At 32.0% G+C, this 137,955-nt stretch overlaps 2 protein-coding genes across 2 annotated transcripts; both read left to right on the forward strand.

Annotated features, from left to right (window-relative positions):
* Positions 1-62,761: 62,761 nt before the first annotated feature.
* LOC143043716 (uncharacterized) lies at positions 62,762-71,183 on the forward strand. The gene is made up of 8 exons (XM_076215896.1): positions 62,762-63,163; positions 64,557-64,636; positions 65,467-65,535; positions 66,499-67,273; positions 67,719-67,822; positions 68,773-68,880; positions 69,560-70,357; positions 70,983-71,183. Exons 1-8 carry the CDS (start codon positions 62,794-62,796, stop codon positions 71,181-71,183), a joined length of 2,505 nt encoding a protein of 834 aa, XP_076072011.1. The 5' UTR covers positions 62,762-62,793.
* Positions 71,184-96,526: 25,343 nt separating this feature from the next.
* LOC143042222 (uncharacterized) lies at positions 96,527-120,874 on the forward strand. Its single transcript, XM_076214483.1, has 11 exons — positions 96,527-96,575; positions 98,139-98,319; positions 98,657-98,959; positions 102,556-102,622; positions 104,380-104,409; positions 105,612-105,673; positions 108,074-108,145; positions 108,729-108,797; positions 112,246-112,323; positions 113,998-114,075; positions 119,187-120,874. Exons 1-5 carry the CDS (start codon positions 96,552-96,554, stop codon positions 104,387-104,389), a joined length of 585 nt encoding a protein of 194 aa, XP_076070598.1. The 5' UTR covers positions 96,527-96,551; the 3' UTR covers positions 104,390-104,409; positions 105,612-105,673; positions 108,074-108,145; positions 108,729-108,797; positions 112,246-112,323; positions 113,998-114,075; positions 119,187-120,874.
* The last annotated feature ends 17,081 nt before the right edge of the window (positions 120,875-137,955 follow it).

A 137,955-nucleotide genomic window follows, 5' to 3' on the forward strand; every position in this document is an offset into this window, starting at 1 on the left:
CCGGATTTGTTATCACAAAAGCAACACGACGGGTGCCACATGTGGAGCAGGATCTGCTTACCCTTCCGGAGCACCTGAGATCATCCCTAGTTTTTTGGTGGGGTTCGTGTTGTTTATTCTTTAGTTTTCTATGTTGTGTTGTTTGCTGTTGTTTGTTTGTCTTTTTCATTTTTAGCCATGGCGTTGTCAGTTTGTTTTAGATTTATGAGTTTGACTGTCCCTTTGGTATCTTTCATCTCTCTTTTAAAGACCTACCTCGTCGATCGTGTAAATAAGTTCTAGGTACAATAAGTAGACAATAGAAATCCTTTGTGAAATGAGATCGTCTCAGGTATCTTAGATAATTATCTTGCGTTAAATAACAATGAAAAATGCACGAGCAGGTTTGTAATGCATATCAATGTGTCAAATGATCTTATAACTATTGGTTATTGATAAGTTTAATAATGACTTATTTTTTCATAGCATTTTTTAAACATTATTATCAACAATAACAACATATTTGAGTTGATCTCTGAAGAGAATGTTAAACAACTTTAGCTGCTGCAAGATACATAACAGCTTAAAAAGTTTCACACATTTTCTACCGATTTGAATTTTGAATTTTGTTACAACTAAGATCCAATGCATTACCACTATAAAACAAAATGTTAAGAAGAACATTGAGTGCCACCGTCTATAAAGGTGTAATACCACCAAATCGTGGTAGGTCACATCCGGTTGTACACGAAAGTAAGTCTAAAAAAATATTCCCTTGATTTTGACAGTTGTAGTTTATCAATCCTTCGTTTTATTGCAGTAAAACATTTCTGTGTCATTAACATATATCTTTGGTACTTCAAAGCACCATTATTTTTCATTGGGGATTCCTATAGTATTTAATGTGGATTTTTTTCTATAGTACAAAAGCGGATAAACTTTGCCCATGCCAAGAATTTTTTTATTTGAAACAAAGATTAATTCTGCACTTTTTTTTTAAAAGTGCAAATTTAACAAAGACTAATAGGGGCAATCAATTGTGGTATTTCACCTCAACACTAATGCTTCTAACATTTAACATGTGTAATCAGTCAGACATGAACTGCCTCTCGTCTTTTAGTAGCTTTGTCAAATTAATCTTGTTTTATTTTTCCAGCATGCAGAATGATGTCGAAAAACTTTAATATGCATGTCAACAGAATTTTACTTGTAAGTAGATATGTATATACTTATCTAAAGCCTTTACTATAATTGTTTACTTCTTAGTACATTTTTACTATGAACATCAAAACTATTTCCTTTCCCCTTTTATACTGTGTATATGTCACACTTCCGGCACCTGTACATGAAAAACCAGTTTTATCTCGCATTTACTTTATAGATTTATTGTTAATATTCTCCACACATGTACCAATTATCAGAGTAGTTTTATTGATATACGAGAAAAATCTTGGTGTTCCTTAGCAGAAGTTCCTATAAATAGGAAAAGTATACTATACAACAAAGTTATTTGCATTTACCTGTGTACAATTTTGATTTTTCAAATAGCGTAAAAAGTTGATGATTTCTGGAATTATTTATCACAGCGGTATACCACTTTTACTTTAATTATAAATCCCTCATTTTTATTAACTGTGTATTTACATTGTATCATAGATCAAATTATAAGTTAAGTATATGTTGATTTGTGTTACTACATCTTTTTACTGAGTTAAGCCATTCTAATTGATATTCTGTAGCGTGTCTTTCTATGTTGTGATGTTACACTATTGTTTCAGAGTAGGGTGAATGTTTGGTACCATAATAACGTTTAAACCAGCTGCTATTGTTTTTACCTGTCCTAAGTCCACATCTTCCTATATCTACTTAGTTACATATACTCACCTTTCACCAGATGATTGTTGTTAACACAATATAACTTGTGAATATAACATAATATATGCATGATCTGGCATTGAACGTTTAAACTGATAACGTTATGTTATATACTCATCACATTTAACAAATACATCTATGAATACATATATTTATATACATGTGTAGTACATTATGTATAGGAATACTGATAAAACATATTGTATTGTGAATTCGTCCACTGAAAATATCCTAACTGAAATGTAACTCAAATTCCCCGTTGCCAATTACATATGCATGATGATTGTGACTTATATGGGTGATACGAATCGTAAGTGTAATATAACTTGTTGTTGTGTGAAGATTGTAATGATATAGCTCCAGTTTTGTAAATTTATTGAATATAAAGCTTTAATGAAAAAGGTCCTTACTTTTCTGACCTAAGTAAACAGGAAGTTACGTGTATGAAGGAATCAATGTTTTTTTTCTAAGAGAACAACTCGATAGGCATGGTTATTTTAAAGAGAAAATAACGGAAAAAAAATAAATGGAATGAATGTATAAGCTCCCTGGTAGATCAATTAATCACAATTAAAACATGTTTGAAAGATACTATGTTCTAATTTTCTTTATAAATACAATATTGATTGGCAATTTTCGATTTGCTGATATTCACAATTGATTAGGAAGAAATCATACAAAGCGCCACGCCATAGAACTTCTGATATTAGTTATCAAAGGTAATTTAGTACGCCAGACGCGCGTTTCGTCTGTATAAGCCTCGTCAGTGACGCTCATATCAAAATATTTATAAAGCCAAACAAGTACAAAGTTGAAGAGCATTGAGGATCCAAAATTCCAAAAAGTTGTGCCAAATACAGCTAAGGTAATCTATGCCTGGGAAAAGAAAATTCTTATTTTTTCGAAAATTTTTAAGTTTTGTAAACAGGAAATTTATTTAAATGACCACATTATTGATATTCATGTCAACACCGAAATGTTGACTACTGGGCTGGTGATACCCTCGGGGACGAAACGTCCACCAGCAGTGGCATCGACACAGTGGTGTAAATAGTTATCAAAGGTACCATATAATTGTAATAAACATTTTAATATTAGAACATCTCCAAACACATGAAACATTGGAAATGCAATACTATAACCATAATAAAAGTATTTTTTTTTTCACTGTTTGCATTTTTATGCACTAACAATTTTCTAAAAGAACAGTATATTTGAATTGAAAGAAGATTTCATTACACCTGCATCTTGCATATATACATAATTTTGTCTATTACAAAAGTCTACATCAAACACTAAACGACGTGTTTCTTAAAATGCTGAAAATGTGTGTTTAGTATTACTTCAAAACTAACAACAACATAGTATTTAATGATTTGATCTACTTGAATATCTTTGAAAAAATGTTTTGAAAGATATAAACGGAAATAATAAGTAATATAGGGCACAACTTTTCTTTGGAAGGTTTCATACAAATCTTAATTTTTAATACATTGTATTTTACATGTGAACCTTTTATAGCTGACTATATGTTTTTTTTCTCATTCTTGAAGGTAACATACTGTTACTTAAATCAACGTCATTTAGACTCTTGTTAACAATTGTATCAATGGCGGTATACATAGTCGCTTTTATTTACATATTTATTAAGATTTACGGTAATAATCACGAATTTGACATGTTTGAGTTTCAACGCACTAGTGTTGCACTTGTTTCAGTTTATATAACAGAAAAGTTGACTAATCTATAATGTTACGTGTCATTCACAATATGACATTTTAACTATAGTTTTATCAAATTTTGAGTTGAAATGTAGAAACTGTGAATAGTACATATTATGACTTTTGTATTCTAATCAAAAAAAAGGCAGGTGATTTCCTTATAATCATCAAGCATACTCGATTTGTAATTCAATCCATAAAATGTAAACGTCATTTAATTTTTAATTGTTAAACTGTTTATAACCTCCAAAATGAAATTAAAATATCATTTCCAACTCATATATCAAACATAGAATGCGGGTGGTTTTGAAACACATTAACTACCCTTGGGGGTCAGACAAAGCAGTTGAAACAAATGTCTGCTTTTAAAATGATACTTGGTCAAAAGTTGACGTGTTTGAAGGACATAATGTGTAAAGTTAATATAGATAACTTCAATATTAGATATTTCAAACATACAACTTGAATGAGAATTTGATATATATATATTGTTTCCCTATACACGAAGAGCACAAGATACCTGTGGAAAATTCAACCTCATATATGGTTAAAATAGGAAAAGACCAAGAAACAGACAAAAGTACAACAAACACAACATAGAAAACTGAAGACTGAGCAACACGATACCCACGATGAACTGAAGGTTATCTTAAGTGCCCAAGGAGGGTAAGCAGATCCTGTTTTAAATGATAAACCTGTCGTGTTGCTAATGCCATTATAAAACTAATGAATCTAATTTTGTAAGTATATTCGGGATAAGGTTACAGGATTTTAACCTTCATTGTCAATGTTTAGATGTAGGTCATGATATGATTCAGGCTCAACTGTATTCTGTTAACACTTTATTTCAGATTATGCTGTTATACCAGTTGTCCGAAGCTTTTTATAGCCTGAAATGTCCTGTTCATGCACACTGGACACACAGATCAGAATCACTTTGTCATTCTGGTGAAAAATATTTTTGTTTGTATGATCGGAATGAACAAAACTATACCGAATTTTGTAGAAAGAATTCAGATTTCGAAGCACCAGGTAATGTTTTATTTGATATCAGCAATTTTCAAATGTTTCTGCATCATATATGTTATATAACTGACCTTCTCTCAAATTCATAATGATTCAAAAGATACAGGTAAACAGGTGTGTGCTTACGATACCTTATGGTTAATTAAAATAGGATAATAAAATAAAAAAATAAAATATTTGAACAAAACGATATAATACTAAGGGAAACGATCACATATTCAAGTATAAAAACATGAACATATCGTTTGTACTGCAAATCCTTGAAAAAAGTTTTTAAACAGACATAGTCAACAAACCATGAATAATACTTGTAATGTATTACAGTAGCACGTATAACTTGTTGACAGAATCAAATGAATAAACTGGTTGTAAATTGAAAATGTAATTTCCTGAAAACGGTCAAGGATTCTATGTTTTTTAGCGAAATTTTAAAAGTTAAAAACATATTGTTCTTAAACCGCTGTGCCTTAACCCCTTGTTCATTACTGCTCAGAGGTCTAATTAAAGATTGGATTAGAACCGCCAAATACACTATTTTATTGAAATAACAGTAATATAAATAAGAAACCTCACATATCATCCCTATGTGTAAGCGTAATGAGCAACGTCAAGTTACTATATATTACCATGATTACTATATTATAATTATTATTATTTTATTTTATCATAAATATCATACAGGACAAAAACTTATAGTAGCTGGATCTGTTCACGGAACGCTGCAAGGAGCTGACTGTGACGATGAATTTTATCAACCTTTTCAATTCATGTCTTCCGGGAATAGTCGTTGTATTTACAAGAAATCTTTCTGCAACGAGGAAGGACAAGTATATTCAAATAATGGCACATTGAAAAAGAATAGGATATGCCGCTGTGATTATACGAGAGGTTATGATTTTGTCGTAAGGCCAAATCGCCGGTGTTATTGTGAATCATCGGAAGAAGATTGTTCATGTTACCTTAAGCTATGTTCCTCCTATGAAATGTTATCACCAGGTATGCAATTATATAATTTTTTTTATGTTATATCTCCTGAAAGTTATTTCGATCAAATTTGATTTGGTAAATCAGGAAGACTGAGAACGTACATGAATAAGTCGGTAAAATATTAAACCTTTTTTTTTTTATTTCGAGAAAACAAATATTGACTAAAATTATCAAGTTTCAAATCAACAGTAAATGCAGAACGTCACTTTGAAGAGATCAATCTCATCTGCTTTGAATTAGAGTCATACAACCTTCTTAGCCATGCAGGTTTCAGTCCTTTCATGTATTTTGAAAACTATCAAATTCCAACCATCCGTGTCATTAAAGTCGTATCAGCCCAGATAAAGGTCACTTGTGTCTTCTGTTACACATCATATTCTCGTCTGGCCTTCACATATGTAAAGAAAAGGAAATTATCATACATGTCACTACAGTTTTCTATTGGTAATCTTATCAAATGATTGATGTACTGTTATGATTATTTTGTAAAGTGTTACCAATATCAGTTACAACTGTCCTTATATCAATTCAAATAAAAATTCTTTCTGTATCACAATGATTTTGTCTATGCATGTTCATGTCATTTTCTTTTTTTTTTAATTGACAATAGCAAAAGGGAATAGTTCAATAACAAAGCAACTTAACCAAAAAGTAGAAAAAAACAGCCCGAGGCCACCACAATGCCGCCACCTCTTCAAAAACATCCCGCACCAAGAAGCTTGTGTCGTCTGTCCCATTAATAGAACTGGATACATGTGCATTGACAATCGACATCACATATTTTTTTCGAAACATATCAATTAACCACAACCAAAGATATACTAGACACAGGTCAGAAGTTACTGACTTGTGACAAGGTATCAATGGGGCGCATGTGTATGATTTTTGTGAGATCTCAACCCTCCTTTATACCTCTGTATTTTTGTATGAGTACATACACATTTTTGTACAACGTATGTCTATGAGTAAACTTTAAACACAACTAATTATCTATTTTCTAACAAATTAAAAATTTATCGAAATATTTTAACTTATCGTTACTTAATGCCATGATTGCATATTGTTCTTTATCCCAAATTACGTTTTTCTTTTGGTGCAGATATTTAACATTATTAGTATTATGAAAAAGGGAGTTTCGTAAATTCATAAAAAAAGATTTTGTCACTATTGTTAATTCCAAAATTACAAACAGAGTGAAACCTATAACAGGAAAACAGTAAACGTTTATCCCTGGATAAAAGTCACACAGATCAATTGGATTATTTTCAGTTATCTGTAATCCTTTATTTCTATACTGTTGTAAGGGTTGTTTATAATTAAATCAATAGGAATATCAAGATTTATACTTTGATTTAAGTTTGTTAGTAACAAACAACCATGTTTACTCATGAATATCTCACACGATAAGTAAATACATTAACAACAGGTATTCTTACATCTGTTATCGTTATATTCTATCCACAGAAGTTTTAAACATGATAATTTGGAAACTAATTTTATCAATTTCAAAAATCAAAGTTTGCATTATGTATGATGGACACACCTCTAAAAATGGATGGAAATGAATTTTTGAGACAATTCTTATTTCATTTTATACAAACTGTTGAAGAAAAAGGTTTGCTAGAATACATTAAATGATATTGTTTACGTACAATGTATAATGTGCTCCTTTGGAGATTACATAGATGTATCAAATATGTTATAAACTACAAATAGTAATGTAACGTTTGTAACGGAAGTCAATATCAGTATAACTTTTGCTTTATATTTATCTTACCAAATATTTTCTTTTGTATGAAAATCATTTAAAATAACTTTTCTGTATTTAAATTCTAAAACATGAAACATTTGTTCTACTATATTGCACATAGATTATGATAGTGAACAAATATGAGACAAGTTGCACTTTCAGGCAAACTGTAGGCTGTTTCTGCTTTCGAATCAAAATTGATTTAGTTCATACGTATTTTACAGATTATGAGTGTATTAAAAAGAATGAGTGGACATCTACATTTAACTGCAAACCAATTGCCCTTGACATGTAAGTGTTTTTGTCGTACTTGTGCTGCTGCACAATAAGATGAACAAGCTTCATAGTCATTCTCATCTCAGATCCACGAACTATTCTTTACAACAAGATATACATAGGGTTACCTAGCACGGAGTGAATACGAAAGTAAAGTATTAAATTACAACTGGCTATCAGGGGCTTCATTTTGTCATGCTGTCTATGCCAATTGTGATAGATATTGATGCAAATTAGTTTGCATCTTATATTGTTGTTTAACTATTTATAAGAGTTAAGTAATTAATTACTTTAAGCAGATGACAAATTGTATCCGTGCTATATAATAGTAAATTTCAAATGAGAATATAGAGTATTAGTATATGCACAGATTTTTATCGAGAAATGCTTTTCTTCTGTTGTGAAGCTCTTTAGTTATCCATATTCAGTTTAAAATAAATGGTTCCTCTGGAAAGGTAACACATAATATATGTTCTTGACCTGTAAATAAGGTAATTGTATTTATGTATAGTTACTTCCCGCTTTTTTATTTTTATGAGCTATAGACGCATAAAACTACCATTTATATTAGCTTAAAGATACATTAATAATATAAAGATTAAGGTAACATGAGTATATCAAACTTCAACCAATCATTAATAGATTACGAGAGATGAAATCAGGGATAAAAACTAAAATCAAGGAAAAAAGGTCAACAATAAACATGATAAGAGAAAATAACTGAACACCAAAATCACTGAACTGTTACAAAATTGGAGAGTCCTTAAACACATCGAAAATACAAAGCTTAAACATATTGAACGAATGGATAACAACTACCATATTTCTAACTTTGTACAGGCATTTTCTTATGAAGACATAACTACCACATTCATGTCTTGGTACATGGCATCTCAAGAAAAATGATAAATTGAACTTTATGGCTTATATGGCAGTGTTTAGATAATATCGCTTAAATGACAACACTACATGCCATGAATACAGTCCAAACTCTAACTAACGATAGCACAGGACACCACATTTAGTTCCAATTATAATGGATTATCAACCGTCTATAACAAGTACAAATGTACATTGAATTCTAAAATATGTACAGCGGAGAAATATACCAGGAATTAAACTAATAGTTGTTAATACATTGCGATACAAAAAGTTAAAAAAAAAATAGTTCAAAGTTTGACTTATGAAATTAATTACTTTTATTTATGTTAACTTTACCTTTGTAATTGCGAGAAGACAAGACTTTCAGAAATAACTTCTTAAGCAGTTTTAAGAATGTCTTACTCTGAATTCTAGTTTCACATAATATTTAAAAAAGATATTTAGAAACTAGTTTGTTTTCGCTATAAGTATATTTATTATTTATACTAGGTTGCCCGGAGTTATCAAAATGACATCGACTCTTAATCAATCTGACTGGTCTAATATACCAGGTAGGTTATAATTAAGATAAATGTGTGCTTGAAAAATGCATGTTAAATTTACTTCTTATTGTTATTTGTATAATAAGGAGTCCATGTAGCAGTTGATTTAGTATAATAAAAATGTAACAGGCAAATCCAAAAAAGAGATCAAAAGAAAATATAATAGTACACTTTAGTGTTTACTCATATTATGTGAATTACTTGAAATGTGTGGTTCTTTGTTTTAATCTACGTTTAATATTGATATACATATCTGATGAAGTGATTTGTGAACGTACATGTGTTGCTATTACACTCTTGTTTTGACATTACTCGTGTGGACTTTTAATTTTCGTTAATACTACCAGGTCACTATTGCAGTTATTTTGTTTCCTCGATACGGATATTGTTTTATTGAAATTTAAGGTTTTGGATTACACTTTGTCAGAATAAATGCAGCAATATATATCTTTATCAGAAATGGATTTAATTTTATTGCCTGTGTATTGGTTTTTGTTTTACTAATTTTTGGTTATACAACTAGTTGTATTAAATTTTACATTTTCGCAGTTGTGTGTACTCTAGGGTTCTATAGATGATGCGTTGACGGGATATGAATCAAATTATAAGATTAGTGCAAATTGGTGAATAGAACACAATCGGTTTATTAAATTATTAAACAACACATTAATGTAATGGTGACCTAAATATTAAGTGTAGTTTAAAGAATATAAGACATGTAATGATCGCAATGAGACAACTGTCTACAAGATACAAAATGACACACGTCACTGTACGTCATTCGCCAATGAGCGACGTGTTCATTTCAATTAACAACTCACGTTTCTTGAGCACAAAATAAACAAAAGAGTAACTCTCTAGCAGTATTACTTTGTTCTTGTTGATTTCGTTTCCTTTTCTTCTTAAAAGCCTATACACCATTTTAATATATAAATACCAACTAGAAAGCTACACTAAAAGTTAGAATAACATAATCATGCATCTATAGCGTAAATCTAACACATTCTATTGGTCCTTTTGATTTTTATTTTGGTTTTAGCAGGAGTACTTATCCTGTATATAAATGAGCACATCCTTAAACGAAAAAGCTTGTAGGGGGAAAACAGTGTTACAGGGTAAACAAATGATCTGTCCGGAGGGTATCATCAGCCAATTAGTCAGCACTTCGGTGTTGACATGAAGATCAATTATATGATCAATCTCACTATTGACGAAACAACATTTTTCAAAAAATATTAAGGATTTTCATAACCTAGGAATAAATGACCGTAGCCGCATTGGCACTACTTTTTGGTATTTTGAATCCTTTTGGTTTAAAACTGTGTACTTGTATGGCATTATAACTTTTTTTTTATTTGAGATTCACTGATGGGTCTTTTGTAGACGAACCGCGCGTCTGGCTATGCATGTGTACTATACATTTTAACTTGCACTGGATCTTACTTTGCCTTCTTCATGTTCTTCTCAACATATTTGGCCCTCACTGACTGGTCGAGTTCATCAAACTACTTTACAACTTTCATAATTATTTATTTAACAATTTAGAGTTTTTCTTCGTTTAAACTGGATATTATCGTTTAGTTATCAGGTTATAATGTGCGTGCACACATTTTCCATCAGAACAAAACAAAATATAGCTGTTCCAAGAATTAATAAATTAAAAAAAGATATATCAAATTTTTATTGATATATATATCATGTACTGTAGTACGCCGCTAGATTAAAACTGACGTGGAAAGGTAACACATGCCCACCGAAAGCTCTTTTTTTGAGAGCCCAGGTGGTCGTGTGGTCTAGCGGGACGGCTGCAGTGCAGGCGATTTGGTGTCACGATATCACAGTAGCATGGGTTCGAATTCCGGCGAGGGAAGAACCAAAAATTTGCGAAAGCAAATTTACAGATCTAACATTGTTGGGTTGATGTTTAGACGAGTTGTATATATATATATATATATATATATATATATATGAGTCTGAAAGATTGTGTAACAATACCGATAAATAGATGGAAAACAAAACACTAAAAAGTGTTGAATATCATTGCAAAAAGATGGAAAAACTGAACAGATGATATAAATTATACAATAATTGCAAATATTTCGGCTCAACAAATGGCCTTCTTCGGTGACAAAAGTTTTAACAATAATGAGATATAATGTATAAGATGTAAACATAGATCACTAATAATACAGGTAAGTTTTGGTCGATTGATTTTAATCCAAAATCCTGAATATAATAATATAAACACTAGACTGTAAATTTAATTATTTCTTTCTATTGATTCCATCTGGATGGAGGACACCCAGTGTTTTTATCCAAAACCTCTCCCGATTTTCTCTTTGCCTATTTTGCCATGTACAATCCTGTTCGATCACAAGGATCTTCATGTGATCAAAATCTTTCAGATTGTGATCTGGTAACCTGAAATGTTGGCTGACAGGAATATACGGTTTTTTTGTGAGGTCACTCCTGTGGCCATTGAGGCGTTTGTGAAATGGCTGCATAGATTCACCAACATATTGGAGACCACATCTAGGACACTCAAGAACGTAAATCACGCAAAAGCTCAAACGTGATTTACGTTCTTGAGTGTCCTAGATGTGGTCTCCAATATGTTGGTGAATCTATTGTAATCTAATATATCATCTGTTCAGTTTTTCAATCTTTGTGCAATGATATTCAACACTTTTTAGTGTTTTGTTTTCCATCTATTTATCGGTATTGTTACACAATCTTTCAGACTCATATAATTTTTCCTGTTTGTGTAGTATTGTCAATTTTGATGATCCAATACCTATTAAGTTTACTGGTTGGTAGATTCTTATAGACTCTATCTATATATATATATATATATATATATATATAAATGTCTAAGAATATCACTTAAACACACTAATTAATACATTAAGAAGTTCTATTAGATGTTAAATAGAAATATGCAATATTTCGCTAAACAAATTAGCTTCATCAGGCGTGTCCATCTCTCAAGGTGAAATCGGATGCATGACAAAAAATATTTTTGTAGCTAAATCTATACAAGAGTTGAGGAAAAGTGTAACATATTAATTGATGTTGCATAAAATATGTTTGTAGCTACAACTACATGAACTTGGAATAAAAGTTTAACACATTTATAGATGTTCGATTAATTGTATGAATTTCTATAAATTAGTTTGTATGATTTCAAGATAATTATGGTTTTGATTTGTTTTTAAATCTTTTTTCGTCTCTCTCATTGAGTCCATCAGGTTCAAGAGTTCGTAACTGGTGCATCCAAAATCTCTCTCTTTTTGTCTTCCTTGTGTATCCCAATTTTGATTTTTTGAAAAAAAAACACTAATTCAAAATACCAGTTTCTGCGTTAAACAAAGGTTATTGTAAAAATTTCAATAACTTGTATGTTTGTTATTTACAAGTCTTGTACCCAAATACAATAATAATATTCAACAAAATCAACAGATGAAGTATTCTCGTATTCAGTTGTGCTATTTAATTGAGGAAGTTTCTAGTCAATAGACTAGAAGATAAAAAACAACTTTGGATGCTACAAGCGCTGGATCTATTCTACTAATGGTTGATATGTCATCCTGGAGTTTGTTGACAGACCAGTAATTACTTCTCTTCGATAGACATATGCATATAGTATTGTTGACATTTATATTTTTTTTGTACTTGTACTCCTAATTAACATGATAAAATATTGAAAAATTAGAAAAATTAAGGGTTTTTATGCTCTCCAAATTATGATTTCAACTGTTTGAAAGGACACAGGACCATTGTTGACGTTAGTTTTGTTTATAAGTTTGAAATTAAAAATGCCAAATTGCATAGTCATAAACAGTGTTACCCGAAAAAGTTACCATACAATATATATAAGTATACTACGTACTTGATTTACATGTATAAATCTTGTGTCAATAAACCGAATAATGTGCCATTCATATTAATCGATGATGTCACTGTATCACCAATGATTATTTTAAAACTTAAATAGAAGTACAACACAAATAGTTCCTAACAGAATTTCATAGAAAGAGTTTATAAAATACAATGCTCTAATTATATTTAGTTTTTAAAATAACTGGAGGATTTGTTTATTTCATTTTCAGAGAAAAATGGTGAGGCATCAGTTGCAGCTGTGTTGCTAACTTTGTTTCTGTTATTGATGATAATAAGTGAGTTAATGTTCTAGTGTTTTCTGTTTAATGCGTCAGAAAGAGGACATCGTAGTAACGCTATCTAATTTTCCATATAATACGATTGATTAATAAATATGATTGAACAAAAAAATGAATTTCAAGATATAAATTATACATGTTACATAAAGATCGCCTGCAATGGCAGTTTTGTATTACCATATATCTTTTTATGTCTGTATGTTGTTTTATACAAATAGCAAGTTTTTTTTTTTAAATTGTGAATTTGATTATATCGGCACTTAGTATATTTTGCTATGCGGTATAGAATTGTAAAAGTCTGTAAGGCAACCTTAAGTTGCTAGTATTTACGTCATGTTGGTCTACACTGAATGGTTGTCTTACTTGCAATCATACATCATCTACTTATGGTATATCACTAGGTGATTTCAAATGTCCTTTTTATATCGTACTTAATTTGGACTTTTTAACTCTTTTTTCGATTCGAGTGGTCCTGGTGGGTCTTTGACACAAAAAGCAAATGCCAAATTTCAATCCTTGTATCTATGTTCAGTTCATTTAGCAATATCAATATTTATATACTTTTCAAGGAAACTTACAATCGAAATGTTTTACAGTATCATTCTCGTGATTTCTGTAAACATGCGAATTACATAAATCTGATATTGTTATTTTACTGTTAATGACAGATTTTCTGAGATCGATGTAGTAGAAAGGTAATTAACAGCTGCGGCATGAGCGCATGATACGCCCGACGTCTTGTGAAGAAGTCTGATGCAATAATCATAAATAGTTTCTGAGAAAGTTTTAAGCAATTACCATATATTGTTTTTAAGACACGGCGGGACATGTCAAACCCCCCACCCTGTTTTTTTTTTTATAAAAAACTAAATATTACTAAAATAAATTTTGAATCGAAACCAAAAAGTATACAGATCTTTAGATTAAAATAACAAAGAAGTTTGTAGTTTTAAGCAATAATCATAAATTATGTTTGAGATACGGCACAACATGTAAAAAATCCTCCCCTGTTTTACAAAATACTCAATAACTCAAAAATAAAATTTTGAATCATCACCAAAAAGTAAAAAGATCTTCAGAATAATATAACAAAGATGTGAGTAAAGTTTTAAGCAATAAACATAAATCGTTTTTGAGATACGGCACAACATGTAAAAAAACCCTCCCCCTTTTTTACAAAATACTAATCACTCAAAAATGAAATTTTGAATCATCACCAAAAAGTATACAGATATTTAGATTAATATAACATAGACATGTGTACAGTTTTAATCAATAATCATAAACCGTTTTTGAGATATGGCACGACATGTAAAAAAAAACCTCCTCCTTTTTTACAAAATACTCAATAACTCAAAAATGAAATTTTGAATCATCACCAAAAAGTATACAGATATTGAGATTAATATAACTGTGTTTAAAGTTTTAAGTCATAACCAAGAAACGTTTTTGAGATACAGTGGGACAGGTGAAAAAAAACACCCCTGTTCTAGTTATAAAGTGCCGTAACTCAAAAAGTTTAAATCTTATTTTCATTAAAAAGTATACAGATCATTTGACCATCATAAGAAACAGCTATATTAAGTTTCATGAAATTTGGATAAGTCGTTCTCAAGTTACGGTGCGACATGTTTACGCCGGACAGACGGGCAGACGGATAGACGGTACGACGGACATACGGACGGACACCGGACATTTGTAAACTATAACGGCGTATAAAAACACCAACATAAATATGTGAAACGTCGATCTATCAGTTTTTGATCACTACAACTTCATTAGAAATTAGGAGCATTACCTTGCTGAGAATTATAATATACTTGGTTAAATGCACAGCAAAAGTAACAGCGCTTATATTATAATTTACAGAGTGTTAGTAGTTGTTTAAGATTTGCTTACATTGTTGTTTTTCCTACAAACAATACATTAATAAAAAAAAATATTTCATCTTACACATACATATCTAATTAAAAAAAATCACAGTATTAAACGTTCCTCGACATGATAATGTTACTTCAAGTAACAAAATGTCTCTCATATAGCAAATTTGTCGAAATAAAGGGAATGTTTGTAAACAATGTGCAAGTAGTAACACATAAAGACGTATTACATATGAATTGCTATAACAAGTCGTAAGAACATTGTCGCATGCATGTTGTTTTTGATCAAAGTTTTAGATGTATAGACACTAGCTAACAACATCCTTCAAAATAATAACACAAGATCTATGTTTTCTGATAATAGTAGTGTATTACTCAAATGAATTTCTATTTTGTAGTTATTGACCATGTTGACACACAAAATGGTTAAGCATTATAAGTATAAGTATATTTAATGCTTGACCATTATTTTTGTGTGTTACGATATTTCTATACTCGAGATTGTTAACGTTGTATATTAAAAGCGCAATATATCGTAGAATACACAAGTCACAGTTACTGTTGTAGCATTCGTTTCTCTAACGAGTTTTATCATTCATTTCAAAAGATTTATAGAAAGGTGTGCCTTTTATACATCTCATATGTAACGTCATCAAGCATAGTCAGCTTATTTTAATGACGTCACAATAGGAAATTCAAACGAACTCGGGGAAATTTATTGTCACAAATTAATTTCGACCTATGATTTGCTGAGAAATATTTGACTACATGCATGTTAAGTTATTTGGAATTGACATCATTTTTTTTTCCAGCTGTAACAGTTGTACATTGGTATCGAACGTTTGGGAAATTTCCAATTAGATTAAAACAACACTCTACAGGTAAAACAAAATATAGTGCAATACTCACTTGCATACTTCAAATATAAGGTCCTTTTGCAGAAATTTGACATAAACTGTACATAAATTTTACAGCTGATCATAACGAATGGTGTATTAACCGATTAGAAACACACATACTCACTATATATATATACTAACGAAAAACAGCTCACAACTCATACAGTTCCTTTTTGTGATGTATATGTCTATCAAATCTTATAAATACAATTATTGTTCTATTTTCTGCATGACTGTATCTTAACATACCTTTCATTATGATGGAAACATCAATGACATTTATGTATCATAACACTAAACTATAGTCTTTGCTATACATCTGCTGTATATGTCTGAGGCAAAGATGACCTGATACATTGTTATACGTAATTGGTTTTTTTTATATTTTGAGAATTCAGTGCTTTTCAACTTGATATTAAAACCTAACATTCCCATTGTTTATATTCAATACTTGATATCAGGCTAAAAACGATTTTGTACAACTATACCGTACATATATGATACTTGTCACTTTTATGTAACATTAATATTACATGAAGTAAAAGGGTACGGTTGATTATTTTATAATGTTAGGAACATGAGGAAGGACAAATTACCTCAATTATTTACACCAAAAACTGTTCCAAAATATTGAATGTCGAAAAATCTGTTGGGATACTTGATTTGTAAACGAGTTATTTCCAATAAGAAGAAAGTCTGTTACGTATTCAAACTAAATAACATCAGCCATCGCCTGACGAGGAAACTCTTGACATTATATCTTATGCCAGAAATATTTCACATCAACTGTTCTTTTCATGGTAATCAATAATTTACGGAGAGCATCTGCTGCACCCGTAGATATTTGAGGTTTCACAATTTCAGATATTCAATTGTACTTAGGTCCATTACTGTTTAATATGTAATTGCATATCATAGATTGTCTGATGCAGGACACTGATAACAAATATCAAAGTCATTTTTAAATGATTTGGTTGGGTGTGGTTGATTTTTTTTAAGCAATTACCCCCTCCTAAATCAACAAAATGAATGTTACAGCTACTGAACCACTCAAGTTTCCCGTTTTTCCGTTTTCGCTCCGTTTTTCATTCGTTCCGTTTGCGTGTTTCGTTCATTTCGTTTGCGTGTCATTCATTCCATTCATTTCGTTCATTTCGTTTAAGTTCATTCCGTGTTCCATTCCATGTTCCGTTCCGTTTATACACGACATAGCATGATAACAAGCGTGTTGTTCGGTAAATTTTGAAGCTTATCATTTCGTTTTAGAACGTTTATGTAACAGCGTGTGTGAACGATTATATCATTCTAAAACGAAAGGTAATTGGGTTCGTTTCACAGATAAATTTCGTATTTTATAATCACATCATCACATATATTTCTTTATTAAAAAAAACGACAATCACCACATGATGGTCACTGGCTCAGGTCTGAATAGACCGTCTTTTTTAATTAAATGATGTGAAATTTTGTTAAATTTTTTTTGTTCGCAGTATAGTCATTAAAAACTTGTTGAGACATGGAAATATTATATTTTACTTTCATGCTGTCAGATTAAATGTATTCACAATTTCATTATTTATTTTTTGTAAAAAAGGATGTTTAAAAATATCCCTATATTAAAGTGTACTCTACACATGGCTTACTGGATATACCGAGTTGCAAATATCTAACTAATTTACAATAAAACGAATGTAGAAAATTGTAGTATGGTAGTTTGTTAATAGTCTTCTTTCTATTTTAAATGATTAAAAGTAACTGCTAAATAAAATGTATCTACGATTGCTTAAAACATAGGGACAATATTTCAGTAAGTCTGTGTTTCATTTAATTAAACAAGCTAGATTTATATTTTTTAATACAGCTACTGTAATCTTAGTGTTATAGGAAAATATTTTTTTTTATTTGCATATCATAAATACAATGAAATATCATGCATATGAAACATGTATATGCAGCCTTGTGTTTAAGTTTAGTGGACTATTGACAATAACATATTTCTGTAAAGCTAAAAAGACATTTTATTGCAACAGATGTGTATTAATTAAAGTGGTGACAACGTTTTCGAGAATTTCATACATGTTTTAATCAATCCAAATAACCAGCGGGCGTACTCTGCAGGACATCTTTTGAAAACTTGCCAGACATTTCAAACTTAGCTTAGTTGTTTAACATATAATTATTCTACTGCCAATCATTAAATGAAACTTTTACTTTTGTTATTTTTAGCAAATGAGACTAACAAAGATATGTATATATTTACATTGATCTTGATTTTTTTTGGTGTTTAAAATTTGTTCATAAATATGATTCAGTATTTTTATTTCCTTTATTTGAAATGTTTACGCTTTCAGTTAATCTGACAATAACAGTGTAGTTATAACGTAATACCTATTAAGAGAATGATAAACGAAAAAAAAGTCACAGGAAAAAAGTCCAGGGAAAAAGGTCACAAAGTCCCTAGAAAATAAAGTCACCGGAAAAAAGCCACAAGAATAAAAATCACAAGAAAATAATCACAGGGAGATGACAATGCGGTATGGGCTTTTCTCACTGTCGAAGGCCGTACGTGGACCTTTATATATAAATTTGTTAAAATGTCTGTGACTCTGATCTCTTGTTGAGAGTTATCGCATTGCAATCATACCACATCTTCTTTTTTTATATATGTGTTGTGCAAAAAAAAAAAAAAAACAACACGAAACCATTACAAGTTGTCGCTCATATTCACTGTAATATATTATTGATTATGTCAAAGTTATGTGATTCGCTACGGTGGAGTTGACAAGTATGTCGAAAAAAAATCCGTCACTCAGTCATTTTGAAATTCAGATTACCGTAACACATGTTTAGACTAAGGATGATGCCTTCAAAGTATTGAGCAAGGACGTATTGACTTCTTTATCACAATTCCACCCAACAGAAAATTATACTCCATTACACTCTAAAAAAAACCGGGCGTATCTTTTTTTTTTTTTGGGGGGGGGGGTGTGGATTGCATATGAATCCCATATCTGACCGGAAGGTCTGTTCCGCCGAACCGATATAATGACTATTTTTTTCAAAGCCCGACTGCAACCGGCCTGCTGGGTGTGGCCTATATGACTCCATGTGTCTGTCGAACGTTATTCATAACTTCATTTTCGTTTCCGATTCATTCGTAGCCTTTTGGTTGATTTGTATTAAACCTCGCTTCCATTGTTGGGTGAAACATTTCAACCAAACATTTCAATGGAAAAAAATTCTTGTTTGTTTTTCCTCGTGTCGGTCGTATTGTAAATTTCATTGAATAGCCGTATATCTTGTTCACAACAAGAAATCTGTAAAGCTATGCTAACTAACCATACAACAAACGGGATTTTCCCATGTCCATTTTTTACTGACAAATTCCACTTCAAATATATTAAATAGTACATAGCTTTGGATCCATTCAATCATTTTATAATAGACAATCAATGTAGAGAATACGGCACCAAAAATGTCCAGCCCCTACACTTTAAATAAAATGCATTTTACACTGATTTTATGTGTTTTAGCAAAAAAAAAATGATCCCCAAAATTTTTTCGCATCGCTCCGCTCGGCGAAATTTATTACTTCGCCCCCTTTCCAAAATCCGGAATCCGCCCCTAAAAGCATTTTAGAAAACCATAGATAACATAGTGTAGATATTTCAGCTTTGTCTTAAAATTTGCAATAAAAAAGAACCTTCAAATATTGAATCAAAACTCTTTTGAAACAAAGAAATTTGTCTAGATATATACATGTTGTATAAAGAATATTTTTCCGTGTTCTATTCCGTTTATGCACGACATAGAATTTTCCTTTCCTAATCAATTGTACTCATGACTTAAAGTAATGTGAAATTTTACAACAAATCATCTACAAAATTGTACTTTAGTGTCAGTAAGGACAAAAAGTCATATATAGTGTAAAGTGCAAAGTCCCAAAAATGTAGTTAGAGTTATGAATTTTCGTTAATTCATATATATCACATTTTATAAGAAATATTAACATTAAACCGGGATAAAAAAAAATCTCAATTATACTAAGAAAAGAATATTCAATAAATATTATACAATATGCTTCGTCGCAAATTCGTGTAAAACCTTAGACAAATAGTGCAGTTGCATTTTATCGACTGGTCAGTGTTCGGAACTTATGATAACAAATAGTTATAGCGTATAAAGGACGAGAAAACGAATAAAAAGCTATGTTTCGCATGAAACAAATATCCACCAGAGACAAAATGACTTATAGATGTTAAACTGGTCCGCCGTTCCATCTATACATGTAGGTTTGCACTTCGAGGTGAACACAACAGGGGTCCAGTTTGTATATATGTGAATTATTAAAGGTCCCCGTCTCAAAATCATATGCACGTTTGAGTTTAAATCCCGCGATAATTACAAGGGTACATCAAAGTGACATATAATAAATATTCGTTAATTTCATATATTACTCAGAATGAATAGCTTGATCGTTTATACAGAGAATAACATAAATTTAAAATAAAAAAATAGGTGGTATGATTGCAAACTAGACAACTATTAACCAGAGTAAATGACAGATGAAAGCAACCATAAGTTATCATACAGAAAATCCATACCGAATAGTAAGCTCTATGAAGGTTCCGAAACAAAACAATTCAAACCAGGAAATAAGTAATCCTGTTGCTGTAAGACTTTATAGCAGTTGCGTTTATGAATGAAATGGTGAAAGAAAGCATCAATCTGTCGATTGCTTTCTTTTGCTTACTGCGCTACATCGATGAGTGTCATTTCATGTTTCGCGAAAACAGAATATATTGTTAGAAAGAAAAAACAACCTAAACATCAGAGATACATTTAATTTCAGTTCTGTTCCTGTATCAATTCGCAGTTTTTCTTAAATATTTTTTTCTTATATGCAAAGGGATTCCGTGCCTTCAGTTAGGTTTAGTATCATATAACCGATCTTTTAATTATAATATAATATACTAGTAGGAACTAATAAATAATTCGGTCCAAGGCCTGATTGATGAAAGGGAATTATCGACAACACAAAATGCAGGAAATCATTGTGTACAAGAATTGAACCACGCTGAAGTACGTCCATTATTCATAGTTGATTATTCATTAAATTATTCAAATGGTCGCCAAGTTACAGCAACTGTAAGTAGAAAAGGGTATAAATTTGCATCTGCATGGATAGTAAGATTGTACAAGTAAAAAGTAAAATGAGTATTTCACATGGCTTAGGTGTTAATTGACTTCTTAATGTATGACTTAATAGTATAATATTATGTAAACGAATTGAGAATCTGATTTATTCTTCCCGTAAAGTGGACAACCTTAGCGTGAATACAAGTACTTCTTCGTGACAATTACAGCTAATTTCTTTATTCATGCAGGGTAAGACTTTGGTAAGTTTGATTGCTTTGTTTGTATATGGACAATTGAAATTGGGATAACTTTTAATCAAATTTTAATATAACATATACTTGTTTTAATAATGCCTGTCTATATTGTTTGAAGAAGTCAATCTTTATGATAGTACTTGAGCTAACGTTAATACAAACAAAGCAAGCAAGCCAACTGAAGCTTTACTCTACAAGCATTAGGAAATTAGCTGTAATGGTACAATTAAAGCCAGGAGCATTTGAGATCGTAAATAAATTACTGCAACCCAAAACACAGCCGTAGTCCGTTTTAAAATCTTTTAATGTGTCATTGTAAGGGACGACATCAAAAGTTCAATGTAGTATAAAAAAAACTTAATTCATATAGTTTTTTCACTGACCCCCACCCCCTCTTAACTTAATTTGGGAAAAAATGATTTACCTATATGGATATATGTAAAATCTATTTTGGATTAAAACATCGATCTTTTGATGTCATCCCTAAATAACGTTGTCTTGTCAATATAATTCTGATTTCTTTTATTTAAATGATTCTCATATTGCTTGTTCATGTGAACTTAAACACTTAATCGGGAGAGTCTGTGTCCTTGTCTGCATGGTCACTGCTTATCAATCGTAAGCCTCAACATTTGAGTGATCTTTCGGGAATTATCATTTGTTTTATCATTTTAACATTTGTTAAGTTATCGCATGCACGTCAGTAACTTACCTGAAAAGTACATGATTTCGTCTTCGCCGTTTTACTAAACATGCAGCTTTTTATTAACTACTACCAAACATCACTATACTGCATATAAGATATATACATGTACCCCCCCCCCCCCCCCCCCCCGAAAAAAAGAACAAACAAAAAACAACAACCAACCAGTACATCATTAGAACCCCAATTTATTCATCGTGGAAATATTGCGCTTAAAAAGAGGGACAAGGGGCAAAAGATAGCAGATGTCAGAGGGACATTCAAACTCATAAATCGAAAATAAACTGACATCGCCATGGATAAAAAAGAAATAGATAAACAGACAAAAAATACTTCACAGAACACATCATAGGAAACAAGGACTGAGCAACACAAATCCCACCAAAAACTTGGGTGATCTCAAGTGTTCCGTAAGGGAAAGCATATCCTGTTCCACATGTGGCACCCGTTGTGTTCTCATATTACCCATAATACCACTTTGATTTGATAGCTTTGTTTTAATTTGTGTTTCAGACGCGAATTATTCAGTTTTTGGTTAAAATGCACACCATTGATTTTTTTTTTACAAAAATGTTTTTGAGGAGAATAAAATTATTAACCTGTATGCATAAACTCTTAAAACATAGAAAACATATAGACAATAACTGTTTAGTGTCTTTAAATATTAGCTGTATGTGTACGAGGCTAAGACACCGGTGTAATGCGAGCCGAGTACAAATACAGCTTAATATTTAATGACACTAAACAGTTATTGTCTTTATCCTGTATTTAATTCTGTATTTTGTTCGTGCTTTGAAAGACACAAAACTTCACATTTTTTTGCATTTATTTTCGATTTGAAATCCCTTGCGTCCCGCATAGTAATATTAAAATCACAAATTCAGCTGACGGGTTGAAAAAAAAAGAATCTCGAATGGTCAACAATAATACATCGCTTAAGGTAAATTATTGTTTATTTTAACATAACAACTAATTTCAGATCTAGATCTAGGTCAGGGCGTGCAAATATTATAATTTCACCGAGGGGAGTAAAACGAAACACACTGCAATATTTGTTTATACCAAAAACAAACAAAAAAAAACCGATACCTCCTGCTTTTAATTTAATCCTTTAAAAGTTACAACATTGTATAGTAATGCAAGAATATAAGGATGTAGGAGTGTACCATCTTTCAATATATTTTGTCCTTCTCTATATACTACGTTACAGTAAAGGATTTTTTTTTATCGTAGGCGAATATTATTCTCTCAAAATGTACGCCCTCAAAATATTTTTTTATTGTTCAGTAGCTGTCAAAATTCTTATTCTATTTTGATGAACACATTTTAGTATTGTATTTTTTCGTTATAACTACTTTTTCGTCCGGAACATAAGTGAAATACTTGCCACTGTACTTTAAGAAAACGTAACAAAATAAGCTAAAAATCAATTCACAAAGCTATCATACATTATAAAATAAAAAGAATATATGCTAATTTGTTGCAATTATAAGTATTTTTTCGAAGTTATATGTTATATTATATGAATAAGTACCTGTTTGTCGTAAGTATAACGGTGTCGTTCAATTCTTATTCAGTAGGGGGTTACGGGGTTAGGACCAACTTTTTTTCGATCAATGCCTTTGAATGTGGTTATATGATTGGAACTTCAATTTATCCTGAGTTGGAACCCACTTTTTAAAAAATTGCTAGATCCGCCCATGAATATTTCCTAATTTCATCATAGATACTTGTATTTAATAAGACTATCCTTGAATTATCCTGGATTTCCAACTTAACATGACGAAAATTGAGAATGGAAATGAGGAAACAGCCGAAAGCCACCAATGGGTCTTCAACACATAGAGGAAATCCCGCACCCGGAGACGTGCTTAAGTTTGCGTCTTAACAAAAATATGTACTAGTTCAGTGACCTTGGACATCAAGCTTAATCCGAAAATTATAAAATAAACATATTAAAATTTAGGCAATTAATAAGTTTGCTATAACAATGTTGCCAACGATTAAATCTATCTGAAACAAGTGTACAACAATTAGCAATTTTCTGATTTATTACAATTTAAACTAAATCGTAAATTATCGATGATAAACGTGATTAAACTGTTACATTATCACGATTTTATTTTGACTGTTCAAACAACAGAAAAGTTCCCAATTGTAAAATAGATAACGACTTGTTATTTTTCAACCCAGATGTGAAATATCAAAGAGTGAAGATGTGATAGACGGCTGCTAAAAATCAACATGTAAATTATATGGACGAGAAATAAAAAGGTGTTACATGTATGAAGTTATTCTGGAAACTGTTATCAATTAGCGAGATTCCGATCAAAGCTTTGTATTTGCAATCTTCGAAGAACGCAAAAATAAAAAGGCAAAAATAAAGAGTGATGTTATAAATGTAAAAGTTAATAAAGTTTATTTTAACATATTTCTATTTCCAAGCCAATGGTCACTTACTCACATTTAACATAAAAACAAATATGTTTTAAATATTTCTTAAGAATATATTGTTTTTAATATTTGCTCTTTATTCTACTTTTCAAGACATTTCCAATATTTGCATATATAATTATATATATTTTTTTTAGATATTCAAGGCAGTTTTATTTCTTTTTCAATAACTTTTAGAATGATTCCCTTCTCTTATTTCTAGTTAATTTTCTGTATTTTATAAACGTCTTTTTTATGTGCGTTAGATATATTTTCTAATTAAATCAACCGTTTAATTGTGTTGAGTCATTTAGGTATTTAAACAGAAAACACAATAAAATAAATTATTATTTTCTTCACTGAATATTCTTGCTACATTATGTAAGTATATTTGTGAGCGTAATTCGTCCTGAACATTCATGATATATGTGCCACTGGACTTCAAGAAACGAACAACCAATCATTACTAGCTAGTGTTTGCTCTTGAATAAAAAATAAAAACAAATACACTGCACTTACAGATAAATTGACTGACTTTGGAAGTACTAGGTTATTTTGAAAAAGGTTAAATATACGGATCATACGCTAATGTAAAAGACAGTAATGATTACACTAAAGTCATCGAAAAAAATGTTTCCCTCCGTGAAACGAAATAAGAAGATTTTTTATCTATTTTTTTGGAAAAACTTAATGGGCGTTAGTTTTAAAATAATTTACAAGCACGAATAGGGTCATTCATTTCTTTAATAAAGAAAACTATGCAAATCGTTTGACGTGGATAACGAAAAAGATTGACACACACATGTTTTGAAAGCATAATATAATATATTCTATTTATTTTAACCAGGGATAGCGACTGCCACTAAATTATGTTTTTGAGAAACTCCTTAAATTTTTCACGTCTTTTACGATGTACATCTCACTAACTAATATGAAAATAAATAGAAAAAAATGACAACTTTAATAATAAATATGAATAATAAAATAAAGAATGTTTGCATCCAATTTTTTTAAGAAGAGAAGGTATTTTGATATTTAAATTGATCTTGTTTGCCTTTCATAGTTTAAATATTTTTTTATGTTACTATTTATCTATTCATTTCAGAGTTATAATTTTTATTTTAAATGCAATAACGAAGTATTGTAATGAATTCTATCCATAAATAAACAATGCGTAGTACAATATACCGATTAACTTTGGTATATTTATTCGTTTCATTTGGAAATTTGAAAACTAGCATAATCGCCAAACAACCAATCAGGTCAAATAGTATCGTTTCTGAACGAAACATGTTTGTTTACACGGAATATATTGATCGTTTCGTTCGTTTTGTTCAAACACGACTTTGAGCGGAAAAACACGAGTTGACTTTAATAAACGAAATGAGTAGAAGAAACACGATTCTGACTGATTTAACTCGTTCGTTCTCATTGCATTCCATTCGCGTGTTCGTTCCGTGTTCGTTCCGTGTAAGAGGGAACGTTGAGTGGTTTAGTAGCTGTACACCGCACAATATGAATAATTGACCTCAACCAAAAATGAAAGATGCATACATGACAAAGTTCCGATTAAAGACAACTTGCAGCTAAAAAAAAACTTAGCATTTGCAAGCTCGTCCTGAATATGTTTAAGATGTAAGTGCACCGAACGTAACTGTTATGTTTCTTTAATGCAGTACAAATACCACTGAAAGATATTGAAGAAAGAGTTGACAATACAAATGCCACAATTACAGTAAACGACAAAAATGTTGTTGGAATTCAATGCAACGTTATCGATGATGAAAACCCAATATGGAATAACATAATTAGCAAATACGAAAATGATTTAGAAGAGGTTTCCACTTATGTTGAAGGTATTTAAACAACATAATAAAATGTAATAACACTACTAAGTGATACATAGGTAAAAGGCACATTGTATATCAATACATTTCCATATTCATTTTCGTATTTTAATAAGGATATCCGATTGTTTACTGCTCTTAAATCATAGTGAACCTGGGATTACTGACGATTTCAAACAACAATCAAATTCAACTCTCAATAGCAACATTTCTACTATACCATCGTATGGGGTTAACATATATTAACTGATACGTGACGCAAGTGTATTTTCATGTGATAGGAACTTCATTATCAAAGGAATGTTCCTTACACATAAATATATTCAGTAGTCTCGAAATACTGTGTTGGAGGGAGCAAAGTTTTGTGTTCGCATCCCGGCTGGGATACAATCAATATTTATAGCTTCTCCTCTAGGCAAGTAGCATTCAGAAGTAAAAGGTTAAATGTTATGCATGTAATGTCAAAATCCACTTTAGGTTGACTGACACGATTCATTTATGTCTCAACTCATTAGTAACGTGTATTCGCAACCTTATATCTTTGAAAAACTGGATATACTGTGTTTTTTTCCGCGTGTGTCCTATTCACGATTGTGACATTTTGGCTGAGTGTGGATTTGCATGGCTAAAACATAAAAGCGAAGTAATGCGTATTAAATTAGCAGTCGTTTGAAAGTGTACCAATATAACAATTGTTTTACTATGTTTCATTTATTCATACAGAAGAATATAGTCCTTTCCATTAATCTATTAAAATATCGATGGCAATTGAGTGATACATGGTATTCTTATTTGTTTTTAATGTTTAAGCAAGTGCTTTTATTTTCATAATTTCTTTACAGATTTTCAGCAAGAAACACTCATAGAATGGGCCAACAAACTTCATAAATTTGTTATTACAAGAGCTACAAAGGAAATATATAATGGCACTTTGAAGGAAAACGTAGTTGTTATAGCAGGACCAACTGGTGTTGGAAAATCAGCTAATGCTTATCACGTTGCATTCAGATTGAAAAGAGAAGGTGGTTATACGATTATACCAGCAAGGCAACCAGGTGATATTATGAAGTATCATATACCAGGATCAAAACAAGTGTTTATCATTGACAATTTTATCGGAGAGTATGGCGTGGCTGAGACTAATGTACTTTTGTGGGAAAAACATGGACCAATATTGAAGAAGATTTTTCAAACAAGCAATGAAACGAAACTCATCCTTACAAGCAGAACTTATATTTGGCAACCAGAACAACAAAAATGCATGAGTATATTGTCACCCTACACATGTGACTTTTTGGCAAAAGAACTTACGCTAGCATTGGAAGAGAGACGGGCTATTTGCAAATCTTATCTCAAACCAACCGAGGCAGCCAGATTACACGATGACATGATTATGAAGTATAATTTCTTTCCGTATTTGTGTTCCTTCTACCCAACTACGAACGATTTTAATGTAAACTATTTATTTACAGCTCCTTTCCGGATTATAGAAGACGAAATAAATAATTTTAAGGGAAAGTCGGAAGCTATCTTTTTTGTATTGGCTGTTCTTGCCATCAAGCAGAAGATTCCACAAAACTTCCTTTCCATAGACAATCATGACTCCAATGAATTGTTACAGGATATGTTTCATGAATCCGCTTTTTTGCAGTATCCTTCTAAAAAACGTCTGATGAGCTCTTTACGTAGTCTGTCAGGATACTATGTAACAGAAGATATTGATAAAGTTGTATTTGTTCATGAAACTATGAAAAATATCGTTCTGTTTTGCATTGCAAAAACCTTTATGAAAACAGTAATTAAGTATTGTAAAACTGAAGTGCTTCTGGATCATATTCGTTTAGATTGTATAGACGCTGAACAAGATGTCCTCGCTATAAAGGTTCCAACAGAACATCAAGAAACATATTTTAGACGTCTTCTATTGGAGTTAAATAACAAAACAAATGTGAAATTTTCAGATGTATGTTTCTTAAATACATACAGGAACATTTAGATGATTTTCACATGAATAATACACAAAAGTGTATTGCGATGCATGTTATTTCAACGAATGGATATCGTGAATATGTTTCATTTTTCCTTCAAGACAAAAATATGGCAAAAATAAAAGACTTTGCTGGTAATACTCCGCTTCACACAGCATGTAAAAATGGACATTTAGAGGTTGTAACAAATCTGATTGAAACTGATTCAAAGATTTACATTGCAAATACGGAGGGAAATAACCCCCTATTTTATGCATGTGAAAATAATCATTTAGAAATAGTAAAGTTGTTACTGACGACACGATTAAAACAAAAAGTAAAAATAAATGAAAAATATCTGACAAAGGGAAATAGAGGTGTACTGCACGTGGTTGCTGAGCAAGGGTTTACAGATCTTGCTATGTTTTTGCTAAAAATGAAAGCAGATGTAAATATTCGAGATGTTAGAGAACGTACACCACTGCACCTAGCTAGTAAAACAGAACATTCATCAATGATACCAGTTTTACTCGAGTATAAAGCAAATATTAATGCAATAGATGTTGGAGAGAGAACTCCCTTATATGTTGCATGCAGTAAAAATCAGAAAGAGATTGTTAAAATTTTGATCGACAATAAAGCTGATATTAATTTAAAAAATAAGAAGAAAATGCGACCTCTGCATGCTGCGTGTCAATTCGGAAGTATCGAGATTGTAAAACTGCTGATAGAAAATGGTGCTGAATTATTAAAAAATGAAAGTGAAAGATGCGTTGTACCCTTGCATCAAGCTTGTAAAAATGATAACGAAGATATTGTTAAATATTTGATTATATGCGGTTCCTTGGTTAACCATAAAACCAGTGAAGACATAACTCCCTTGCATATAGCTTGCAAAAACGGTCATGAGAAAGTCGCCCAACTTTTACTCGATAATGCAGCTATTGTTAATGCAAAAGATAAAAATGGATGGACACCACTTTTTTATTGTTGTAAAAATGGCTTTAATACAATTGTTAAAATCCTACTGCATGAAAAAGCGAACCCGAATATATGTGATGAAAAAAAGTCACACCACTCATGATTGCTTGTACACGGAGTAATATGGATGTCGTCAAATCTTTGTTGCATGCGAAGGCAAATGTAAATCATTGTGATACAAACAATTGCACATCCCTTCAGTTAGCTTGCAAATCTGACAATGAAGAGGTTGTTGATTTATTATTAGAATTTGGGGCTGATATTAATTTGTCGGATAACAATTCCATCACCCCTCTGCATATAGCATGCATTAACAATTGTCCAAATGTGGTACTGAAATTAATAAATAATAAAGCGGATATCAATGTGCAGGATAGATACGGGCACACACCACTATGCAAAGCACGATTTAACAACTATACAAACATTGTAGACATCTTACTGGATTTTCGAGTATCCGTCGATGTTTGTTATAAAGAAGGAATGTCTCCTCTACCTACTGAGGATAATTAAGAGTACATACATATTGTTTTAAAGCAAAATAAACTTTTTCATTGTCAAAAGTGTCACGTCTACAAACAAAAATACTACTACTAGGTATATTGATTATTTCATCAATATTGTCTAGGCGCTATCATTTTTTTTTTCAAAAAAGGAAAACACTTCATTATTGAAAAACATCTTTTGTTATATTTCTAAAGGTATAACGTAAAATGTCTAATTGAACGGTTTTGTAGTTTAAGATTCAAAATGCAAACGAATAAAGAATTGTTCTTCTACTTTACATTGTAGTGACCGCCTTCAACGCCTTTAATTTTATGTTCATTGAACTAATCATAACTTTTATAATAAATGGACACGTATATACAGTCACATTACCATTCACAATACAGTTATACATTTTTACATAGAACTCATTTTTTTTAAAATAAAACTTGGTACACATGGTTCATTTACTAACTGTATGTTCCAAGTTTTGATAGTACGTTGCGGCAATGGTTTCTGGCGTATTTGTAATCTGCAGGATGAAATTTGAAATGTGAGAGCGTGTGCATGTCCTGTGACTGCCTACACGGTTTTTCACGTCTATCTATTTTTGTTATTGCAATGAGTTGATTTGAAATTTTATAATCATTACAAGTACATAGCTTAAAGTATCTCCCTCTCGGAGAACTGATTTAGTAAAACAGGTCTCGTATAATACAATTTATAACGGAAATCCTTTCATTTGTTTTCTTGTGTATCCCGTAATTATTTACTTTTTAAATTATGACTCGTTTTATCGTAACTTTCGAGAAATGCCATGTTTTGTATTTTCTAAATATTTTGGGATATCATTTATTAATTACAAACCTGAGTGTCACAAGGTGTACTTATTTATCAAATGACAGATCAATAGTAAAAATAAAATCGCCTTATAATGGACATTTTGTACGATTCATGTATGTGTATATTCATATTTTAAATAAATACAAAAATCAGCTACTAGTCAGCAGAAGAAAAAAAATCTGGTTTCAAGATATGTAACTAAGAAACGCTAAGACAGGACTTGTGTGAAGTTACGATGTTGTTGTGCATAAATTGCTTACTTTCTTTAGTATTTGCTTTGTTCGCAATGTCTTTATATAGCGCTTATCTTGTACTTCTCTATGAAGCTTTATCATGTTAATATCATCAACGCAATCACATCTGTAAAGTTTGAAAATTTGAAATTCTCTGTTTGGGCATATGTGTTCATTTAGATTTCATTGAGATAAATTGGCGGACTTGTTGTGTGTAGACAAATGCTGTTGCACCGAAGTTCCAAATGTGTCCAATATTATTTTCTTGAAATGGAAGCCTGGAATGCAATAAATCAGAATTCGGGATATGTAGGTCATGTCTGAGTGACGTTAAACATTTTTTTATTTTTTTTCAGACAAAATATTGACTGTACGAATGGAGAGTCTTTGTATCACGGTTATTAGATATAACGGTTTGATATAGCGAATCTCAATTATGGAAAATTGAAATGTATTTGCATTTCATTTCATCTTGAGATAAAGGCATACCAATATCTTCCGTAGTATTCAAATCCACATGCTATTCCTTGCATATTATTTATCTTTTTCTGTACATGTATATTCGTATACCATAACTAGCTAGCAGGTTAATGATTTGTCTGTTTTTTCACCATGACCGAAACTGACCGTTTTCATTATAATGACAATATTCGGAGGGAATGAAATAATTCAAACCTCCAAGTAGAGTACTAATTATCTTTCGAATGACACTTGCTGTAAATGAGCAAGACCTGAATCATATTTTTGGCACCAATGTTTGGCAAAATACTATGATTGGAATTATCGCGGGATGTTTTATCTCATAATGTGTTAATTGATGATCATTATAACTATGACTTTAACTATTTAATTGTTATAGATATGTTTCTACGTATTCTTTGGTTGCACCACTTGTAACAAAATTAAAACGGTTTTGTCTTAATCGTGGCTTTAAAATTACCACAACCCATCATGCATAGTTATTAAAAACTAAATAAAGAACCATAATGATTATAATTATATATAACTGGTACTATCTTATTGTTATAAATTTAGTATGTTTATGTTTTGTGTGTGTTCTGCTTCCACTTTGAATAAATAACACGTTTTTTTTTTTTTTTTTTGGCGTTGACCAACCAATAAAACATTAATCATAATATTTACAAAAAAAAATTGTTGTTAAAAAAAGAGTACAAGAACAGAAAAAAAAATCAGTAAAAACGCCGCCAAAATTCGTACTTGATCTGTTTTTTTTATGGCAACAAGCATTGTGTATAACTTTCCTAAAATTTGGTTGAGGCAAACTTGATCAAGTTAGAAAACAAAAACTAACTGTTCGGACGTACTACGTACTTACGGACAGGCAAGGGTCATTCTAAGTACCCTCTGCGCTGCAGCAGGTCATATATAACAAAGAAAACATTTTCATACTGAAATTACACATACCCGACCAATTACCGACTATCCTTACGCCCCCTATTCATTGTGGCAGATCTGGTCTGGCCGAGATTAGGCTAAGATCGAGTATGTTGATGTGATCTAGGTAGTCGAGTTAAGATCGTGAAGAGATCGTGAATTGGTCGGAATTATCGAATATGTATTCAATAAGTGGTCGTGTTTTAGTCGTGATGAGGTCATTTAAGAGTCGTGAATGGTCGAGTTAAGGTCGTGTAAAGTCGTAAAGCAGTAGGGTAGAAGTCATAAACAGGCCTGATCAAGAATTTGATACGCTTTGTAGTGGAAACTTGGACAATCGGGATCATCGAGTTGATCTGATAGACAGTGTGAACCTAGCTTTAGATTGACAAAAAAGGTCTAGTACAGGTCGAGAATAAATTAGGTCTGTTTCAGACTGGTCGAGTAATAGTAATACTATTTTCGATGGCGTAAAGGGTCAAGTACAAATTCGTACAGTTAAGCTAGGTTCACACTGTCGATCAGATCAACTCGATGATCCCGATTGTTCAAATTTCCAAGACCAAGTTTAACAAAATTATTGATCGGACCTGTGTACAACTTCTACATGACAGCCATCCGACTGTACACTATCTTAATTCGACAATTCACGACTCCTGAATGACCCCATCAAGACTCTATCCCGACAACAAAATGATACTTATTCGATAGTTCCGATCATTTCACGATCTTTACACGATCTTTACTCGACTAGCTAGACCAAACAGACTATTTTCGATCCCAGCCTGATCTCGACCAGACCAAATCGACCTGATCGTTTTTGGGTCGAAGGGATAATCGGGAATTGGTCGGGTATGCACAATTTAAGTATAAAAACGTTCGAAATTTTTATTTCCCATCGGAGTGGGCAATAAGTGTTAGACTTTTCCGTACGTAAGTCCCAACAATAAAGGTTTCCGTTCTCTTAATTTTATTTTGCCTCAACCAAATTTTATGAAACGATTACGCCGTATGCAAAATGCGTATAACAATAAAACACAGTTCAAATGCGAATTTGGGTAGCCGTTTTTAAGTAAATACCTTTTATAATGTTATACGTGCTAGCTGGGGCATTAACAGTGTCCCATGGACACATTCTCCGTATTTTTTGGTTATATTCAGTAGAAGGTCCGAGTAAAATTATACATTTAGAATATCTACATAATTTGACTTTTGGGCAAGGCAGTAAGAGCTCAGAGAGAAAGTTTAATAGCTATAACGGAGCTTGAAGAGTTCATAGAAGACAGACAAGGAGGTGATGACAGCAACGGGCGCCAATAAATCTCGATGTGGCAGCGGCTAATACGACGGCCACGTTGTGGGCAGTTTGAAAGACTTGCACTCAACAAAGAGTAACCTAATGCTTATAAAAACTTCCTCATAGTGGACACTGATATGTAATGGTAGTTGTATTGCTCTTTTTTGGAAATGACACCACAAAATGAGATTTTTCACTTGATTAGTATATAGCACATATCTGTAATCATAGATTGATATCCAGTATAGTTGTTTAAGATATTTGTTTTCTTTTTGCTGTATGGTAACAACCTGCATTTATTTGCCAACAAATATTATAACAAGAACTAAGATATCACATATTTCCCCAAAATTGACCTAGAGTAAAATTTCAATTCCCTGGAGTGATACCTTTTCTGAAACTGTTTACAACTTTAAATATATCTATCAAGAGATCAAGAGTGCATTTCTTTCTAACCAAAGTTTGGTTAACGTTGTGTGTCGTTTGTTACATTAGTAGTTTGTTTAACGTTACAGAAGAAGAAACAAATGCATCGTTTAATCAGAGTTTGTTGACCCTGTTTGAACTTTCAAAAACGCATGCACATTTTGTTGTTATTTGAACTTATTACGCGGGGAAAATAGCCTCCGTAGAAGACGTTAAAAAAACAGATGACATCGCTCCTCTATGCATATTTAGTTATATTGGCAGTACTTCATTTTAATCAGATGAATGTATGAAGACACAGATGATAAAGCCTTTTTGAGAAAAAGAGCCATGCTCTACCTTGTCATAACTCAAAATATTGTCAAAATTATTGAAATTTCATTATTATCCTCCTTTCTTTCATGGCTGTTATTTTAATGAAAGAAAGGAGGGTAATACCTAAAAATGAGTAATTCAAGACATTGTTTTGAGTTATGACAAGCAAGAACACGTTTAGATAAGTGATTTAATGTTAAAGTTAGAAAATAATGCATCGTTTGTACCTACAAACGACGAACGGCAAACTGTAGACGCATGTGTATATTTTTGTAAAAGTTTAGGCAAACTTTGCAAAAGTATGTTAGAAACAAATGATCAAAACGTGTTCTCGGTGAATATTTTGTATCGTAAGTGTTAGAAAGAAATTTGCTCCAAATAAAAAAAAATATTGGTCTTTCGTCTCATTTGTGTGTGAAATTACGTCAAAAGGTTGGAATGAAAAAAAAATGAATGTAAGGTGACCTATAATTGTAACTAATCAATTATTTGTCATCTGGTTTTCTGTGAAGAGCTATCTCATTTGCAATTGTACCACATCTTCTTGTTTAATACTACACATATTTCTGGACAAACGAAAAATACGGACAGACAAAACAGAAAATAGCCCTTATAACAGGTAAATTATAATCTCGATATTCTTATAAACTACGATGAAAAATAACTAAGTCATCAGTATTCCAACAATAAATGTTATTGCACAATTACTTTCATATTTGAAAATCCGCTTGAGATCATCCCATGTTTTGATGGGTAACGTGTGTTGCTAAGTTTTTAGTTTTCTATCATAAGCTTGGGTCACAAGATCACGATTTTTACTGCCGTCCTTGACGAGGCCATTCCTGATAAAAATTTGTCAAACGTCTGATCAAGATCCTGTGAATCGTTGATGGAAATTCAAACTTTAATTAAAATTTGTAAAAAAAAATGTAATTACGACAACAATCAGATATTGTCCAGGAAGCATCGATATTTAACCGTTTCCAAGCGAATTTGTCCCGATAATCTCGTTCTCAATCCGCTTCTAATGCGATTTGTATCTTTCGCATGGTAAAATTCGACCGCCTCTGTCACGGCTGCGTCCCGATTCTACTAAATGTAATTCTACAGAGATCAGAAAGTGACCAGACAGTAAACCGACGCTGACAGAAGTTATCCGTTCGAAAACTGTCGGCATACTCGGGATGATCAAGTACTGATAGAACATAGTCCGAAGTATCACGGTCCGCTCTATCGTATTGCAAACGGCTGTGTCGGGTCTCAGTCGTATTGTATTCTAAAATTGTCGGCACTCTGACGTGTGTATCAATGACGAATTTTGTACTAATAACGGGACTGTTCCGGAACGGTTTCGGCAAAGACGGTTTCCAATCGAAAAGATCTGGATGCAATCTGGACTCAATCGGCAAAAAAACAGCAATGAAAAATTTCCCAGATCATTCCCGTTCACAATATTCCGTCAAGGTAACACAGAACATTCTTAGGATATTGATCCGATACATCAGAATCTGTCACGACATAGTCACGCTTGTAACCCGACTATACCAAATCGGCTGAGTTTCCCAAAATGTAACGGGACGCACCTGACTGTCGGAGTGCTTCGCCGAACTATCCGGATTCCCCACTCGTATAAATCTATTACGAATTTACACGACTGCGTTCAGACAATGATAGGACATTCCTGATAATTGAGGATAGTAATCCGACTTTTTCACTTTTCGTGTCTTATCGCTGTCTGATCGCAAACGGGAGCAACTATCGGCAATGTGTGAACCCCGCATTATGTGGACCGCTGTTTGTCTTCTCTTCTCGTCGGTTTTCGATTTTCGCTATGACTGTGTCGGTTTGTGAGTTTAATATGTCCTTTAGTGTCTGTTGCCTCTCTTTAAAAACGTCACCTCTCCTTGCATCAGTAAAGACACGTATTGTACATAGAGGAATTTTTGTACAGATAAAAATAATGTTACCAATATATTTCTGCGGGAGCAGATTAATTAGAGTTAATCAGATCTGCACGCGCTCTTAGAGAATCGTTTAGCATTCATGTGTTCTCGTGAATGGCCGAGAAGAGATCGAAGAGTGGTCGAATCTGGTCGTAAAGGGCTCGGGTATTGGTCGGGTTGGTCTGGGATAAAATAAATATAGAAGTCGCAGCAATCTGGAAGCTATCGGCCATTGGTCGAGTTAATTTGAAAATGATCGGACATTAGTCGAGCAAAGTTCGAAATGATCGAGTAATGATCGGTGAAATGTTTGTATTCTAACCAAACTCGATCTCTTCACTATCCTTTCCTAATCAGCTCGACCGCTACTCGACGAACTATCGATCTCTTCTCGAACGACTTGCTTCTTGATCCTTACTTGAATGTTTTTGACATGTCAAAAAACTCTCGGGTAGACAGTCAGATCGATGACGACCAAGGTAGACTATTTCGAACATTCTTGTCGATCGTGTCAAACCAGTCTCCCGATCACGTTATTTGTCTTGATCGGGCTTGATCGAGTTGATCTGATCGGCAGTGTGAACCTAGCTTTAAGTAATGTTGAGACTGGGATTGAGTTTTGTCAATTAAACATCAGTGCAGTAGAGTACAAATGTATGCCATTTCAGACTTTTACTGGTTTGTAATGTATGGAATTAGAAGATAAACTAAATGATGAATGGTAAATAAAATACGAGAAGATAGCCTTTAGAAGCCTGTTATTCAATGGTTGTCATTTGTGTCTGTGTTACATCGGTATACTACTGTTGCCTTTATTTACATATGTATTACATATTTGTTTTCTGATCATTTTGTTTATATAAATAAGGCCGTTAGTTTTCTCGTTTGAATTGTATTACATTGCCATATCGGGGAAATTCATAGCTAACTGTACGGTAAAGGCTTTGCTCATTGTTGAAGGCCATACGGTGACTTTTAGTTGTAAATGTCTATGTCATTTTGGACTCTTGTGGACAGTTGTCTCATTGGCAATAATACCACATCTTCATTTTTATATATTTAGAAAAATACTTTTAAAATGTTTGACATTTTGAAATACTTAGGATGTTCTTCATCGTTGAAAGCTTACTATAACATGTACTTCACAAAACATAAATCGCATGAGTTGAGCATGATGCACACATGCCTTTTGTATGTAGAAGCATTCTAGCGCAAATCATGATTTTACAATATATGCGACACACACATGTATTTATACTCCCAAAAGCGCGTGTGAATTCCTTGCACTTTTCCCATGATTCACATATGATTTACGCATGTATATCTTGTTATCGCGTTCCTGCGTAAATCATGCATTACACGCATAGAAAGTCCGTGCGAAAACTGCACTTGCAGATAATGCGTTTTTCGCATTCTTTATAACTGTTTCGCATGTTTTACGAAAAAAATGCACATGAATTTCGGATGTATTGGCCCGTCTGCGTATATATTTCTCCTGTGTACGACGATATATTGTTTGTTAATTCAAAAGAAGTGTCATCTGGTGGAGATTTACTAGTACATTTTGCTATAAATGTCAATCTTTTGAATCATGGAATTAAGTTGAAACTAAGAAAATTTCTATAATAAAAAAAGGACTTTCTTGGTTTGTTTGGAATTTAGAAATCAAATCCCTGTTAATGTTTTAAAACCTGTAAATGTATTATTCAAATTAGTTCAGTCATTCTCATTTGATTGCTTACATATACATGTTGCTGCTAGCGGTATTTGCTCGAACTTTATACTTCCTACCGAAATATGCAGATTAAATATATTATCTTTGACAAAGAAGAAAAGAGAAGATGCAGCAAGTTGTGTAGTATGCTTACCCAGAAAGAACCTAAGTTAAAGCTCATTGTTTTTGTTTTAAATTAGATTTTTATAGTTCCTGGTCGTTGGCTCGTTACAATTGAGGCTGTCTTCAATGATATTAGTGATTGTTATGCTAACATTGTGACAGTGTAGCTTCAGATTTGTTTCAGTTTAATTTTTATGTCGCAAATTAATGAACAGAGCTCGATTTTAAGATAAGATGCATATCTTATTAAATAACTTAATTGACCACACTTTATTTATGTTCTTATAATTTCATATACATCTTTGTTTTAAGATAAGTTTTTTTTTTTCAAAACGTGTGTTAAAATGCTTTATTATATTTATGTTTACAAAAAATATATTACAAAATGCAAACACTTTGTTGCATTTAAGATTGTTACATGTAACTTTATTCAAGAGAGCCGTTGTGTAGTGGTTAGCGCATCCGACTATTAAAAAAATGTATCTGTTTTAGCATGTCTTGAGTTTTGCCTAAAATAATAATTCGTTCGGTTAATACATGAGATATCCCCGAATAATTATAAGAAAGGTAGATTTTTTGTGAACACCAGACAAGGTGCCTCATGTGCATCTATTTAAGAATGTGCTTTTTCCAGAAAATGAAACAAAACTAAATGTTAAGTCTTTTAAAACTCTATTGAATACTTTGGAAATTGTAAAATATTTTGAATTATTCCGTTAACTCAGGATACCAATTCATTCAAACATTACCGATATTTCTATCATATTAACGAAAGGTGTCATGTACTACTAACAATTGTATCAAGGTGCTCACTGCATCTGTACTTATAATAAGAAGAAGATTTATTTATCACAAGGATAAAAAATTCAAAACTTTCACCTGGCAAACTCTATTGTAGTATTCGTTGTACAAATTATATTGTCTTTCTCTTTGAAGCCAATGGCGTGAATTTGGACTGTTTTAGGTTTTTGTCAAGCAGATCATCCGAAGGATAGATTTGATTGTTGACAAGTACTCCTCCGTAAATTTGATTTCCAACACTTTTCGCACAAATAAGTCTGTCATAACTTACTGATATACTGATGCCATCATAAGCGGGTTTATCGTAAACTTTTTCTGTAATTTTTTCCTTGTTTGAAAACAATGTTCTTTTATTTTCCGACATTTTGTCGAACCAATTGTGCTCTGCAAGAAACATTGGCCTTAAATAACCATCGGAATATTCATTTCCCTCTCGTCTTTGTATAGTTTGCTCCATTATGTTTTTTTGCAGACTACATCGTTGTCTTCGTTGACCTGTTTGTTTGGCTGGTTCGGACCGAGTTGAAAACATTGCCATTGCAATACTTTTGGGAGTGTCGTTGGTGTCCATCGTATAACATTGACTATCCGTTACGTCTAAGTAAGAACTATGTAATGACGGTATGACAGGTGACAGTGCAACAGTTTTTGACATAGCTGATTCGTCTATTTCGTCATACACACCTTCACTTCTCTCCTCAATGGGATGATGTCTTATAGTATCTGCTTGTATTTCCTTATTTTGAAGTGGGATTACTAATATACTTCTTTGTCTTTTTCGACAAGCATACATCAATCCAAAAAAAAACAGTAGACCAATAAATATGATGACGACTAAAAGTATAATTTCCCGTGATGTTATCGCTGAAAAAATATTTTTTATAGACTTAAACTCATAGTTCAGTCAAAAATATTTTCAACCATCATAAACAATTGAAATGTTACACATATCATGAGGTTTAAAACATCTGTCATTAGAATAAAGATACAGATATAATTAAGCATTCTTTAAAACTTTCAATAAAGTTAAAGTCTCAATGAAAATAACGCTTGTATAACTGAATAGTATGATATGTGTATCTATACTGTGACATGTATTGGTTTATTCTTATGATACCCTTGGAGATGTTATGCTAAATTCACACGGTGATTATGGTAAGCTGTTGTTCTGCAAATATTTGTAATTGATTAAATGCTTTTGCTTTTTTTTTTAATAAAAGGCATTTCAAATTTTCATCTTAAAAATTCATTCTGTAAGTCATTTTTCTTGAATACAAGTTTCGTTCATACGTCTGCTAATCGAATAAAATCAATTACCGATACTTAGGCAACAGTTACATTTGTTGGGCATGCCTACAATGTTTATAAATTTTTGTTTTCACTCTGTAAGGAATTCAGTCTACGATTATAAAAAAAAATAACGGTTAACTAAACATGTGTTTATCAAATCCATAGAGGGATTTTTATCGTGAAAATGTGATTGTGATGCTTTTTGATTGTAACATTTTAATATTATGTCTGCGATTTATTCTGGACACCGTTAATCATCTTTCGTGGTCTTGTCGCATGATTAAGGCCCATCTCACTTTAAATTATAAGATAAGTCCATCATATGCATATATATCACATGAATTTGTTGTTTAACAAAGAGTAGTTTTGCTTGATCATCAAAATTGAAATTCATTTGATTATACTTAGAAATGAAGAAAACAAAACAAATACAAGTCGGCGAGGTGAATTTAAATAAGAGAAGTCCATGAAAACTTACGAACTCAAACAAAGAAAATTGTGGGCTAAACCTGGTTTCATAGCTTATTATATATAAAGGTTGACGCTGTGGATCAATTGCAGCCGATTTCTTTTACAACTCTAGAATAAAATTGTCCAAAGTTTAACCCAGCGATACCGTTATTGCTGATTTCCAAAACTGGTACACAAATTTCAATAATGATAAAGCAAATAATGACGAATTATATATTAAAGGCAATCTGTTATAATCTTAAATTCACTGTTTGTGTATGCAAATTGAGGAATCCTACAAGACTCCTTATTCCATGACTTTAAAACCAATATGATTAAAATACAAGTCATGTGTCCAAGCTTTGCTTACATGGATTTGCTTACGGTACATTCTACGTTCTGTTTAAAGACCTTTCGGATTACTCTGGGTTTGTCGGATTAATTACCACTAACAATTTGATTGTTGAAATCTATTGGCTGATGTAATAATTACAAAAAAAACAGACAGTAACATAGAGGATTGTCAGATCTAAAATGAGAATGAGGTCATAATAAAAGGTCAAGGTCACGTTCTAAATTTTGATTTGGGTTATATCAGATTTTCCACAGTAATAGATATCGACAACAAATTGGACATGTCGCAGGACATTTTGGATGAAAAGGTATGTATACAATTAATATGAGTAGTCTCCCCTCTTACATTAACAGCATGGTGATACAAATAAAGCACTTTACTTGGTACAAACCTGGGTCTTTTGAGTTGGCCCTTGCTTTATAATCGTAATGTTTAGTCCAAGGTCTTTTTGATACATTCCCCTTGTCCATTCTCAACTTTATTTTGCCTTATCCTTGCAACGGAAGCGTGGACCCATGATCTGATTTTTGGTCGGATTATGGTGTTACTTTACTGCTATTGATATATGAACAGTAAATACACGATATTGTTAATATACCATTTTCAGTCAGACAGGCATTGTACATGTATATACTTTTACAAAAGGGCCATACTCCCAAATTAAAATGTCATCTGCTTCTTCGCTTGCAATATAAGTAGTGCTTCTCTCGTAATCTGTTAAAACAAATGTGTTATTCCCGTATGAATTTAACATTAACGTGTTTATTATGTTGAATATTGAGTTGACATTGACAAGCGGGTAATGGTTTGACATAACACATAACTTGAAAAGTACAAAGTAGTATTACTGCATTAAGTTTAGAGAATAAAGTTAGCATAATAAAACAAGTGATGGACTTACCTGTGCCCTGACCATCCGACGGATAATTTTTAAACGTATCGTCCGTGTCTTTCCTGGCTGAAAAAGATAACTTGTTTTACATTTAAACACATGACCATACAAATAATATAACGGCTCATTTTAGGTTGTTTTTGGAAGTTTTGATGAGAAAATCTTTTTATCGATATGCGATCAGTTGCATGATAAGCTGTTTGCATTCCATTTTAAAAAAAAATAAGCAGCCGACATGAATGGTTATGTGATATCCATTATGTTCATGCGTTGTAGTCTTTAAATGGAAACTGGTTTTGTTCTGTAATATTTCCAATAATAATAAGACTTGCTAAAACTGTGATATAAATGTTATTTATATTTATTTCCATCCCATATTTTTGTTAAAGGGATGTTAAATCATTTGTGCATAACTATAAAACAGTTATAAACCGATAAATGTAATATAAAGAAAAACTAGTTCGTTTCTGATTTTGACAAAATAGAAGTAAATACTTAAAAATCTTGAAAAGGTACAAGGCTCTCAAATAATATTTTGTTTACAATGATATAGATGAAATTTAAAAAAGACAGCTATATGAAAAGATGGTCAAAATAATTAATCAACAGATAAAAAATAAAAATAATGAACCAAGAAAGAAGAAAAAAATACATAAATCATGTTCATAAAAAAATAAATTAGATAAATGAATGAAAATGTAAGTAAAACATGAATTAAGGATGTCAGGTAAAACTATAAAAGTCTAGAATTTGAAAGTGATAGATACATGTAGTTTAGAAGAACATCAGTTAAGAAACAAAATTAGCTTAAAATATTGGTGAGTTATTTTGCTATGGCGTGAATTCATTGTTTTCGAGTTTTAGTTTAAATAAACCCTTTGGTATTTGCACTTTTTTATGCTACCTAAATTTTTGTAACAACAAAACAAGTATAAAATCGTAATGCAATGGAAAATGCTAATACATGGAGTCGACTCACGATTATTGGTATTAGTCTTATTTGTTGATTATATCCTAGTATACGATTATGCTATTTTAATTTATTCATGTATGCACTATTATTTTCCTAGTATAAGAGTCATTTCGTTTTTAATAAATCATTGATTTATATTGTGTTTAGCATTGATTATGCCAAATTTGTATATTATCTGTATTATTTTCCTATGATTATTTAAATGGTTTATTGGTTCAGTCTTTCATGGCGTGGTAGTTAACATTATTGTTGGTAATAGTATGAAATCGACATGTCAATTAATAAATATATGCACGTGAGAAGGCGGCGTTAAGCGGTAATACTTTGTTTACACATGCAAGTATTAGAGGACATTTCTGCATGATTGATACATAGACTGATCATTGACGTCTCACGTTCCCATGAAGTCCTTTGAAACTTTCAGGCATCAGTTAAAATTCTTTTGGAATATTAATAATGAAAACTGCGCCAATTGTTACTAATATCCTACAGTAGTTTCACAGTTAGGAAAATGTATTAAATGTTATGTTAGCATGCCTAATTCAATGAAGTCTTACCGTCTATTAGTACGCATCCATTTACATGATCACATCTACAAAACAATCAAATGATAACACAAACAATAGTTATTTGATTTATATGTAGTTATATTCAAGCTACTTGAATTATTGTTCTTGCATGTTTAAATGTGTATTTCCATTATATAATGTTGATATATTTGTTTTAAGATATAAGACATGCGTTCTATTAAGTGTTTTTAACGCCTTCCTTATTCTTTTTCTTAGGTATAAGTGGTTGCAATCAAAACATCTCATGTTTTATAGCTCTCTTTTACGGTATGGGATTTGCATCTTGCCGATTGGAGATATCAATTAAATGACATTACTCGACATCACCAACCTATTTGACAGTATATCAGTCTATTGCATTGAGTGATGACGGAAGAGAGCATAGACTGTATGACTTATGGGCTCGTTGAACAAATATACTTTGTTGTAATCGGTACTATTTTTAAATTAGTACTACATACTACTATTTTAAATATTCACATATTTTGTTATCAAATTTGGGATTATTTCTTTGACAACAACCTTAAAAGGGAATGATTCATTCGGTTACCGGTAACCAAGCGCACCAATCATTACTTACACATTGCCCTTGATCCATATATTTATGTCTCAAATGATGAGTGCTTACAGCTACCAAACCAAATTAAGTCATATTCTCATTGTTTTTTTTTTAAGTAAGATTATTTCAAACACTCCGGGATATTAAAGGTGTTCACCTATTACTTGTTTTTTTTAAGCATACTTCTATAACGTATATCAAGATAATATTTTCAAAAGTAAACAATCAGTTCACTATGCATCTTTTTGATAGTACTTTGTCACATTTCCATAGAATTGTATCAAATGATATTGATGAGGGCGCATGTTCGAGAAAAATATATGATTTCACTTTACTCAATCAGTTATTTTTTTCTTTAATTATAATGATGAATGGATGAAATGAAGAACTCGTTCAGACGCAAGCGTAATTAGACGTCATTGCTCTGAAATTGTTTTTCTAGAATGTTTTGTGTTTAACTTATACAAATACGTATGGAAAAATGCCACGCACGGTATACTTGATTGAAGTTTTGTTAATCATTATGATGATTTTAGCCTTATGAACAAGTTACGCTTCGCAATCCGACCGCCCTTCATTCTGTTTAAAATATCAAAGGGTTACATTTATATATCAATCAAGAGTTTGACAGGTTAAAGTGTTGCACTGAACATTGTATTGTGATCATGTAAAGGATCACGGCGTCTTAAGGCCACACATTTGCCAATGTTTTGATCACTACATGCACATGTATGGATTTGTATCTTTTATATTCATAGCTGTCATTGGTTGCACACTCGATTCTACAGTAACCCCTTAAAAGTGATCAAAGAAATATATATATATGGTCAATATTGGTCTCATTGACATTATGGGTTATTTTATGAAAATAATTTGAAATAAATGAAATACACTTTTATTTAGAAATCAAATAAAGCCATAGTCTTATCTCAATTCTCAACTTTTATGAAGAGACATTTTTTTCAACTAGCTTCGGTCTCAATAAAATCCAAAACATATAAACTATAATTAGAAAAATACAAGACTAACAAAGTTCAGAGGCTCCAGCCATGGACAGGCGAAAAAACGCGGCGGGGTTAAACCTGTTTTGTGACATCTCAACCCTCCCCTTATTCATTTAGCCAATGTATAATAAAGAAACACATATCAATACGCACATTAAAACTTAATTTAAAAGAAGTACGACTAGTCCTATTCCGATTTCAGAATAGGTAATAAAAGAAACTAAGCAAAACGACTACCAGCAGTTACTGACATGCCAGCTCCAGACCTCAATTAATCTCATTGAAAAATAATGTCTTTATCATATGTCAATCAAGTTCCATATCTCCCATTAGGAGTTTAGTATCATACCGTCATAAAATAAATGAGAAGAACATAACTTGTTTCATGCCAACAACTGGTTTAAGAATAAATGTGTTCATTTCCGATGCAAAGACCATATGAGTGAATCAATATTTATACCAAAATATGCAATCCTTAACTACTTGACAACAGTATCGTAACTATATCCTTTCCGAATAAGTCTGTTTGAAGGCTTGGTAAGCTTTTAAGGTGACTGCAGCAAGATGGCAGATAAACAGCATGAGAGAAGCAGGTACATGTATGTCGCTGTGACAATTGCACGTGTTGTTGGTCATCACCATTCCACTATAAGTCGTTTTGAGAATAAAAATCAGCCAACACACGATTTAAAAGACCTTCCGAGATCAAGAAGACCCCCCTATAACATCTGCTAGGGAAAATCAAGCATAATGAAGGTTGTTCAGAAGGAAACCCATTGCTAACAATACAATTCTTAAAAGAGAGTGATGACCATACATGAGGCTTTAAACAAGAACTGTCCTTTGCCTACGAACAGGCACACAGTTGCCGTATCCAATGTAGTGGAGAGCTCACCAAAGTTGGAAATTAACATCGTGGAAGAAGATCCATTGTTCCACTTCAATTTGGTAATCTTCCATGGCCCGGTCGTAGCCCGGATTTGAACCATATCGAGCATATATGGGACACCATTGGGCGTAAAGTGCATTGAAGGACACCCCAGTTCAAACACGAATGAAATGAACAATTATACCCTTCGTCAGAAATGGTTGCTGCTACCTTAGCATGCTTAGCAAAAAATTAGTGGACTTATGGCAAGAATCAGAAGACGTAAAGAGACGAATATTTGTTTGAATGAAGGCTGCGCACAAAGTACTAATTCTTTGGCGTATAACAATCAACCATGATGTGAACAATCATCTAAAGATTAATTTTGAAATGTCAGACATAGTAAAGTTCGACTACAGTAAAAGCAAAAAACAATTCATTTTGTAATAAAAAAAAAATTGTTAGATAAAACATTTTTTTTTATATATGTTTTTTTTTTGGTTCGTTTTAATGGCAATGTTATCATTAACTACGTTTCAATATTATTTTACAAATATTTTATCATATTCCGTTCAAAATAAGAAGCTAATTTTGTCAAGTTTAAAAAAATCAATGTGCTGCAATACTTTTTTGCATGTGTATATAAACACCATAAGATGGTGACAAGGGAACGTCACCGTTTAAAAATGAAGAATGAAAAATAGCATAAAAAAAATATCTTGTATCATAAATTTAGGTATTATGCTTCCCTTTAAAGATATAGATCTCAAGATCCAAGAAAGGGCAGTGTTCATTGTTAGTATTAGCTTTATCAAATGTCAGTTCTGCAGGATAAATCTCTTTAATGTACATGTCATCTAAATATCTAAAAGTTGTCAGTGAAAATAAATAGCAGGAATGCTGAAAACCATTTGATAAATAAAACGCCAGATTTCTGAGTATCACTTTTCGTCATCATAGAATTAATTCATATTGTTGAAAGTCTTGGAATGCTCTGTTTTAACTTTAGTGACGTATTCATGGTATTTAATCATTTTCAGTGGTTGTAAATAACCAGACACATTATGTCCGTACGTCAAGTTACTGGAAATCTCTATAAAACTGTATAGACATTTTGTCTCTGATAGATTGCTGTCTCAATGAGATACCACATCTCCTTTTTCAAATGATAAAATAAACGATTTTCTCTTGATTGAATGTATGCAACATCATCAATATGTTTTTTTTTTTATAATTTCCATATGTAATACAGTCCTTGGATGGTGTAAACTTCCCATTAACACCATACACCATTACACCATACACTATTACACCATACACCTTGTACCATTACACCATATATTTATTTATTTCTATATATTATTTTAACGCGTCAACAAAATTTCAGTGATTTGATACCTCAACAATGCTGAAGCTGACTCATATAATAAAATAAGTTTAACACGTAAACAAAATTTCAGTGATTTGATACCTCAAGCTGACTCATATAATAAAATTATTTTAACACGTAAACAAAATTTCAGTGATTTGATACCTCAACAATGCTGAAGCTGACTCATATAATAAAATTAGTTTAACACGTAAACAAAATTTCAGTGATTTGATACCTCAAGCTGACTCATATAGTAAAATCATTTTAAGGAGTCAACAAAATTTCAGTAATTTGATACCTCAAGCTGACTCAAATATTATTTTTTTAAACTGACCATATTCGCTCTTTATTATGTAAATCAATATATACAAAATGATATAACAGCATAGTAAATCAGCAATATTTTGATGTCAGAATGGATTGTCATTATATAAATTTTGTTGATTGTTGGCATGTTTTGTTTTTATTCAAAATATTGTCTCGCAACAAAATTTCAGTGATTTGAAACCTCAGGCTGACCATGCTGACTCATAATAAAATTATTTAAACATGTCAACCAAAACTAACCATATAAGCACTTCATCATGTTTATTATGTAAATCTATATAGCAGCATAGCAAATAAGCAATATTTTGATTCTTTTCTGTTTACGTAATATAAAACGGTCACTGAAGTCAGTATCTGTATCTGTATTTCAAACTTCTGAACATGGATGGGTATGCCGTTAATTCATTTTGGCTATTGTTTGATTGGTGGATCTGCGCATAAATAAGTCATGCTTGCCTAGGTGTGCTCATTTAAACCCAGTGGTTCAGGATATTTTGTAAGATTCACCATATCGCTAATCCTGGCTGAGCCGGCTGCTTGAACTTTTCATGCATATAACAATCACTTTTCCATGGTGGCGTCATATATTTTGTTTTATGACGTCAAAATTTTACGGGAAATTTTACATGTCTATTAATGGCAGACAAATAGCGATAAGGTTTATAAAACTAACCCAGTAGTACATCCCCAACAATGTGACTGACATGAGAGATACTTTCATGACTTTATAATGAGAAGTTCTCTTCTTGGAAAAGTATACTGTTACATGTAGTATATTATGTCGGTTGGTTGATTTTGTTGGTAGCTAAATTTCAAGTGGCAAATATTTCATTCCTGTTCGCATAAGTATTTTTTTGAACGTTCACGGTATGATTTATAATTTATAATGACAAATCTAACACAATTGACGAGATTGTTCATAGTTATACAACACATTATGTGCAATACATGTAACACTATACAGTGTACAATTTCCTTTTGAACATTTTCTGGAAAACAGAATCGTGAATCCAAGGCAAACAAACGTGAATTACGAAGGAAAATTTTTATGAAGAGCCTGTCAAAAATGGGGAACGAAACAACGTTAAAAATGATGTTGATAACCCATGATATAAAAATAATGTTCCTATGCGCGGATAACCTCTGTATACGGCTTCTACTTAAAAGAAATCATTTATTTTAATTTATGATAGCTGCAAGTGATAACAAGTGTCCAATCTTACAGCCATTGTTCTCTATAAATAAGAATATGAAAAAATAAAATAATTACTTCAATAAACACATTAAAAATATGTTTTTTTCGTATTCTTATCTATATCAAATATATATTTAGTCTACCGGGTATAGTAATTTGCTACTCTGGAAAGATATTAATTAAGATTATTATTAATGTTTATGTTTACAATCCGAAAAATTAAAATATAAAGAACTTCGATTTCCACCAATGAAATGTCGTACACCATTCATTCACACCATTCCCGATTGCACGTTACACGATCACACCATTCCTCACACACCATACACCATAGCACCATATACCTTACACCATTGCACCATACACCTTATACCATTACACCATACACGTTTTTTTGGGAGGTTTACACCATCCAAGGGCTGTAGCAATTCGCCGGCATATTTGTTTACAGTTAAATATGTTAGGTTCTGATATAAGTCCTACATGCTTACTAATCTTGATTCATGTGTGACTTCAGATAAATTTTATCAGTTTGTTTAATTGTGTCTCATCCCGTTTAACCCACTATCATAGGCATATTAAGCTTGGTGTGTTTAAATAGTTTAAAACAATGATATAACTTTCAGCTCCTTTATAATTGTATCCTATATTTCATATATAAGTGCCTATATATAGCAGCATATGAGACAAACAAATCTATGAGAGTGTGGATTAATCAGTATAGAGATCAACTCAATTACACAAATAAAATTATAGATTGCCTAACAATGTAATCTTAACACAATATTTAGTATGTAAATATAAAAATGTTTAAAATATTTCCAAATGATGAAAAATAAACGCAATATTTTGCCAGACCAACTAGCTTTATCAAGCGTGCATCTATCCAGGTGAAATCGGATGAAGATGATAAGAAACTTTTGCAGCTCAACGTATTTGTTGCACTTAGCTGCCTTGAAAATTAGAAAAGTTTGCAGCTCAATGTCTATGTTGCACTTTAATTTAGCTGCCTTGAAAATAAGAAAATGTTGCAGCTTGATGTATATGATGCACTTGGATTTAACTGCCTTTAAAATACATAATTGGTAGTTGAAGTAAGCAACGTCCGGCTAATATGTATTTTCAAGGCAGCTAAATCCAAGTGCAACATATACATTAAGCTGCAAAATTTTCTTTTTTTCAAGGCAGCTAAATTCAAGTGCAACATAGACATTGAGCTGCAAAATTTTCTTATTTTCAAGGCAGCTAAGTGCAACATATACGTTGAGCTGCAAAGGTTTCTTATCATCTACATCCGATTTCACCTGGACAGATGCACGCTTGATAAAGCTAGTTGGTCTAGCGAAATATTGCGTTTATTTTCATCATTTTGTAAATATTTTAAACATTCTTATATTTACATACTAAATAGTGTGTTAAAATTACATTGTTAGGCAATCTATGTTTCATAAATATATATATATATATATATATATATACAAGTACGTCTGAGTCAGTGACAACTCTACAACAGATGTATCCATCGGATCGCCATCAATGATGGTGATACATGGCTGTGTACATAACAAAATTAACGGTACCAATTTTCTTGCACCAGATGCGCATTTCGACAATACATGTCTCTTCAGTGATGCTCGTTTCCAAAACATTTCAAATCCAAAGCTTATATAAAAGATGCAGAGCTATAATCCAAAAGGTCCAAAAAGTATAGCCAAATCCGTGAAAGGAATAATGTATATACAACTCGTCTAAACATCAACCCAACAATGTTAGATCTGTAAATTTGCTTTCGCAAATTTTTGGTTCTTCCCTCGCCGGAAGGTACTTATAAATATAATTATTTTCTGTGACTGTATATTACATTAATTTGTAGGATCCTTTACTATAGATAATTTAGCTGATCTGTAACAATAACATCTTCATGCCTTATATATCATGTACTGCAGTACGCCGCTAGATTAAAACTGACGAGGAAAGATAACACACGGCCAGCGACAGCTCTTTTCTGAGAGCCCAGGTGGTCGTGTGGTCTAGCGGGACGGCTGCAGTGCAGGCGATTTGGTGTCACGATATCACAGTAGCATGGGTTTAAATCCCGGCGAGGGAAGAACCAAAAATTTGCGAAAGCAAATTTACAGATCTAACATTGTTGGGTTGATGTTTAGACGAGTTGTATATATATAATGAGGTTTTTATAAAACCAATAAGTCTAGAATAAACAGAATAAAAAATAAATAATGTATAAGACCGTACAGTTATACTCTGACATTGATATCTAATTGTTGAAATGAAATAATCAAACAACTGCATGCAACAGCTGAATCAAGAAATATAAAATAGCTTTATGAAAAACAAGAAGTAGAATTTGCATATGATTCATTTTCAATGTAATAAAAATATATATTTCATATTTATTTATGACCATAATTGTTCATTTACCTTTCAGTGCTATTACATCTGCATGTAAAACTGCATTTATGTCCATAAAGTCCACTCGCACATTTTGTACATTTTTCACCCTTCGAATGGTGGCCAATAGGACATTCTGAAAATACATTTTTAACAGAGAACTAATGAGTCAACCACTTCCCTCGGTTCGATATTCTGCTATATATGTTTAAATTTCGTGAAACATAGTAGATATTATATTTTTTAGTATTCATCGTGTGAACTCGTCGTATTGATTAAAATATATAATTAGGCATACTGACCTTTTGAAAATAAATTGTTTGGAATGAAGTTAATATATGGTTACTTTTATTCGGAAAACAAAAGTATGATAAACAAATCAAATTGTCAGATAACAATTAGAAATCCGTCTTCAATTAGTTGACAGTTCAAATATGGTAATTTTTTTTTTTTTGTTGTATCATTAAGATAAATGGTGGTGCTTTTTTACTCTTATATTTGGTATACTACTGTTGAAGGTAAATCCAGAAAAGCGCTTTGGACGCATGATATGATTGAACGTGTTGTTTTCAATTCTGTTTCGCCTTTATTTACTTTGATAAACTTTTTGTTTTAAATCAAATGTTTGCTTATTCATCGTTTCGAATTTAGAAAACATGTATTTTATTATATAAGAATATCGGGGAAAGTTGTTCTTTTAAAGTAGTGGTATGAGGACCATATTGCTTCAATACGATCATTTCATTGTCCTTTGTTGTAATACTAAATCAAAACAAATATATTGAAAGGCGAATTAGATTTTATGCTACAGTATGTCATTTTTAGATCAGCGAATTTTCTTTTGATAATGAGGATTTTTTTAAATGCTGTTTCAGAATTAGTTTTGTATTTTTGTATTCCAAAAAACACCGTTGGTTACTACAGAAGGTAAACTGATAAAATTGTGATACATTTTTGAACCGGGTTACACAGTATGTTATGTTTAAGTAAGCGAAAATCCCCCTGGAAGTTTGAATGTGCCTGTTTTTCCAATTTTACTTTAATTTACAAAATCTAAGGAAGATGATCATGATGATGTGACAAGGTTTTTTTTTTTAGACATGACTTATACAGTTAGGAAAAAACTACGCAATATGTTTTTTTGATCTTATTTGTGATAGTTTCTCTAGATATACGATATATTTACACACAAAAAACAACAACAAAAACAACCTCAGACTTCTTGTTAACAGTTTGACTAGTTAAGACAAACTGACATGTTTAAATACATAGTTTACCATGATTATATCCCATAATATAATGTTTACTGTTGATGATATTTCACATGTGTCTATGAGTTTTTGGAATTACTCTTTCTCAGATTTAGACTTGTACAATTTGTATTAATAAAAGTCTCAAAAAAGTCAGTGAACTCATGTGTGATTTATACTCTAAGTATTAAATGTGTAATTTATCCCGGAATGCTCATAAATCAATTTAAAAGTAAAGCAGCATTTAATTCAACCCAGTATTTTCCAGTATTACCCGTTTTAGCCCTAATAATTCTGATTTTCCAAGAACTTACTCGCGGGCTTGACAAACTCTCGAAATCCGTTTTGGTTTTTTTGCCAACCCTGTATACAAGTACTTTTAACTAGTTATAAAACCAGGTTGAATCCACCATTTTCTACATAAGAAAATGCCTGAACCAAGTTAGAAATATGGCTCGTTTGATGTGTTTGAGCTTTTGTTTTTGCCTTTTGATAACAGAATTTCGGTTTTGATTTTTTCTCTGAATTTCGGTATTTATGTTATTTTATTTTTTTCCATTATATTATTTTCTCAAAATAACAGTTAACCTACAAATATCATATGACCAATTTTACACACAAAATTGCATGAGAACTGTTCCAATATTAAATTGAATTATAGCTTTGATAATGTACTGCATCAATATGTCAATGAAAATTTAAAGTTGTCACCATTTCAAATTAAGTGTCGAATGTCTTATACAAACCAATACAAACTCCATCATTGCTTCTGTAATACTGGTTGCAACAAATCGCAATTTTAACGATCTTGAAATAATTACGTTCTTTTATTCTGAAAAAAAAATCATAATCGAGTTGGTGACAAAAGCCGGTTCAGTTCCTAGACAGTGTACTGAAACAGTCAATACCATATTAAACAAAGCAATGTACCAATTTTTAAGCATGGAGGCAACTGTAAAAATATTTTAAACACGAGACCGCTTTTATTAGGGTATACAAACCCAAATTATGCTTACAGCTTGGAATAGCTTAGTTGATAAGGACAAGGAGTAAAAAGGTAACATGTGCTAACCCTTGAATTAAAAAACTAAAAAGAATTCTAAATACATTTAAAAACGTCATTGGGTGGTTCACAATAAAATTGAGAATGGAAATGGGGAATGTGTCAAAGAGACAACAACCCGACCAAATAAAAAACAACAGCAGAGGGTCATCAACAGGTCTTCAATGTAGCGAGAAATTCCCGCACCCGGAGGCGTCCCTCAGCTGGCCCCTTAACAAATATATACTAGTCCAGTGATAATGAACGCCACACAAAACTGTCAAATATCACTTTTCTTTTCAAGATGAGTTTGTAGTCGGAAATATAAAACATCTTGCATTAAATGCAAAATGCAAAAACACATTTCGTTTCAAGATGCATATGACAATGTTATGCATGTGAGTATAATGGTGGGTTTTTTTTCCTGTATAATGCCAGGGTAAAATACTTTGACAAAACCTTGGCATAAAACAGGCTACGTATATTAATACATCACGCGCAGTCTGGACGGGATAACACGTTTCATTAATTTTGTCTGACAGTCCAAAACGTATTGCAGACATCGACGATACACATTTCGACAATCATGTCTGACAATCCAAAACGTATTTCAAACATCGACGATATAATAAACCCAAACAGAACCACATGAAAAGTAATTAGACAATTTTACATACTTTTTAAACTCATTTGAGAACAATTTTCAGACACATAATGCATTTAACGTTCGGTGTGTCGGCATCGGTGAACTCGAAATAACGTCTTAGTAAAAGTTTTGCCCTAAAATATTCAATGTATAATTTGAAGTTTCCGTTGACTCGAACTAGATTTATGTTAAAAATTAACAAAATAAATCAAAACATTGTATTTTTAATCATCACATGACCATGGGAATTTAATTTCATCCCACAATTCATGAGTATTTATATGTCTGGTCACTGACTTCGTTATTGATTATTGATTAATGGCTTTCTTTTTTCTAAGAATGTACATAACATTTTTTTTAATCACAATGATAAATGATTGGTGATACATTGTTATAGTTTAGGCAAAAACCATCAGTATATTATTAAATAATTAACCGAAATCGTACGTGTATTTGTTTGGTTGTGCTTAAAGTAGGGGTCAAGACTAAGTAATTATAACCAACAATCCGCTATCGGCGTCTCTAAAATTACGTATCAAATTTTGCAAAACAAAGGGTCACCAAAAGAAAGAAAGTAAGAAGAAATTTAAATTTCTAAAATATCTTCTTTACAAGAATACACAATTTGGTCAAAGGTGTTTAGAAATTGTAACATGTGGAAGTAACAAAATACTTTGCTGTTAATACTTTCGGAAACCATCATTTCTTTATTGAAAGTTTCCTCAGTAGTACTACTAATATTAATGGTGTTAATTTTAATTTTGTCTTTCACACATGGTTTACCCTAATTGATACTGTCTCAATCATTTAGTACAATCAACCAAGTATTTTCCCAGTCAGCCTCACAACATGTTTTGTGAATGACAAAATACCCTATTAAAGAATCATTTATGTAAAGTAAACATAATGAAATAGTTCCCACATTCAGGTATGAGTGCGCTAGTTCTTCCTTTCTAAAATATCAGCGTCAGTTCTTCTTGTAGATTCATGCATTTTCACTAAAGTTATGTGATAAACTAAGGAAATACGAGTCCTACTTTGAAGGGGTTGTGTTATTGGAGATCTTGTTTTTATATTGATTTGAAATTGTGAAAATATTCCTATTTGTATTCAACATCAATCAAACACAAATGTATCTGTCTTACTAAGTCGAAACAAATAACCTGTTCATGCTGAGAAAGTAAAAAAGGGTTGAAATTGCTATATAAAAAGATCACTTGCATTATACTAACTTGTAAAATGATCTTTATGTTCAAACAAAAATGAAAATTTGGAAACGCACACACTATATGTTTAATACTATACATACATATTGTTATGAAATATCGATCAATTGTACACGTTGTATTGTATACATCTTAGTTGAACGGTAACAGGGTGTGTCAGTGACTATGAAAATGTATTATCATAATCTGATTATCCTCCCGGAGCACAGGCGATCCCCATCGATTTTTGTAAAGGTCGTTTTTACCATTCTTTAGATTCTTATATTGTATTTTGTATTCTGTTTTTGTCTGTTGATCTGATATTTGTATATTTTGGCTCTCTTTCGAGAAGATTATATATTTTCTTAATTATAGCAAAATTAAAAGAAATTCCCTCTATGACTGTTTAATTTCTTTAGAAAGTTTTCGTAATAAAATAATGGAAAAGAGATGTACAATTAAGCGACACCATGTGTTTTCTTCTACGGTGTTTCACTACAAGAGGAACAGATTAAATTTAGATATAAGAAAATCACCAAACAAAAACATCTGCTATAGTCGCTAGTAGCTTCATGTGTTTATAGTAACTGTGATTTATTGTATTGATAAGCGTTTCTACTGCTTATTAATTTTTTCATCATTATAAGTATATTTTTCCCTATCCCATAATAGCAGAGATATGTCAATGTAGCAATTAGCTAAACAGCATACTAGTACATCTGCACAAGATAAAATAGTACAAAACCATGCACGGAAGAGAGAGAAAAAACAGTGTTGTCAGGTCATTAAAGATTGCATATTTCGGCGTTAATATTGATTCACTTATAGGGTCTTTGCATCGGAACTAAACACATTTATTCAAAAACCAGTTGTTGGCATGACACGGGTTATGTTCTTCTCATATATGTTATGATGGTATGATACTAAACCCCTAACGGGAAGGATTGTGCCTGATGTTCATATGATGAAATCATAATCTTTCAGTCAGTTTAATTGAAGTCTGGAGCTGGCATGTCAGTTAACTGCTAGTAGTCTGTTGTTATTTATGTATTATTGTTATTTTCTTTATTTTCTTTGGTTACATCTTCTGACATCAGACTCATACTTCTCTTGAACTGAATTTTAATGTGCGTATTGTTATGCGTTTACTTTTCTACATTGGCTAGAGGTATAGGGGAGGGTTGAGATCTCACAAACATGTTTAACCCCGCTGCATTTTTGCGCGTGTCCCAAGTCAGGAGCCTCTGGCCTTTGTTAGTCTTGTATTATTTTAATTTTAGTTTCTTGTGTACAATTTGGAAATTAATATGGCGTTCATTATCACTGAACTAGTATATATTTGTTTAGGGGCCAGTTGAAGGACGCCTCCGGGTGCGGGAATTTCTCGCTACATTGAAGACCTGTTGGTGACCTTCTGCTGTTGTTTTTTTCTGTGGTCGGGTTGTTGTCTCTTTGGCACATTCCCCATTTCCATTCTCAATTTTAATAATGGTATGGAACGCAGTATTAGAAATTGTTTTTCTGCAATTCTATCTGCAAGTATCAAAATAAAAGATTACATACTACTGCATAAAGATTACAACAATTATTCAAAAGCAAATTTCCGTTACTTGCACTAGTGATGAATGTTTTAAAATTCCTGATTTTTATTGCAAGTTTAAATTTGTAACTGCATTGCAAAATGACATACCTGCTGTATTTCTGACAAACTCCGGGAGTAGGAGTTGTAGCTAAAACTGACCTGAACACAAAAATCACCATATTAACTAAAAACCATTCCATAATTGAATATGAAACTTCATAAATGGAGACTATGATAGTTTACGCAAGGAAATAAACCAAGAATAATGATTGTTTTTATTACAATCAGGAAATGCTTATAAAGTTCATTTAGATATTAATATGATAAAAATATGTCCTGTGTTTTATATTTATGTCAATTTAACAATATAGATATACTAAGAATACAAATACCAATAGTTAATACAATAATTAAAAGTCTTCCCACTTCATAAGTTGATAATTTTGCAAAAACCTTTGTAATTTTAAAAAATGTAACCTTTCAGAAGATATTATATTTTACATAGTGTGCTAGTCACCTAGTACGAAATATATTGGGTCAGAAAATTTCAATTGGATGTAAGCGAATTGAACGGCCAAATGAAATTTACTGACCCCATATATAATGTGTTAGGTTGCTATGGAACGAATGTATCTTACTGACTATCTTAACATGTAGTATTTAGACAAGTATCCTATCATCGTGATCAATTGCCTATGCTGGGGAACTGTAAGTCCCTGTGGGAATCACGAGTCAAGAAGTCACTACTTCGGTACTAGCATTGAAATACGCACATGCTGCTATATAAAAAAAAATGTTTTTTTTTTAGAAAATGTTAAAACATATTTTAGATAAAGAAATGAATCTCGATCATGCAAAGCTCCGATTCCTTACCTGGCTTGGCATTGGGCTTGTCATTTGATTATGGATTCAGAGTTCGGTACTTTTGTGATTTAGTTTTGGCCATAATTTTCGTGCGGTTTTGGATTATAGCTCTTCATCTATTTAATAAGCTTTCGATTTTCAAATACTTTGGCTTCGAGTATCACTTTGTGCAGAGAAGTTAGTGCCGTTACTGCTACACAGGAAAAATTTCAACAAACGTTTGCACATGAAAAACGTATGTCTTTCATATGTTTAAAAATATATGTAAAAGTATGTTAAAAACCCTGTATGAAAAAGATATGTTTTGATGATATGAATATCATGTGAAAAACATATGATAAATATATGTTTATAAACACTCATATGTTATCTTATGATTATCATATGAAAATCATGTGAATAACGCATGACTGTAAACATATTAACAAAACATGTGTCTATTCAAAAGGAATAATGATTCACATACTCATTCATAGATTAGCTTCTGAACTGAGTGAATTTCGTGCAATTTCCCTTAAAATACAGGCTGTAGTACTTCTCCATCGCGTGCTTAAATTAATTTGTTTACACCATAATTTGTAAAACAAAGAACAACCTCAAAGTTCTGCGATTCTTATCTGGCTTATTGACTCACTGTCCCATAAAAAGCTGACAGAAAAGGACGAAAGATACCAGAGGGACAGTCAAACTCATACATTGAAAATGAACTGGCGACGCCATGGCTAAAAAGACAAACAAACAAAAAATAGTACAGAAGACACAACATACAAAACTAACGACTGAGCAACACGAATCCCTCTAAACACTTTGGGTGATCTCATGTGCTCCGGAAAGGAAAACAGGCAGTTGACATTAAAATGTTAAGTCATTATATTTCAATGATATATTATGTTTTGTTGACAAGTTTTTGTGTGACTTATTTCTAAAAACCATAAAAATGTAGCTACTATTTATTGATGATTATGATCTTTAACTGGTTTACAAGAGAATGCATATCAGTATTTAATCTTTTAATGCATTTTCTATTTGGACCGATTTGTTTTTGTTATCTTCTGTTATTTAACTTCTGAAAGGGGGAGACTGTCGTGATATATCAAATGAATCTTTATCAAGCTATAAGTGTCGTTTATAACCTCCCTTTCCATGTTTCTTATCCCACTACAACATATACAAATTATATTTTAGAGATAGAATAGCAGAATTTGCAAGGCAAACACAATGTCTCAGGTTATCAGCTATATGACGAAATTACTTAATAAACACATAAAACGTACGCGTGTTTACCTTAATTATCAGTTTCACAAACAGATGATAAATGTGTCGTTACAATGAATTTTAGTCGATACAGGTAGACACACCTACATTTATAATCAGGATTAGTTTTATATAACGTCTTATAGGTAAGTTTTTTGTTTGTTTTGATTGTGCAAAATTCACATATTTAGATGTACTAGTTTCTACAATTCACTCATAATCATAGTCAAGTAAACACGAATAGATATACTTGACCGTTGAGTTTCAGTTAGCTCCAAACATACGAGTCAATGATTGATGCGTGTAAATCAGACAATTTCTAACCTCCCTTGAAGAGGAGTATATATGTAAAAAGTTTAAACGTTAAAAGATGTTTCTGTTAACAGCAAAAGTAGTTTAAAAATGAAAATACGAGTAGACATGTTCCTTTATCTTATACTTAAATGTGGTTTTCCCGTTTGAATGGTTTTACACTAGTAATTTTGGGGCCCTTCATAGCTTGTTGTTCGGTGTGAGCCATGGCTCCGTATTGAAGGCCGTACATTGACCTATAATGGTTTACTTTTTTAAATTGTTATTTGGATGGAGAGTTGTCTCATTGGCACTCACACCACATCTTCCTACATCTAAATAAATATGAATAACATAATATAACCCATTCCATAATTGCATTTGTAATTTTTTATATCGAGACTATGACCGTTTACGCAAGGAAATAAACCCCCAAAAAAATGTCTTTTTGTGTAACAATCAGGAAATGATTATAAAGTTCATTTAAATATTGATATGATAAAACTATTTCCTGTCTGTTATATCTATGTCAATTTAGGATTAATATAGACATAATAAGAATAAAAAGACAAATTGTTAATACAATAATTCAAAGTCTTCCCACTTAACAGGTTAATAATTTTGCAAAAAACCTTTGTATTTTTTGAAAATGTAACCTTTCAGTAGATAATATATTTTACATAGTGTGCTAGTCACCTAGTACGAAATATATTGGGTCAGAAAATTCCAATTGGATGTATGCAAATGCCCATATGGAATTTACTGACCCCATATATATCGTATTAGGTCGCTAGGTAACGAATGTATCTTACTGACTATCTCAACATGTGGTATTTAGACAAGTATCCTATCATCGTCATTAATTGCCTATACTGGTGAACTGTAAGTCCCAGTGGGAATCACGAGTCAAGAAGTCACTACTTCGGTACTAGCATTAAAATACGCACATGCTGCTATATGAAAAAAAGTTTTTTTTAGAAAATGTTTAAAAATATTTTAGATAAAGAAATGAATTTCGATCATGCAAAGCTGTGATTCCTTATCTGGCTTGGCATTGGGCTTTTCATTTGATTAGGGATTCAGAGTTCGGTACTTTTGTGATTTAGTTTTGGCCATACTTTTCGTGCGGTTTTGAATTATAGCTTTTTATTTATTTAATACGCCTTCGATTTTCGAATACTTTGGTCTCGAGTATTACTTTGTGCAGACAAATTAGTTCAATTAGTTAATTGCCTATTCATTTGTTTACACCATAATTGGTAAAACAAAGAACAACCTAAAAGTTCCTCGATTCTTATCTGGTTTGTTGACTCACTGTCCCATAAGAAGCTAACAGAAAGGGATGAAAGATACCAGAGGGACAGTCAAACTCATAGATTGAAAATGAACTGGCAACGCCATGGCTAAAAAGACAAACTGACAAAAAATATTACAGAAGACACAACATAAAAAACTAACGACTGAGCAACACGGATCCCTCCAAACACTTAGGGTGATCCCAGGTGCTCCGGAAAGGTAAGCAGATCATCCGCAGGCAGTTGACATTAAAATGTTGAGTCATTATATTTCAATGATATATTATGTTTTGTTAACAATTTTTTTGTGTGACTTATTTCTAAAAATCCTTAAAATGTAGCTATTATTTATTAGTATGATATTTAACTAGTTTTCTCTCTCTTACAAGAGAATTCATATCAGTATTTGATCTTTTAATGCATTTTCTATATGGACCGATTTGTTTTTGTTATCTTCTGTTATTTAACTTCTAAAAGGGGGAGACTGTCGTGATATATCAAATGTATCTTTATCAAGCTATAAGCGTTGTTTATAACCTCCCTTTCCATGTTTCTTATCCCACTACAACATATGCAAATTATATATTATAGATAGAATAGCAGAATTTGCAAGACACACAATGTCTCAGGTTATCAGCTATATGACGACATTACTTAATAAACACATAAAACGTGTTTACCTCAATTATCAGTTTCACAAAAAGATTATAAATGTGTCGTTACAATGAACTTTAGTCGATACAGGTAGACACACCTACATGTATAATTAGGATTAATTTTTATACTTGACCAGTTGAATCTGAGTATGCTCCAAACATATGAGACAATGATTGACGCATGTAAATCAGACAATTTCTAACCTCCCTTAAAGGAGAGTATATATGTAAAAGGTTTAAACTCTTAAAATGTTGCTGTGAACAGCAAAAATAGTGTAAAAATTGTTAATCTATATCGAAACAAGTCGGAAATGAAAATACGATTACATACGAAGACAAGCATGTACGCTATAAAACGTGTACTTTGTGACATTGTTGTGTGAGAAATGACCATTTGATTATTCATTGAATTCATTGATAAAGAAATAAATATAAATGCCAATGAACTTTTATTGTTTTTTTCAACGAATTAATGGCTTATCAAATATAAAATAACTTGACGTAGAAGTTTACGCAAGGAAATAAACAAACAAAAAATGACTTTTTGTATTACAATCAGGAAATGATTATAAAGTTCATTTATATATTGATATGATAAAACTATTTCCTGTCTGTTATATCTAAGTCAATTTAGCAAAATAGACATGATAAAAATAAAAAGACCAATTGTTAGTAGAATAATTAAAAATCTTCCCATTTTATTAGTTGATAATTTTGCAAAAGCCTTTAAGAGACATTCTCTGTAAGCATCAAAATGGGTTGGCCACGGCTATCTGCAGATTTTATCCATTCTTTATAAATTAGTTGACTGTTGTATGAAACTTTGAAAAATAAGTCTAGTTTTGTATAAATGTCTCCTTGGTTACCATAGCAACCACATCAACATTTGGTATAATTCAACTGGGTTATTGTTAAGAAAATTGCAATTTTACGTACTTTTAGACCCCGTCTGAAACAAAGCACTGTGTATGATATTTAAAAACACTTGTATTTTTTAATTGTTCGATCATTTATCTTTAAAATGATATATTATAGTATTAAATTATCTGTTATCCAAATATTGGAATCAGTCGTCATAGAAGGGGGGAACCATTGTATTTGGAGAATTGTTAAATTTCTAAAATTAAGGGTTTTTTTGAGGGAGTAAAATGATATAACGCAATTTTATACAGCCTTGTGAGTATGGTCTACTTAAACCTTAGCATTTTAGCTAACTTTAGGAAAAAAATTGGAATGAGTAATTTTGATTGTGAAATTTAAACCCCTTTTGAAAAAGACAGACATTGGCATTTTTTCAATATTTCCTCTTTTTAATGACCGACTTTAAATCATTAACTTCTATTTAATATAAATGATATTACTTCAAAAAATGTATTTGTTCAAGAACAATACTTAAGTTCAGTTACAGATGGAGAAACTGTGAAAAAATAGTCCACATTAAGGTTTGCTATCTTCCCAGTTTTAGCCAGCCCTATTTTGGAGCTCTTCAGAAAAGAGTCAAATTCCAGCATAAATATGCAGACAGAACTTTGAAAACATGGTAATCAGATATGGCTCTACATTCCTGCTTTTTTGAACATTTTGAAAACTTAATTGCTTGTTCAGAAGATTTAAAACCCTTATCCACATTTACAGAAACTGATACATATGAAATTTTAACGGAGGCTGGAATACTTCCAGATTCATTTGAACATTTATGTGTGTGCAGTGCACATTTTTCATTTTATACGAGAAATAATCAAAATAGAAAAAGGCGTAAATTGTGTGAAGTGCCAATATCCCTCAGTTCTCATCCAAAAAGTCAAAATGTACCCGAGAGAGGAAGGAAGACCAAATCAATCACAGGAGGAAGACCGTTGGATATTGTCGGAGTTCAGAAGATTAGAGAACATTGGGGAATCATCATTCCAGTCAATACTAGTAAGTATTTTATCAGAGTTTTCAATGGCAAATCATCGTTTTTTAACTTCCAAATCATAAGGCAGCAACCATTTGATTTTCTGGGGGGGGGGGGGGGGTATGTTTTTTTTTCTGGACAAACTTTTTTTAGCCTACGGCGAAAAACAATCTTATATTTTTCACGACAAGTCGAAAACAATTTTTTTATTTCATTTAAGCATAACATATAGAAGCAGCTGAGATGGAAACAAACAATTTTTTTTCTCAGAATCAAAAACAAATTATTTTTTTCTCCAAAAACTGGAAACAAACTTTTTTTTCCAAAAAATTCCATAGCCCCCAATCCCCCCTCCCCGAAAAACAAATGGTTGCTGCCTAAGGTTGAGGCCCAGGAGCATGTATAATAGATGTTTTGGGGAGGAAATATATGCCAGTCGACTGGTGATAAAATGGTATATATATATATATTTAAAGTTAAAAGTTGATGGCACTATTGGTATTAACACAGTGTATAACGTACATCCGTTGAATGGCATTTATCAGTGGCCGATCCAGAACTTTTGATAAGGGGGCGGGGCATTTCCCCTGTCCCCCTAGACTTCTTTCTCAGGCACAATAATTTCACTTTCACGTATCATGCTTACAAAAAATGGACATTCGCGTGATACGCTTAGACCCAAATGAGGTTCAATAATGGATATAAGAACATTATAGGCCACTGTACAGCTTTCAGCAATGAGAAAAATCCATACCATATAGTTGGCTAAAGAAGACACTGACATGAATAAAGTGAAAAAATTTAAATGAGAAAACTAATGGCCTAATTTGTAAAAAAAAGATTAATGAGTAGTAGTTTTACACACAAAATTTATAAAGTGTTACATCTCATTCTGTACAACTAATTTATGCATGTGAGAGGTAATATTCTTATTTAAAAATAAAGTGTTACTACAATTATATTCCTAACATTCTATTGATCACCACAATAAAATTCAATGAATGTAAAATGAACCAAACAAAAAGGTCCTAATTTTTATTACAGAAAATCAATTAAAAGATTGGTGTTGTTTTTTTTTAATTTCAAAAGAAGAAAAAAAAGGTGACACAAACTAGCTTATAGCAAAACAACATTATATCTCACACTCTTCCTGCAATGCATGTATGATCAAAAGGAACCTAATAGAAATATGCATGTAATGTTTGTCATTGAATGCAATCAATTCATCATAAATACAATGTACATGTAGTACACTTTCAGGCAACTCTTAACTATGTTGAGAAACGCGTTTCCTAAGGAGGAATAATACTAAAGATCCTAATGTCATCATTGAGTTGTCAATAAAATATCTTGTATTATAAACTGATATTATAATCGCATTAAATCATAATTATAAAGTATTCTTATCTTTAATAGGTATTTGCATCAACTGTAGAAGAAAACTTTTAGACAACATAGAAGAGCCTAAGAAATGTCATGAAATTACAGCAGATAAGGTAACTAAAAAACAAAACCAATCCTGCCTATAATTAATAAAAAAACAACATGAAATACTGGGGTTTATGGAAGCATTAAAAAAATGTTCATAGCAGCACCTAGATGTATGCGTATTGAGTATATACTATAATAGATAATTTTAAATCATTTTACAGCTAATTTCCTAAAGCATGTAGAGCAAGACTTTAGTTAGCTTGCTTGCTTTGTTTTTATATTGCACAATCATTAGGATAACACCCAATTAAATTCAAATATTATATATACAGGTTAAACTATGCCGAAATATGTTGTTTAAAGATATCAATCTTATTAACAAATCTTGTATAAACAATTATACAAACAAAGCAAGCAAGCCAAAAACAGTTTTGCTTTACATGCATTAGGAAATTAGCTGTAACATAGAATTAAAAGTACATTCTACACCTATTTTATATTTTTAAATTAAAGTCGATTTAGAGGTCCTCATTGATTTTATACCATGAAACAAATACAACAGTTGGAGAACAATCTGAATGTATGGTAAAGTTAAATTGCACTACAAAAATCATTTGAAGTTACTTTTTTCCTTTTTTTTGCAGTTGCACAAATTTTTTTGAAATTATCCAACTATAATTAAATACATATAGGAGATATCTATTATGTGTTTACAACTCGTCTAAACATCAACCCAACAATGTTACAGCTGTAAAGGTATCTATTATGTGTTTATATAAATGAAATTTGTATATATCAATATAAATGTATATAGTGTATATACATGTATCTATGTAACTGCAAGATATATTAACCTTGTTAAATATTACATCCTTTTATATAACTTAAATTTCAGGATGATTTTGAAAAGGATACCAGTAACCAAGACAAACCATACGACCTAAGAGAAACGACATACGATTTAGTAAGTTGTATAATATATGTAAATTTTGGACATATACATATTCATAATTTTGTAAAAATGTGTTTAGGGAACTATTGTCTATTATAGGAAATCACAATAATTTTGTAATTGTGATGTTTCATATATGCATCTACATTGGTCAGATTCTCTAGTATCCTGTTTTTGTTGCGTTAAAAGCTATACTACATGTATATAGATATAAGAAGATGTGGTATGAGTGCCAATGAGACAACTCTCCATCCAAGTCACAATTATAAAACTAAACCATTATAGGTTAAGGTACGATCTTCAACACAGAACATTGGGTCACACTGAACAGCAAGCTACAAAGGACCCCAAAAATTACTAGTGTAAAATCAATCAAAGGGGAAAACTAACAGTCTTTATATCTCTATAAAAATACGAAAAACAAGAAACACTTAGGAACCACATAAACTGACTTGTCTTGTAAGCTCTATGTTATATTGCAGAGTAAAATCAATAATCTTACTGTGTAGGAAAATGTTTAAAAAAAACTTGTGCTATGAAATAGGAGAAAAAGCTAGATGAGTCTTGCTTTACAACATCTTTCAACTCGTTATTTAATTTTCATCTTTTCCTACACTGTACTTAAAATTGTATTTGTATTTGTATTTTATATATACACATAAAATACATGAATAATATGTGTAACTTAATAGCAACAATCATATAATAAGTTATATACTTGCAATGAACAAATGGTATGCACGCTCATATAATCATGCATTGTCCATTAGAGTATAATGTTTACTGAATGTCCAGTGGCAAAATTTCAGGCAATTTCAGGACAAGACAATTCAGTATGATTAAAGATGAAATTCAAGAATGTGTTAATTTAACAGTGTTCCATAATTAAAACAAACAAAAAAACACAATTAATTGGCATTTAGATTCACTCTTCTCCATTCATTCTTACAATGCAGGATTTATTTTGTTATTCAGGATAATTTTCAAAGTTCATATATGGTAACTGACCAATCAAGCCAGAATACAATTTTCTCAAGTCAGAATACAATTTCCTCAAGTCAGAACACAGCAAGTACAATAGAGGACTATAATAGAGAGCATTATGTCGATCTTTTGAACAATTATTTGAACTCCCGAAAGGTATCAGCGATTAGTTTGCCAATTCAGAGATGGAAGGACAGCAGTAAGAGGACAAAGAGAAGATACCAGGGTTTGTTTAAGGAATGCTTCTACACCATAATTGACACATTTTTCCCAGGGGAATATGATGATATATTCAACAATATATGTGAAGATGATGTACACCAGGATGAGGATGATAATGGTAATAGTAAATTGATAACCGCTCTTGTTGAATCCTATGAAAAATCTTCTGCCTGGCAAGTAAGGAGACAAGTTTTATCTGTTCTGGCAATAAAACTCAGCTTTAAACAGCTTATCAATTACTTACCAGGATTGACTGAATATAGATACTATGTTGCACAGAAACATAGCATATTATATGGTTGTGCGATACCACCAAGTGAAACATGTAAAACTAGAAATAAAATGGATCAGGAAAAGCTTTCCAATTTCTTGGATTTTATTACTTCAAGTCACATCATCAAGGATCTGCCATTTGGAGAAAGACATCTGAAGTTATCATCAGGGGAAGTTATGGATGCCCCTAATATAATAAGATGCATGGGACCTGCAGCCATCATTCAACAGTACCAGGCATATTGTGAGGAGAATGAGATCAGTTTACTAGGTAATTATTTAACCTTATCAAGTTAGTAGTTCATATTTAAAGCTAAAATTTTTCTAATTGAAAAACTGCTTTTTATTCAAATATTACTTGAAGATAATTAATACTTAGCAAATTGTACTGTAATCATCATATAAAATTAATTAAATTAATTAAATAAACGAAGGAAGATGTGGTGTTAAATGCCATTAAGACAAATATCCATTAAGACCAAAGGAAATGATGAGATATATTACAGTTGACCTTACACCTTTCAACAATAAGCAGCTATCATACTTGAAGCTTTAAATGAACTTTTTAGCAAGAGCTATTTGAAGATGGGTGGATGTGAAAACTCATTACATTATATAACGAGATTTTACAGATCTCTAATTTCTAGCTAAAAAAAAAATTGTGAAAAATTTCATAAATGTACTTTGATAAATGACTTTTTTTTTTAATGTTTCAGGTAGCAGCACAATGTTTAGAATACTTTCGGAATGTTCAGCTACTGTCAGAAAGTCACTGGAGGGACTAGACTACTTTGTTGCTGAAGGAAGCAGGGGATTTCAGGTATTTTATAATATTATTTTGGTACACTGTATCAAACTTGTCTACATATGTACTAGTATTAAAATTGAGAATGGAAATTGGGAATGTGTCAAAGAGACAACAACCCGACCAAATAAAAAAACAAAAAAACAACAGCAGAAGGTCACCAACAGGTCTTCAATGTAGCGAGAAATTCCCGCACCGGAGGCGTCCTTCAGCTGGCTCCTAAACAAATATATACTAGTTCAGTGATAATGAACGCCATACTAATTTCCAAATTGTACGCAAGAAACTAAAATTAAAATAATACAAGACTAACAAAGGCCAGAGGCTCCTGACTTGGGACAGGCTCAAAAATGCGGCGGGGTTAAACATGTTTGTGAGATCTCAACCCTCCCCCTATACCTCTAACCAATGTAGAAAAGTAAACGCATAACAATACGCACATTAAAATTCAGTTCAAGAGAAGTCCAAGTCTGATGTCAGAAGATGTAACCAAAGAAAATAAACAAAATGACAATAATACATAAATAACAACAGACTACTAGCAGTTAACTGACATGCCAGCTACAGACCTCAATTAAACTGACTGAAAGATTATGATTTCATCATATGAACATCAGTATTAACATATTATCCTGATAAACCAAGAAACATGTGTTGTCAATGTAAACATCAACAAAGTCATAGGCAAAATAGCAATAAACAGATTATCAATGGGAAACACTCTAATTTGAAAAAATCAGTGATAATTTATAAAATGTTTGCCATAAGGTTGAAATAACTGGAAAATTAGGTCACTAGAACTAACATTCTAAATTTTAGAAACCTTGGTATGTATAACATATGAGTTTAAATGTCCTACTATTTGATTTGCTCTCAAGGTGTGCTAATTTATGTAAATATGTGTATTAACATATATATATTGAAAAAAAATCTCATTGATTTTTTTTGTTTGCTTCTACATTCAGGATCTTCAAGATATTATTGTGTCAGAAGGATACCCAGAAACATCAAATGGGACTGAATTGAACAGACTGTTGTTAGAAGCAAAACGATATATGAAAACAGATTACAAGGTACATTATTCAATTATGTAATAACACAAGATATCTCCGAAATTAAACCAAATTTCTTGAACTAATATGGTCAAAAATACTTTTTGAGGTGTACAATTGCAATAATCATATTGTCAGGCAACATATTGAATGTAGGAGTAATATAAACAAGAATGTAAATATTTGAATGTCTCCCTTGCTTTACTGACCATTGACATTTTATGTCAAAAGTCTGAAAGATAAAGATTTTACTACAAATATCACATAAACATAACATTTTTCAAAGATTCATGACAATGAGGTCAAGGTCAGATAAATCATGTCAAACAGACATTTAATCCCTTACAATTATTACATCCACCAACATAGTTGACATTTTGATTATGGTAATTGAAAACAGACCAAACACAAAAACTTACCATTAAACAATGAAAATGAGGTCAAGGTTAAATTATGCCTGCCAGGCAGACATTTACGCCTAACAATCATTCCTTATACTAGATATTGTTGACTATTTTTTTGGAAACAGACTAGACATAATAAAAATGGCAATAACAACTCCTGATTTATTTGTGAGCAGTTGATTACCATCACATTTTTGTGAAATGAGAACTATATCTTAGTGCTGCAAAAGAATTCTTCTAATATAACTAATCTTACAACACCTTACTTTTAAGTTTAATTTGCGGTTTTTTTATAGGTTCATGTGTCAGGGGAGAATGAGGTAGCTGACCATTGTAGAAAATTTGCTTTATCAAGTACTAAAGAGGAACACTTCAAGGATAAATGCAACCATGATCACAATAAGGTTTGTGAATCTTGTGAGCAGATGAAGGAATTATTACATGGAATTTTGAAAGAGGTAGAAGTAGCTGATTTTACAGATCAACAGACAAAAGATGATATTGTATATAGAGCTCAGCAAGCAGTGGAGAGCATTTTCCTTTGGAAGAGTCATATCTTAAGAGCAAGAAACCAAGAAGCTGCGAAATCATTTCTTTTCAATTCAATGAAAGAAGATGAAGTTTTTGTTGTATTTGATTGGGCCATGAAGTATCTACCTCGCAAATATAGAGAAGATCAACTTGATTGGTTTGGAAAACGAGGTATATCATGGCACATATCTGTTTGCTTCCGAAGAAATGCAGACGAGTTGCAATCTCTGACCTTTGTTCACATATTCGAGTCACAGATTTCACAGGACTCAAAAACAACATCAGCGACAATTTGTGATGTTCTTAACAATGTTTTAAAAAACAATCCAGAGGTAAAATCTGTACACCTATGGTCAGATAACGCCGCATGTTATAAATGTGCTGATACTATAATCAACATCAATAACAACAAGCCTTCAAAGGGACACATTGTATCATATAACTTCTGTGAAGCCCAAGATGGGAAAGGGGCCTGCGATAGAGCAGCTGCTACATTCAAGAGTGGAATTAAAAGATATGTTAACCAAGGGAATGATGTTGTGAATGCTAAGCAGATAAAAACAGTAAGTATTCAGGAATGAATTTGTTTAATTTCTAGACAATCATGTTGTAATTTCTACAATTTTTAAACCATGCATGGCAGATGGCAGAATTTAATTTTTTGTGATGAAATGGGAATATGTTGTATAATTGCATATATGATACAAATATCGACCAGAGATCTTTTTAAATTTACAGGCTTTATAAACAACATTGATGTTAAATATAAATGATACCCCTTTATAATAATAACTTTACAAATAGCTCTTAATGTAAAGGCTTTGTATCCCATTTTACAACATTATAAGTCCAGCCATACTTCAAATTTGATATTTGTATCTATGAAAGAGTGGTGTTAAAGTTCATATAATTTATTGTTATAGAAACCAATACTTTATGATTTATCAGTAATACAATAGATAATTTAATCTGAGACATAACTCTAGACAAAAGAAAGAATTTTAGTCTGACACTTTTAAGTAAAAAGTCTATCATAGCTTTCCTGTTTGATATCTTATTTAAATTCGCCAAACCATATCATTAGAAAGATGGTTGCCCTTGTAGAAAGCACTGACTTTTCTATTGATTGAAACAGATTTTTATTATTGATAAATACAAATGTAAGATAATTTGTCTTGTTTATTTCAGGCCATTGAAAGAACTAAAAAAAATGTTAAATGTCATATTAAAGTTGTGAAGATTCAAACCAGAGACACTGCTACGAAGAATCAAGCTTCTATACCTGGCATAACATCATACAACAACTTTGTGTTTGAAAATGGAGGACTTAGAGTTTGGAAAGCATATGGTATAGGGCCAGGTATGCAAATTATGAGAAAAGTTAATTAAAATGGTCTTTTTAACATTTATCAACTTTGCTTCAACAGCAGTAAAATGTCTGGGGCATATTTTTTTTACCTATGTCTGTCCTTTTTATATGACTGCAAAAAAAATGCTGTTGTATATTGGTATCAAGTAGATGTTGTTTTCGTTGGTTTTCGCACAATAACTTTAGTATACGTAAATAGAAATCTATGAAATTTAAACACAAGATTTATGACACAATAAAAATGTTGGGATTAATTTTGTGGGTTATGGTCCAAACAGTTTAGGAATTGAGGGTAAAAAAGGCACAAATAAGCATTCTTCTAGTTTACAGACAATAACTCATGGAATGGTTTATGTATCTCTTTGAAATTAAACCAGAAATTTCCATACCACAAAGGCGAAGCCATTTATTTTGTTTGTCTGCCTCACATTTGGTATAAGAATTGTTTGATGATTCCACTCAACAAACCAATTTTAAGATTGACTTTTTACATTGAGAAGGGGTGTTACTATATGTACTACAAATGCCTTATGACATGTTGTAGAATTATTTGGCATGTTAGTTGGCGATGCACATATTTTGTCTGTCTTAACCTTTTGCTGTTTCAAGCTTTTATCAGAATTTTGTTTTTCTTAATTTACCATAGATCTAATGACAGAAAGTGTATTATTTTGTATGGGAGCACCACTAGTATATTTTTGATACAGCTGTTTCCATTTGTACTTTACTTCCCTGATGACTGAATCAAGTAGCTGTAGCACATTATTTATACCATGCATAACTAGTTTTCAAGACCAGAACAGAAGACTAAAAAAACGAATAACAAGTAAATTTGCAATTACTATATTTCGCAGGTAGAATACATGTATTTTCAAACTATTATGCAAAAAAATTTGTGATTGTGATATGGGCAGGAATTCGCTAATGCTACTTTAGTGTGACATTGTAAGAAAAAAATAAAAATCATTATAAGCTTCTAAATTTTTTACAAATTATTGCTACAAATGGTGTCCTTCTATTTGTAACCAAAAAAATCATTTTTAAACTTGCGTCAGTTTGGAACCAAAGCAAATAATGAATTTGGAGCATGTAACATGGACACTTTTCCCAAATTGAGATTAATGATTCCTTAACTTATTCAACATTCAATATCATATATATTGATCACAAAACATTGTCTATCATCAAAACTCTAAAATGTATATTTTCATTTCTTTCAGAAATTTTGTGAAAGCAAGTTTCCTCTACTTTTCTGTCAATGTTACATGCAATGTTTAAGAGATAATACAGTAAGAATCATTTTCTTTCTGAACATGTAATTATCTCATTTCTGTCATAAAATAGTGACTTAAATGTTGCATGTAACGTGGACACAAATAATATGAATAATGAACCATGCCAGAATTGACCTTAAAAGATATAAAAAGCCTCCAAACAACCATCTGAATGTAAATTATACAATTATACTGCCACATTTCTCATATATGATATTATTTAAATAGTGGTTAATACCAAAACCATTCACCTAAATTTCAGACAGCAGACATATTTTTTTAACTATACCAGTAGTTATGCTTGTTCATGGTGGTACACTATGGAAGGCTAAATTAAACGATATTCAAATGTCAAAATAACCAGAAAAATTAAATTAAGACCAAAGATAGATCAATTGATGAAGGAGTCATCCAAAATTTCACAACATGAAACATTTTTATATCAGTAAGTAAGCAACCCGTTTTGTTATGCACAGGGATGAGATTGATAAGAAGACAACCACACAACCATCAGCATCCACGAAGTTTCTCACTCAATAACTAATACTGACAAAGTAAGGGTACAAAATGATTACATGTATCCCTCATTCATGTGACACAGTTACACTTAAAACTAATAGTATGAAAAACCAAGACAAAATATGGACAAATCTACGAGAGGTTGATACAGCTGCATTTATTGAGAATCTTATTTTCAATCCTTTACATACAATGTAACTTCTATAAAAAACAATTTGGGTTTCATCTTTGAGGTTGTTGTCTGATAGACATATTACCCTATATCTCGTTTTATTTCTGCTGGTTAATCTTACATTTATGATAACTTTTTAAGGTTTAAACAATAAATTTTATTTCAAACATTAAAATATTCAAAACAAGTTTCTTGTTTCTTGTTTTCTGTCTCCAACATCTTCAACTATCTATCTGAAAAAAGAAAAAAAAACACAATTAATCTACCCTCAATCAGAACCAAAATCCATGCATAGATTATAAAATTTACAATAATATAGAAACTCTCAAATATCTTGTTTCGATTTTTCAATGCCATTTCATCTTGAAAACTTGTTACCTAAACTACAGGAAGCCACAATTTAAAGGGCCCCATAATGACCAGTGTAAAACAATTCAGAAGAGAAAACCAACACCCATTAGACCATAGTCCTGTTTTCAACTTTATTTGGCCTTCTTTTACTTTTTTGTTTCATTAGCGTCACTGAATAGTCTTTTGTAAACGAAAAGCGTTTCTGGCCTACAAAATTTCAATTCTGGTATCCATGATGAGTTTATTATTATTATTTTGAAATCAGAAGGAGCCTGAACCTCTTATAATGCAAAAGATATTCTGGAATGTCAATTATTGGCATAACAATTAAAAAAAATATGTTACAAATTGAATTCCTCATGATTTCTATAATGAGCATCAGTAAATACACATGATACATGTGTTGACTGGTGAATGAAAAGGGATAAATAAACAAGATTTTGAAATAACTATCTTCTACACTGCTGTAGAATGGTCAAATTGGAGATCACTAGTATGTCTGCATACACAGTCACCATCATCTGGTTTTCTGACATAGAACTACTATCTGACTGGCTGAAAGGACCGTCACCACCTGACTCACTAATAGGGACCTTATCAGACTGGCTAACACAGACATCATAATCTGCCAGGCTGATAGGGTTATCACCATCTGACAGGCTGAAAGGGATATCACCATCTGACTGGCTGACAGGGACATCACCATCTGACTGGCTGACAGGAACATCACCATATGACTGACTGACAGGAACATCACCAACTGACAGACTAATATGAACATCACCATCTGCCAGGCTGACTAGGACATCACCATCTGTTGGCTGACAGGGACATTACCCTCTGACTGGCTTACAAGAACATCACAGACTGACTGACTGACAGGAACATCACCAACTAATTGATTGACTGATATGTACATCACCATCTTCCAGGCTGACAGGGACATCACCATTTGTCTGGCTGCCAGGGACATCACCATCTGACTGGTTGACAGGGACAGTATCTTTTTGCAGCATCTTCCTGAGAGTTTTCTTCATCACATTTATTGCTTATCATCTTTTTCTTTCTTAGGTTTATATTGCCTGTAGATTTTTTTTATTAAAAATTGCATGTAAATTTTCAAGACCGACACCAATTTTGTTGTCAATGAAGAAAATACACTTCTAAAAAGAATATCTATATTTAGAAATAAAGATGAAGTTTGATGGTGGTAAAACAAGTTAAATTATCAATAATCTCTTTATAGAGCAAAGGAGTAAGTAAATGTTATCAGTTCTGTTCATGCGTGTAACATTGACAGAAAAGTAAAAGGTTGTATGTCAATGTTACATACATGAAGACCAGAAGATGAAAGTGGTGTGCTTAATAGTCAACTTTGGAGAAATAATATAATTGCTGCCCAGCAATATCTAATTAATCATTTAGGTTATAAAATGTTATATAAATGTCTGACTTTAAGGAAGTAATACCTTTGCATGTAACATAAAAAAATCTTGACACAAAATATTGTTGTCAATGTTACTAACTAGTGTTAAAAGACAAATTAAACAGGAAAACATGAAAACGCTTTAATTTTGTAAAATAAAAATAAGATAATAGCTCCATATGGCAGTAAGTTTTGTTTACGCATGTAACACTGACCTGAACATGTAAAAGTCTAAATAATAGACTGTCAATGTTACATACACAATTTCTTAATGAAAAAAAAGTTTAATTTGGGTTTACTTTATACATTATTTTTTAAAATAGGTATCATAATAATAACTTTGAATATTAAAAATTAGATTAACTGTTGATTTCAACACAGTAAAATCTTCGCATGTAACACAAAAAAGACCTGATACAAAAATGGTAGTCCATGTTACTCATAAAGTTATCATAGGAGCATCAAAGAAATTGTGTGATGACAATATTTCAGATGTTAGTCATTTATAAACTCAGATAAACTCATTTTAAAGCTCATAACAGAGGTTTAGAAATCAATGCTTTTAAAAGATTATAATTCTGGGTTATGTATGTAACATTGACAGGAACACCAACAAATGATGAGGAAAAATTGCTACTCAATCAGGAAAAAAATAAACACAAATAATTAAAACTCATTTATTTCTTTAATATCATTTTAATGAAGCAAATTTAAATTTCAACAAGATTTTATTGATTGAATAATTGTATGCACATTTATTAGGTTGTAGCATGTAACCTGGACGCAGAAGATGTGTCAATGTTACATGCCTTTAAACGATAAGAATTACAATTAAATATTGTAAAGTCTAGAAATCAAGAAAGATCAACAACTTCTCTGTTAAGAATTCAGCATAAATTTACATTTGATTTAATATTATGCACTGGCCAATTATGCTTTAAGTGTAATAAAGTAATATTGTTTTTATTCTGGTGTCAATGTTACATTTTATGTTTTCAAATTAAGTGGACAGTTATCTTTATAATGCTGAAAATGAATACAAGTACCAGTTAATCAAATTGGCAATTAATCTGTGGTATTTCATGTAAAAAAATTAGATTGATAAGGCAAACCGTACAAAAAAAAGCTTTTGCATGTATCATAGACACCTTTCCTTTGTAAATATTTTCGTGTCAATGTTATGTACAGAAATCTCTCCAGCAATAAAATGAATATCGTAAGGGTCAAACCTGTTTAAATACAAGATAAACTTATATTTTTTGACAAAATTGCAAAGCAAGTCACACATCATTATCAAAGAACCTAATTTACACAGAAAGTGCATGTAACACTTCATTGTGAGGTCAAATTAACCTGGTCCCACTCTCTTATCATCTGCTTGATCACTGGTAGATGCCTAGAGTGAAAGAAGACAAAGCCACATTTTAATGTAATTGTCAGTGGGTTGAAATGTGAAAAAAATAATTATGGTAATGCTTACTATAAAAAGTATACAACTGTTATAAAAAGATGAGTATTATTGGGCAGTATTGACACGAAAATGAAATAAATTTTCTTACCTTCTATATTTTTCAAACTTCAGTTGATTGATAAAAATCATGAAATCCAAATTGTACCCATTGTTGAAACCATTCAAAATTTGCCATGCTGGACCAATAACTTGTTTCCAAAGCTAATCAGCTAATGAAAAGGTGCATGTAACATTTGTTGACGGGAAAAGTTACATGCACTTGTCCATTTTCAAACGTATTTTATTTGCAGCAATAATCGGATTCTGTACAAAATGGGGTTTCTAAATGATAGACGGATCATTTTGCAGTTGATTTTCAACTATTATAGTAGAACAATTCTTCAGGCATATTCTAAATATGACATGGGGTTTTGCCACTGCAAAAATGTCACACTTTTTGTCTACAGTTTTCAAATACCAGTACATAACAAGTGCTGATTTTTTTATTTTTTTTTAATTGGATCCATTTTTTTTGCATTTGGCAATAAAGACTAACCCACTTTGATATTTAAACAATGTTTATTCTCCATATTTGCATGATTTCTTTATTTTTTAATTGGATAAACACTATTGACCCTAAAATTTCACTAGCGAATTCCTGCCCATATGTTTTAAAAAAAATTTAAACTATATGATTTTAGGTCTGCTTATTCCGTGGACTACGATAGTAAAGACCAGTCAGTATGCTCTATGCCCATTGTTGATTGAGGAGGAAAGTTGCATTGAAGATTTATTATCCTTTGGATGTGTAAAAAAAATAAAAAATGAGGAAAATAATGAAGAGAGTTTATTCACATGTCCTACAGATGGATGTATGAAAAGTTTTTCAAGATACAAAGATCTGGAATTGCATCTTCACGTGAATAACTGCACTTTGGTTCCAGAAAAGCAATGCAGGATAGATTTAACCAAAACACTCTATGTTGAAAAATTAAAAACCAGTGAGACCCGACCTGTTGTTAAATTTTCTGACACAGTTCAGAGCTCTGGTGAAACAGACTTAGATCAAGGATGGGCTTTGCGGAAATAACGAAAAACCACTCGCTTCAACGATAAGCAAAAGAAATTTCTAGATGAGAAGTTTAAACAGGGAACCATAACAGGAAACAAAGCTGATCCTACTGAAGTCGCTAATGAAATGAGACATAAAAAACTAGCAAATGGAGACAGAATGTTTGAAATTAGTGAATTTCTTTCTTCGCAACAAATAAATAGCTACTTTTCTAGGACATTCAGGAACTTAAAAAGCAGTTCAGATCAGGATCAACTAGCAGCAGCTCAGTTTGAACAAAATCTTACAAATTTAAATGCATCAGTCTTGTCTAAGCTGTCTGCAACCAATTAAGGGCATATAATACAGATATAAATTTTGTAGATTTATTTCTTCATAATTTTGACACAACTTTTCTTAAGATTTGAAATCTAAATATGCGTATACAAATATACCTTCATGACTAACTTTCTTAAGATATTACCATTTGATTTTGAATGTTTGAGGTTAAAAGGTAAAGAAAATCATACTTCAAATCTTTGATGAAAAAAAATTCAAAAGTTCATTCAGTATTTGGTACATAAAGAGTTGAATATTCTTTAAATAGGCTTTAAAGAAAGTTTCAAAGTTAAAAGATACCCTTTAGTAACATAAAATTGTTTTTGAATTTTGCAATGTGTAATAATTACTCTTGCTGCTGTATTATTTGCCCATACATTAGGTGCAAATATATGAACAAATTATTATTTCCCAAATTATATGTAAATTTGTATATATACATCTGAAACCATTTATTGTCTCTTATGTTGTCATTTGACACGATTTGTCTGTCATATGTCCACTTACCTTTTATATTTTGATATCTTCTTATGAAACCTTTACGTACACAGAATGAAATCCACAAGGCTACATCAATTAATTTTTTTTAACAATTCATTTTTTCTGGAAAAGGGGGTGGGGTGGCTATTGTTTTTTTCTGGTTTATTGCTATTGATTTCTTTTTAATGTATTGAATATTATTGAAACATGAAAGGAGATATCCTCACTATGTCAATATATTTTGCTAATCTTAATTGCACTTAAATATCCCTTCTATCTGTGTAAACTTAAATTTGACAACATTTCATATAAACCATACGTTTTGATTGCTCCATAAAGTATTTGAAATAAAGAGGGGTTTTTTTGGTTATCAAAAACTAATCAAGGCATTGGAATAAACAATCAAATGTTAAGAGAAAGAAAAAGTTGTTCATTTAATGATTATTTAGATCCAAGATATTTTTTTTTCTTAAAAAAATTGTGGGTTTTAAGGTAAAGCATACACAAAAGTTTGTATTGTGTACGTTGTTGGTAAAACTAGTTCTCCTCAGAAAAGCAGATATATGATTGTCTTGTTTTTGTATGTAATACTGTTATTTTTTAAATAATGCTAATTAAATAATACATATTTTCACAAAAATAAGACACATTTTAGCTCATAACTTTTATATCCTACAGTATAAAAAAAAAATTCAATGCATGAAGTTTTATACTAAATGACCTTGAATTAAAGACAATGACCTTGAAATATTTTGTTTTATAAATTGCTTTCATTCATTCTAATTGCATAATGTTTTACACTGCATATGTTTCACAAGTTATAATAGTATGCATGTCAATGCTTACAGTAATTAAAGAAAATCTATGGGGTATGAGAGATTAAATTTGACTGAATTTTCTAACATTTCATGAAAAATTCATTTTTTTTCAAATTTTTGTAAAAAAAAATCAGTAAATTTACTCATTCTAAATTTTTAACATATAATTGTTGAATATCTTAATTTTTACTGGGTTATTAACAATTTGGCTGGAAAAATCGCAAAAATATTTTTTTTTTAATTTGAAAATGTGTTATTTTTGGAACTTGAAGGTTCTTTATACTTTTGGAATATATGCAAAATTCACTGAATAATTTCCCATTTTTAGCTTTCCATATTTCTTGTTGTTTTTGCATATAAGAGTAGACCTTATCATATTCTTTTCATGTGCAAACAGTTTATTAATATTTCAGATCAATAAAATATGATAATTTCATCACAAAAATACCAGTTTTTCACTTTTTTTACCATTTCTAAGCAAGTTAAAAAGGCAAAATTTATGACCATGTGTAACCATGGCAACCACATAGAATTTGTTCAAATTTTAATTTTTTTTTTTATATTTAGGTTAAGACCAACATATAAAACAAAAATTACTTAAATCTGAAAATATGAGTGGCCATCAATATTCCTTATCCTTTGATGCTTACAGAGAATGCAGTACGCCGCTAGATTAAAACTGACGAGGAAAGATAACACACGGCCAGCAACAGCTCTTTTCTGAGAGCCCAGGTGGTCGTGTGGTCTAGCGGGACGGCTGCAGTGCAGGCGATTTGGTGTCACGATATCACAGTAGCATGGGTTTAAATCCCGGCGAGGGAAGAACCAAAAATTTGCGAAAGCAAATTTACAGATCTAACATTGTTGGGTTGATGTTTAGACGAGTTGTATATATATAATGAGGTTTTTATAAAACCAATAAGTCTAGAATAAACAGAATAAAAAATAAATAATGTATAAGACCGTACAGTTATACTCTGACATTGATATCTAATTGTTGAAATGAAATAATCAAACAACTGCATGCAACAGCTGAATCAAGAAATATAAAATAGCTTTATGAAAAACAAGAAGTAGAATTTGCATATGATTCATTTTCAATGTAATAAAAATATATATTTCATATTTATTTATGACCATAATTGTTCATTTACCTTTCAGTGCTATTACATCTGCATGTAAAACTGCATTTATGTCCATAAAGTCCACTCGCACATTTTGTACATTTTTCACCCTTCGAATGGTGGCCAATAGGACATTCTGAAAATACATTTTTAACAGAGAACTAATGAGTCAACCACTTCCCTCGGTTCGATATTCTGCTATATATGTTTAAATTTCGTGAAACATAGTAGATATTATATTTTTTAGTATTCATCGTGTGAACTCGTCGTATTGATTAAAATATATAATTAGGCATACTGACCTTTTGAAAATAAATTGTTTGGAATGAAGTTAATATATGGTTACTTTTATTCGGAAAACAAAAGTATGATAAACAAATCAAATTGTCAGATAACAATTAGAAATCCGTCTTCAATTAGTTGACAGTTCAAATATGGTAATTTTTTTTTTTTTTTGTTGTATCATTAAGATAAATGGTGGTGCTTTTTTACTCTTATATTTGGCGGTTTTCCCTCAGTTTCAGTTGTTACCCGGATTTATTTTGTTTTTTCCCAAGCGATTTATGAATTTCGAACACCGGTATACTACTGTTGAAGGTAAATCCAGAAAAGCGCTTTGGACGCATGATATGATTGAACGTGTTGTTTTCAATTCTGTTTCGCCTTTATTTACTTTGATAAACTTTTTGTTTTAAATCAAATGTTTGCTTATTCATCGTTTCGAATTTAGAAAACATGTATTTTATTATATAAGAATATCGGGGAAAGTTGTTCTTTTAAAGTAGTGGTATGAGGACCATATTGCTTCAATACGATCATTTCATTGTCCTTTGTTGTAATACTAAATCAAAACAAATATATTAAAAGGCGAATTAGATTTTATGCTACAGTATGTCATTTTTAGATCAGCGAATTTTCTTTTGATAATGAGGATTTTTTTAAATGCTGTTTCAGAATTAGTTTTGTATTTTTGTATTCCAAAAAACACCGTTGGTTACTACAGAAGGTAAACTGATAAAATTGTGATACATTTTTGAACCGGGTTACACAGTATGTTATGTTTAAGTAAGCGAAAATCCCCCTGGAAGTTTGAATGTGCCTGTTTTTCCAATTTTACTTTAATTTACAAAATCTAAGGAAGATGATCATGATGATGTGACAAGGTTTTTTTTTTTAGACATGACTTATACAGTTAGGAAAAAACTACGCAATATGTTTTTTGATCTTATTTGTGATAGTTTCTCTAGATATACGATATATTTACACACAAAAAACAACAACAAAAACAACCTCAGACTTCTTGTTAACAGTTTGACTAGTTAAGACAAACTGACATGTTTAAATACATAGTTTACCATGATTATATCCCATAATATAATGTTTACTGTTGATGATATTTCACATGTGTCTATGAGTTTTTGGAATTACTCTTTCTCAGATTTAGACTTGTACAATTTGTATTAATAAAAGTCTCAAAAAAGTCAGTGAACTCATGTGTGATTTATACTCTAAGTATTAAATGTGTAATTTATCCCGGAATGCTCATAAATCAATTTAAAAGTAAAGCAGCATTTAATTCAACCCAGTATTTTCCAGTATTACCCGTTTTAGCCCTAATAATTCTGATTTTCCAAGAACTTACTCGCGGGCTTGACAAACTCTCGAAATCCGTTTTGGTTTTTTTGCCAACCCTGTATACAAGTACTTTTAACTAGTTATAAAACCAGGTTGAATCCACCATTTTCTACATAAGAAAATGCCTGAACCAAGTTAGAAATATGGCTTGTTTGATGTGTTTGAGCTTTTGTTTTTGCCTTTTGATAACAGAATTTCGGTTTTGATTTTTTCTCTGAATTTCGGTATTTATGTTATTTTATTTTTTTCCATTATATTATTTTCTCAAAATAACAGTTAACCTACAAATATCATATGACCAATTTTACACACAAAATTGCATGAGAACTGTTCCAATATTAAATTGAATTATAGCTTTGATAATGTACTGCATCAATATGTCAATGAAAATTTAAAGTTGTCACCATTTCAAATTAAGTGTCGAATGTCTTATACAAACCAATACAAACTCCATCATTGCTCCTGTAATACTGGTTGCAACAAATCGCAATTTTAACGATCTTGAAATAATTACGTTCTTTTATTCTGAAAAAAAATCATAATCGAGTTGGTGACAAAAGCCGGTTCAGTTCCTAGACAGTGTACTGAAACAGTCAATACCATATTAAACAAAGCAATGTACCAATTTTTAAGCATGGAGGCAACTGTAAAAATATTTTAAACACGAGACCGCTTTTATTAGGGTATACAAACCCAAATTATGCTTACAGCTTGGAATAGCTTAGTTGATAAGGACAAGGAGTAAAAAGGTAACATGTGCTAACCCTTGAATTAAAAAACTAAAAAGAATTCTAAATACATTTAAAAACGTCATTGGGTGGTTCACAATAAAATTGAGAATGGAAATGGGGAATGTGTCAAAGAGACAACAACCCGACCAAATAAAAAACAACAGCAGAGGGTCATCAACAGGTCTTCAATGTAGCGAGAAATTCCCGCACCCGGAGGCGTCCCTCAGCTGGCCCCTTAACAAATACATACTAGTCCAGTGATAATGAACGCCACACAAAACTGTCAAATATCACTTTTCTTTTCAAGATGAGTTTGTAGTCGGAAATATAAAACATCTTGCATTAAATGCAAAATGCAAAAACACATTTCGTTTCAAGATGCATATGACAATGTTATGCATGTGAGTATAATGGTGGGTTTTTTTTCCTGTATAATGCCAGGGTAAAATACTTTGACAAAACCTTGGCATAAAACAGGCTACGTATATTAATACATCACGCGCAGTCTGGACGGGATAACACGTTTCATTAATTTTGTCTGACAGTCCAAAACGTATTGCAGACATCGACGATACACATTTCGACAATCATGTCTGACAATCCAAAACGTATTTCAAACATCGACGATATAATAAACCCAAACAGAACCACACGAAAAGTAATTAGACAATTTTACATACTTTTTAAACTCATTTGAGAACAATTTTCAGACACATAATGCATTTAACGTTCGGTGTGTCGGCATCGGTGAACTCGAAATAACGTCTTAGTAAAAGTTTTGCCCTAAAATATTCAATGTATAATTTGAAGTTTCCGTTGACTCGAACTAGATTTATGTTAAAAATTAACAAAATAAATCAAAACATTGTATTTTTAATCATCACATGACCATGGGAATTTAATTTCATCCCACAATTCATGAGTATTTATATGTCTGGTCACTGACTTCGTTATTGATTATTGATTAATGGCTTTCTTTTTTCTAAGAATGTACATAACATTTTTTTTAATCACAATGATAAATGATTGGTGATACATTGTTATAGTTTAGGCAAAAACCATCAGTATATTATTAAATAATTAACCGAAATCGTACGTGTATTTGTTTGGTTGTGCTTAAAGTAGGGGTCAAGACTAAGTAATTATAACCAACAATCCGCTATCGGCGTCTCTAAAATTACGTATCAAATTTTGCAAAACAAAGGGTCACCAAAAGAAAGAAAGTAAGAAGAAATTTAAATTTCTAAAATATCTTCTTTACAAGAATACACAATTTGGTCAAAGGTGTTTAGAAATTGTAACATGTGGAAGTAACAAAATACTTTGCTGTTAATACTTTCGGAAACCATCATTTCTTTATTGAAAGTTTCCTCAGTAGTACTACTAATATTAATGGTGTTAATTTTAATTTTGTCTTTCACACATGGTTTACCCTAATTGATACTGTCTCAATCATTTAGTACAATCAACCAAGTATTTTCCCAGTCAGCCTCACAACATGTTTTGTGAATGACAAAATACCCTATTAAAGAATCATTTATGTAAAGTAAACATAATGAAATAGTTCCCACATTCAGGTATGAGTGCGCTAGTTCTTCCTTTCTAAAATATCAGCGTCAGTTCTTCTTGTAGATTCATGCATTTTCACTAAAGTTATGTGATAAACTAAGGAAATACGAGTCCTACTTTGAAGGGGTTGTGTTATTGGAGATCTTGTTTTTATATTGATTTGAAATTGTGAAAATATTCCTATTTGTATTCAACATCAATCAAACACAAATGTATCTGTCTTACTAAGTCGAAACAAATAACCTGTTCATGCTGAGAAAGTAAAAAAGGGTTGAAATTGCTATATAAAAAGATCACTTGCATTATACTAACTTGTAAAATGATCTTTATGTTCAAACAAAAATGAAAATTTGGAAACGCACACACTATAATGTTTAATACTATACATACATATTGTTATGAAATATCGATCAATTGTACACGTTGTATTGTATACATCTTAGTTGAACGGTAACAGGGTGTGTCAGTGACTATGAAAATGTATTATCATAATCTGATTATCCTCCCGGAGCACAGGCGATCCCCATCGATTTTTGTAAAGGTCGTTTTTACCATTCTTTAGATTCTTATATTGTATTTTGTATTCTGTTTTTGTCTGTTGATCTGATATTTGTATATTTTGGCTCTCTTTCGAGAAGATTATATATTTTCTTAATTATAGCAAAATTAAAAGAAATTCCCTCTATGACTGTTTAATTTCTTTAGAAAGTTTTCGTAATAAAATAATGGAAAAGAGATGTACAATTAAGCGACACCATGTGTTTTCTTCTACGGTGTTTCACTACAAGAGGAACAGATTAAATTTAGATATAAGAAAATCACCAAACAAAAACATCTGCTATAGTCGCTAGTAGCTTCATGTGTTTATAGTAACTGTGATTTATTGTATTGATAAGCGTTTCTACTGCTTATTAATTTTTTCATCATTATAAGTATATTTTTCCCTATCCCATAATAGCAGAGATATGTCAATGTAGCAATTAGCTAAACAGCATACTAGTACATCTGCACAAGATAAAATAGTACAAAACCATGCACGGAAGAGAGAGAAAAAACAGTGTTGTCAGGTCATTAAAGATTGCATATTTCGGCGTTAATATTGATTCACTTATAGGGTCTTTGCATCGGAACTAAACACATTTATTCAAAAACCAGTTGTTGGCATGACACGGGTTATGTTCTTCTCATATATGTTATGATGGTATGATACTAAACCCCTAACGGGAAGGATTGTGCCTGATGTTCATATGATGAAATCATAATCTTTCAGTCAGTTTAATTGAAGTCTGGAGCTGGCATGTCAGTTAACTGCTAGTAGTCTGTTGTTATTTATGTATTATTGTTATTTTCTTTATTTTCTTTGGTTACATCTTCTGACATCAGACTCATACTTCTCTTGAACTGAATTTTAATGTGCGTATTGTTATGCGTTTACTTTTCTACATTGGCTAGAGGTATAGGGGAGGGTTGAGATCTCACAAACATGTTTAACCCCACTGCATTTTTGCGCGTGTCTCAAGTCAGGAGCCTCTGGCCTTTGTTAGTCTTGTATTATTTTAATTTTAGTTTCTTGTGTACAATTTGGAAATTAATATGGCGTTCATTATCACTGAACTAGTATATATTTGTTTAGGGGCCAGTTGAAGGACGCCTCCGGGTGCGGGAATTTCTCGCTACATTGAAGACCTGTTGGTGACCTTCTGCTGTTGTTTTTTTCTGTGGTCGGGTTGTTGTCTCTTTGGCACATTCCCCATTTCCATTCTCAATTTTAATAATGGTATGGAACGCAGTATTAGAAATTGTTTTTCTGCAATTCTATCTGCAAGTATCAAAATAAAAGATTACATACTACTGCATAAAGATTACAACAATTATTCAAAAGCAAATTTCCGTTACTTGCACTAGTGATGAATGTTTTAAAATTCCTGATTTTTATTGCAAGTTTAAATTTGTAACTGCATTGCAAAATGACATACCTGCTGTATTTCTGACAAACTCCGGGAGTAGGAGTTGTAGCTAAAACTGACCTGAACACAAAAATCACCATATTAACTAAAAACCATTCCATAATTGAATATGAAACTTCATAAATGGAGACTATGATAGTTTACGCAAGGAAATAAACCAAGAATAATGATTGTTTTTATTACAATCAGGAAATGCTTATAAAGTTCATTTAGATATTAATATGATAAAAATATGTCCTGTGTTTTATATTTATGTCAATTTAACAGTATAGATATACTAAGAATACAAATACCAATAGTTAATACAATAATTAAAAGTCTTCCCACTTCATAAGTTGATAATTTTGCAAAAACCTTTGTAATTTTAAAAAATGTAACCTTTCAGAAGATATTATATTTTACATAGTGTGCTAGTCACCTAGTACGAAATATATTGGGTCAGAAAATTTCAATTGGATGTAAGCGAATTGAACGGCCAAATGAAATTTACTGACCCCATATATAATGTGTTAGGTTGCTATGGAACGAATGTATCTTACTGACTATCTTAACATGTAGTATTTAGACAAGTATCCTATCATCGTGATCAAGTGCCTATGCTGGGGAACTGTAAGTCCCTGTGGGAATCACGAGTCAAGAAGTCACTACTTCGGTACTAGCATTGAAATACGCACATGCTGCTATATAAAAAAAATGTTTTTTTTTTAGAAAATGTTAAAACATATTTTAGATAAAGAAATGAATCTCGATCATGCAAAGCTCCGATTCCTTACCTGGCTTGGCATTGGGCTTGTCATTTGATTAGGGATTCAGAGTTCGGTACTTTTGTGATTTAGTTTTGGCCATAATTTTCGTGCGGTTTTGGATTATAGCTCTTCATCTATTTAATAAGCTTTCGATTTTCAAATACTTTGGCTTCGAGTATCACTTTGTGCAGAGAAGTTAGTGCCGTTACTGCTACACAGGAAAAATTTCAACAAACGTTTGCACATGAAAAACGTATGTCTTTCATATGTTTAAAAATATATGTAAAAGTATGTTAAAAACCCTGTATGAAAAAGATATGTTTTGATGATATGAATATCATGTGAAAAACATATGATAAATATATGTTTATAAACACTCATATGTTATCTTATGATTATCATATGAAAATCATGTGAATAACGCATGACTGTAAACATATTAACAAAACATGTGTCTATTCAAAAGGAATAATGATTCACATACTCATTCATAGATTAGCTTCTGAACTGAGTGAATTTCGTGCAATTTCCCTTAAAATACAGGCTGTAGTACTTCTCCATCGCGTGCTTAAATTAATTTGTTTACACCATAATTTGTAAAACAAAGAACAACCTCAAAGTTCTGCGATTCTTATCTGGCTTATTGACTCACTGTCCCATAAAAAGCTGACAGAAAAGGACGAAAGATACCAGAGGGACAGTCAAACTCATACATTGAAAATGAACTGGCGACGCCATGGCTAAAAAGACAAACAAACAAAAAATAGTACAGAAGACACAACATACAAAACTAACGACTGAGCAACACGAATCCCTCTAAACACTTTGGGTGATCTCATGTGCTCCGGAAAGGAAAACAGGCAGTTGACATTAAAATGTTAAGTCATTATATTTCAATGATATATTATGTTTTGTTGACAAGTTTTTGTGTGACTTATTTCTAAAAACCATAAAAATGTAGCTACTATTTATTGATGATTATGATCTTTAACTGGTTTACAAGAGAATGCATATCAGTATTTAATCTTTTAATGCATTTTCTATTTGGACCGATTTGTTTTTGTTATCTTCTGTTATTTAACTTCTGAAAGGGGGAGACTGTCGTGATATATCAAATGAATCTTTATCAAGCTATAAGTGTCGTTTATAACCTCCCTTTCCATGTTTCTTATCCCACTACAACATATACAAATTATATGTTAGAGATAGAATAGCAGAATTTGCAAGGCAAACACAATGTCTCAGGTTATCAGCTATATGACGAAATTACTTAATAAACACATAAAACGTACGCGTGTTTACCTTAATTATCAGTTTCACAAACAGATGATAAATGTGTCGTTACAATGAATTTTAGTCGATACAGGTAGACACACCTACATTTATAATCAGGATTAGTTTTATATAACGTCTTATAGGTAAGTTTTTTGTTTGTTTTGATTGTGCAAAATTCACATATTTAGATGTACTAGTTTCTACAATTCACTCATAATCATAGTCAAGTAAACACGAATAGATATACTTGACCGTTGAGTTTCAGTTAGCTCCAAACATACGAGTCAATGATTGATGCGTGTAAATCAGACAATTTCTAACCTCCCTTGAAGAGGAGTATATATGTAAAAAGTTTAAACGTTAAAAGATGTTTCTGTTAACAGCAAAAGTAGTTTAAAAATGAAAATACGAGTAGACATGTTCCTTTATCTTATAATTAAATGTGGTTTTCCCGTTTGAATGGTTTTACACTAGTAATTTTGGGGCCCTTCATAGCTTGTTGTTCGGTGTGAGCCATGGCTCCGTATTGAAGGCCGTACATTGACCTATAATGGTTTACTTTTTTAAATTGTTATTTGGATGGAGAGTTGTCTCATTGGCACTCACACCACATCTTCCTATATCTAAATAAATATGAATAACATAATATAACCCATTCCATAATTGCATTTGTAATTTTTTATATCGAGACTATGACCGTTTACGCAAGGAAATAAACCCCCAAAAAAATGTCTTTTTGTGTAACAATCAGGAAATGATTATAAAGTTCATTTAAATATTGATATGATAAAACTATTTCCTGTCTGTTATATCTATGTCAATTTAGGATTAATATAGACATAATAAGAATAAAAAGACAAATTGTTAATACAATAATTCAAAGTCTTCCCACTTAACAGGTTAATAATTTTGCAAAAAACCTTTGTATTTTTTGAAAATGTAACCTTTCAGTAGATAATATATTTTACATAGTGTGCTAGTCACCTAGTACGAAATATATTGGGTCAGAAAATTCCAATTGGATGTATGCAAATGCCCATATGGAATTTACTGACCCCATATATATCGTATTAGGTCGCTAGGTAACGAATGTATCTTACTGACTATCTCAACATGTGGTATTTAGACAAGTATCCTATCATCGTCATTAATTGCCTATACTGGTGAACTGTAAGTCCCAGTGGGAATCACGAGTCAAGAAGTCACTACTTCGGTACTAGCATTAAAATACGCACATGCTGCTATATGAAAAAAAGTTTTTTTTAGAAAATGTTTAAAAATATTTTAGATAAAGAAATGAATTTCGATCATGCAAAGCTGTGATTCCTTATCTGCCCTGGCATTGGGCTTTTCATTTGATTAGGGATTCAGAGTTCGGTACTTTTGTGATTTAGTTTTGGCCAGACTTTTCGTGCGGTTTTGAATTATAGCTTTTTATTTATTTAATACGCCTTCGATTTTCGAATACTTTGGTCTCGAGTATTACTTTGTGCAGACAAATTAGTTCAATTAGTTAATTGCCTATTCATTTGTTTACACCATAATTGGTAAAACAAAGAACAACCTAAAAGTTCCTCGATTCTTATCTGGTTTGTTGACTCACTGTCCCATAAGAAGCTAACAGAAAGGGATGAAAGATACCAGAGGGACAGTCAAACTCATAGATTGAAAATGAACTGGCAACGCCATGGCTAAAAAGACAAACTGACAAAAAATATTACAGAAGACACAACATAAAAAACTAACGACTGAGCAACACGGATCCCTCCAAACACTTAGGGTGATCCCAGGTGCTCCGGAAAGGTAAGCAGATCATCCGCAGGCAGTTGACATTAAAATGTTGAGTCATTATATTTCAATGATATATTATGTTTTGTTAACAATTTTTTTGTGTGACTTATTTCTAAAAATCCTTAAAATGTAGCTATTATTTATTAGTATGATCTTTAACTAGTTTTCTCTCTCTTACAAGAGAATTCATATCAGTATTTGATCTTTTAATGCATTTTCTATATGGACCGATTTGTTTTTGTTATCTTCTGTTATTTAACTTCTAAAAGGGGGAGACTGTCGTGATATATCAAATGTATCTTTATCAAGCTATAAGTGTTGTTTATAACCTCCCTTTCCATGTTTCTTATCCCACTACAACATATGCAAATTATATATTATAGATAGAATAGCAGAATTTGCAAGACACACAATGTCTCAGGTTATCAGCTATATGACGACATTACTTAATAAACACATAAAACGTGTTTACCTCAATTATCAGTTTCACAAAAAGATTATAAATGTGTCGTTACAATGAACTTTAGTCGATACAGGTAGACACACCTACATGTATAATTAGGATTAATTTTTATACTTGACCAGTTGAATCTGAGTATGCTCCAAACATATGAGACAATGATTGACGCATGTAAATCAGACAATTTCTAACCTCCCTTAAAGGAGAGTATATATGTAAAAGGTTTAAACTCTTAAAATGTTGCTGTGAACAGCAAAAGTAGTGTAAAAATTGTTAATCTATATCGAAACAAGTCGGAAATGAAAATACGATTACATACGAAGACAAGCATGTACGCTATAAAACGTGTACTTTGTGACATTGTTGTGTGAGAAATGACCATTTGATTATTCATTGAATTCATTGATAAAGAAATAAATATAAATGCCAATGAACTTTTATTGTTTTTTTCAACGAATTAATGGCTTATCAAATATAAAATAACTTGACGTAGAAGTTTACGCAAGGAAATAAACAAACAAAAAATGACTTTTTGTATTACAATCAGGAAATGATTATAAAGTTCATTTATATATTGATATGATAAAACTATTTCCTGTCTGTTATATCTAAGTCAATTTAGCAAAATAGACATGATAAAAATAAAAAGACCAATTGTTAGTAGAATAATTAAAAATCTTCCCATTTTATTAGTTGATAATTTTGCAAAAGCCTTTAAAATTTCAAAAATATAACCCTTCAGAAGATAACATATATAACATATGTGCTAGTCACCTAGTACGAAATATATTGGGTCAGAAAATTTCAATTGGATGTAAGCTAACGCCCATATGGAATTTACTGACCCCATATATATCGTATTAGGTCGCTATGTAACGAATGTCATTTAGTGACTATCTTTACATGTGGTATTTAGACTAGTATATACTATCAAAGTGATCAAATTTTGCCTCTGTTGGTTAATGCAAGTCCTACAGGAAATCAGGAGTCATGAAGTCACAACTTCGGTACTAGCATTAAAGTACTAGATGATGAGAATCATTTCGTAATAAATTGTTCTCACAATTCAAATATTTGATTAACATATTTGAATTGCATTAACAGAGAAAGTAATTCATTTGCTAATCTCACTGACAATGACAAAGTTATATATATATATATATATATATATTTATATATATAAACTTAACCCATCAACACCAACACAAGTGAATAAACTATGATCCTTTATACAAAAGTCAATGGAACTGAGGACAGGGGACCCTTTAATATTTACCTGAACTTGTATATATATATATATTGAGTTACTTAGTTATTGTATGTATTTGTTTTTGTTGCTGCATATGTCACATACAAACTGTAAAGTTAATATGCCAATAACACTTTGAGTTGAATTGAATTGACAAAATTAGAATACGCACATATTACTATATTGCTCCCTTAAAGAGGAGTATATATGTAAAAGGTTCAAACGCTTAAGATGTTTCTGTGAACAGCAAAAGTAGTTTAAAATTGTTAATCTATATCGAAACTAGTCGGAAATGAAAATACGATTATACATGTTCCTTAATCTTACATTTGAATGTGGGTTCAATAAATATGAATAATATAATATTTTGAATACAAGCATGTACGCTATAAAACGTGTACTTTGTGACATTGTTGTGTGAGAAATGACCATTTGATTATTCATTGAATTCATTGATAAATAAATAAATATAAATGCCAATGAATTTTTATTGTTTTTTTTTTCAACGGATTAATGGTTTATCAAATATAAAATAGCTTCACGTAGAAGAAACGATTTCAATGCCTGGTATTTTTAGATTGGGAACTCTAAAGCCAGTTAACTGTGTCTTTAATATATGCACATAGTACATACTATATAATTATAAACGTCTATTATAAATCTCAGTGGTGATTAAATTGTATACACACTTACAACTACCATTCTATATTGGTCAATACAGAATATTTAATGGTTTCGATACAGTTAGTTTAGAGTATGACGTAATCATATATTACATAGTCTAAATTAAGTGTTTTTTTTTTATTAAATTATGTTTAACCATCTTTTAGATTTCTTCCTCAATAACTAACCCTTCATGTGACTTTTTTTTATCCATAATTTGTTAGTTTATAATTATCATGTGTATTGCTCGAGATTTTGTAAAATAACTGATTACAAATTTAAACTTGATATTATAAATCTCAATGTCCTAATATGACTAATACTAGCGAGAAGAAGGCATCTGACGACAAAAATTCTCACACACCCATCTGACTTTAAATTATTTTTTTTAAAATCTAGACCCATTTAACCAAGATCAATTTTACATTGATATTCTATTTTGATAAACAAACCTCAAATTTAAAAATAAACTTCCTTAAACATTTCTAGTTCATTCTGTTGTACAGTAGTGATGAAAATTAAATAATACTGAAAAATTACATCTACAGTTTTGTAAGCGCAGTTTCGAGGTGCGATTATCTACGCCAACTTTTATGGTGTATAGAAAACATTGAAGATTTCCAATTGAACTGCAAATCAAGTTAAAAATGGTATGTTTTTGGCACAAGCTAGAAACTAATGATCAAAGCTATCGGGTAAACTGTATTTGTACATGCATGAGCATGAAGGTTATAATTTCGAGTGGTTTAACTATGTAAAATCTGTGTTTTCAATGACTGTGACTTTTGTGAGCTATATAATATTCCGGAGCAGCGTCCCCATGACCAGTTTATTCAAAGATTGTTCTCTAATATAAACAATCATCAAGGAGAAGATTGTCTTACACTTTAAAGAAGGTTTTTGCTTAGAACCATATCTGTTAAAATTAAGGCGGGGTCATAGAGTAAATATATGTTAATTAAGGGTAATGTAATACAAGTTTCCCATCGAAACAGGAAGATGGAGAAATGTACCACGAAATGATAGAACTTGTACAAATTGTAAAGCTGGTCTTGGGGATGTATACCACTAAATATGTAAATGTACCAATTGTGAAGTTAAGGATTTAAGGGGGAAGTTCATACCTCCGTATTATTTAAAATATCCAAATGTAAAAAAAAAGCACTTAGCATGCTTAAGTATTGAAATAGTAATGTGCTGTCTAGGCCGTCGATTTTTATTTAAAAGGTAGAAAAGATGCTTGTCTAATATAAAACTAAAATAAACACTGAATTTCTGAAGATGTTTAATTTTAAAATGTATACTGTTTGTATTATGAACTGTGTTGTAATAAATATAATTTATAATTTGCTCCTGTTACGCAGTCTTCTGCGGCTGAGTTTTCTTTAATGAACTATGAAACTATGAAAAATACAATGAACTACTATTAAGACAAAGACAACAATTTGGTTGGCATGGTGAGTTTGAACGCCATCTTCGGTAGGTTCCCTTGTCATAATGATTTTATTTTTATATTTCCATATTGAAGAACTTCACACCTACATTAAATATTATTTCCTTTTTATCTGAAGTTGATCTACATATTGGAGAAAATATAAATTTTAATCCTGGTACGTCTGATAACTAATAAATACCTATTCATAGAAATGCAAGTACAAAACAAAATGTTATTTCATCATGTTCATATACTTATAGTAGTACATGTATCTGTCATGTCTGTTGTCTCTTTTTTTATATTTCTTGTGTAGATATAAATGGCTTTTTATATATGCTGCAAGTTAATAATGCAACCTTTATTTGTGTTTTATATATGAAATTGTCAAAATCAGATGTTCTTAGATATAGGAAAATGTGGTGTGAGTGCCAATGAGACAACTCTCCATCCAAAAACAATTTATAAAAGTAAATCATTATAGGTCAATTTACGGCCTTCAACACGGAGCCTTGGCTCACACTGAGCAAAAATTACTAGTGTAAAACCATTCAAACGGGTAAACCAACGGTCTTGTCCTAATATGCATGACATATTTGCCACTGGATAAAATAGTATAAACCAATCAATATCGTTATCTTTCCATTTGTTTTTGTCCTTTCATAACGGGAATCACTCCAGCGAACTGTCTTTATATTTCATTATAAAATTTGATGTATTGTTTTCAGTAATTACAGAAGCGCCTTAAAAACAAACCTTACCAGTTCGGGAAAAAAATGTAATCAATCAGATACAAGTGTTTGTACATTTGCCATTCTAACAATCTAACTGTTTCCCTATTAGGTTTTCAGACTTTTATATGTCGTGTTCAGGTTTTTATTTTGTACACGTTATTAATTGTATAATTACAATCGTATACACAATTAGTTGTCCAATTTTTATTGAAAAAAAGAAAATAACTTGTACAAATCATTTTTCTACCTTGACCTATTTGCTGTTTACAACACAACTTTCCCTTAACTTTAAGCACATAACTTTCAATAAACGCAAAAGCATCAACTTGTAGCATGTGAATACTTTAATATAATAAATATAGTAGCACATCTGTATAGTTTACTAGCTAATTTAAAAAAAAAAGGAAAAAAGGAAAACATCTTAGAAATTAGTGTTTATGGTAAAATAAATAAATTATGGAATGACAATAAAATCTTCTAATATTTCAATACTCACATGTGAGTAATAAAGAAAGATTACCAGTAGTGTAAAGGAAGCGAAGTTAAGTTAAAAAAAGACAGCACTTCAAACATAATTCTAAGATAGTATGATGTTTTGAATGTAGCAGGAATTAATAAACTCATTTGCCCTTCATCCTCTGATTAGAACAGCACACTCTGAAGTTAACGTTGGTCATGAAGGCAAACACACAATTATTTGAAGTTAAGATAGCGCAATATCAGCAGAGAAATAATCTAGAGTTTCACTCAGGTGTGTTAAAATTTAAAAAAAGTCGTTCGTCCTATCAGTTCTACATTCCTTTAACCACGTTGTCAAGTTAAAGTCCACGATTTATGTGTCAGGTAGACCATATTTACAACCCATTATGTTAACGATGGAAAATTTAAATGGATCATACGGGTTGCACTTTGAAATTACAGTTATTTCTTAAAACACGCCTCTTTTGGGGAGATCTTGAATATTCATAGAAAATTAATTTTGTTTACATACTGGTTCCCAGCTGCTATACTCTCTGTGTTCCATCTCACAGAGACATAACTTGGGAATGTTACCAGTAAATAAACATGTGCAGATTGTTTACATTGAAATCTGTGGTAACCTTTCATTCGAGGTAGGAGTAGGTAAGAAAATTAGTGTTAGTTTAAACTCCGAGAAGTTCAGGGCATATAAACGTTGAAAATATGCCGCATAGTCCATTTATTTTGAATTTTGAAAAACACTGAGGTGCATATGAACTTTCAATTCTAGGATAAGATTTTTTTCAAAACTTCATGGTAAAAGTGGTACAGTTTTAGCCGTTTAATGAGTTCCTATGGGGAATTGTATTGTCAATATTTACAGAAATGCAACCTACACTACCATTCACAGTACCAAATGCAGTGTAATGCGACTTTAAAAAGGCAAAGAGAGTAGCCGAAATAGCTTACCAACTCACATTTAAATGCGTTTTAGTGCTCCGCATATCCTGCATAGTGATACAGGAAGGGAATTTCTTCTTTGACAAGAGCGTAATTTGTGCATGGTAGACCACTTGATCCTCAAATTCACGTGTCCGTAAAAAGACAGAACAATGACATAAATAGTATGGTGATTTCATGGACACACAAGTACAAATGACACTGGTCTGAATGATTAAGATTATTACTAATAACCAGCTGTCAGAGAACAATTAAATATTTCCCTCATTTACAAAAACAAAAATCAAAATAATTGGTAGAAGGAATTCATTTTTAACGATTTTGACACACTAGTAGTCCTTATTCAAGCCGAAAAAAATGTTTTCGTCTAATTTGATCATGGTCACATGTTTGCTGAAGTTATTATTTAAAATAAAAGGAGGAAGGAAGACATAAATGTAACCAAAATAAAACGAGTTGTAAAAGTTATTATATTTTTTCAACAAAAAGTGTACAATTGTATTTGTAGACTGACGTTTTGTATGATCGCATCGTCCAAATAATTACTCCAATAGAGATTGTGTACAGGCAATAACTTCATGTATTCAGACACAACAATTTTAATCATATATCGGCTTATACATCCAAACCGCTAGATTGTTTTAATACATTTCCTTTCAATGGCATCCAATTAATTTTTTTTAGCATTCAGATTGGTGTCAAAGCGCTTCAACATGCAATTCTACAGTGTTTGCCTGGTAAGTTGGTTATACGCATGCATATATAAATGTAAAATATATTAAAGCACACTTAACACTGATCACATGTACTTCGGGTACATGTTTTACATTCACAAATGAAAAAGTATAAAGTGTAAATACTCGAATACTTAAAGCGTCAATCAAATTTAGATAAAAATAATATTGCTTGAAATTATCAAACGAAAAGTGTTCAAAAGATCACAATGTCCAGAAATATTTGACTATTCTAACAAAATAGACATGCAAAGATTAAATACAGCTTATAACATGTAGCTAATATCATGAATATCATGACATGTAAAGCAATGTGTTGGTGTTACACCTTTTCCTTTTACATGTTATCTTTATATATTCTAGTAGTGTGCCGCAATAGTATGACAATTAATAAAAAATACATTTGTAGTAAGGGTACCAACAGGACAACTGCTAACTTAAACCTGGAGTTTACTGACTAGAATTTTGTTTAAAAGGTTCAAAAATATATGCAAGTCCGTATGCTTGTCGATGAGTATAACATATGCGACAGTAGTTAAGCGGTGTTCAAATTCCGTACAAAAGTTAAAATTAAATAGACAGATTAAATAACAACATAAACTGGGTGAATAATATCAACTTAAAAATAGAAACGCGACTGGACTGATCGACACCGTTATTCTTGTTCAATAGCTTCCTTGTAAGTAATAATACTAGATCAAGGAATTTGCGATACAATCTATGGAACAATGTATCAACTGGCAGATACATACTCCATAAGAGGGCGCTGCTGGAATGATGGAGTGAACCCAGAAAGAAAGTATGTAATCTTTCATACTATAAGGACACGCAAGATACAAAGAGGACATACAAAACTCCTAGTAAAACTACACAGTAAGGTGAAGCATAACTCTACCAATTATTTCAGATGACTTTTTAGGTGCTCCGGAAGTTGTAGTTCTTCCTCTACATGTAGTAACTGTCGTGTACCCCATGCGAGTAAAATCCCATTGACAATGTTGACCGACTTTTAAGTATTTATCAGCTGGAACATTATATAATCTGTATGCAGGCACTAAAATGTGATACTTATATATGAGATAGCTGCGTTCAACATAGTCAACAAGCTTCGAACTAATGTATGTGAGGACCTCCTTTACAAATGTATATATCGTAATGGAAAATTAGAGAATAACATAATTAAAGGTAGCTTATTTTCAATCTCATTGAGAAACAGCGGCGTGAGGTTTGACAAAACGTATGAACAAAACAAAGAGCACAGCTGGTTTGTATAGGAAAGCTTATTGTGTTTTGAAAAAAATCGTAGTCCTCCGCAAAATTATAATTAAAAAAATGTCAATTAAGCAAACATTAGTATTGATGGTATCAGTTTTGGAGAATTGTTTCCTTGAATAAGAGTGATTCTTTTTTTACGAAATATGACGCATTCTTTCCCGGAACAAAATTGTTACATTTTAAGTAAATAGTTTTGTATTATGATTAAATATAGAAATATTGTGTTAACTGCAATGAAAAAAAAACCATCTGTTAACTGATATAACTAACGTAAACTTAACTTTTTTTCAGATTTTGTTTTTATACAAGACATCTGAAGCTATTTATAGTTTTCGGTGTCCTGTTCAAGCACACTGGAAACACAGATCAGAGGCGACCTGTGATTCTTGGGATAAATACTTTTGCGTGTATGATCAAAATAAAAACAACTTCAGTGAATTCTGTAGAGACAATCCTGATTTTGAAGCACCTGGTAATGTACTAATTTTTATTATCTAATGAATATATTACGTACGATGGAAGGTATCACGATAACAATAGGAAAAATGAAAAGATAACTCCTTTTACTTTACATTTGTTGTTCCTAATATATCGATATCGACTAACAGAGCAGTTTTATATACAAATTTAGCAAATCAATGAACTGAAGGAAACTTTTAAGTAGAAAACACGTGTATAGCTGAATACTGTTAATGAGCTAATGTGTATGTCAATTAAAATAAGAATTCGTATGTTCTCCCATTATATTTACTTATATGTGCAACGTATTGTGAAAACTATTCTGTTTGTAACTATATGTTTCTTTATAGGACTAAAACTTACAATTTCCGGTTCAATTCAAGGAGTTGTTTGTGACAATGATTTTTACCAACCAAATAAATTTTGGTCGTCAGGAAACAGTCGCTGTGCTTTTAAAAAGTCAATCTGCAGCGATGAAGGACAATTGCTATTTAATAATGGTACAACGGAAGATGACCGGCTTTGCCGCTGTGATTATACGAAAGGTTATGATTTTATAGTTAGGCCACAACATGAATGTTATTGTATACCATCCGAAGAAGATTGTTCCTGTTATAATAAGAAATGTTCCGTTAATGACATTCTATCACCAGGTATGTTCATTGGCACTCACACTGCATCTTCCGATCTCTACATACATCTTTGTCAAGCTATTAATTTAGCTTTAGTTTTACATTTTTGTATTTGTTTATCAATTTCAATACTAGAAAAAGGTCAAACTATTATACTTTTTTGACGAAACGCGCGTCTGGCGTACTAAATTATAATCCTGGTACCTTTGATAATTATTGGCCTCCCAGATACAAATAATTGTTATCAAATATTGTAATCATGTTTGTATTATCTTCAATACCATTGCGAACAAACGAACAACAAATATACTGTAACAAACAACGACCACTCAATTACAGGCACAGAGTTGAGGTGTCCACTCTCCTATTACTTAGAATAATAAATGAACAAACTACACATATCAGTTGAAAACAGTTCAGCACATATCAAACTCTTTTAGTACCAAAAAGACACAAAGTATCGATTTGAATGCACAAAAGGTAGTGAAGGCTATTAAATTGTGAATATCAATAGTATGCGTACGAAAGCTTTGAACATTTTCGTGATGGTCACGATTACTATCAGATTATACAATCAATCTTCTCGTATTGTGTTTCTTTATAAGAGTAAAAAAAGTATAATAGTTTGACCTTTTTCTAGTGTTGACTACTGGGCTGGTGATACCCTCGGTGACGAAACGTCCACCAGCAGTGGCACCAACCCAGTGGTGTAAATTGTTATCAAAGGTACCAGGATAATAATTTAGTACGCCAGACGCGCGTTCCGTCTACACAACACTCATCAGTGACGCTCATATCAAAATATGTATAAAGCCAAACAAGTACAAAGTTGAAGAGCATTGAGGATCCTAAATTCCAAAAAGTTGTGCAAAATACGGCTAAGGTAATCTATGCCTGGAATAAGAAAATCCTTAGTTTTTCGAAAATTTCAAAGTTTGGTAAACAGAAAATTTATAAAAATGACCACATTATTGATATTTATGTCAACACCGAAGTGTTGACTACTGGGCTGGTGATACCCTCGGGGACGAAACGTCCACAAGCAGTGGCATCGATCCAGTGGTGTAAATAGTTATCAAAGGTACCAGGATTATAATTTAGTACGCCAGACGCGCGTTTCGTCTACAAAAGACTCATCAGTGACGCTCATATCAAAATATTTATAAAGCCAAACAAGTACAAAGTTGAAAAGCCTTGAGAATCCAAAATTTCAAAAAGTTGTGCCAGATACGGCTAAGGTAATCTATGCCTGGAATAAGAAAATCCTTAGTTTTTCAAAAATTTCAAAGTTTGGTAAACAGGAAATTTATAAAAAAAAAAACAACACATTATTGATATTCATGTCAACACCGAAGTATTGACTACTGGGCTGGTGATACCCTCGGGGACGAAACGTCCACCAGCAGTAGCATCGAACCAGTGGTGTAAATAGTTATCAAAGGTACCAGGATTATAATTTAGTACGCCAGACGCGCGTTTCGTCTACACAAGACTCATCAGTGACGCTCATATCAAAATATGTATAAAGCCAAACAAGTACAAAGTTGAAGAGCATTGAGGATCCACAATTCCAAAAAATTGTGCCAAATACGGCTAAGGTAATCTATGCCTGGAATAAGGAAATCCTTAGTTTTTCGAAAATTTCCACATTATTGATATTCATGTCAACACCGAAGTGTTGACTACTGGGCTGGTGATACCCTCGGGGACGAAACGTCCACTAGCAGTGGCATCGACCCAGTGGTGTAAATAGTTATCAAAGTTATCAGGATTATAATTTAGTACGTTAGACGCACGTTTCGTCTACACAAGACTCATCAGTGACGCTCATATCAAAATATTTATAAAGCCAAACAAGTACAAAATTGAAGAGCCTTGAGAATCCAAAATTCCAAAAAGTTGTGCCAGATACGGCTAAGGTAATCTATACCTGGAATAAGAAAATCCTTAGTTTTTCGAAACTTTCAAAGTTTGGTAAACAGAAAATTTCTAAAAATGACCACACTATTGATATTCATGTCAACACCGAAGTGTTGACTACTGGGCTGGTGATACCCTCGGGGACGAAACGTCCACAAGCAGTGGCATCGATCCAGTGGTGTAAATAGTTATCAAAGGTACCAGGATTATAATTTAGTACGCCAGACGCGCGTTTCGTCTACACAAGACTCATCAGTGACGCTCATATCAAAATATTTATAAAGCTAAACAAGTACAAAGTTGAAAAGCCTTGAGAATCCAAAATTTCAAAAAGTTGTGCCAGATACGGCTAAGGTAATCTATGCCTGGAATAGGAAAATCCTTAGTTTTTCAAAACTTTCAAAGTTTGGTAAACAGGAAATTTATAAAAAAAAAACACATTATTGATATTCATGTCAACACCGAAGTATTGACTACTGGGCTGGTGATACCCTCGGGGACGAAACGTCCACCAGCAGTGGCATCGAACCAATGGTGTAAATAGTTATCAAAGGTACCAGGATTATAATTTAGTACGCCAGACGCGCGTTTCGTCTACACAAGACTCATCAGTGACGCTCATATCAAAATATGTATAAAGCCAAACAAGTACAAAGTTGAAGAGCATTGAGGATCCACAATTCCAAAAAATTGTGCCAAATACGGCTAAGGTAATCTATGCCTGGAATAAGAAAATCCTTAGTTTTTCGAAAATTTCCACATTATTGATATTCATGTCAACACCGAAGTGTTGACTACTGGGCTGGTGATACCCTCGGTGACGAAACGTCCACCAGCAGTGGCATCAACCCAGTGGTGTAAATTGTTATCAAAGGTACCAGGATTATAATTTAGTACACCAGACGCGCGTTCCGTCTACACAAAACTCATCAGTGACGCTCATATCAAAATATGTATAAAGCCAAACAAGTACAAAGTTGAAGAGCATTGAGGATCCTAAATTCCAAAAAGTTGTGCAAAATACGGCTAAGGTAATCTATGCCTGGAATAAGAAAATCCTTAGTTTTTCGAAAATTTCAAAGTTTGGTAAACAGAAAATTTATAAAAATGACCACATTAATGATATTCATGTCAACACCGAAGTGTTGACTACTGGGCTGGTGATACCCTCGGGGACGAAACGTCCACTAGCAGTAGCATCGACCCAGTGGTGACTACTGGGCTGGTGATACCCTCGGGGACGAAACGTCCACCAGCAGTGGCATCAACCCCGTGGTGTAAATAGTTATCAAAGGTACCAGGATTCTAATTTAGTACGCCAGACGCGCGTTTCGTCTACACAAGACAAATGCTAGCATGTCGCATCGATTTATTTCAAACTTTTCAGTTTGAAAAAATAAGAAAATGTTAAAGTATTCGATTGACAACTTTTACACTAGTCTATAATGTTGAATGCCGACAATTATCCAGATTGAACTTGTTTTATTCACTTCGTTAAGATTGGTTAATTAGTCATGTTTTAATAGAAATAATTATATTGGCTTCCTTGCCATAATATATAAAGAATCTTACTCTTTTTAGTCCAATATTTTCTAAGAAATTATTAATTTTGATAAAGATTTTTTTATGAATTATGTATCATTCCAAATACATGTAATATTCTTTTTATGTATTATATCCAGTATTTTATATTCCAGATTATGAGTGCATTGATAGAAAAACGTGGGAACCCAACTCTAATTGTGATTCAATTGATATTATAGGGTAAGTGTTGCATGCAAATTTTACATGAAAAAAACAATTTTTCTAGCACAATTGTCTCTAATATGAAAAAAATGTAACATGTTCTACTCATTATAATAAAAGTGCCCATTTACAAAAAGTTACGTTGGATGTATTTTATTTTCTTTTATCTTTAAAGTTAGTAATTTAACTCTACGACTTTGTATTTCAAAATAGATAAGATAAAAACCTTGCAGGATGGTCACACCATATACAAGTCTCTCCCGCAGATTGTTCAATTAAGAGTTAGATGGTTCTTTTTGTAAATTCATTGGAGTGTAAAAGCGTTGACCGATGTATATTTTGGATGAAGCGTGGAATTTTCTTCACCAATGGTAACTGGTCGGGATCTTGTTTCCCAGCCTTTGTGTGAAGACTGGCAATTAGATGTTCCGTTTTCGGGATAAAAGATTTCTGTAACTGACGTGTTTTAAACGATAAAAAAACAAAAATATTGAGTTTATCTTGAACTTTTCTAACAGACCAGAAATAAGTATATCCAATATCGCACATTACTTTTTTTTTTTTGGAAGCATATATAGTCACAGTCTCAGTTGTATAACCTACGTCGTGTTTTTACTATTAAGATTTTTAAATCGTCTCTTTAATGTTCGATTTTTTCTGTTGATTGTTTTAATTTCAAGATTGTTATAGTTCTATACACATAACAGATTGATATAATCAATTTTACATCATATTAATACTGATGAACGATATCTGTTATCCGAAATATTTAACATTTGACCATTTGATTTTTACGTTTTGGTGAAGTTGTATGATTTGTTATACGTGATCATTGGGGTTTGTTTTGTATAATAATATGGATTGGCATTTCCAAGAAAATAAATGTTATTTTAATACAAGTATTGGTGTGCAGTTCATGTGGCGAGCCGGTAAACTAAAGATTTCAAAATAATATATATTATGTACATCTAAAAATGTTGCATGTTGCAATACTAAAAAAAAATATTTCTTGAAATGTATTTGTTGCATTTTTTTCTTTTCTTCTTTTGTTGTTTTTGTGTATATATAATACGATATTGAACAATTGCTAATACAACAAATTGCTTGTAGCACCAGATACAGGATGGCGTAAAAATAAACATTTATAGGTTATCGTACGGCTTTCACTTATATTTCATTTTTATAACTTTATTTGTGTATTTTAGGTTTTAGATTTCATTTCCTTTATTAAAGAAAAAAAATATCAAAAAATTAGTTCAATTATAGAACACGACAGTTTCAATATAGAACATTAAAAATTGATGACATATTTTAACATCCAAATTGAATTGAATTCGTATTACTCTTAATATATTTAAGAATGGCCACTTCAGGTATAGAATGTTACTTAGATCCCAAAAGAACAAAAAAGAGTTCCTCTAGATCTATGGTGACTTTATTTTCTTTTGGTTTATTTTCAACCTACTTCATACCACTTTGCTAGTGCGGAATGGAGGAAGAGAAACATAAATAGCATTATAAATACAATTATATTTTATGCATTCTTCTTCTTCTGCTTTCCCTTTGATATATTAGACAAAAGATGGTTCGAAAATTCTGATTTTGTAGATAAAGAATAAAAAGTTTAGAAATAAAACGTATTACACACTAAAGAGTAAACAAACTGATAAAGATATTCAAATATGTGGTGATCATGTACCATATACATGATATAGTATTGTGTCGTCAACAGAATCATTCGGTTATACTACATCGCTATTCTTGTTTTTTATTAGTTTAAGATGACTCCTTTGTTTTTGTCAACTGTAAGTGTTATATTATATTTAGCCTTAATTTTTTGCAAATATGCAATTGTCATGACAGTCAATTTTCAGTTCTATTATGTTTCGTTTGGCTTTTACTTATTGCATTGAGTATAAGAGGTCAAGTTGGACTTTTAGTCAATAAGCAGTCTTTCTTTTTCCGGTTTTTCCTCTCATACAACGTTTTACAAGCCTTTTATCATTGATATAATAAACGTATTGAATTACAATTAGCATGAATTATATAACAACACGACTGCGTGTTGCATATCTTAACGACATTTACAATGATATATTGGAACGAACTGTGCGCCTCTTCTTGTCGACCTATTTCTATTTTGATATCAAGCTCTGTACTAATTGAATCACGTCATTGTGTTATTGTAAGTTGGTAATGTTTTGTATTCTTGTCTTTCAGTTTTCTAATTTTTTTTTGTCAATTTGCCTTTTTGTGTTTCTTTGTGACATATTTGTTTATTTGTATAATGATTAAGATTATAACAAAATCTTGACTGCTGTAACCCAAGTTTTGACATTTTTATCTATGGTGTCTGTTCATACCGTGCGAGGTTTAGCTAGCTATAACACCAGGTTCAATCAAATATTTTCTACAGAGGGAAATGTTTGTACCACGTAAGGAAAATAACAGTTGTTATCCATTCGTTTGAAGTGATTGAGCTCTTAATTTTGCAATTTGATTTGGTTCTTTCCATTTGAATTTTCCTCGGAGTTATGTATTTTTACTTTTTCATTTTGCATACTCATAATTTCAGATCCGTCATGTTGAAGTATATGTACGTTCTTTTAATTCTTACATTCTACATCTTTTTGAGTTGTTTATATGTGATATGACAGTAGATTTTATGACTTTGGAAACAAAAGCTTGTTTTCACATCAGAGTGCAAAATAACCGAACTGTGCTAGAGAATTTTTTCTTTGCTAGGTTGTAGGTCAGATTTTGATAGCATCAACTGATCATTGTGAGTTCAGATTACTATTAATAACCGATAATATTTTGAATGTGCCTTATTTTTACCAATAAAGCCGTTCATGGAACAATATTGGTGTCATAATTGTGTGTAAGGTTATCAATGATACTAATAACGATTTTTTGGGAGAGAATGCTAAACAAATTGTATTATCTCTCGTCCTTTGATGTTTTTATGTCACCTGCAGTAGTCGTTTAACTTTTTATGCATTTTTAGATTGCCTGGACATATCGAAGCACCATCGACTGTTGTCCCATGGTTGGAAACTTATGTACCAGGTATGTTGATGGCATACTTACTTAGTTTTATATCGTTTTGCGTAAATGTCAATTGGAAATACTTATTCTACAATGTCTAATTTTATTTGGTTTGTTTACGTTATAAAATTGCTACAAACATCCATTCATCCCTATTACATTTCGAATGATTATCAATGCTATCGTACCAATGAAGTCACGTCTTTTTTGTTTTATATTCATTTGACGTGGCGCCGTGTTATTTTGCTATTTTTATTTTTCGTTTTGCTTATGTGATTTATGTATATAAGATTGAGAATGGGAAATGTGTCAAAGAGAAAACAACCTGACCCTAGAAAAAATCAACAACAGAAGGTCACCAAAAGGTCTTCAATGTAGCGGGAAATTCCTGCACCCAGGGGCGTCCCTCAGTTGGCCCCTAAACAAAAATATATATGCCTTGTTGATTTAAATATGTACTTGTTCCTCCCGGCGTTGTACCCATGTGTTGTATGCATTTTAGTAAATTCTTGTATTCTTGTCTTTTATCTTTAGAATTTTCTTTGTCTATATCAGATTCTCTTTTTTTTTTCTTTGTTACATATTTATTTGTTTTTATAGTGAGTAAGATTATAACACAATGTTGACTTATGTATCCCATTTTTTTACACTTTTACCTTTTATGTCTATTTGTTTTGTTCACACATCGTTGCTAATATATTTGAATTTTATGGGACTATCATTCAAGTAGAAGGTTAAGCTCGCTTTATAACCAGGTTCAATCCACCATTGTCTACTTAAGACAATGCGTGTATCAAGTCAGGAATATGACGAAAGGTATGTTTGAGTTTTTGATTATTGTATTTTTTTCCCTCGGACTCCGGAATTTTTGTGATTTTACTTTTTTCAAAGGAAATTTTACGTAGTCCCTTTTACACATTCCGATGCATTTTCTTGACTTACCATCATCAAGAATAATTAAGAATGTGCATAAAAAACCAGGCATGTTAAAACACGCAGAAAGATTAAAGATGAATAAATCGGATATAAAAAGAAAAGCTATAATGTACTTACGCTATTTTTGCATTACAACTGGTCCAATATGGTTTTGAGACAAAAGACAAATGTTTACGCTTCCTTATCAGCTCTACGGTCCAGGTCGACAGTTGATCAACATATTAAATAAACAGGTGTCTCATTTTAACATATAGCGGTTTTGGTGGTATAAGTTTACCATGTTTTGAATATTATATTTTCATTTTCCCTAAAATAACTTCAAGTTTCGTTTATTTCATGGGTAAAGCCATCTCCGTTGTCGGCTTTATTCCGCCAGTGTCCAATTCCACTTTCCCTGTTTGAGTTTTTGCTTATGATAGATTTTTTGGTTTTTTTTTTTGTTTACTTACACAATGCTATTAACATAATGGAACTGTATGGAACTGTCATACAAGTGTGAGGTCTAGCTAGCTATAAAACAAGGTTAGATGCATCATTGTGTAAGTCGATAAAAAAATGTGTACCATTTCGAGAATATTACGTTTTTTTACGTCTGTACAGTTGCTCATCATTTGCAATGTAAACACAACATTAATAAAATGTTGATAAAAATGTGTACGTAAAACAATGTAAACAGTTATGAACTTGGTTTTGATGTTATATTTGTTATTCTTGTGGGATTTTGTCTGATGCTTGGTCCGTTTTTGTGTGTGTTACATTTTAGTATTGTGTCGTTGTTCTCCTCTTATATTTAATGCGTTTCCCTCGGTTTTAGTTTGTTACCCTGATTTTGTTTTTTGTCCATGAATTTATGAGTTTTGAACAGCGGTATACTACTGTTGCCTTTATTTATGAACAACACACAACATATACAAAATCATACTTGTTTTAGTGTTTTTTGTCATATGCATATAGTTTATAATGCATAATGTTATTTATAAAAGTCGGTACATGTATTGTCTAGTTGTGACTTATATACATATGTTAGGCTATGCTTAAAACCTCTTGTTGACGTACCAGTTTACTTTGGTTACAACGGTGACATTCTGCTCGTTATACCAATTAAATGAGTTGAAGGGTCACATTGTGTTTTATCATCATCACAGCTTTTTGTCAATGAAAAATATATTGACCTATTAAAACATATTTTAAGAATAATACTCTGAGAATTATTTCATATCATTTAATTAAAGTCAATTCAATTAACGGTTACATATCAATCAGACATAGTTAGAAATGGCGTTGTATGATCTAATAATTCAAATTTGGATGATTTGTTTTAAACATATATATATATGTAGCAATGTGTAGTGTTGTGTTCTTTCACCATCTGGAGAAAGTATGATGAAATAGTTTATATTGTGTCACATTTGAATTTGCAATCTTTATTTTTTGTTATTAAAAGATCATCAAGTATTTAAATTCCCTTTTGTATTACATTTTCAGTGAAATACGGTACTGAAAATTATAGACAGAAAGCATGGATTGCAATTTTATTGCTTGTCTTGTTACCAATGAGTGAGTTATTTGAATGTGCAACGAAATACATGTATTTATCCTTTTATTCATTTATTTATTTAAAAATGTATTGTAAATATAAGGTTGGTGAATGTCTTTCTGAAAAACAATACCGATTTAACATAGTATAATTTATATAACAGTTTACTGTAGAAACAAGTAGATGTTGTATGATTGCAGCCGAAATGAGCGATAATGTTTTTTTTCAACAGTGTAAGCGTCTCCTGTTCTGCATATATTACATACTATGCAAATCTACATATCATCAAAACTTAGCAATCAGCAATAGGACAAAAAAGATACAATTTTAGATGAAACGACTTTACTTCTATCTTTAGACCTAACTTCGAAAATAAGTTCATCAATCGATAAACTTGCAATTAAACAGTGTCACAGTCTTTCCAATATACATATATGTGTAGGTATTGAACCTATACATTAGCAACGTGGGAAACATTATTGGTATGTATAAATACATTTTATTCATTCATCTTGATTCCGTGATTGAATCTGAATTCCTCCCATATTAAATATCTTACTACTTGATTAATCTCTGTTTTTTTTATAATTCTTCTTTTTTCAGTTATTATATTGATTGTTTGGATTCTGACTTCGAAGTATTTTCCATTTAAGTTGAAACTACACTTAACAGGTTTGTACCATAAATAAATTCGATAGGCATTTGAATATAAAAGTTTTGAGTGTTTCAGTTCGTTCAGTTTACCTTTTTTTTAAATTGTTATTTGGATGGAGAGTTGTCTCATTGACACTCACACCACATCTTCCTATATCTAATCAAGCAGTCTAAGTAGATAATAATAATATGTATAACGACATGGTTTTCAATTTACACTAACACATCTCAAGTGTGTGTTTTTTTTTTTTTTTTTCTTATATCAAGAAATCTTTTTCTGATCGATTATATATCGTAGTAAACTGACGGGTTTTGACAACGCAATACTAGCTCATTCTTTATTATTCCAATACCCAAATAGGCAATTAATGTAAAATATATTCATGAAATGTTTACACTTAAGTTTTATCAATTACCTAAATGTCCGACAAAAAAGTTTGCAGTTCGAAAGTGGAACTGATGACGTCATTTTTAAAATTCAAATCGTGCTTGCACAAAAACCCTGGTTTTCCCCTATTCAATGGGTGTGTCACTTTGGCGACAATTACTGAGATCACCCCTAGTTTCTTGGTGGGGTTCGTGTTGTTTATTCTTTAGTTTTCTATGTTGTGTCGTGTGTGCTGTTGTTTGTTTGTGCTTTTCATTTTTAGCCATGGCGTTGTCAGTTTGTTTTAGATTTATGAGTTTGACTGTTCCTTTGGTATCTTTCGTCCCTCTTTTACTGCCTGCAACCAACACCATACTAATGTTCAGCAAGGTCAACAATCCTGTAAGAGTTGTTTTGAGTTCTTGCTTATGCCTTATAATATGTATCTTCCCCGTGCATTACAGTGTGTTTTAGCAATTAAGTGATTACAACTTGAGTGCTTTAAATGGGTTTTTTTCTGCAGTCGATTCTTCGGCTTTTGTTGTATACGGGAAACATTTTGGGCATGAATATGCCTGCCATAGCATTCGTCCACTTGATTTGCAGTCGAAGTTGCAGTCGTAAACATGTTCGGCATATAACGTTGCAAATCACAATTGATTGACTTTGCGTTGACACTCCATATTGCTGTGGTCATTGGTGGTCGGCAACAAATTCCGTCTGCCTTTACCGTTGTTGTTGGGATAAATAAAAGACGTGTTTCTGACGTAAAATTGTCTGAAAACAACACGTTCACGTATTCCGGTCTGCAATATTGTTATGGCCAGATAAGATGTTCATTCCTTAGTCGCGCCAACATGGCGGTGCAACATTTTTGTAATGATTCAAATGTTGTTGTTTTTATTTGAAATATTATGCTAGGAAAACAACCTTTAAAAATCATTTATTGTGTTCAAATTTTCGGTTTAAGAAGTTCGTTCGATTTCAGTAATCTGATAATTGTGTTCAATAACTTCATCCCAGGCATAGTTTACCTTAGCCGTATTTTGAACAACTTTTTGGAATTTTGAATCCTCAATGCTCAACTTTGTACTTGTTTGGCTTTATAAATATTTTTATATGAGCGTCACTGATGAATCTTGTGTAGACGAAACGCGCGTCTGGCGTACTAAATTATAATCCTGGTACCTTTGATAACTATTCATATACGTCAGATATTGGATTTTTCTAATCATAATTCAGTATGATAAGTATATATAAGTTCATGATTTGGTAAGAACTCAAAAATTGTCTGTCGCGTTTCTAATCTCAGAATATATCTATAGTGTATAGTGTGTACAAGAATTACGCTCATATTCCTAACTCCCAACATTGTCGAGTGGCAAACATAATCCTGAGATAAAAAAAACCTCATAATTTCTACTAAAGTCCACAAACACAAATTTCTGCAAGATAAGCACATCTACATATTATGTCTTTACTATCTACATAGTTTCATGATAATCTGATGTGTGGTTTTTTGAGGATTGTGATGACTAACTGTTGCAGAAGTATGCATTTGATGAGGCCAATAGGTGCAAAGGGACATATATTCTGGAAAAAATTGGAATCACAATGTCCCATTCTGTATTGTGGATCAAAAGGAATTGCGACAACAAGTACAGGACTGATAGACTGATAGACTGACTGAATTGTAAATGCAAATAATTGCATGAGGTAAACAACTCATGCTGTTTTATGCATCATAGCGTTAAGATATGAAAACAGAAAACTGCATTGTGTTTCCATTTATAAACGTTACAAATGCTTTTTTGACATTTTTAGGCTCATTAACACTTGCGAAAGTTCAACCAACAAGTAAAATCACATATTTTTAATCATTAAGATTAATTTGGATAATTGTTTGAAAACACATTTTCATTCAAAGCCTATTCAATCTTTAAAATACGCATGTAAGTCAATTTCAAAAAGGCATGCCAATAGTTTGGGATGGCTTGGTGTTCCTGAAGATAACATAAAATGTTATATAAACATGCAAAAATAACTCCCTAATGTGTAAACAGATGATAAATTATACATATCCCCCTTCAACTCAATCAGTCAGAACCACAGTCCTATCCTTTTCCCTCAATTTGTTTTGTCGTGAGCAACATTTAGAATAATGAAAACAGTATCTATAAACCGATCTGAGACGACACATCTCGTTTTTAGTGGACTTTTTATTTACTATTTACATAAACGAACAGATTTAAATAATTAAAACCCAGTTCCATTCATCTGTATCATTTCAGCGTTGATGTTGATAGATATACACAATGACAAATTGGGTCCATTTTTACATTAATTACCTATTTGCAAGTTTTAGTTACTTCAATATCTTACACTAGATTTGGATAAAAAGAAAACTGTATGCATATTTGTTGGTGAAAATAAATCACTGGGAGTTGTCATCCCACCAGAAAAGTTCATCGACGGAAACAAATTATAATTTATCTGGACTTTTAAAAATGTTTATGTAAAGCTTTAAGTAAAAACTTTATCTTTAAGACTTGAACATATATCAAGTTTACTCAATGGTGTCACGATAGCTCAGTAGCATGGGTTCAAATCCCGGCGAGGGATGAACAAAACATTTGCGAAAGCAAATTTACAGATCTAACATTGTTGGGGTAATTTTAAGACGAGTGAAATATATATAAATATATATGTAAGTTTAAAAAAAAAAAAAAAAAAGAGAAGACATTTAGACATTGTAAATAGTATCTCGGTCTGTTCTTGTGCTTTGTTGTGTTATGTGAACTTGGTGATATGTTATTTGAATATGTTCCTGAATCAATACTATGCATAGCAACACAGTAAATGTTTATTTTCTTTTAACATGATTCGTTTTAAAAATATTTAGCCATGTCTGTGGCATATGTTTTAATGGAAATCGATCAAAAACAACGGATACATGCTAATTATTGGTAAAACAAACGATCTAATAGAAAAAAAATCATTTTGTTACAGAATAATACAAATATTGTTTGCTAAAACCGTTTAATCACATTGAGTTGATATTATTTCATGTATATTGAACCTGTTGTTGTTTTTTTGCAGGTTTACCAAACACACCAATAGAAGACAGAATTACTAATTTAGAAAATACTCAAGTGCAAATGCCGACCCTTGTGCAAGGTACATGCTTGAAATATAAATCAAAATACTTCGCAAAAGGTCTTACATTTATCTGTGGAAAAGTAGCATACTAATTTTACATTATGTTTGGTATTATATTAATGCAGATGTCAGGTACGAAAATAGTTTAACAATTTATAAGAAAAACAAAATTTGGAGTCAGCTGAATCCTACCTCCACTGCAGGATTTTACGCTGCGATTAATTTCGGCTGTTATCTGTTCTGTGGTCAGGTTGTTATCTCTTTGGCATATTGACCATTTTCACTCTCAATTCTAACCATAAAGATAGTTCCAAAGGCTAAAATTGTCAATTGACCCAATAAAGAATTATTGCTTTTGATAGTCAATTCTGATATTTTTTCATATATTTTTGATAATTTTAACAAAAATCTTCTCCTCTTAAACTACTGGTTAAAATGTATTCGGGTACTTCATAAATTGTGTACCGTAAAAACTTATTGAAGACATCTTGATTTTGTCATGACTTTTTACACTTTGAGGTGTCAGACAACCAATTTACTCCCTCCAATTTAGAACGCAGTCTTACATTGTACTCCGACACGAAATAGGGGTGTTGGTGTCATTGCTACTTGAATTAACCAACTACAATGTAATGTGTAGAAATTACACATTTGTTGAAAGAGAAATATAACTAAATCTTTTTGAACCAAAATGTACTTGTTTATGAGTTTTCATGACCATTTGAGGGATTATTGCGCTCATTGTATACTTATTTATGATTTCCAAAAAACAAGTGTTTTTTATAAGTGCTTGTCTTTCGAAAGGCATTTCTTATTTAGAAGACTTTAAACATTGGTTTAAAATTTGACATGTAGAAGGATGATACATATTCAAATCAGAATTACCCTAGTTTCTAGGAACTTCAAGTTAAACTTTAAACTTTAAAAAAAATATTTAGACAGCTGCGGTAATCGAAAATTGAAACAGTTAGAAATATGACATTTGTTATCCTTTTATTTGATATGTTTGAGCTTTTGATTTTGCTATTTGACTTTTCGTCAATAATTTTCCTCGAAATTCGGTAATTTTGTTATTTACTTTTTGCAATATTTGGTTGAATAAACAGGGATTTTAAATTGATGATCAGACACCTTTACGAACTTAAAAATTGATTAATTGATTGATTGAAGGTTAATTGGCTGATTAATGAATTTGGTAATACATTGATTGATAGATTGGTTGATTCATTTATGTTTGTTCATTCTAAACTTATTCATTTATATTTATATATAAATATATATAGATGTATATGTAAGTTTTTAAAATAAAAAAAAAGAGAAGACATTTAGACATTGCAAACATTAGCTCGGTCTATTCTTGTGCTTTGTTGTGTTATGTGAACTTGGCAATATGTTATTTGAATATATCCCTGAATCACTATTATGCAGCATTGTATAACACAGTAAATGTTTATTTTCTTTTAACATGATTCGTTTTAACAACATTTAGCGTTTCGCTTTGTCTGTGGCATATGTTTTACTGGAAATCGAGCAAAACACTACGGCAGATACGTACTAATTATTGGTATAACAAACAATCTAATAAAATTTTTATATTGTTACAGAATAATAAAAATGATGTTTGCTAAAACCGTAGAATCACAGTGAGTTGATATTTCATGTATCTTGAACATGCTGTTTGTTTTGTTGCAGGTTTACCAAACACAGAAATAGAAGACAGAATTACAAATTTAGAAAATACTCAAGTACAACTGCCGACCCTTGTGCAAGGTACATGCTTGAAATATAAATCAAAATACTTTGCAAAGGGTCTAACATTTATCTGTGGAAAAGTAGCATACTAATTATACATAATATATCTTTGATATTACATTCATGCAGATGTCAGGTACGAAATAGTTTAATAATTTTTATTAAAAAAAAAATTTTTTTTTGGGCCAGCTGAATCCTACATTTTCCGCTGCGATAAAGGCCAATTGATTAATTTCGGTTGTTATCTGTTCTTTGTTCTGGTTTTTGTCTCTTTGACATACTCCCCATTTTATTTCGCAATTTTAACCCTGCAAACTAAAATAGTCAATAATCGGCTTTTTTTTATATTTATTTGTAATTTTTATAACAATTTTCTCCTCTTAATCTACTGGTTCAAATTAAACAAACTTGGCCTTAATATTTTCAGGTGATTTTTTTTTTAATTTCCGAAGAAAGAAATTACGAGAAAATTATGTCGATTCTTGTAAATATCTTGAATATAATAATAGATGAAACTCAAGATTAATTGTAAAATCAACATTGTTCACCAAAGTAAGCTCTACAAATAAGTCAACATACTCACAATTGTCAATTGACCCCTTCTGGAATTATTGCTTTTTTATTAAAAGTAAAGTTTCGGTTTTTTTTCAATTTTACATAATCTTTTCCTCTGCAACACAAGGGCCAAATTCATAATTCATGTAGAAAACTCTATATATCCTGACGTCACAATATACTTTCATAGTAATTTCTTAAACACAACGCCAATATGACCTTGAAAAACTTACCAATCGACTCAATGAACTACAATGCATTATGGGCTACTACGAGTTTACTACCACTCGAAAACACGTGGAGTTAGTGGAAAAAATGTCAACTAATATATAGTGTCTGGGACTCTCAAAAAACATGTTTTTATTCTGCAAATATGTTTATTTTAAAATACATAACATAATCTTTAATTTGTATGCTCAGATTAAAAAAGTATTGTTTACGAGCTTCACTTTTCAACTTTCTTTTACGCCTTGTAAAAGCAGTCGAACAGATATGTTTCTCCATTGGTATACATTGTACCTATGCAAAAGTTACAAGGCGTGAACTCGTGAAATTTCAGATGAAGCCGTGACCACTTTCAGGTTTGAAACTATTTTGAGCTGTTTTAAACCTGTATAGTTTCATTCCAAAATCATTTCTGCCTGAAAAAACACAAAAACTTGCACTGAAAGACTTCCATCTGTACCAGATTTGTAAACTAAATATCAGGACCTGAAGTTAAAGTAAGAACATCATAATAATTAGTATGCTTAACATAAGTTTTATAAAAAGCAGGGAAGATGGGCAGCTTTACATATTTCGCATAGTTTTGTCCATCGATAAAGTCCGTCTGTTGCTAAATCTATACTATAGATATACCTCAGAGGTATTTTTATCGTTTGGCTGCTGTCCTATTGACGTATATGTGTAATATCTCCAATTATTTAAATCCTCTGGTTCATAGTGGTCACAAATTATCTATCATATTTTTTTTCTAAAACGTGCTTTGTTTATAGGTATAAGACATCTTTCCATCCAAGACACAATCTGGTCGAGTAAGCAATCATAGGTTCAAAGCTGAAAAGTAAACTATTAAGGGACCAAAAATTACAAGACTTAGTGTAAAAAAATAAAAAAATAAAATAATGGCCTAATATTAAACACAAAAAGAGAAAAAACTTATACAATAAATAAAAAAAAATATGATTTTGTTCACATAACATATCAAAGTTCCAACCTTGTTGCACATAAACATGCATAATATCATTTATGATTTTATTAAGGTGGGCAAATGGCCCTAGTCCGTAAATTTAAAAAAAAAGATCAATATCTCCGTTAAAAAAAAACTTTGTGATTAAGCTGTTAATTTTCTCCTTGATAATATTTATGTACGTTTCGGCAACAAAGTTTATTTACAGGTTGTAGATATCCCCATCGGCAATAATTATGCCCCTTTCAGGGCAGACTTGTTTTTGTACTGTTATGAATCAGAGTGTATGATTAAATTATTAAAGACCCGTCGACATTGCATTTAATTGATAAATTCAATAACACTTACCGTTATATTGATGATACTTTTGAATAATCAAGACTTTTCTCAATATACTGCTGAAATTTACCCCAATGAACTTATTTTATATAAATCAAATGTATACGGTAATAACTGTCCTTTCTTGGATTTGGATATTTCGGTTTTAAACGGGAAACTCCACACTAAAATTTACTAAAAAAAGGACGATGTTTCGTTCCCAATTGTTAATTTTCAATTTTTAGATGGTGATGTTCCTTTGGCACCATCTTACGGTGATTATATTTCACAGCTCGTTCGCTATGCCCGTGTCTGTTGTGACGTTTTTGATTTTAACGAACGCAATCTATGTATTACTGGTAAATTATTAAACCAGGGATATCGTTACCATAAAGTACTTTAAACCTTTACTAAATTTTTTCATAGATATAAAGATTTGGTTTTGAAGTTTTGAAGTTTGTTTGTACTTGTGGACATTTTTTTGAAACGGGATAGCATATCCTCATTTTTACGGAAATGTTGTTAACCGTGCCAGGAAAGTAAGAAATGATCCTTTTAAACTTATCGCTCCTTTAAATAAACATATTCTAAGAGGTAATTAACTCAACACTGTAAAAGATCATTGCATATTGTTTTATTGGTATAAATATTGATTTTGTTATTAGTAAATTCAAGGCAAACTAAATATTACTAGTATGTAATATACATATACACATTCATGGATCTACAATCTGTCGATACCTGTAACTCCGCCACATTATTTATGTGCCTGTCCCAAGTTAGGAGCCTGTAATGCAGTGGTTGTCGTTTGTTTATATGTTACATATTTGTTTTTCGTTTATTTTTTTTCATACAAATAAGGCCGTTAGTTTTCTCGTTTGAATTGTTTTTCATAATTTGTCATATCGTAGCCTTTTATAGCTGACAATGCAGTTTGGGCTTTGCTCATTGTTGAAGGCCGTACTGGGATCTATAGTTTTCAATGTCTGTGTCATTTTGGTCTCTTTGGGATAGTTGTCTCATTGGCAATCATACCACATCTTCTTTTTTATATTTGCAAAAAAAAAAAATTGAAACTACAGTTGCTTGCTTTGCTACCTTCAGAACAGTTTGAAAGTCCCAAAGTTTTACACTAGTAATTTTGGGGCCCTTTATAGCTTGTTGTTCGGTGTGAGCCAAGGCTCCGTGTAGAAGGCCGTACACTGACCTATAATGGTTTACTTTTTTTTAAATTGTTATTTGGATGGAGAGTTGTCTCATTGGCACTCACACCACATCTTCCTATATCTATATATGTCAAACATCAATACTTATAGAACTTGTTTACACTGTCAGACATGAATTTAAAAAGGTTCTGTGTAGTTTTGATGACATATGATAGATTGTATAGGCTTTGTGCATGTTCTGTACCTGTCAAATTCTCAATATGAAAATACAACTTTAGTGTTCTAAAGACGCCAGTAAATATTTCATAATGCAAAACTGTATTTTCTGAAAGATATTTGTACACAAAAATAAGGAGATGTGCTATAATTGCTAATAGAACAACTATCTATGAAGTGGATGCAAGTAATGATAGACAACGTAATGCCTCCAACAATAAGAAAAACCCGTACCGTATAATTAACCATCAATGGCACCGATTGATGATAACACGTTGTTATGCTTAGAGACAAATGAATGAACACATTCTTATCCTCGAATTAATCATATAATAAATATAGATTACTATTTAATCATAAAAGACATTACACACTACCATATACCAGATACAAAACAAGTTTTCGTCGTTGATGATTTTATCGGAAAGTATGACGTCCATTATCACTGTACTATTATGCATATTTTAGGGGCCAGCTGAAGGACACCTACGGGTGCGGGAATTCTCGCTACATTGAAGACCCATTGGTTGACTTCGGCTGTTGTTTGCTCTATGGTCGGGTGGTTGTCGCTTTGACATATTCACCATTTCCTTTCTCAATTTTATTTACATTATCATTACAAATTTTGTGAACACTTAGAAAATTTAGTGACCCCGTCATGCAGATATTTGACAAACTCTAAGATTTCGCCTTTTTGTACGAACACGAAATTCAAGGATTACACATCTTTTTTTTTTAAATATATATATACGAAAGTTGCGGCCCTCATAAATATTAGCACGTACCGGTTGTTATCGAAGGCTAACTTTACAATTTGTTTACAAGTTTGTCTCATATATAATTGTGTTTTCCGTTGTTGTTTTGTTGCTGTCTGATGGATGAATGCCTCCAATCTCTGAGTCATCATCAAAATATTAATAACTATATATCGGGTTATTCAAACACTTATTTCTCCGCAAAGAAACAACTCTTCGTTAATCTGATCATAAAACGAATGCTTTTTATCACGAACTATAAATGTGGGTTCATAAAATAAAACACTTAGCGAAATTGTTAATCCCGCATTGCACGAAAAATGTGTGGTATTTCAGAAAATTGTTCGTGTTCTTTGTTAATTGTAAACACGTAGTAGTCCATCATGCATTGTTACTCTTTAATGATTGGTCAAAAGCTAAGGTAAATAAAAATTGCTTAACACGTAAATAAACAATAACATGTGCGAGGACATATTAAGTATGCTTATTCATGTATTTCCATATAAGGTAGTGTTCGATCCCGACCTGTTTAAATGAGAGCTAATTGTAAACAGCAAGAATGTTCAGAAAAGTAGAATCAACAAACATGTCACATTCCCTAAACAGATAATTTTGTCATTAATTCTATTGTTGTCTATAATTTGTGTCCTTTGTTCAATATGCATATACCCCAAGGGGAGCGACGCATGCTCTTATGAGGCTCTCATTCTAAGAGTAATTCTTGCATCAGTGGTATTTGTATTTGGCCTGAATATTCATGAAATCTTTGCAACTGGATGTCATGTAATAAAAACATTATAGATAAATAAACTTCTTCTTTTCAGATCATTAATCATTTAAGTTGTCTGATATTAAGGCTTCTGTACATCTAGAGTGACACTATGGAGATATTAAAATGCACGGTTTTTATTTTTATTATATTGATTACAGATTTTCAAACTGAAACACTTCAAGACTGGACCAGCAAACTTGCTAAATTTGTGATTACAACAGCTACACAGTACATATACAAATGCATCCAGGAAAACAACGTGATTTTAATAGTAGGACCAACAGGTTCTGGTAAATCGGCAAATGCGTATCATGTAGCATTCAGATTAAAGGAAGAGAGTGGTTATACAGTCATTCCTACCAGACAATCAACAGACATTACACACTACCATATACCAGATACAAAACAAGTTTTCGTCGTTGATGATTTTATCGGAAAGTATGCCGTTGATGAAATGGATGCAGGATTATGGGAACAAAATTGGTCATTACTCAAAAAGATTTTAAGCGATAACACAAAACTTATTCTTACAATTAGAACATATGTTTGGCAACCAGAAAGGTATAAAGACTTAAGTATGAGTGCTTTTACGTGTGATTTATTATCTGACGAGATAGGTTTAGCACTGACAGAGAGATGGAGTATATGTAAGTCTTATTTAAACCAAGCTGATATGGAAGGTTTAAAAGACGAAACGGTTTTGATGTACAGTTTCTTGCCAGCTTTATGCGCGTCATATGCATCCACGAACAACATTTCAAGTGAACGCTATTTTACAGTTCCTTTTCAGATTGTTGAGGACGAAATACATAACTTTAAGATTAAATCACAAGTAAGTTATGTTGCATTGGCTATTCTTGCTATCAAGCAGACGATTTCGATGAATTCATTTTCTATAGACAACCATGAATATGATGAATTGTTCCAGGATGTTTTCCATGAATCGACTTTTCTTCTATATCCATCGAAAAGTCTTCTAAGGTCTTCATTGGTTGCTTTAACTGGAACATACGTAAAAGAAGCTGTTGATTGCTTCATGCTTACCAATGAAACGTTGCAAAATATCGTCCTTCGTTGCATTTCAAAATTGTTAATGCAATCAGTAATTAAGCATTGCAAAAGTCAAGTAGTTTTAAACCAGATTCGGTTAGACTGTTTTATCGAAGAACACGATGTCTTAACTATTGAGGTTTCGAACGAGAACGAAGATACATATTTTCGGCGACTTGCTGGCGAAGTAGGTGGAGAAAGTAATACAGCTATTTTTGAAAATGAGCAAAACAAATTTCCTGAATTCAGGCTGAAGTTTGTCAAATACATGACAAAATATGTCTCACGCGATTATCTGACGAAAAAAAAAGAAAGTATTCCAGTTCTGCACGTTGTGTCTGCCCTAGGATACTATGATTACACTGTTTTTTTCATACAAGATACTCACATGGTAAATAAAAAGGACAGTAATGGCAACATACCTTTACATATTGCATGCATGAAAGGACATATGAAAATTGTAAAACTTCTCGTCGAAAACAAATCTTTCATTGACATTGCGAACAAAGAAGGATTGAAGCCATTTTATTATGCGTGTGAAAATGGTTATACACAAGTCGCCAAGTACTTACTACACCATTCGTCTAGTTCGATAAATGTAAATGAGAAATATAAGAAAAGGAACAATGGAAGTGTTTTACACATAGCTAGCGCAAAAAGTTTCATGGAGCTTGTGAATTTACTGCTTAAATTTAAGGCAGATGCAAATATACAAGATGCAAAAGGGTGTACACCGTTACATTTAGCTAGTAACATTACTGTAGTACGGGCTTTACTTAATTCTAAAGCAAATATCAATGCAGTAGATTTTTTTGGCGAAAGTCCTTTATATCATGCCTGTAGTGAATATGGTGAAAATCAAGAAGGAATTCTTCAACTCCTTATTAAAAACAATGCAAGTGTCAATCAGAAAACAATTACAGGATTCACACCTCTTCATTCTGCTTGTCAATCTGGACGTATTTGCGTTGTGAAAATGCTTTTAAAGAACGGTGCGAATATAAACAGTTCCAAACCAGACACTGTACCATTACACGAGGCATGCAAAGTTGGCAATGTGGATGTTATCAAGATATTAATTGCATCCAAGGCGTCAGTTAACCACCAGTCCAAAGATGGCTCAACTCCCCTCCATGAAGCATGCTCAAATTGTCATATTGAAGCTGTCAAATTGCTATTAGATAGTAAAGCTAATGTCAATGCGATAAATGCATATGGCTGGACGGCACTTTTCCTTGTTTGCTCTGAGGGTTTTCGTGAAATAGTTCTTATATTACTGAAACGCGGAGCAAATCCAAATATAATTGATAAAGATAAAGTAAGCCCATTGATTGCTGCTTGCAAGGAAAATCATACAGAGGTGGTTGATATATTGTTGAATTCAAAGGCAAATGTTAATCACTGCGATAAAGACAATTGTTCTTCTCTTTTTAATGCTTGTAAAACCGGGGATATAGATTTGGTTAGGGTATTGTTACGATACTCTGCTGACATAAATTTGGCAGATAAAGATATGATAACACCTCTCCATGCAGCGTGCATGAGTAACAATAATACAAAGTTAGTTCTGAAATTAGTAGAAAGTAATGCGAATGTAAACATTGCAGACAAAACTGGACAGACACCGCTATTTAAATCAATTTGCAATGGATATACTGACATCGTAGACATTCTTCTTCGCCATGGAGCATCTGTTGATATTCGTGATAAATCCGGGATTTCCCCCTTAGCTATTGCAGAAATAAAGGGACATACAACCATAGTTGATATATTAAGGCAATTCAAACATGACAATCACATTGTTTGAGAATAATTAATTATAAACTGAAGTTTCTAATCTTGCATAATGTGTTAACAAGTGTGGGAGGAATGTTAAAACAAAATTTTACTTATTGATGGCATTTTTACATATACACAATAAGGCATGTAGTTAAAACGGGGAAAAGTGTTTGTTTTGCGAAAAAAAAACGTTTGCACTTTTATCTTCAAAAATACAATTTAATAATCAACTTTAATAATTCCCTTAATGAATCTGCACCGTGTTGATACTAAATATCGCACAAATTTGTTACTTTCCTGTTGATGATAGTATGCATTCTTTTCTGCATTGGAACTTTTCATAACAAAACAAAAGCAATGCTGTTGGTGCTTTTTTTTAAAAGGAAGATATGCTATATCAATTAAATATCAATTGACTGGTGATGGTGACCTTTGAAATTCCTTTCAACAAAATAAAGAAATGTTTGAGTCTGTACAATCTTATATCAGAACAATCTAAAACTTCAGAGCATCCCCTTAGAATTCTAAATATTTTCTTTTTCACACTTCTCTCCAGTACAGTCTTGTCTAATTTATTATATTATATTGTATGTTTTTTCTGTTGTTTTTGTTTTGAAATAGTATACTTCCCTATTATATTTGTTGTCATTATTTTGTGTATTTTTTCATCATTTTGTAAAGGGAGAGGACGTCACTTTTATAATAAAAAAATGTTCCTTATCCCTTTTGATACTTTTGCATATAAGCTATGTTTAAACTAAACCGATGTTCTTCTAGATACTAATCGGTATTATCTATTCTAGTTAGAAGAGCACAGTGCAAGGGTGAGAGTCCCTGATCACTCAATCTGCCTAATATTATGCAGACATATAGGTAAAATGTAGATACAAACGTGACTAAAACGAATTCGGGTACATTTCATGTCTTCCATGTCTAAGGAGCGCCCAAAGTGCCAGTTCGATATTCAAAATATAAAGTAAAAACCTACCTCGGACCGCCTCAATGAGGGTGGGAGCCCCAAATCTTTCAATGTCATAAAATTCGACTAAATCAGACTCTGTATATATAAAGCGGTCTCAGATATGTTTTTTAAATATTCAACTGGCACTTTGGGCCCTCCGTAAACATAGGAGACAGGAAGTGTCTGTAATGTCTGTATAATATTAGGCAGATAGAGTGATCAGTGGGCTCTCACCATTGCCCTGTGATCTTTGTCTTGAAAGTTTGACAATTTTTAGCTGAAAATGTAACAATATTAGCCCTCCGTAGATATCGAAGGTGACCTTATTCTAAGAAATCCTTTTGATACAATCTGTATATATACAAAGTCTATGAATATGGTAAATTTAAGGTACATTGAAAAATCAGGGAGTTCTGGCAGTAATTTAAGCGGTCTCATATAGGTTATCGCTATATATTATGAATACCCAACTGGCACTTTGGGCCCTTTGTAAACATGAGAGACAGGAAGTGTACCCATATCAATGCATATTTCAGTTAGTCACGTTTGTATCTTCCTACTTACTATATGTCTACATAATATTAGGCAGATTGAGTGATCAGAAAGCTCTTACCATTGTCTTGTGCCCTTTGTACAGAAATTTTGACATTTTTTAGCTCAAAGTGACAATCTAAGCCCTCCGTCCTCCGTTGATATCGAAGATAACATTATTCTCGGAAATCCTTTTGATAACTCTATATATATACAAAGTCTATGAACTTGGTCAATTTTAGGTACATTGAAAGAACAGGGAGGTCTGATCGTCATTTAAGCGGTCTCATGTAGGTTTTCTCTATCAATTCTGAATACCAAACTGGCATATTGGGATGGACGTCAAGTTGGTTACTTATTCCCTATTCCCTATTCGTTACTTATTCCCTATTCCCTATTCGTTACCTATTCGTTACTTATTCCCTATTCCCTATTCGTTACATATTCGTTACTTATTCCTTATTACCTATTCGTTACTTATTACTTATTCCTTATTCGTTACTTATTCGATTTTTGATGTCCTTCCCCCTTTTTAATTGTTTATATTCTTAGTACATGTATGTCTGGTTATAGTTCTAAATTTGTTGAGGTAAAATTACCTTTGTATGACCTATTTATATGTGTTTGTGCTCAACCAATGTACACCCCGGTAACATGTTTTATAGCTGACCATGCGGTATGGGCTCTGCTTATTGTTGAAGGACATTTCGTGACCTGTAGTTGTAAATTTCTGTGTCATTTTGGTCTATTGTGGTGAGTTGTCTCATTGGCGATCATACCACATCTTCATTTTTATACAAGCGCTAAAAGGTGATTTCACCTCTTCAAACATACGAATATAAAACATTTAAAAGGTAGAACGTATAAAAATCAAATAAGAAACAAATAAGTATCGAACATAAATCAACAGGATCGGTTGAGCACAAACACATATAAATAGGTAATAAAAAAATCATTTTACCTCAACAAACTTAGACCTATAACCAGAGATAAGAATATAAACAATCAAAAAGGGGGAAGGATATCAAAAATCGAATAAGTAACGAATAAGGAATAAGTAATAAGTAACGAATAGGTAATAACGAATAAGTAACGAATAGGTCACGAATAAGGAATAAGAAAAAAGTAACGAATAGGTAACGAATAGGGAATTAGTAACGAATAGGTAACGAATAGCGAATAGGGAGTTAGTAACGAATAGGGAATAGAGAATTAGTAACGAATAGGTAACAAATAGGGAATAGGGAATAGGTAACGAATAGGTAATAGGGAATTAGTAACGAATAGGTAACGAATAGGGAATAGGGAATTAGTAACGAATAGGTAACGAATAGGGAATAGGGAATAAGTAACGAATAGGTAACGAATAGGGAATAGGGAATAAGTAACGAATAGGTAACGAATAGGGAATAGGGAGTTAGTAACGAATAGGTAACGAATAGGGAATAGGGAAAAGGTAACGAATAGGTAACGAAAAAGGAATAGGGAATATGTAACGAATAGGTAACGAATAGGGAATAGGGAATTAGTAACGAATAGGTAACGAATAGGAAATAGGGAATAAGTAACGAATAGGACTGTAACGAATAGGGAATAGGGAATAAGTAACGAATAGGTAATAGGGAGTTAGTAACGAATAGTGAATAGGTAACGAATAGGTAACAAATAGGGAATACGGAAAAGGTAACGAATAGGGAATACAGAATAGGTAACGAATAGGTATTACGAATAGGGAATAGGGAATAGGTAACGAATAGGTACGGAATATGGAATAGGGAATAGGTAACGAATAGGTAATAAGGAATAAGAAACGAATAGGTAACGAATAGGGAATAGGGAATAAGTAACGAATAGGTAACGAATAGGGAATAGGGAATTAGTAACGAATAGGTAACGAATAGGAAATAGGGAATAGGTAACGAATAGGGAATAGGGAATAGGTAACGAATAAGGAATAGGGAATAAGTAACGAATAGGTAACGAATAGGGAATAGGGAATAAGTAACGAATAGGTAATGAATAGGGAATAGGGAATACTTTAGGTAACGAAAAGGTAACGAATAGGGAATAGGGAATAGGTTACGAATAGGTAACGAATAAGGAATAGTGAAAAGGTAACGAATAGGTAACGAATAGGGAATAGGGAATAGGTAACAAATTAATTATAGGTAATAGGGAATTAGTAACGAATAGGTAACGAATAGGGAATAGGGAATTAGTAACGAATAGGTAACGAATAGGGAATAGGGAATAGGGAATAAGTAACGAATAGGTAACGAATAGGGAATAGGGAATAAGTAACGAATAGGTAACGAATAGGGAGTTAGTAACGAATAGGTAACGAATAGGGAATAGGGAATTAGTAACGAATAGGTAACGAATAGGGAATAGGGAATAAGTAACGAATAGGGAATAGGGAGTTAGTAACGAACAGGTAACGAATACGGAACAGGGAATAGGTAACGAATAGGGAATAGGGAATAGGGAATAGGTAACGAATAGGTACGGAATAGGGAATAGGTAATAAGGAATAAGTAACGAATAGGTAACAAATAGGGAAAAGGGAATTAGTAACGAATAGGTAACGAATAGGGAATAGGGAATTAGTAACGAATAGGTAGTGAATAGGAAATAGGGAATAGGTAACGAATAGGGAATAGGGAATGTGTAACGAATAGGTAACGAATAGGGAATAGGGAATAAGTAACGAATAGGTAACGAATAGGGAATAGGTAACGAATAGGGAACGAATAGGGAATAGGGAATAAGTAACCAACTTGACGTTCATCAGATAGGGCTCTGCGTAAACATAGGTGACATGAAGTGTACCCACATTCCTTTTATTCACGTTTGTTTCTATCTATTTACTATATGTCTACATAATATTAGGCAGATTGAGGGATCAGGGAGCTCTCACTATTGCCCTGTGCCGTTTGTCCTGACATTTTGACAATTTTTAGCTGTAAAAGTGACAATCTGAGCCCTCCGTAGATATCGAAGATAACATTATTCCTTTTGATACAATCTTTTAATATATGCAAAGTCTATGAATTTGGTAAATTTTAGGTACATTGAGAGAACAGGGAGGTTTGCCCGTCATTTAAGCGGTCTCGGGTAGGTTAACACTTTATATTTCTGTTTTTGGGCTTTCCACATTTATTTCTATTTATATTTTTAAATAATTCTAGGGTGATTGCTTTTTGTCTTCGTTTTTAAAAAGATAATTTTACATATTTGATGTCGTTTTATTTATTGATTAAAACCTCTATATCTCAAAGACAAAAATGCAACTTACATGTACATTTAAGCATCAACAAGGGTTTTTAACCTTAATTACTGAAAAATCAGCCTTCTGGCAAACTGTTGCCGCAAAGTTTTATAGCCTTATATACATGTAGTTTGTTGATAACTTCTGGCGGCTATTTGTGGTGAATCTCTGGCGAACTTTGATAGCCTCATATAGTTTGTGTCGCATTTCTGGCAATTTTTGTGGTGAACTTCCGGCAAACTTTCAAAGCTTTCTATAGTTTCTAGTGAACTTCTGGCAATTTTTAGGGTGAACTCCTTGCACACTTTCAAAGCATTATATAGTTTGCAGTGAACTTCTGGCAAATCAAATGATAATGACTACCTTTATGTTAATTATTTTTTTCAAAACTGTACGTCCTATTCCAAATGATGCCCATGCGGATCAAAATTTAAATTGCATTAATTATTATGACCAATAACTGATATTTACATGCTCACCTTCTAATCAAATTTTACATGAAAGCACCATTACTAAACTTCCCTCCTATTTCAAATTTAAAGAAGCAGGAAGTCTGATTTAGTACAGGGAGCATGCTCAGTATGCTATAAATGTTGCATCGAAGTTCCAGCAAACTTTGGGACTGATTTAAAGTGCGTTTACAAAATTAAGAGTTTGCGGCAAACACTGCATGGTGAACAACTTTCAGGTCTTCTGGCCAACTAAAAAGATTGCCGTAAGGTTGCTGTGACTTTACCGTAAGGTTGCTGTAATATTTTTCTTTTCATAGGGCCATTCGCGGACAACGAGAGTTTAAGACAAATTGATGGGGTCATAAAACGATTTCCTACGTATCTTTTCGCTCCTTGCACCTATAAAAATATTGCTTTTAATATTGCTCTGGCCTTTGTTAGTCTTGTATGATTTTAATTTTTAGTTTCTTGTGTATAATTCGGAGTTTAGTATGACGTCCATTATCACTGTACTATTATGCATATTTTAGGGGCCAGCTGAAGGACACCTACGGGTGCGGGAATTCTCGCTACATTGAAGACCCATTGGTTGCCTTCGGCTGTTGTTTGCTCTATGGTCGGGTGGTTGTCGCTTTGACATATTCACCATTTCCTTTCTCAATTTTATTTAATGTTATCAAAATAATGTTTTATTTTTTTTATGATTTTCAAATAAATTTGAATATCCAACCGACTGATACATGTAGCAGCCGGTTGGATATTGAATATCGAATATCGAATAACGAACCGGCTGCTAACTTCACATCCTTTAAAATTCAGAATAAAATTAAATTACATTTGTATATTCCGAAGGCATAATGGATATTTTACGGAGGGGTTTAACCAATTATATTTATCAGCTCTAAAAGGTATTAACTGATTTTAAATCATTTTAGTTCGAAGATCACTCAAGACATATGTGATCAAATTGAAGACCTGTTCGTGACCTAAATCTGCTGTTGTTTTTTCTATGGTCGGGTTGTTGTCTCTTTGACACATTCCCTATTTCCATTCTCAATTTTATATGTAATCCGCCATGGCAATTTCAGGCTAATGATTGTAAACGTCATAATGAAAAACGTGGATGTAAAGTCAAGGAACGTAGTCGGGGGCACATGTTTTTGAATGTCGCATTCAATTTTTTCTTGACGTGGGGAAATTTGAATCTTACATTTTGATATACAAGGCAAGTTGGGTTTTTTACGTAAAATTAATAGATTAGATGTAAATCAAGTTTAGCAAAAAATGTTTAGAAAGCGTTCTTAATTAAATCATCGCATTAGTCTAAATTGAAACTAACTCTCAAAGGGGCCTGAAAATATTTTTAGGTTAGTCAATGTTAGTATAGGCATATCAAAGTGCAGTGTTTATACTTTTCTCCAATCGATTACCAGACTGAGTATAGTTTAAGTATGACCATCAAGTGTTTGGACTACATCTCAATGTCCATATTGCAAGGCATATCTTAACATTCACTTTTTCAGTATTAAGTGGGTTTTCCTAAAGCCTTGGTCACAACGAACCCACGACACACATATGCAGCGGCACGACATGAAATTTGGTCAAATCCCGGGTCATCTGTGATCGTCGTACGACATTCGCACGACGGTCGCACGATATTTTGAGCATTGTGGCGCTGTCGAGTGTCATGGAACAATAATTGGGCATGCACCTCTTTTGCTCTACGATTTTTTGTCGCGTTACTGTCTTGTGGCTGTCATTAGAGCGTCTTACCACAGTCGTGCGACTGTTGTACGATTCAACACATTGTCATGAGTACCAACATACACAATTTTAATAAAAACAATCGTACAACTGTCGTACGACAATCTCACGACTGTCGCAAGACACTCGTGATACAGTCGCACGATTGTCTCTCGAATACCAAATTTCGAACGATACTCGCACAGCATTGATTGTATGTCGTACGACAGTGGTACGTGGTGATATCCCATTAGTCCGACAACCATTATTCCGACAGCCCATTACTCCGACAGCCGATTAGTCCGACAGTCCATTACTCCGACAGCCCACTATTCCGAAAATCCATTACTCCGACAGCCCATTATTCCGACAATGCATCTGTCTTGTGTGTATGGGTAAATTTTCTCTAAAAAGACCAACTCTGTTCTCTTTAATATTTGGGGTTGTGCGTTTTGATTCTAATTATTCTTTCCATGCGGGATATTTGTCTCATTATATTGGAGTTGATACACATGATAATTGCCAACTGCTCATGATCAGTCCATACCTTCGTCCCTCTATCGGTTTACGTGTCTGGGTAAGTTATTTTTTTTATATTTCGTCGTTTGGTTGTCCACTGTCAGTCTGAGTGTGCTGTTTTAGTTCGCTTGGTGTTTTTTTGTGACTTGATCTTCATTTGTACCTTCTTTCACTAGATCTTCGGTCCCCCCTTTGACGTATCAGGGGAGTGAGGTTTCACCACACTTAACTACATAAATAAATATATCGGAGTTGGAATACACTACCCACCCTCTTTCGCCGCAACACTTTCTACCCCTTGTGTCACTCATCTGAGTTTTATTTAGTTTGATTTTGTCGCAGCAATAAGGGACTAATTTGGCATCAGTCAAAATGAGAAAAACAAAGAGACAAATACCTACCCAGATCCTTAAAAATAAGATGACAAATAGGACGAAATATGTGCTCAGAAAAGATGAGCAATTCCAATAATGAATACGGTATCATGTTCGGGAATGTGAATCCACGAAATACGGAGACAGTACAGCGATCGATAAGACATAGTCTGAGAGATGACACCCAATGTATGTGTAGTGATACCAATTTCATATCTAAAGCATATTTTAAAATCTAGAAAAATATTCCTCTTTTATAATGATTCAATTTGGGAGGGTGCAGGACTGATTATTTATAACAAAACTTATTACGAAAACAAATATGAAGGACATGAACATTTCGGCAACTTCTATTTAAATATTAAATATTAAATAATAACCCAGGACAAAGGGGGGTTCCAACCCCCGGACCCCTTGGTTTCGCGCCTGTCGGGTCAGTGATGTATATGAAATAGAAACGCAATTTTACTGCTTGTTTTTCATTTAAAGTTTGTTTCAAGAAGAAAAATATTAAGATATCATTGATTTAAGAAAGGTAGTTCATATGTTAATTAAGAATCGGTGTTCACCCATTACATTAGGAATTGTAAATGCCAGATACTAAAAAAATCGTATTGTGCAGTTGATAAAGTTGAGGATGAGTGTCATTTTTCAACCGAATGCTCCCTTCATAATGATTTGAGGGATGCACTCTTTCCGACTATTTCTAGCACTTGTCAGAACTTTAAAAAGTTAGATAAACATGATTAATCTTCGATGTTAACACAAGAAACCTTACTATTATGTGATAACTGATAATCTTATTGTTAGTTCTTTTGAATTATGTAGTACAGGTCTTGATAGCTGATAGTTGATATCGACTATTATTTGATATCAGTGTGTTAGTTGGGTTTTTTTTTCCTGTTTTGTTTTGGCTCCGATTGTGACTGAGGCTTATGGTGAAATAAAGATAACTATATCATATTAGTATTGTAATGTCTTAATGTTGACCCAATTATTATACCGCCGCTTTGAGAAAGTGGGTAGTGTACCTCTGTCTGACCGTCTGTCTGTCCGTCAGTCCGTTCGTCAGTTCTTCCGTCCGTCCCTTGAATATTTTTGTTGCATCTTTTTCACGAACAACATTAAAAGGATTTCTGAATTTTGGTTTCAGGGTTTATTGAAGTCGGCTGTATCGTTTTCAGATTCATAACTTAACAACTTTCTGTTTATCGAACACTTTTCACATGAGAGCCAAGTTGAAAATTTTCGTCATACTTTTCTCAGGAACTACAAGACAATGATTTCTGAAATTTGGTTTCAAGGTTTATATAAGTCAGTTATATTGTGGGATGCTTTTTCAGATTCACAACTCAACAACTTCCTGTTTACCGAAATATTTAGGCGAGGATATAATCAGTAGCTCGCACCATCACTGGTGATTTTTTTTCTGTTCTTCTCTTCTCTATATACTCCGACAACCCATAAGTCCGACACTTATCAAGTCAAGTATCAGGGTATCAGGGTAAAATAAAATTTGTCTGTCTGTATTTTTACGTTTATATAATAACGTATTTTAAGAAATAACTCCGTATAAACTAAGGAAGTTCGAATACTTTCTATATATTCAATTCGAAATCTGTATATAGAATGAGAAATTTTATTTTACCCTGATACCCTGATACTTGACTTGATAAGTGTCGGACTTATGGGTTGTCGGAGTATTGGGTTGTCGGAGCGATGGGTTGTCGGACTAATGGGTTGTCGGACTAATGGGTTATCGGACCCATGGGCTGTCGGAATAATGGCGTGTAAACGTGGTACGTTCGTCGTGCAACATATTTTCGATTTATTTAGAAGAAGGCAATTCGGCGAGAGAAGAGATGGCTATTCCACTAGAACGATTGCGCTTGACCCTGCTTAGTATAAACTAATACGAAAAACGTCGTTTACCTGGACGATCGTATAATGACACTGAGGAATATTGAAAGCAAATGGCAAATGACACGCGATAAATCGGGCCTTCTTTGTATACATATACTAGTCGTTCAGAGTCATATGCGCGAGTGACCCACGACTGTTGTGCGACAGTCGTACATTGTACGACAATCGAACGACAGTGGCACAACAGTAACACACGCATAAAATGACATGAAAACCTGAAAAAAAAAGCCCCAAACAACTCACTATTGTCGTCCGACTGTCGCACGACCGACTTGCGACAAACCCACGACAATACAATTATTTTGTTTCTGTCGTGTTCCCATCGTGGAACCATCGTGGACATGCCGTAGCTGATGTGACCACAGTCACAATATATTTTTTGACATTTTGCACGACAGTGCCACGACAACTATTTTATAGATCTTCCACGACAAAAAAAATCGTACGATCTGTTGTGACCGGGGCTTTACGAGAAAAACAAGGCCACATTTTGAACTTGGGGATAAAGATTAATATTCAAAGAAGACAGACACATATCAAAGCCAATTTTATAAGAACTGATTGGTCTAAAGTTTTGTATCTTTTGCTTTGTATTTCGTATTTTCGTTTTTTTGTGATTTTTTTTATAGTGTATTACAATGGCTTTTTTCATTTTATCAACGAGTTGAATGTCCTTATGTTTTTTTTTCTTCAATCTGTTAGCGGTGTTACATGTTATAATATACAGTTTTATTAAATATTTCTTTATAGAACATAAGATCACATACGGGTGTACCGTATGGTGATGCAAAGTGTGTGTGTACATTGATAAGAGAACTACAGAAAATATGAGAATTTTTTTTACTTATTCAAAGAACAATCATTTGAGTAATTAGTCTTGGAGAAGTCACAACTATACTTTAAACAAATAAATGTGTAAGAACTACATACTAGCAAGTGTTCAAAATATGATCAAATGATATCAAAGCTTAAGGGCTAGAAGACAGTAACACTCTATATAGTCTTTCTCTTTGGAGAGCTTGTTGTGTGTTTTGGAGACTTGATGTTACTCCCAAGTTGTTCTGTTTCAATTGGGTTTTGTACCAGCACAATTTCATTCTTTAAATTGCTTGTATCTTTAGAAAAGACGAGACTGTCGTAATTACCAGCTCTACCGATTCCATCATAAGCTGGTTCATCGTAAATATGTTTATTATTTTCTGTTTGTGCCATTTTGTCTTTGTTTAAACACAATGTCCCTTGCTTTTCCATCGTTTTGTTAATTCCTGAGTTATACTCATAAAACCGTGGCGTAAGATAACCATCTGAGTAAGCACTTACAAGTGCACATTGACCGCTTTCTTCCAAATCGTTATGTTGCATTCGGAGACTTGTTTTGTGCACCGGTTGTGACTGAGATGACACACTTGCGATACAAATGATGCCTAGATTGTCTTCAACATTCATTGGGATTTTTGGACTATACGTTACGTCTAAGTATGAATTTTGCATTCTTGAAGTGGACGGTTCCAGGGTTTTGAACATGGCTGATTCGTCTATTATGTCATAAACACTTTTACTTCCCTCTTTAATAAGTTGTATCTGCATTTTGCTCCTGCTGTTACATGTTGCATCTGCTATTATTTCTTCTCGATGTTGATTTATTTCTTGGTGTAGAGTTATCAGTACTCTTTTCCGACGCATATACACCATTCCGCCAACAATTAGAAGACCAAAAGATGTAATGACAACATAAAGTATGATTTCTCGTATTGCAATTGCTAAAATGACATGATTGTGAAAAATCTAAATATATACATGTATATAGATGTGCTATCTTTAAAAGACAACTATACTGTCCATACATGTCGATAGAACGAAAATAGTTATTGCTGAACTACCTAGTGAAAAGTTTTGTTCAATATCAAATTGAGTACAAAAAAGTCGTGTTTCATTCACATTTCTCATGAAGCGCGACATATATTTGTGCTGAATTGTGAAAGTTGCTAGATTTAAGTTCGGATCTTAAAAATTGTTAACATTTTGAGTCTGTTACCATCCAAACTTCGACAGGAATGGAATTGTGAGATGGGGGCATTATCATTCAATGTGATTTCATTAGACGTCATTAATCTGTAATCACGGTGTATCATCGGCACTGGAAATTCGCTACCGACGAAGCGGAGAGAAAGGAGAAAAAATTACTAAATTTAAGTTAAGAATTCCTTTGATTTAGACCATTTTTATCGTTTTGATGAAGTTATCGCTTTTGAAATGATTTACTAATATATAAAGCTTTATTTTTCTATACAAACACGAAGCAAACGAAGACAATTAAGACAAGATGTTGTATTATACTCCAAAACAGTGTACTTGGTTACAGAAAATTCGAACAAGACTGGTTCATTTTAGGCGTCTTAATAATATTTGAATGATCAGTCTCATCTTGTTCATAGCTTTACATATTTATATGTTGAGTGTTTTCTAGATTTTTCTTATAAATTAAACGTTGATTTGGCACATTTTTTTCTTTCAATAATTATGCACGTCTAAATATATTTTGCATTTCTTTGTTGTTGCTGCTTGTTGGTGATATGGAGAGTTCTCGAGATAAAAAGACGTTAGCAATACTTTTATTTGATTGTGTTAAGTCTCATATAATGAAACAAATGAATAGCAATAAGCTTCATAGAATTAACCACATAATCTACTTGCCTGCATTCTGACCATTCGACTGACCATTAGACTGACCATTTGAGTGAGTTGTTATGTCGTTCGTCTCCGTCTTTTCTAAAATAGGATAAAACAGATCATATTGATGAAAGTGAAATTGCGCGATGTTCATTACATGACAAAATAACTAATAAATGTACTAAAATGTACATACACGATTTCCTTGTTTTGTTAGAAGCAAACAAAAATGTCGCAATAAATTTCTACATATCTGTATAAGTGTTATTACCCATCTTCACTCAACACTATTATATGTGTAATAAAACACTGCCTTTGTGCTATACCCTTCTCCATTGCCACGGCATGTGCCGAAAACTATTTAGTTTAAACATATTTATTTAAAGTGGATTGGGAAACAAGTTTCAACTTATATTAATCCCTTTCCACTTTGCGGGTGCAAGTGCTGCCTTGTAGCGGCATTAGCCTGCTCTTTTTTTTAAATCTACAAGGGTGTCTTTAACGTGCAAAGAGATATGGCTCTCTTTTAATACGGGTCAGCCATTTATCGTCCCCTTCCGACGGACTATCATCGCTTTCTCCAGACCACACTCGCAAATGGTGTTAAAGGAGAGCCGAAAATTCAGTCCCTGAAATTTTCATCCCAGACGGGAATCGAACCAGGAACCTTTGTGTTAGTAGTCCGATGCACTAACCACTAAACCACGACTCTCTTACTATTTCAGAAAAGGATAGGTTTGAAATATTAAAATCGGACAGAAATCTTTTCAGTTTTACAGTTGCAGTCAATGAATTTACCTGCATGTCTGAATGTATGTGACAAAAAAAAAATCATTATTATTTGTTACATGACTTTTGTATCAGTTGTTACTGGCGTTGAACAATCGATAAGTAACTGCTAGTACTCTCAGATCTGTACTTTGTGTATGTGTTGTTGGGATGTATACATACACTGTCACATCGGTTCTGTGTTTTTGTTATTCTGCTTTGAATTGATTTGATGTGTTAGGCTATATTCAACTGATTAGTATAGTTTGTTTACATTTATAACTGTTACGCAACTGTAAAAACAAGTTGGTTTCTTAAAACAAGAAGAATTCCGTTAAATTGGCTCCCTTATATAGTCTTTGAAGCAATTTCCATAGTATTGATAGTGATTTTATCTTATTTGGATTTTAAAAATATAGATTGATTGGTTGTTGGTCGCTTAACGTCCAGTGACAAATATTTCACGGGTGTTCAGGACAAGAACAAGTAAACAATAAATACAATAAGTAAGTATTGTAATAGAGGGCATCCGGGATGATGGTCGGTGAAATTTTGACTGCCACTAGGAAATCTTGATATATTGGATAGGACAGAAAATTTTCGTTGCAACAGGCCACCTACGTACCCGATTTTTTAAAAAGAGAATACATACAGAAGTATGGTAAATGAATTAAGATATTGATTTGATACTGAGCAACAGTTAAGTTAATTTTTTGACTTGTTTACATATCATGTCTATTTATTTTGTTCACACATTGCTGTCGATATAATAACATTGTATGCGACTGTCATTGTTGTAACACAGTATATGGTATATTAGGCATAAAGATGGAACTGATTGCAGATTAGTTAAAATATCTAAAAAATTAATGGCTTATCGTGGACCTAAGTTTTTATTAAACTAATTGAAAAATAATAAAGTTCTAGGTAATATCAGTCCTTTTTCTTTTCTCCAGATGGGTTTTGAAAGGCTATTCAATATGCGGGAAATTTCACAAAACATCACAAAATGTGTTTAACCCCGCCGCATTGTTGCGCCTGTCCAATTGCATGAGCCTCTGACCTTTATTATTCTAATATATTTTTAATTTTAGTTCATTTATATATTTTGGGTTAAGTGTGACGTCCACTTTCACTGAACACATAATTTAATGTAGGGACCAGTTTAGGACCACCTACGGGTTATGGATTTTTCACTTCTTTAAAGACCCATTGGTGGCTTTCGGTTGTTGTCTGCTCTTTGGTCGTGTTGTTGTCTCTTTAACATATTCCCCTAATCCATTCTCAATCGTATGGATCTTTTTTTGTTTAAATTCTACTGAAAAGTATGATGTATGCATATGTATATATGAAGTTCAGAACGATTTCTTACCATCTAATGCAATGCATCCTTTCACATGGTCGCACCTGTGATAAAAAAAAAGAATTATTTTAGTTTTGTGTTCATAAAAAATGGATTGGTTGTTAATTGAATTAACGAACTACTGTTTGTAGCTGCGAATACTCTCATGTTTTAGTCTATTTTTGTATAGGGATGTATAAGCACGACACCCTGCCACGTCTTGGACTTTGTATTTGTTATTACGTTTTCTGCATTATATCGATATGATATGTTCAGCCCATTTGAAAAGAGGTCAAAGGGAAATTTATAGTCATCAGACGAAAACTGACGACGCCATGACAAAAAACGAAAACGACGAAAAATACAAACAGTACGCACAATACAACAATAAAAACTATAGACTGAGCAACACGAATCCCACTTACTGGTTTTATATATAGAACTGTTACGCCATTGACCTTTGTTAGTGGAAGAGTAAGTTGTTGTTTTTTTGTTTTTTGTTCTCCTTTTTTCTTCTTTTTATATACATACATGTACATAAATCAGGCCGTTAAATTTTTTAGTTTGAATTGTTATTCGTGTGTCATTCCGTGGTGTGTTATAGCGGATTATGTTGTATGCATATTGATCATTCTTGAAAGTTGTACAGTGAACTACAATGTATGGTTGTGAACTGCTATGTCATTTACATTGTAGTCTTTGTTTGAGAGTTGTCTCATTGTCAATCATAATTTATTTACATCTACTTAATATATTAATAATTTTTTTTATAGTTAACTTAATCGTTATCAATTTACAAATTACTTATTTAAAATATTTAAAGTACGGAATGAGACAGTGAGTATCGTTACGATTTATTTTTTTTGGTAATTTCCATTCTATTTGTTTTAAATAGGAGTAAAATGCAGATACTGCTAAAAAGGAATATTTCTCTTTTAATAGTCTTACAATACAAAGAGTTGATGTAACTTTGCCTAGAAGACAAAATTCAATATTCATTCTTAATTTTCCTTGATAACGTTATAGAACGGAAATGTATCTTTGTTGGACATCTATGTGTCACATACAAAAATACACAAGTCAAATTTGTAGGTTGGTGACTATACCCTTGCAAAAACTAAGTTCATGAAACGTCCTTTTTTGGTAGGCATTTATAATTTACTTTTTTACACATTAAAAAAATGTAATAAGGTTGATGTAACAGTTCAACTAAGATTAAGCTAACACATAATATTTTCATGATATTATTGACTGGCTATATATATGTTTTTCAAAAATATTTACCAAAAAATATTTTAAAGACATTTTTTTTACATCAGAAATTATGCATTAATGATATTTTAACAATAATATTTCGTCCCAATGTTTGATTGCTAATATAAACACATTTTTTGTAAATATTTTTATATAATGAATAATAAATATTCTTTGCTGATGTTTTAAAACGTTAAATAGACAGTTTTATAAATGAGAACAATTGTATGTCGAGGAGATATTTCTTTGCAATATTCAATCAATATCTGATGGACATTTTTATGTAACATTTA

Source organism: Mytilus galloprovincialis, chromosome 8, assembly GCF_965363235.1.
Source record: "Mytilus galloprovincialis chromosome 8, xbMytGall1.hap1.1, whole genome shotgun sequence".
Classification (NCBI taxonomy): domain Eukaryota; kingdom Metazoa; phylum Mollusca; class Bivalvia; order Mytilida; family Mytilidae; genus Mytilus; species Mytilus galloprovincialis.

Bases quoted from the DNA above. Each gene is read 5' to 3' on its own strand.
- LOC143042222 (XM_076214483.1), top strand. From the start codon at position 96,552: ATGCAATTCTACAGTGTTTGCCTG. The intron at 98,320-98,656 runs GTAATGTACTAA...GTTTCTTTATAG, and splicing joins TCCTGATTTTGAAGCACCTG to GACTAAAACTTACAATTTCC. The intron at 98,960-102,555 runs GTATGTTCATTG...TTTATATTCCAG, and splicing joins TAATGACATTCTATCACCAG to ATTATGAGTGCATTGATAGA.
- LOC143043716 (XM_076215896.1), top strand. From the start codon at position 62,794: ATGGCTCTACATTCCTGCTTTTTTGAACATTTTGAAAACTTAATTGCT. The intron at 67,274-67,718 runs GTAATTATTTAA...TTAATGTTTCAG, and splicing joins GAATGAGATCAGTTTACTAG to GTAGCAGCACAATGTTTAGA. The intron at 67,823-68,772 runs GTATTTTATAAT...TTCTACATTCAG, and splicing joins AAGGAAGCAGGGGATTTCAG to GATCTTCAAGATATTATTGT.